Genomic DNA, 111,792 nt, shown 5'->3' on the forward strand with positions numbered 1-111,792 from the left:
GTCCAAAGACATGCAGTTACTGGGGTTAAGTTAATTAGTCACTCTAAATTGCCCATAGGTGTGAATGTCTGTCTCTCTGTGTTGGCCCTGCGACAGGCTGACGACCTGTACAGGGTGTACCCTGCCTCTCGCCCTATGTCATCTGGGATAGGCTCCAGCCCCCCCGCGACCCTGAACAGGATAAGCGGAAGAGGATGGATGGATGGATGGAATCTTGTAGCAACAAGGATGTTACTTTTAAAAAAAAAAATCTCAATTGTACTGATGCATTTCTCCCACAGCAAGTTGTCTCTCTCTCTCTCTCTCCCCCCCCACCCTTCTCTGTCTCACTGAGCTCAGGGATACCCTTCTTCTTTCCAGTGTTTCTGTCTTTAACCCATCTCTTCCTCTGACTGGGGCAGCATCTTGGTGTTCCCAATATCGCCGTGCTGTCTCTGCTCCACCTGGACTTATTGCTTAAAAAAAGACAATACAAAACTCACCAATGATTGACCCTTTTTAGCAGTATGGGCCTTATTTGAGAAAAAAAAAGTTCAAAGAACTTATCACCATCTCAACAAAATATGTAAAAATAACTAAATAAATAAAATCCCAACTATACAATACAAAGTCCACCCTGTCATGTGGGGTTTGGCGACAGGGTGGACATTTTTGGATTAATTTAGTATCTAAGAAGCACATGGTGGACCATCAGCTACCAAAGTTATTGGTTATTGAAGGAGACCACATGCTGTTTTCAAAATATATTTAAACTTTCTGAAACCTTTTTCTATTAATCAGCTTTTCCTCTGACAGGGTGGACATGTTAAGGTTGACCACACCTAACTACCAACACAATGACATGAAAATTAGGAAATATAAGTGTAGCTGCTCACTGTAGCTGCTGCAGTTGTTTCAACCTCCACTGAAGAAAGACAGATTCAGGGAGTTAATGTTACTGATGTCATTAGTTGGTTTCTTAAAGGGGCAATTACTCCATGATGACAGGGTGGACAGTAGTTTTAGGGACGTGCACAAAATGTTAAATAAAATAATAAAAATGGAGATAAAAAAATCAAAATGGTTTGTTTTACCCAAGAATTTGGTAAGAATAATAAGTAATAGGTATTTTCATTTTGTGCCATTTACTGCTTTATTACACTGCTCGAAAGGAGCAGACCAGCGTATGGGACATAGCAAAAACAGATACATCCAACCAAAGATAATGGTATAAAATTAGTCAAATTCATTTTAAGAAACTTGTTCTTGTACTGATGTGTGTGTCAGTGTATCCACATTTATAATAATACCTAAAATTTTCATTATTTTCAAACATGTTAACAATAATTTATTGATTCTGATGAGGACACCAAAAGGTACTTTATACTGATATTGACCCTCTTACAGCATATAGTAAAAGTGATCCGAACCCCTCTAAGTGGACCAAAAGCGTGGCTATTCAGTACTTCATTCCTGACAGTAGCATTTAAAAATAATTTTTTAAAGGCTTTTAAAATTAGTCATCAAGTGTTTAGTAGCTGCTTTACTTATATTTAGATTTATCTTCAAATTACATATTAAATGTATTAAAAAAAAAAAAAAACATGCTACACACAAACTGTTTCAAACAGCATTTATTGTTGTGAGAAAATATTGTCTCGGGCAGATTATAGATCTTGCAATACAATTTAAATGACAAGATCAAAAATCTCCTGTGCCACCAATGAAAAAACAAACAAACAAACAAAGCTGTAGGCAGGTGCAGCTGCTGCTGCCTACAGACTTAAGGTCTTGTGCCTCCTCGCTTCTAGAGAATATGTTCCGACATGTTGGTGAATACCATCACTATTACAAAGAGCTACGTAGCATCATACATAAATCTTTTCAATATTTTACTTTTTAAATAACACTCTCGACTGCCACAAATTATAAATTAAAATCTAAACTCGATTTTTGCATTCCTTAAATTACTTCATGTAAGCTGATATAAACATACATTTACATATTTACAAAACTATACACATGCACTTTTACTACACTGAGGTTGTATACATATATGTATATGCTGTACTCACACACGGGTGCGCGCACACACCCACACACACACACACACACACACACACACACACACACACACAGGGTTTTGCCACACATATGGCTCCAGGAGTCACCAATCCCACTCTTAAAACTAACCATTTGTGCTTTTCAAGTCTTCTCAGCCAGATTTGCAAACAAGTGATAGATCTTCAGTAAATATCGCAGTAGACTTTTTCCCCCCCATAACAATCCATTTCACCTCTGTAGTGGCTTCACATCTTGCTAACCCGGTAGCTGCACCGGGTTCTCCGACATTCTCGTATCATAGTACAGTTTCACAATATGGAAAATTAAGTAAACACTCTAAAGTCCCACCAACGACACATCATAGCTGGACTGAGAGTTTGCCACGGCATCCCTTTGAGCAAATGTGATCATTTGCAAAGAAAAAAAAAAGGAAGTGACTCATTTCTGATTATCAATTTTGTGCTCAAATATAAAATATTGTAATAATGGTTTAAAAAAAAAAATAAAAAATCAAACTCCCTTTTTTAAAAAAAAATTGACCTCAAGTGGCATGACCCTTGCTGGCAGAATACAGTAAAAAAAAACAAAAACCTTTGACATCACTGCAGGATTATGCAGCTACAATGTGAGAGCATACTGAGAGTGTGAGAAGTATGCTGAGATTTCCAAAAATCTGCAGCATTTAGGCATCCCGAGATGCTCAGAAATGTCAGTCAGGGAACACATGACACACGATTAAGGTGCATATACCACGAAATTCTCTGAACTGCTGAACAAACATGAGCCTATCATCAGCCTCCTAAAATAATGGCCTAAACCATTTTTTTTTTACAAAAAAATTATTTTTGCCTAAATCATGGGCATGGGTTTTTTGTTTTCTGAAAAAAATGACTTGGGCCATAATTTTAGGAGAGCGACAATAAGGAGAACGGATTCCTGGAGTCAAGTTATAGGCTCCCCTTCTGGCATAGTTTCAGTGTGAATGTCTGCAGTAGCATGTTAGATGTGATGTGAATATTAGAATATTATCCATCCATCGCTGCTTAACCAGGTTACAGGGCCAGCAGCCTAAGCAGAAACGCCCAGACCTTCTTCTCCTCAGCCACCTCCCTCAACCAGTTGTGGGGAGACCCTGAGGCATTCTCAAGGCAGCTGAGAGACATAATCTCTCTGACATTTCCTGGGTCCTCCTCCCAGTTGGATGTGCCCCAAAACACTTCGCCTAGAAGGCACGTAGGAGGCATCCTAGACAAATGCCTGAACCACCTCAACTGGCTCCTTTTCAAGCAGCGGCTCTACTCTGAGCTCCTCCTGAATAACGAAGCTCCTCACCCTATTGCTAAGGGAGATCCCAGGAACCCTTTGGAGGAAGCTCACTTTCACCGCTTACATCCACAATCCCAATCTCAGTCTCACCACCCACAACTTGTGGCAATAGAAGAGAGCAGTGGTAAATGCACTGATATGGCTTTGCAGACCAGTAGGTTATCTGCAACACTGCAGATGCTGCACCAATCTGTCTGTCAAACTCTTGCTGAAAATTAATGGAAGAAAATTGATAGCAACTGAAAAAGGGGGGGGGGGTCTGAAGGAACAGCTTATATATTGCACGCAGATAACATACAATTATTATTGTTATAGAGAAGTTCTGAAGACAAAAATATGGCCATAGCTGTCCAAGTCCAGATATGACGTGAATCTCAAGTGGAACTTTCACACTTCAGTATACACAGTGACATTTCAATGGCAAATACAATCTAAATATATTTTCAATCAAGACAGTCCTGTTTACGATTAAATAATTACACTTTTCTCACAAAAGTCTTGACTCACTTTGGCCTAAAATAAAAACTTTATATGAACACGTAGCAACAGTGGTTGTGTAAAACAATTTTTTAAAAAATTACACAAATAAATGAACAAGTAAATCTACAAAAAAAAGCACTTTTTTTCCTTCTCATTAAAAAAAAAAAAAAGAAAATCAGAGCCAACAGTTTTATGCAGAAAACCTTCAAATACCACACCTGTTGAGAATTTAAGCCTTTGTTTTACTATCCCGCATTTTTAAGAGCATTGAAGAAGCTTTATACATATGGCCAGGCAGCTTATTTAGGATGATAAAATCTTTCAAATAAAATTTATATAAAATTGGAGGGTGTGAAGTTCAGATTTCCTCTCACGTGGTTTAAATGTACCATAGCTCGGTCATAAGCAGTGTGTACAGACTTGCGAACGCTGGGTTTCTTGCCTTCCATTAAACGCAGCTTGTCTACAGTGTCGTCGATTCCCAGCGGCAGCAGTTTGTTACGAGGGAGCCACTGCCTGAAAACAAACAGGGACAATTTTAAAAAAAAATTTTAGGTGACCAAAACCACTGCTAAATTCAGCATGTGGACTTTTTCCTTTTTAAAAAAAAAATCCCCAACTCTATGAATCTCACCAAGTTCTTTTGGTGTCAAAGAAGAGCACTAAAAAGAGCTTCTGGCCTTCTTCTGTTTGCCTCCATTCGCCTAATTTGAGCACCTCCACGGGAGGCACAGGAATGGGTATGCCATTGTGGAGAAGTCCTTCCTGGGGCATGTCAGGATCAACAATCTGTAACGGTGGATTATGTTAGCTACAGCACATTTAGTAACAAAAGAACAAGGTTTTAATGAAGTGTGAGAATAAATACATCCTCACCATTGCCGGATATGATGGATATCCCCTGCATTTGGCCCAAACTAGGTCCAGAGGTGCAAGTTTGGTCTCGCTATCTAAAGACAGAAGTGTAGACTTTCCTGTGAACAGGATATCCCAATATATGCAATTAATTTGCATTCATGACAGCTCCTGAGCCCAAACTGATAATTAATTCAAACCGAAACTGCACTTGATGTTTTGCTTATATGTGCAGACACTTAAATTATGCTTCTACATACAAAACAGAGCCATTTGACTGTATTTTGTCTTCTGATGATACACACCAGACCCAGAGATGTCTCCATTCTCACTGCTAGGAACTTTAGCCAAAGCAGGTTTACCACGACTGCGTTTGGGAGGGGAGACACTGCAGAGAGGAGAGGAAACCAAAAGAGGAAGGTCCTTTTCAGTTCATGTGAAATTTATAAATTTATGGCAAAAATGAACGCTTCACTTCAGCACTTGTTTTTCTTGTCCTACTCACCTTAGGTTAGGGTCATCATCATCGTGGTCTGCAGAGCTGTGCTTTCCATTTGTCAGGCCTAGCAACACCACAAATAGTATGGTAACAAATACAGACTTTCTTTAAAATCTGTAATGCAGTGATTCAACCCGTCCTTACCTCCTTCTGTGGCTGGAGGAGGGAGTTTGTCTGCCTCACTTTCTGAGCTGTGGCCTCTGGACCTCAGGTGGTGTGAGGAGGGAGAGGGAGGTGCTGGGGAGGCATTTGGAGTAGGAGGTAAGGTGGTGATATTATTCACGCTGGGTGATTCTGGGCTGGCAGGGGTGCTATCCAACCCGTTACTTTTAGCCTCAGAGGTTTTGCCATTCTGTTGCGGAGGGGACTTGTTTTTCACCATCCGCGCGCCATTTTTAGCTTTCTTAAACAAAACTGATGTGCGACGACCAACTCCGACCAAAGGCAGAGTTGGCGGCGTGCCCAGTGGTGTGACCTCATGAACAGCCTCCGGCTGTGAAGAAGGAGTTTCTCCAACTTCAGCCTCATCTTCACCTTGGCTTTTGCTTCCACTCCGGGATGATCTCTGGCGCTTGTAGGAACGTCCGGGTGACCTTCGTCCTCCCGTTACAATGCCCAGGACTGGGGGTTCCAGGGGAGCATCGCCTGGCAATGGTGATGATACTGGGCAGGTAATCTCTAGTACAGGTGGAGAGTCATCTGGATCAAAAATAATATTTTTTTTCAGGATCAAAAATAATATGTTAATCTTACAAGTAATTCATTACCTAAAAGCTCCAGTTATGCACTGGATGCAGATTTTCCAGTGTGAGAATTGCATTTCACTAACTGACTGTAAGATTAAAAAACCATGACATCTCGATGCGTGATATTAATTTATGAATTAAGTGATAAAAACAATAATAATTGTAATAATGCATAAATAGCACCATTACTGGCCTGATTTTATCACAAAGGTCATAAAACAAACAAAAAATACCTGCTCCAGAATTTGACACTGCTGTCATTAGTCCATTATCCACATTTGTTTTCTCCTTTTTCTTTTCCTTTTCCTCCTCATCTTCTGCCTCCTCCTCCTCTCCCTCTTCTTTTTCTTCTTCCTTTCCGCCCTCCTCCTTCTCATTACCATTCACAGACTGAGCGCTTTGCTGCTGCTGCTGGTTCATCTTCTGCCTCAGAGTGTTGATCTCTCTGCGCAGCAGTCTAATGCGTTTGGTGCGGCCACCACTGGTACGCATGGACGTGACCATGTCTAGTTTATCCAGTAAGGCCTTTAGCTGGTCCTCTGTGGTTAAGTGCAGTCTGTTCTCGGGGTCCAGCAGAGAGTCAACTATAGTTTATTACCACAGAAACAAGAAGAAAGAGGGGGAAAAAAAGTTAAATGAACAAATGAAGCGTGAGGGTTACATTCAAGAAAAGACATGATCTAGGTCCTCTGCTCAACTCACCATCATCCCATGTACAATTGTAGAAGCCATGTTTGTTTGGAGATTCTGGCAGGTGCATGCCAGTACTGGGGTCCAGGCCAATGTTCTGAGACTGCCTGTGGGCGTGACGGAGAACAGCACCCCCCACCTCACGCAGCTGTAAGGCTGCTCTGTGGAACATGGTGTCCTTGGAGTTGTACTTGAGGCAGTTGGAGATCATGAGGTCGAAGTCCTTTTCTAGGTCAGTGATGGAGCAATAGGCATGCCCCTCCAGTTTGGTGCGCATGGTGGAGAAGTCCATGGGTTGCGAAATAAACTCCAGGTAGTCTGGGACCTCAGTGAATCAAACAAATAACAATGTCAGCAGCGTTACAGTATAGCCAAAGTAACCGTGCTGCTGAGTGAAGTTTGCATTTAAGAACAGGCTGTTTTCTAATGGCACCAACCTCTGACAGATTGACAGGCTGAGAGAAGATTTTGGCCATGTCCTTTTCTTGTAGTTGGTCCAAGGTGGATCTCAGAAGCACCAGCGCAGGGGTCAACTTCAGCTCAAGAGCAGCCTGCTGAATTTTCATCTGAGTGTGGTGACAAAATCACACAGAATAGAGTACAAGCTCACTCTGCAGGGTGCAAATGAATGACAAATGCTGCAGGAAGCAGAAATTCATTTATTCTCTGCTATTTTAATTTCTTCTCATCGGCTGATGAATTCTTCAAAGGATTCAATGTTTGATGTATAAAATGTCAAAAACAGCAAAATTTTCAGAACTCAAAAGTAGCATTTAAATACCTGTTTTTATCCCACTGTGAAATATTCAGACACCTCAAATCATAGATCAACAACTACTTGGATTTTGGGCAATTCTGCTAGAAAAATTACCTCAATGATTGAATAATCTCCAAAACTATGCAGATTGATTCAGCTCCAGTGCCTTCCGCGCTAATGAATGGCAATATCTGAATTTCAATAACTCAATACCCCAGATAAATATAACTCATCTCATGTCTCAGACTTGCTTTTAAACACACCTGTTCTCTCTTTAGCCTCTCCCTCTTGCGGATGAGCTCCACCAAAAGCCTCGCTCTTTCCAGGTCTTGCCTCAACTTTTGCCAGTATCGTAATTCCTCTCTTGCAGCGCTCAGCTTTTCATCAGGCTCCCTCTGAAAATGACAGATACAGCTTTAAAAATACACCATAAATACTGTTTCTGACAGTATTTTATTTCTGGTGGTGGGGGGCAGTGAGGAGACATTTTAGCTCCCTTTGGTGTTCCCTTTTCCAACAAGTCACTTGGCAAAAATCTGGAGCCACACTTCCAAAGTTGTTAATATAGAATAAAACATTTAAAGAAAGAAAAAAAGTCATCTTTAAATTTTCTTTACCTGCTCTGTATTGCTTAGAACATTTTAGCCATCTCATAATATTTCAAGTGAGCAGCCAATAAATAATAACACATTTTTCACAACATTTTACAGGCCACCACCCTTTGCAGCAGTAGAAGTGTGAAGGATTGTGTGGAAGCTTGCCATATTCAAAATCACCCATTGCAAAGTGTGATATCTGGGCTTATGTTGGATTTCAGCGCGTGAGGACAGAGAACAAGGTGTGAAGTGATTTTATTCCAGCGACTTGGCTGATTCTCATTTGAACAGACTGGTTCTCTGAAGGCCTCAGATTTCTTCCAAATCAGTGTAGATGTCAGCTTTACAGAAGTGAGAGATGCAGCCACAGTCACGTGGGTCAGCGACAGAAAAACCACAGGTGCTTAATTTGCAGTCACGTGTGAATGCAAAAAACGTAGACTGTTATTTTAGTCTACATGTTATGTTCAGTCACTAACACGCCACTTCAGTGTAGTTAGTATAGTAACTATTATGGTACAGGTACATTCAATGACATTTCTCCTCACCTGCTCTGCAGTCCTGTGGGTCTGTAGGTGGGAATGAAGCCGCCGTATTAAAGGCATCCCATTTCGCGACTGTCGTTTCAGTAACCAGTAGTTATGAAGCCTCTGCATGAACTGGTTCTTTCTCTGGACTTCAACTCCTGTGCAGATCTTGTTTAGCCTGTTGAGACACAATGTAACAGTTTAAAGATTAAAAATTGTGGGGAAACACTAGCATTAATAATGTCACCACTGGATAGTGACATCACGATAAAGCTGTTTTAAGTATCTGTAAAAAACTCAGTGTAATAGATTAAAAATCAAACAGATGGTAAAGTATAAAATTTTCTATGGTATGCAAATAACACACCTGTGAGAGGGGATCTGAGGCACAAGCAACACAGGAATATTGGAACGACGTGATGACCCACCGGACCCTTTGGAATTCTTCTTTTTCTGGCCTTTGGTAGCCTTTTTGTTTGGTGTTGAGGGGGGGCTTTGAGTATAAGATCTCTGACCCCGATTACCCCTGCCCCCCACTAGCCTTCCTTCCACCGACTCATCTCCAGACCCGTCTCGCCGAGACCCAACAGGAGAGTGATGCTCACAGAAAGCGGTCTTCTTCACAGAGAAGGTGGTGCCGTTAACACTCGTCTCCCGAACTGGGTCTATCTTCATGAACAAGCCAGCCTTCTGGGCACAGGTGACGTGAAAAGCCCTGTAACAGTTGGCTTTGTGGCACTGAATGGATGCTCCCCTGCCTTTCTGCTTACACAGGTAGCAGGTGAGCTTCCAGCGAGCAGGAGGGATGTTACTGACCCCTTCAACGGGCTCCAGGAACACCGTGTTGGCAAAGCAAACCTCTGGGATCCATATGGCACAGACAACATGGGCCCAACGCCCATCACTTGTCTGTTTGAAGGCACCTCCTCTGTTGGGACAGAGAACACAGTCTACAGGGCGGGAGGGGGACTGCAGGCAGCAGCGGCACAGCCACTGGCCCTCAGGGACATAGGGCACACCATAACACTCCTGGTGGACAGCCAGGTTACAGATGTCGCAGAACAGGATGACGTTACTGTTCAGACATTCGTCATCCAAGCAGACGCAACAGAAGGCATCCTCATCAACAGCATTCTGGGACAGAGCCTGGCTGCGGGACTCCAAGATGGATTCCCTCTCCAGGCGGTCGATAAGCAGCTCAAAAGTGTCCGGAGATACAGATGCATGGCCATCGGACACCCTCTTCTGGTTCACCATCTCCAGCCAGGCAAGGTCCTCCTCGTCCATGTCGTACTCTGCCACGCTGTCCTGCTCCTCCCCAGATTTTTCTATGTAACGGTAGTAGGCTGCTGGAAGAGGAGGCGCCTCTGTGGGGGAAACTGAACTCAGCATGCGGAAGGTCGGCTCTGGCAGAGGGGTTTGGAGAGCCGGGTGCTGAAAGGAAAACGTAGATCCCGTGTGCTGATGGGAGCCAGACCGCTGATTCTGGTTTGATGTATTTTTACCACTCCTCCTGCTTTTACTGTTTGCAGGTTTCCTCCATGTCTTGGTTTTACTCTGCGTTTGCTCGCTGTTCTCCTTGTTACTGTTGCACTCGGCAATGTCCTGGGCCATCATCTCGTCCTCTGTAATAACTGGCAAAGGATCTGTGATGTTAATCCGATGGAGCCTTCCATCTAGGTCCACTTCCACTATTTTCTGAGCCTGAGCGTATGTCAAAGTCTCCCTGGATGGAGAAAGCTGCAGTCTGTAAGGCGAGGGGGGCCGCAACTGGCCGGATGTACCCCTGCCTCTGCCTCTCCCTCTGCCTCGACCCCTACCCATCCTGAGTCTACTAACAACTGTCTCGCATTCCCAGCTCCTCGTCTTCTGCATGGGACAAGGCACTAGCTCCCTTGAAGACAGAGAAGAAAAACATGTTTAATGCAATGATTCAAATTGCTGTGCCAACACCCTTTTCTACTTTCTGTAATTATATGCAAAGATTTACTGTAGCTGGTGTATATTCATATTGGAAAGCATGGAAGCTTGGGAAAGATCCAGAGGGCCTATATATAATATATATATATATATATATATAACAAAATTCTTCTGGAAGCAAATCTCGCCACTTAGCAGCCACCTTGGTAGCATATTTAGGTGCTATTTTGAATCGTGTAAGAGGCAAAATAACTATCATTTAAATGGGGCATTAAACCTGCATGTATACAATTAACAGTCTGGTCATTTTCTTCTACTGTGCAAAAATTCACAACAACATGGCTTCATTAAAAGCATAATCCAAAGTGTTGTGACATGATTGCCATCTCCACTTCAGTTGTGCATGTGCGTCAGACAACAACGCAACTGGACAACTGCTGTTTTTGCCATTGCAGATTTCAAGTCATGCTTCTTGAATCCTGGTTTAGCTCACTGGGTTGAGCAGGTGACCCCCCTTCCCCATGACATTTAGCTGATGTGGAGGGCTGGGTTCAAATCTGCCCTGAGGTTGTTGAGTGTGTGGTTTCCCTCTGGTCTCCCAGCTTTACTATCTTATCAGATAAAGATTAAAAAGCCCAAATACATATTTATTTAAAAAAACATCAGGATTCTTTCAGTGCCGTATCTCTGTCTAAAGTGATCACATTGTTTGTATTAAAAATGATAGCATATTGAATAATCGGAAAAATTCATATTTAAACTGTCAATTTAATTTTGTTTCTACAAGACAAGCTACATGTAATTTTTGGCTGTAATTTTCTTCTTTTTGCAAGGTATTTTATTGTGCACCTGTTGGGTGTACATTTCTGTATATCTAGTTTATATATTTTCCTCATAATGTTGTGCACCTTTGTCATTCTGAGTTAACCTTATATGTAGCACCATGGTATTGGAGGAATGCTGTTTTGTCTCACAATGTACAGTACTACCTGTATAAGGCTGATACAACAAAGTGGCTTGACTTGATGTTGTGCTGTATATGTTGTGCACTAACATCAGAATCCAATTTGACAAAGGTCCATCTGTTTTTCTATTATTTGTATTATTATTGAACTATTTCAATATTAGTGAATAGCTCAATTTATCTAAATCAAATTTACTGATCAAAATAAAGTATCACATAATCTGCTGTGGCAGATAAGGCAGTTTTTGTAGGACAGTGGTTCTTAATGTGTTTTTGCGTGTGTAATTTAAGGTCACACCCCAGCCTTCACACATTAGGCACATTTTTATCACCAAGTTGCCAGGGTAAGAAAAAAAAGCCCACAAAACAAAGTGTTATAATGAGGTAATTACAATATACTGCTTTAATCCATTAAAAATAACATTAACAAGCTTTAGGCATTTATTTTTCCCCTAAAAGCTTGCTTTATTTTGTTACTGGTATATATATATATATTTAAATTCTTGGACATAATAACTACAGTCTAAAAGGGGTCAGCTCTGGTGCTGTGCTCTGTAATAACACAGCAAGCACTCATGTTGCACAAACACAGCTACAGTAACTTGCACTGCTTGCATCTCGGCTGTCTCTCCATTGGTCCAACGTGAATCTGTAACCCGGCCATAAGCGTCTCCCACCAATCAAATGCTAGCAACTTGGTTTTTTCCTACCCCCTTGTTGCTGTGCCTAGTTAGGTTGAAGAGCGCTAAATACCAACCCGAGTATCTAACATCTGTCAGCCATTTTAGGCGCACAACAGCAGAGACAACGACTGTACTGCAAGTTGATTAGCAGCCCAATTATACATGCAAACAGCAGCCAGAGAGCAGGTGCACTGTATGCACCGAGCCCGAATGCATAAATTACATTGCATGTACGCATTAGATCACGACAGTGCAAACGTGCAACGTTTCGGGTATTGCTTTGTACTCCAGACCCCTGCAAAAAAAAGGCTGTCTCTTTGCCGATGTGAAAACGTTCCTCGGTCGGACAGGACACACGGATGCCGTGTGACAGAGAGGCAGAATTTCCTATCAGTGTTGAAAGCGCTTAAAAAAAAAGAAACCACCAGAGTCGTTTACCTTGTTCAGTCGTCCTCTGCAGTGCGAGTGCCCGACAGAAAAACTGCACCAAGCTAAATGTCAGCTACTGACAGACTACAATCAAGGCAGACATGCTAGCCGTTAGCTTAGCTAGCCGGTAATTTCAGGAGCGACAGCGTCATCTTCAGCACTCCCGTTCTCCGCCGTGACTGCGTTTCAACACACAAACTCGACCCGGTTTCATTGGTGTGGTTTCAACCTTTCAAACGATAGTGGTCATCAACGTGGGGACAGCAAAATCCCGAAGATATCAAATTAATGTACCTTGGATGAGGCTAAATATTCAGTCAAGATGGCTTGAAAAATACGCCCCTTTAGAAAAAACCACCTCAGCCAATCGTAGGGCGCCGCTTCCCCTCGCATGCAACGCGCACCGACTTCTGATTGGTCGGTGCGGTAAAGCGGACTCATCGGACTCTGTCTGGAGCTCATCGTGGAAAGAAGCGGTAAAGAAAACAACCCGACATTTATTGCGCGCCTTCTGGCCATGTCTCCGTCTCCCCCAGACCAGATACTGTACCTGTTTAGACACATTTTCAGCATGCGGGTTATTTTGTGGAGCTCGTAGCAGAAATTATCAATAAAGGAACCACATTATTATGCTTATAATGAACATTGTTTTGAGCAAACCCAAGAGCCATAGTATAATTCGGCAGCTTTTTCGTTTATATTCTTACTATTAGTTTTACACAATAATCTGAACTTAACAGCAGCAACTAATGATATGAGTCTCGATTTATGCTGTGAAATTCAGATGGCAGTGTCAGAATTTGCTGTAAAGAACATGAAAGCATGGATCCATCCTGCCTTGTATCAGACTGCTACTGGTGGTGTAATGGTGTGAAGAATATTTTCTTGGCCCCTTGGTAGCAACTGAGCATCGTTTAAACACCACAGCCTACTTGAGTATTGTTGCTGAACATGCCCTTCCCTTTATCACCACAGTGTACCAAAGCTGGTTTCTTCAACATGACAGTGAGTTCACTGTACTCAAATTGCTTCCACAGTCACCAGATCTCAATCCAACACAGTACCTCTGAGATGTGGTGAAACAGAAGATTTTCATCATGGATATGCAGCTGACAAACCTACAGCAACTGTATGATGATATCGTGTCAATATGGACCATAATCTTTGAGCAGTGTTTCCAGCATCTTATTGAATCTATGCCAAGAAAAATTAAGGCAGTTCTGAAGGCAGAAAGGGGTGCAACCCAGTACTAGAAAGGTGTTCCTTACATATACAATGTATCTAATATGCCTATATATATATTTTACATTCTGGTGGTTTTCCTTTGGCTCTGGCTAAAACTTCTTTGTGGGATGTCAAAACCTCCATTCTGCAGGGGAAAAACCCTGACAAAACAAAGAAACAACATCAAGTCATTCACCAGCAGCAGTGCTGAATTGGGCACTTTTTTGGCCACCATGAGGTGGTGGCTTCAGAGACTGTTACAGGCCCAGCAAGAGCCACCAACAACCAGGCAGTGGTCCCGCAGACCGCCGAGGAACAACAAACGCTCCGTAGTGCAAACATACAGAATACAGCTGGTCCTGGTGGTGTCCCGGGATGGGTCCTGCGAGACTGTGCAGGCGCTCATCAGAAGGAAAAAAAGGTGGATCACCAGCCTCCAGTGATAAATGGGGACGGTTTGGAGAGGGTGTCAACATTTAAGTTCCTGGGCACACACACACACATATATATATATATATATATATATATATATATATATATATATATATATATATATATATATATATATATATATATATATATATATATATATATATATATATATATATATATCAGAGCACCTCAGGTGGACAAACAACACAGACTATTTGATCAGGAAGGCACAGCAGCGAGTCCACTTCCTCAGAGTTCTCAGGAAGATCAACCTGCCACAGCATCTGGTGGTGTCTTCCTATCACCGCTCCATCAAATGCCCATCAGATGCCATAGGTCAGGTGGCATCTTGCTGTGGTACAGCAGCAGCTCTGCATTTTACAAAGTGAGTGCAGTGAGTAATCAGAACCACAGAGAAAATAAAAAACGCAGCGATATCTTCACATCCCGCTGCCTTCAAAAAGCAACAGACATCATTAGGGACCCATCATCCTGCCCACTATCTCTATGAACTTCTGCCTTTGAGCAGACAATACAGGAGATTGAGCACTAGATTTTTGAACAGTTTTTACACAAAGGCCATCACCATCCTGAATGCTATTAAATCACATAAACAATGAGTTACATATGACAAATCTGAAATTACTAACCGCTCTTCTTCTTATTATCTTATCCGCAGACCTTACCACTCAGCTGGAGAGGGTAATCTCAAAACACGTTCCCATACCGGGAGTCGAACCCGGGCCGCCTGGGTGAAAACCAGGAATCCTAACCGCTAGACCATATGGGACTTACACTAAGACACGTGGTGGTAGGGTGGAAAGTAAATAAACGCGTACGTAAAGTAAAGTAAAGCGTCAAACGTTTAGCCAATATTTTGTTACCGTACTAGCTTTTCTGGTCGTTTCAGTCAATCACAGTCTCTCCCAGTGGATGCAGCTGTTGCTGTTTCATTCAGATCCATCTGTGACGATTTTCTGCCTGCAGTGGATTTACAAAGTCGGAGGGGAAAAATAATAACCCAACACTTGCTGAATGAAGTTTCATTAAATTACTTTGAAACCACCCCAGTAGTTTTTCTCTTCCTTTCTTTCTTTTTTTACAACATCAATGCAACAGACCGTCTCCATGACAGCGGTTCAAGCTCCACCCACTTCAGATGTAAGCGGACGTTTGGTAGCTCCGTGTAGATTGTTTCAGGCACATAATCACACGAAAGGAAACACAATCGGATGTGAAAAGCTGAAAGGCCTTCCATGAGACTATTTTTTTTTTTAATTTTATTTAATTTTTCTTTCAACTGAGTGCCTCGTGCATGTTAAAGAGAATTTAGAACCAAACTTCTTTGTTTCTCCAGCAGAACATAAATTAAGTATAATAAAAACGTTTTTGCACTGAATTAATTTCAAATAAAATTTTGAGTTTTTATTCAGTTTTATTCCGTTTAAGCAACTTTTGTGATGTTTGCACAACTAGTTATGAATATCCTTTGAAAATGCCTTGAAGTATATCCAAGAAATACAGTCAGAGAGTAAACACATGACCTCAGTATTTGCATCATGGTGTTTAAGTGTACTCCATGACAGTGTACAGCAGGCTATTACTGAATTTTGGTCCCCGTTTTCATTTTATTGAACTGCTTTGTCATTTTTCTTGGTGCTGACCTTTTTGGCACGTGTCCTTGTGTTTCCCTGGGCTTTTCTCATCTCTCTCTTGTGTACCCCCTGGTCTCCTTAAATCCTCTGCTCTCCTGTGACCTAGAAAGTGAACTCAGTACCGCGTGTTGAAGCATGCCAGAGGAGAGAGGACAGCAGAGGATTGATCAGAGATGCATTGGTGCGTCCTTCGAGGGAACATATAACTTTTAAAGTGTGTTTGTGTGCTTCTTGTGTCTCTGTTTTAGCCACTTCCTGTTTTTTTTGGTTAGCACTGTACTAGTGAGATTTCTTTTTTTGTTGTATTTACTTCCTGTCCTTGTTTTTTCCTGTCTTTATGATTGCTTTCACCTTCCTCTTCAGTTTTGCTTGTGTTCAGCTTATTAGTTCTTTGTGTTTTTATTTGTTGTTTTTTGTTGTTGCTGGTTTTTTGTTGTTGTTTTTTTTTCAGTCAGCTTGTTTCTACATCTTTCCCAGTTCCTCATTATCCTTGCTGGTGTTCCTTATTCCAACCAAGTTTTTGGTTGGTTTACTGTGTTTGCTGCCAGCATGCTACAGCCCCTTGTATTTTTACAGTAAATGTTCTTAAATAAATCCTTTACTTCATATCCTCACACCCCATTCTTACACTGGACACCTTTTTGGCATAAAATCCTCCTTCTGGTGCAACATTTAATTTATTATGCACTCAAGTTATTGATCCTGCCACCAGCCAAATGGACAAAACAGAAGGTAACAAATTTAGCTATAATCAGAATTATTATATCTAAATGTGTGACCTTCTGCTCCAGTTGAGGTTTGAATCCACTCTAGGGCCTTTCTGTGGGACTTTGCACATTTTCCCCTCTATGACAGCTGGGATAGGCTGCAGTAGAAGAAAATTGATGGATAGTTCAGTTGGCAAATTTTAGGAAAAAATGATTGAGTCATGTTTCAGATTTGAGCCCTGCCTATGTCAGCAATAATTATTACTTCATTACCAGCAGCTATTCTTATTCTGGCATCTGGCTTTTGTCAGATGGATTTATCACTCTCTCTGTAAGACAAAGATGAATTAGCAAAACATAGACTGATTGTTGATCACCGGCCTATACTCTTTAGGTTTCTGCATTACACATATAGAAGCTTTAAGACACCCGGTGAACACACACACTGATTCAGTAGAACAGTAAATACCGATGTTTTAAGCTTTATCAAAATTTCCAGCCTTTAAGTGAGTTGAGTAAGTGACAAAATTACTGCAAAACCCCAAATTAAATTGCAGTATGGCTACTAGGCAGCCTGTTTGTTCAGATCTTAACCATACATTACATTTTCAAAATTTTGATTTATTTAATTGACCAGCTTTTTTTCATTTATTTGCTAAGCTCCTTTTACTTACTTGTTTTTAATGAATTAATAATAAAACCACACTTTAAGAAACATGCAGTCATAAGTCAATTAGAAACCCAAACCTGAACAGGAGGAACAGATCAAACACTGATTTTAGAGCTTCAGGGAAAAAAAACAACCTCTCACTCCATATTACTTTTAGCACAGTTTCATTTGCACTATATCAAAGACTTTCTCAGCAGTTCAACACTTCACAGAGCTTCAGATGTCGTTCCAAGGTCAGTGATTACTGTCTAATAAAGCCTTGTTTATATTCTCTGAGAGAGAACTTCATTTTATGTTGTATCTCTGCGTACTGCAGCCTTTTGATTATTCTTCAGGGCATTTTGTGCATGTGTAACATCATCAGAGGTACTGAAAATCAGAGACATCTTGCCTCATGAACTTCAAATACCCAACTTAGCTTATATGCAGTTCAAATAATTCAACGTATGGGGCTCAGCTTAACTACAATACAACCTCATGTGAATCAGATGATTTTTATATGTATAATCTGTGCAGTCATCAGGGTCATCATTAGCATGAATCACATTTTATTTCACAGTCAAAACTATGTGCTTGTACATTGTGCTGCTTCTCTCCACCCCTTAACACCCCCTTAAAAAAATGACTCCACATTCTCCACCCACAAAATCTTGGTTGGCTGTCTCTTGACTCATCGGAATCTGAAAAACTTCAGTTCAGTCGAGTTCTGGTCACTGGGTCAGTTCGAAGCTGACGTGCCAATCCAGCTGTCCTGGATTCTTTTCAGGTTATTATTTTTTTTTTTCAATTGCTTTGATTCAGTTTTTTTGCTTTTGTATTAGGAAGGTGATGCATCTCTTCTATCTCGTACACCTCAAACTACTAAGTGTCTCTTTTTAATTTGTAGGTTTCAAATCCAGATTAACAGACATGATGCTGATTGGGTTTTTTCTGCTGTCCTTTGGAATTCTCCTGGATAAAGGCATGTGCACTGCAGGTAAGACACTATTTATTTGCACCAGATTTATACAGAAACTGAATTAACATGCTAGATCAATACCAAGCTTGGTAGACCCAGTTTGACCAGTGATTGACAACAACATCACTTCTTTTTAAAAGTTTTGCTTCTACACACTGACATGTCAAAGTTTGACCCGGTCACCGCATTTGTAATCCAGTGCGGTGGCAGCTTGCTTTTTTTCTTTGCCAAATTCTGCATGTTTTCTCCACAGGATTTGGTAGAAAATTCTAAAGCTTGACAACAAACAAATGCATAAACTGTCAGCTCAGATGAATGTCAAAGTGTCGTGCCACATCCTGTCCAAGGAAGCAAGCCAACTGACACTCTCACAAAAAACGGTAATAAATCAACTCTGTGGCACAAACAATGACCCTGTGTGTCAGAGTGGCCAAAAAGTGACAGGGGCTTGAAGAGCTTGTATACGTGTCATCTTTTGAAAAGGAGGATCTGATGGTTGTCAGGATCACCCTGTGGTGATGGATCCCCTAGGTCTTGGCCTGAATTGAGGCTTTTGATGCTCTTTGACTGCCCTCCCATCTCACAGTGCCATGGCATTGTGAGTCTTTGGAATAAGACGCTGCTCTTGTGGACACTTTTTAAGTAGGCGAGGAGAGCAGCCAGATCTCCAGGATACCGGAAACCACTTGTACCCAAAAAAATCAGTAGAGACATCCCAAATTTCACCTCGGGGACATGCCTGTGTTTTAAAATCTGAAGATGAAGAGTGCACAATGGGTTTTTTGAATTTGCTAAATTTAGGTTGGACTCTGGAAAACATCTGAGTGGAAAAGTATACCAGGGCTTGCTCTAACTTATCCTTCCCTTTGTGTCTTCCTAACTTTTAAGCTTTTAAAGACAAAATGAATACCAATAGGATGGCTTGCTGACATGGTAAAAAGAAAGTAAACCCAGGACATTCAAAAAAAAATCTGGTCTTTAGTAGGTCTTAAAATGATATATGGTAAATATAACTTGAGATGAACAAAACAAGACATATTGCACGGTGTCATTATTTATTTAAAAACTAAGCCAAAATGCAGAAGCAGTGTTTGAAAAACTGATTACACCCCATGATTCAATAGTTTGTAGAACCACTTATAGAGGCAGTGACTTGAAGTAATCATTTTCTGTATGACTTGATCAGTGGCTCACATTGTTGTTGAGGAATTTTGGCCCACTCTCCACTTTCCACTTGGTATGAAGTGTTTGTGATGATACGTTGTGTTTGGTTTTCACCAAATGTGATGCTGTCCAAAAATCTTATGGGCAAAAGTCTGAGTACACCCCGGATGGGTTGTTAGTCTACTGCAAGGCTAACACAGCGAGACAGATACATGCACACAAATACAATTTACATGTTATACAATTTTCAAATCTAAACAGGGACCTAGGGACATGTGTACTAAAATTGTACTAATTTATTTAGTAGATGTCAAAATATTTTACAGCATAAATAAAAACATTGACCTGCTAATTGTGTTACATAATCAGTCAGGGGTCACCAAAGACTTAAGCACTTCACAGTGCACGCTAAGTATTTCAGTCTAGCTCAAAGTCGAATACACATCACTACCAATAATGTACCATGAAAGACAGAAAAAAGCTGTCATGAAGGTGTGCTGTGGCTTTTAAAAGTTATGGAATCACTGACATAAAAGACATTGCACCGACTGACCTAGTCCTTATTTTTGCCTCTCTACAACAGTGCAATCAGAGCTGAGAATCACAACAATAAAGGTACCTAATATTTTATTTAATTTCATATCTCATTTCTTTTCAAAATTAAAGGTCAAATTAATCCCACTGATTCACTTTTTACATCTATACTTTCAGCAAGAACCATATACAATGTCCAAAGGCACACAACTGGAAGGCTTTTGCATGGACCTGCTCTCTGAAATAGCCAAGAAAATGGGCTTCAAGTACAAAGTGCAGCTGGTGAAAGACAGCGCGTATGGTAGACAGGATGAGAGCGGGAACTGGAATGGAATGATTGGAGAGGTGGTGAGAGGGGTGAGCAGCAAAGCAAAGTGAATATGTGGTGTTTTTGAAAGGGTTATATAGTAAAAGCAAATCAGTATGATGCTGAACCTAACTACATCAAGAAGTGTCTAGGAAGTTTGTACTTTATATGTATCTGATGCTAGCCAGATGTATTTATGCTTACAGGAGGCAGACCTCGCTATTGCTCCGCTGACTCTCACAGCAGCTCGGGAGAAAGCTGTGGGAATGACCAAACCATTCATGCAGACAGGAATCAGTATCCTGCTGAGGAAAGACATTTCAGAGGGAGCAGGCTTCTTTGATTTCCTATCCCCCTTCTCAGCACAGACCTGGGTTGGCATACTCATTGCCTACCTGGGGACGGCTGCATGTATCTTCATAGTTACTAGGTTGTTCATGAAATAACTTTTATTTATTTAATAATGATTATTAATGTGCATTCTTGTTTGAGGATATTGCTGTATTTTGGCTGAGTGCTGTACCATTAACAATGAACACTTTTCATACAAACTGCAGACTCAGCCCTTCTGAGTGGAGCCAGCCTCAGAGTGAGCAAAACCGATTCAGTCTCCTCCACAGCCTTTGGTACACAGCTGGAGCTCTGACTCTGCAAGGTTAACGGCAAACACAGATACCACCACAATATGATAAATAAGGAGTAAGTATTTATTGACCCTGTTTTTGTGTTTCAGGTGCTGGTCCTCATCCCAAAGCTCTTTCTGGACGTGTCATCTGCAGCAGTTGGTGGTTATTTACCATTGTCCTCTTGGCTTGTTATTTCTCCAACTTCAGCTCCACTAAGGCCCCAGAGTCCTCTCACCTAATGGTGAAAGGATTTGAGGACTTGGCCAATCAGGATGTGATTGAATATGGCTGCCTGGCTGGCTCTTCTACACTTGCTTTCTTTAAGGTGAGTATGGCAGTCCTAAAGCCTGTTGTTAAGCTGCAATAGAAGACTGTCTTTTCTCTCTAAGTATAATTTTTTTCTTTAATCAGAGTTCAAACAACCCGGTGTACCGCAGAATCTATGAGCACATGGAGAGGACAAAGAGTTTCGTGTCAACTATGGATGAAGGTGTTCAACGTGCAAAAGAGGGCAGCTTCGCCTTCATTGGAGAGTCTGTTTCTCTGGACTTGGCCGTCGCACGTCACTGTGAACTGGTCAGGGCGCATGAGGTCATTGGCATGAGGGGATATAGCATTGCTGCTGCCCTTGGTAAGGTTGCTTATTTTTGAAACCCTAATTAAACAGTGAACTTTAAACAAAAGATGGTAAAATCAATATCAGTACATGTACCAAAATGATAATTTTCCCCAAGGTTCTCCAGTCATAAAGAACCTCAGTGTGGCAATCCTACAACTAAGTGAAGCAGGGGAACTGGCTTACCTGCGAAGCAAGTGGTGGGCAAGCAGCTGCATAGCAGACAAGGGCAAAGTGTCAGCTGTGCAGCCACATAACCTCAAGGGGATGTTTCTGGTTCTTTCCCTCGGCCTTGGGTTGGGAACACTTGTTGCTGTGCTGGAGTTAACCTTCAAGAGTCGCAGAAGTGCAGCAGAGCACAAGGTACATGCAAGTGTGTGGTCACATATGAAACAATGTGTGTGTGTGTGTGTGCGTGTGTGTTTTTATTCTGTAAGATTTTAAATTCTTTGATCAACTTGTTGGCTGCAGCAGTTCTTCAGGTTACAGCTTAAAGCAACAATGTTATTTATGAACTGGATTTCAGAAAATACAGATGACTGGGATGTCTACTCATCCACACGTCCTTATTTGCATTAAATTAATTGATGCAATAAAATGTCTTGTTTCACTGATATTTATCTTGATTGTTTGTCCATCCCATAGAAGTCATGCTGCTCTGTACTGACTGAGGAACTGAGTCTGCGTTTGAGGACCAGCAATGGGAACAGATCTCAGGAAAATGCAGATAAAGACAAGGAAAAAGCATAGAAGCGTTTGGTAAATTTAGCTAGTCTGAAAGGTGTGTTTTGCTTTTAGGGCTGTTTTATTTTATTTTATTTTTATTTTTTGCTTTGGTTTAATAGTGCTTTAAAAAATTAGTTAAAAAAATTTGGCAGAAACATTAACTTTAATAACTCCGTAGCTTTTTAACCTCATTATTTACATTTTAACTAGAATGTAAAAACTCACACTTTATTCAAATGTATAATTTATTGATTTTAAGTACCAATGCTACAATTTCAATAAAAAAAAAATCAACAATTCCAATATAAAAACATTTTTAATTTCAGTTTACAATTGTAAACTCAAAATTTTGCTAACAAGTTGTGCTCATATATTTAGTACTGTAGTCACTGTTTGTAACTCTGCATCATGCTGTTTTGTACAATTGGCAGTGGTGTCGTGTATTCAGCAATTTCTTTTTTTAAAAACTACTTTATGGTTAAAAACTGTGATGACTGTAAACATCCTGGCAGGAGTAGAAAATAAATAAAAAATATCTAACAGTGTTTTATTGCTCTGTGTCTTCCATCATTCTAGAAAGAAAAGCTATTTGATTCGCCCGTTGTCACCATCATTCCTCTTTTTTTTGGTTGCTTTTTCTTATTTCAGAAGGACCTTGATGTCTTCAGTGTCACAAATCTAAAGCACAAACACACAAAAGGCCTGATTTGATAGAGCCACTTAGCTTTTATAATTGAAGTTCTTTTAATTTTCTTGCAAATCTGACTCACCATCCAGAAAAAGCGGTGATTTACAGCGGATCTCTCTCATCTTCTGGTCAAAGAGGGCCTTCATCTCTCTCTGCAGCGTCCCTTCATGTTGCTCTGCCCTGGCTGATGCGCAGGAAGCCACAAACTCCAGGCTGTCGGTGCTGCTGTCGCTGCTGCTGGATGTGGTGTCCGACAGGCAGAGCCCGTTGGGTATGCGTCTTACTGGGCTGCTGTAGCTGCCATAGTTTTGCGCTCTCTGCGTCTGACAGTGGAAAGTAGGTTTTCGACTCACCATCGGTGTCTGAGCAGAGGTAGTTTGTTTTCGAGGGCAACTGCGTGAGCGGCCCTTTGTTCTTATTGGGGTGGATGGTCGGGGGGTCACGGGAGCCTCTAAAGTCCGTCTTACCCTTGCAGGGGATGATGGAGGGACAAGTGGAGCAGGTTTGGCTTCTGGCTGTAGCACGAGCTGAGGCTGAGGGACTGTGTCAGTCTGACTCTGAGTTTCTGGCGGTTGCTCAGGTTCAGTGTCAATGTCACTGTCTGGTTTTGGTTCTGGTGGTAGATCCTCGAGTGGTTTTGACTGCTCTGGCTCAAGTGTGTGAACTGTCTGCTGCCCAGCACAGTTGGACTGTTGTAATTCACTAGGGTCATTTTCCAGCTCCTCTTGAATTATTGGATTTTGGCTGTCTGGAGTAGGACTGTCAGGAGTAGAAGTCTGGGAAGAGGTCTCAAGGTCAAAGCTTTCAGCTATCACGCAGGGAGCAGCCCCAGTGTGTTGGGAGTCAGTGGAAGACATCCGGCTGAAGATCCCTCTCTTTGTCTTTTGTGGTTCAAGAATTTTCACTCTGTGAGCTCGCCTGACTGGTTCACTCATGGCCCCTCTGTGGATGGCAGCCTTGGCTACGGGCCCATGAACCAGATAAGATGTTTCCCCATTTCTGCTGTCTTGAGAGATGGTTTCCGGATCCTTGTGAAAGTACAAAGCGCGTCCATCTTCTGAAGACTGGACAGAAAAATCTAGAGATGGCTGCCTTTGATGGCCCTTCATATGCTTCTGGGCTGCTTTTTGGATGTGTTTTCTGGCTGCTTGCACAGCATTTGCAGGTTTGATCTGTTATACAAAGAACACCAGATATTAGAAGATAGGGTTGTCAAATGAAGATTTGCACATGTATTTTGAAATGTCTTACTTTTCCTGCCATGTCAATAATAGCGACATGAACAAAGATTGATGACTCTGCCATTTCTTCCAGGTAGACATGCCGGTAACCTACAAACAAGCAAACAACAGGAAAAATAATAAAACTCAAACGTACAACATATGTGTCTCTCACTTTTTTGCCACTTAAGGGCTCAAAACAAATCTGGCATACTAATGGTGACAAATCATCAAGTTCATACAGTTTTGCTTTTTCGCTTGACACTGGATTGTAACAGTGGGATCTTCTTCTTTTTACTGCTATTCCCTTTAGGGGTCGCCATAGTGGATTATCTGCCGCCATCTCACCCTCCTCTGTACGTCCTCCTTCACTGCGTCCATGAATCTTCTCTGATGTTTTTCTCGTTTCCTCCTGACTGGCAGCTCCATATTCAAGATCATTTGTCTGTCTGCCTGCGCTCTCTTCTTCACCTCTCTTGTATGCTGTCCATTACTTTTGATGGTTGACCCAGATATTTAAACCTTCACTACCTCTACCCTTTGCATGTTCACCTTTCCACCTGTCTCCTTCTCATTCATACATGTACTCTGTGTTGCTTCTACTGACTTTCATTCCTTATCTCTCCAGATCATACCTCCACCTCTCCAGGCTCTCTCCCACCTGCTGTCTCATCTTCTAATATTCTAAAAGTCTTGATTTGGTTTAGGGTCATCACTATGAATGACTCCTTTTTAAATTGTCACATTGCTTGCAGATGGTCTCTTTTTTCCTCATTTAAAACAATATATTTCAGAACCTTCCAAAACCTAAACCAGGTTTAGATTTTTAATTGAACAGAATAAAGCAGAAATAAATGTATGTCTTCAAAAGTATAATTTCTTTACCAAGTATAAACAAGTTTAATTTTACTCCAAGTCAAATATGTCAAATATCAGGAAATCCACCTGGCATCATGCTGGTGAAAGCTACAGTCCTCTGTCCAATGAAGTCTCTTCCAATAGCATCGTGATCCCACACCTGGAATCGTACCAGGGCAATCTGGGGCATTTGGATGTTGAAGACGAGGGTCTCCTCCCACATTGGGTTGAAACCTGAACAAAAGAGATGTCACAAAGACTGACAAGCACACAGTCAGCTTGGTGTGACGTGATTTAAACTGCAAGATGGAGCTTCAAACTTACCATTATCCTGCACTACTCTAGTCTGCTGCTTGGAACAGTCAATAGGTAGGCCAATGATCTCAACTTCAACAAAGGGATCAATTATCTAAAAACACAAAGAGAAACACAACTTTAGCGTTAAAATCTTATTTTAGGGCAATTTGATGATGATGCTTTGATTTTATATCTACTAAATTTTGGCCTGACCTCTCCTCTGTCACCAAACATGGAGTCTTTGGGTTTGGGAAGTTGCTGTCCACTAATGATCTTCAGCACTAACTGAGTTTTTCTGTGTCCTGGTATGGGATCCTCCAACTCTGGGTTAAAGGCACCTGATGAAAAGCACCAGTATTTACTAGGTCCTCATACAGGATGCATTGCCCTTCACTTAATAATCTGCAGAAATACTAATGCCACATACCTTTACACATGATCTTGGGCTTCAGAATATATCCACAGTTTCCGTTGCTCGAGAACTTGGCTCGGTTCAGTTCAAGCATGCGGCCTTCTGTTTGATAATTCATTGCAACTAAAATGAAACGACAACATGCATATAAGTTAAAAGCTACAGAGCCTCAGATTTAGTTTAAGTTACAGTTTTGTTACCCATATGGCATCCTGCATTCCAATATGGTTGTGGGTTGAAGTTGCTAGAGTCCACTCTGTAGTTGGACGGGTAGACTCTGATAAGCTGGCGCTGATTGAAACGTACCAGCTCACCCGGTTTTAGCTGTAAGATCTGGTTCATTACTGTCTCATCTAGTGATGAGACCTGCCAACTGTTCGTATATGCTGCCAGAAAGAAAACCACAACAGGTGAGACATTCATTTTGAAAACTTCCAGTAAACTGGGGCACACGTGGTAAAATGTAGGCAAAGGTTTCTGATTGGATTTACCTTGCGTTTCTATGTCATGCACACGGACAGATTTTGTGTACTTGACCAAATCTGACAGAGCTCGGGAGAGCCTCATTGTTTTCCTTTTTCTAAGGAGACAGAGGAAGTCACACAGGTGTACAGATATAACACATTTCGGATTAACGACGTTTATTGACCTTTGGTAACTGGACTTACTTGGGATGGTAAACAATTTGGGTCCTCTCCCTGCTGCTACTGTAGTCAGATTCACCATCAGACATGGCCTTGTTTTTCACTCTCTTTTTTCTCTGAAAAAACAAAACAAAACAAAACAAATATTTTAAGCTAAAGTAGCCCAAAAAGATGACTGTTAGATACTGCATTTGTATCTGCTGACCTTTCTTTTGAAGCTCCTCATGATTGATCTTCCAAATCGCCTCTTCTTCTTAGGCTGATTAGTAGAGTTAATGCTATTCCCATCCTGAAAAAAGCCAAATTGCAATTTTAATTTTCTTTCTTTCTTTCTTGCTTTGTCTTTTTATGTTTAAATGTATAATTTGCCTGTGGATTATTATTATCATCATCATCGTCGTCGTCGTCATCCTCTTCCTCTTCATTTCCAGTGTCTTCATCAGACACATCACCCTCCTCTGCATCAGGATCAAGGTTTGCGGGCAGCTTCTTCCCCTGAAAACAAAGAATTAATGACTGGACTTTAGAATTTCATTCGTAACTGTGGCATGAGTGTGTGTTGTTTTTCTCAGTTGCATTTACAAAATAACATTTGCCTGCAACATGTTAGTACATCAGAAATAACTGATGGTTGTTATAATAATTCACTATGTAAACTGTGGCCAAGGCTCTGAAGATAATGATAGAAAATGCACAGAGCAGCACTCTTTCTATATGCTGCATACAGTTTTTAACAGTACAAAGTACAATACATTAGTGTGTGTGGGACAGTAATTGCAACTGATTGGACAGGGTTTACATTTACATCTTTGGAGTTTGTTGACAGACTTTGTTATTGTGATACAGAAAAGAAAAAGACAAGGCAGGTTTTCAGCACCGTGTGGCACAAAGGAAAATGGACACACCTCAACAGACTTCTGCAGAGCTACATTCCAGAGATCCACTCTAATGTGAATGAGATTTCAGAGAATACAGACAATACCATCAACGGGTGTATTAAGACCTCATTGTAACTTAAGATAAGATAGTGTTTATTTGTCACATGCGCAGTTATACACAGTACAATGCACAGTGAAATGTATTTTGTACCTGCAACCATATATACACACACATATAAATAAGAAGAATAAAAATAAAAATAAGTAATTCACACTATAGCTCAATGGCATTTGCCATTGAGCTATGCATCAACAGTATTGCTTAATTTCAAATTTTACACTCACTCGCCACTTCATTAGGTACAACTTAATAGTACCAGGCTGGACCTCTCTTTGCCTTCAGAACTGCCTTAATTCTTTAGGGCACAGATTCAACCACGTGCTGGAAACATTCCCCAGAGATTTTTGCCCATAGTGACATCATAGCCTCACATGCTGATTTGTTGGCCACACATCCAAGATGCAAATCTCCCATTCCTGGATGGCTGTTATGAACGAATTTCGTTGTATGTATGATGATTAATTTTGTTGTATGTATGATGACAATGAAGTTCTATTCTAGTCCACTGCATCCCAAAGGTGCTCTATTGGATTGAAATCTGGTGACTGTGGAGGCCATTTGAGTGCAGTGAACTCACTGTCACATTGAAGAAACCAGTTTGAGATGATATAAACTTTGTGACATGGTTGGGTTATCCTGCTGGAAGCAGCCATCAGAAGATATAGGTATACTGTGGTTATGAAGGGATGGACATGGTCAGCAACAGTATTCAGGTAGGTTCCTAGACAAATAAACAATACTCAATTACGCTACCACCAGCAATGTGAACCGCTGATACGTGGCAGAATGGATTCATGCTTTTATGTCTTTTATGCCAAAATTTTGATCCTACTTTCTGGATGTCACAGCAGAAACTGAGACTCATCAGACCCAGACCAAGCAATGTTTTTCCAGTCTTCTATTGTCCAATTTTGGTAAGCCTGTGTGAATTGTAGCCTCAGTTTCCTGCTCTTAGCTGACAGAAGTGGTACCCGATGTGATCTTCTGCTTCTGTAGCCCATCTGCTTCAAGGTTTGACATGCTGTGCATTAAGAGACGCTCTTCTGGATGTTGCACTGGTTGTAATGAGTGGTCATTTGAGTTACTGTTGTCTTTGTATTAGCTCAACATGGTATTTTTGCCCAGAGAACCGCCACTCACTGTATATTTTCTCTTTTCTATTACACTAGGTGGAGATTTGTCTTTTTCTTTCTGTATCACAAAAAGTAGTAGAAATAAAGTATGAAAACAAGGACAGCTGCTTCATCCACTTTGCATATAATGACAAACAAACAAACAAACAAAAACCCCACTACGTACTGTAGCCAGGTGAGGTCTAAATAGCATATGGCCTTGTGTAAAAAAACAACTGTACCTTGACTAAAATCTTTCCTTTCAGGATCTCAGGGGATGGCAGCTTTTTGCATTCATGCATGCTGACATTGCTCAGATCCAGTTTGTCCTGCAGCACCTCTCTCAGATATTTAGCCATCTTTTTCTGCTGAGGCACAGTGCAGTGGTTCTCTATGGACAGGATCACTGGGTACCTGGGAGTGAGGTGATAATAATTGAGCTACTGTGCAGGTGTAACAGACAAACGCAACACTTTCCACAGTAACAGCTTGACATAATTTAGATGCACAGCAGGTATAAAAAAAATTCTTACTGTGATTTTGTAAAGGCATATTTGTCAATTGTTTCAATTACATCTTTGAAGAGAATTTTGGATGTCAAGGTGTAACCATGATGGACAATAGGCTCTCCATCTGGTCCATCCCAGCAGTCCACTAAGAAAGGGGAAACAAAGAGGAAAAGTGCTGCTAAAAAATCTGCAATGTCATAAAATCACACATCAAAACAGCTTAGGGTCTGGGTTTGCCAGCTCTCACCCTCCACACAGCGACAGCCTGCCTGCAGGACGTAGGCATACATTTCCACTCTAGACTGCGAGAGCAGCTGGTCTCCTGACAGGTAGGTGTTGTGAGATGTGGCAATGAAGTAGTTAGTTAGAGGCTGCGTCATGTCCTGGTTTACCTGATTGTGCTCGGGGTTGAAGATATCGCCTGCAGGGCTCCGCATGTAGTTGGTAAAACCTAAAAGAAGCCAATTTTAGAACTTCTATTTTATTTACACACTGAAAATGATGTATGGTTCATCTGACATGCAATAATAATAATTATTCACTGGTCACAGGCACTGTAAGCAAGGCCCACATACCATCAATACCCAGTACCATGTGCTGGAGGTTCTCAGGACATGGCTCAAACTTGGCCACTATGTCCACTAGATGCTCTCTGGTCAGGCCTCTCATCTAGAAATCCAACAAATTGAGCTGTGTTATCATCTTTTAGATCCCAAACTTAAAGGCTCACTGTAAATTGGCATTAGCAATAATTTAAGATGTTCTTTTAAAGTCCTTTCTTGATTGTTAAAACTCAGTTTCAGGACTTCACATTTATATCTTGCACTACAGTGTTTGGTTAAAATACATTTTAGCTTCGTCTCTTCTTTCGTACTTTTAAATTCATATTAGACATATTAAACACAAAAACTGACTCTAAATTATTACATTGTATTCTGTTATTCATTTTTGCATGTAAATACATTTCAAAGAGAGGTATAAATAGTGTCAGAACCATGTAAGTATTTAATGAATATATGAAATAATGAATCTTTCCTGACAGATCAGTGTTACTTTTTTGACTTTTGGATACCTTCTGTTCATTTTCCAGGAAGCGTGCAAGGTCATTTAGATCCAGGACTTCCTTCTGATTGCTGTAGGAGATCAGAATCAGGTAGAGGTCTCTGCGGGTGGAAATCATCTTGTAGAAGGAACAAAATTCATCAAAGCCCAGGGAGCCCTGGTTTTCATCTGTGTCTGCTTCCTGCAGACGGTGACAAAAACCTTTTATGAGCCAAAGATATCTCTCTCAGTGCCTTCTTAATGATATATCTCTCACCATGAAAAAAAAAAGGAGCTCATTCACAGGTGGGGGAAGGGAGTGAGGGCAGCGAGCTACTGCAACCAAAGCAATATTGCGACGCAACAAAAGCCATCTGTGGCAGCCATATGGGCTTCCGGTGATACCCTGCTACACTGTTCCACCAAAACACTGAATATACATATTTGTCTGCCGGCGCCATCTGTAGCTTCTTATGCTTCTCTGTATACATTCATGGAAAGATCACACAGGGAAGCGTTCTCTTAAGGATTTTCCATATTTTTTTTTACTTCTACTCATATTTTCCAATTTAGTTTCTTAAGGCTGTTAAGTGTTAAGTGTGCCCCTACTGAATAATTTGCATGAAATTTTGTTCTGATGTGTATATTTCTCTTAGGATCAATTATTATCAATGCAAATATAAGCATGCCAACAAGACTGCGAAACAAAGGCAGTGACTATGACAGCAGCAGCAACATAACATGCTCAACGAAGATGATGCCGCTTTACTTGATACATATCCATGGTAGATAAACTCAGGTGAAGCCATCGTTCAAGTCACCGTCATGCTGTAGTTTAAAACTAGGTGAAATATGTATGGGGGTGGTAGAGGAGCAGTGTTGATAGGAGGTTACATTCACAGGGAATCTGCCAGCTTACATTACTAATTATTAGTCTTACCTGAAACATATCCCTGACTTTCTGTTTGGGTAAATTCACATTGAGCTTGTGGAGCAGCTGGTGAACTTCTCCAATGCTAAGGGTGCCATCTCCATTTTTATCGGCTTCAGAGAAGGTCTGCTGTAACCATGTTCAACTGCAGTTAAGGCTGAACCCTAAGCTAAATGATCAGATTAGCTAATATAAAGTGATATGTGATATTACGCAGTTCAATAAAGGATATTGATCACGGGTGCGCTGCCTCCGAGCCAAACTGTCTTCGTCGCTGATACCAGCCATGAGGTATTTTAGCCCAGTGATCCAGGTGCGGGTCTCCTCTGCGTTGGTGGAGACCAGGTCCAGGGACTTCACCCGATCCCCGTAATAAATACTGAAGCAGCAGTTTGGGTCAAAACGGTTGTCTGCGTAACGCCTGAAGATCTCTGACTTTTTCCCCTCACACACCTCATGAATGGAATCAATAGTTACTGAAATATGAAAAGAGAGTGGTCACTCATGCCTCTGCAACATTAAAAATAAGGTGCTTGTCACACACATCTTTTTTTTCTGTTTTTTTTTATAGACAGTAATATGCAGTACTGTGAAAAAGTTTTGATAGGGAAATGGAAAAACAGGTGCAATTTATTTGAACCATGTGCAATCACACATGGAAATACAGTATATAAGGCAGTTTTTGCAGTTGCAACAAGCTTGAAAATCAATATTTGGTATGAGCACCTTTATTCTTTGACACAGCCTGAACTCTCTTTGCCAAGCTTTCTTATAATTACTTTTAAATGGTCTTCTGGAATAGTTCTGCAGAACTGAAGAACATTTGAAACTCTTTCTTTGGATATTGGCTGCTTTTTGCTCCGTCATCTGTTAAGATGATCCCACACTGCTTCAATAATTTGAGGTACAGGCTCTGAGGAGGTCAATCCATGACTGATTGTGTTCCATTGTGTGTTTTTCACTGCACGACATGCCCTCACTGATGCAAAAATATTTTTTATGCTTGTCAAACTGTGCTATCTTTGACATTTTTCACTGACTCGACTTAAAAAAAAGGGAAACAAATCATTTCTGTGACAGGCCGCTAGTAGCAAAGTGCCTGAAGCTACAATTTAAAATTGGTTCTTTGCTAAGTTGTCTGTTTTGTGTAGACAAAACACTGGTTCATCCCTTGAGTTAGGTGCTTTTTTAACGCTTGAATGATTTATAGGTTGTTGTTAAGTGGCTTAACAAACAACAAACATTCCTCTGAAAATGGTCAGGCACAAGGGCTGGACTGAAAATGAGAAAGCCCCTCAGAAAGCCTGGAAAACTATTGCTCAAGACCACTTTAGAAATTGCAAGACAGTCTGATTCCTTGGAAGCAAAATTTCAAGAAATGAAGGGTGACTCAAGACGCAGTTCTGTCGATTGTTTATGGTCATGTGTTTAACAGTGCATATCGTTGTTCTACTTATGCCATTTCGAACAAATATGTGTAGCACATTCACTTATTCTGGATTTTTAAAAAAGTATAGTTGAGTTAAAAATACTGCCTAAAATTATAAAATTTTATTGGAAATCTGAAGATATTGAATATGTCAGCTTTTTACAGAACAGAAACATCATAACTAACGGGAGTTATAATTGAAGGGCAAAAACATTCACTCAAAGCAGCTTTTGCAGCTTTTACTGAATTGAAGGGCTCTCACCTAAAATGTGACTTCTTTAAAACATCTTAAGCAGTAAATAAAAGCTTGAACACACAAGCGTGAACTTTTGGATGCCATCAAACTAGTTTTGCATTTGTAATTCTGGTCTCATGCAATGTGATTATTCCTGAATGAGCGTCCATACCGACACCTTCAAGAGCAGCCAGCTGATAGATACGTGCTCAGATTTTAAGTACTGTGATTTCTGGCGATCACTCACTTTTGGCCTTGTCGTGTTTTCTGGAGGGTCGCCACCGGATGCAGGACTTGTGCTCGTCCAGGTAAAAGAATCGCAGCAGTCCTTTCTTCTTCCCCTTCATTTTGGTCATCTGAGTGCCATTCTGCATGGTGCACATACACCTCTCCACTACAGGAGAGAACAAGGAAAAACATTATTGGTCAAAGGTCCAGCAGGTTGTCAGTTTCTTGAGTCAGAAATCCACTGCGATCATCATATTGTAATTTATTTATGGCCAACATCAGAAGGTGCCCAGGGATATCAAATGTTCAATTTAACATGAAACCTTATTATGTTGGGACTGAGTTCATAAGTAAAAATATGATATTGGTGCCTAAGCCACACCATTATCAAGTCAAAAATAATGAGAAATTAGAATTAGAGGTTTATCATAAAGCATTACTTTATGAGATTATAGGCTGAGTCACACAGATTTAAGTTTCTGATTATGTGTTAATAATAAAAGACATTCTTTTCTCTTGTCTTAAAAGACAAGAGAAACCTACAGTTACCTACAGTCAGATGTATCACAGTGTTTTTCCTGACTATCCTTCACTGACTTTCCTTGAAACTGTTGAATGGTGCGTGCACACCACGTATACTGAGAACTCATTAAACAGATCCAATTTGCTTTTTTTTCCTTGTAACAGTGAGGGCACTATCAGGTCATTAGTTTATGTGTTGTGTGTGGGTAACCTTTGTTTGTAATCTGAAGCTCAGATGCATGTGACGCAACTTGGCACATCATTGAGGCTAATCCGAAAGGATTGTCTACTGTCCATATGCCCATTATCTGCTTCACTGCTTCTCTGTTTTGCTATATGTGCTAGTCCCATGTTTTGAAGGCCATTTGCAAGAACAGATCACAATGAATGTTTCAAATTTACAACACTTGGTTAAAAATATCAATCAATATCAATATCATATGTCCAGTTACAATTTCCCCTTTTCCCCTTCTGTGTGAAGCAGATTACAGGCACCTCTGCTAAACAATCTAATGACAGTCTTTAGTTTAAGTGTTATTTAATGATCAGTGAATAAATATTACCTATCTGACCCAGCCTCCATTTAGGCTGTGCAACCACACTGCCACCAATCCAGAAGAACTCCTCTGCGAGTCGGGAGATGGATGTTTTCTGCCAAAGTTTTGGGGAGCTCATAATGGATGGAGTGGGTGAACTGAGTTGGCTCGAGCCAGGACCTGATGCCTGATGAGTGGAAGCTTTAGCCAGAGAGGGGGAGAACATTCCTGGTGACAGAGATCCCAAAGACTGAAAGGTGGTCTTCTTAGTAGACAGAGAAGACAGTGGTGGAGTACCACTGCATCCAGGAGACTGTGGTGCCATCGCTGGGCTGATGTTCATCCCTGAACTGTACATTTGGTTCCAGCTCTCCTGTCCCATCCACACCACGAGAACCCACCTTCCTCCTCACTCTGCTGGGCTTTTCAGACACGTTTTGTTGTAATACAGGTCAGGATATCCTCATCTTCTAGTTAAAGTATTCCAACACGGGATCAGGGCTCGACATTCCCAACCTGGAGGCTCAGTTCTTGACATGTTGTGTCTGGTTTTCCAGCGTAGTGGCCATCTGCTCTTCTATGTATGTTTTTATGCAGAAAGGGCTCTCAGACTGGAGGAAGTGTGCACCTTGTTTGTGTGAGTAAATCTTCCTCAAGCTGTAATCCCAGAGTGAGGCTTCAGCCTTGCTTTCATAGAGGGATTTTCCAGTAAGCCTCTGAAGAAAGAGAGTGGGATAGGATGGCTGCAAATTTACATTTAACTATACCTCTGAGAGTCACAGTTATCACAGAATGGAGACATTAAAGTAGATTTAATAATTATGTTTATGATGGACAGTATTAGGCTTTAATGTCGGAGCCATTAAGCTATTAACAAGCTTGAAGTATCTTCAAAATGTGTGTAATGATTTCCCCCTAGAGGCAAAAGTGGGACATAGAGCAGACACCTCTACATCATAGAGCTTTAGTAGTTGTTTAGGCTCATTTTTCGACTGACAGTTGAAGCTGTCGAACCACTATGTGAAATCCTACATAATATTTTTATTTATACACAACGCAAGAAGCATCAATCTTCAATTTTTATTATTTGCAAATGTTTTAGAAGATTAAATATGTGTCTACCGTTTATTTACAGATATTGTTGTATTGTTGCATTTTTTTTTTAATTGGTTGAATAACTTTCCAAAGTACAAATGAACATGTAGGAGCCTCCTCAGATAAATATTTCTGGGGGCAACACCCTGCCCATGGCAGAAGACGAGAAGTAGGTGTAAGAAGGTGGAGGTGCTGAAGACTGCAGAGGATGGATGTGGCATACATGATGGTTCTGCCTCTGTTGCATTGCAAAGGAGAGCATCAGGTATAAGGCTGAGAATTGGTGGCCAAAGGGACAGATGTAACAGGATGATGTTCAGTGTTCCAGTGCTGTTTTGTTGCCACAGTACAGTGCCGTGAAAAAGCATTTGCCCCCTTCTTGGATTTTGTATATTTGTCACACTGAAATATTTCAAACAAATTTTAATATTAGATAAAGCTAATATTAAATGATAATTTCATTAATTAAGGGGAAAAAGCTATCTAAACTGACCTGGCCCTATGTGGAAAAGGCAATTGCCTTCTAAACCTAATAACTGGTTGTGCCACCTTTGGCAGCAAGAACTGCAATCAAGTGTTTGTGATAACTGGCAATGAGTTTTTCACATCGCTGTGGAGGAATTTTGGCCCATTCTTCTTGTTTTAATTCAGCCACATTGGAGGGTTTTTGAGTATCAATGGCCTGTTTAGGGTTATGCCAAAGCATCTCAATCTGATTTGTCCAGACTTTGACAAGGCCACTCCAAAAGCTTCATTTTGCTTTTGTTGATTCAGTCAGAGGTGAGCTTGCTGGTGTGTTTTGGATCATTGCTCCTTCAGGATTTTCTGGTAGAGAGCAAAATTCATAGCTCCATCAATTATGGCAAGTCATACAAGGTCTGAAGCAGCAAAGCAGCCTCAGCCTCACACTACCACCACCATGTTTGACTGTTGGTATGATGTTCTTTTTATGAAATGCTGTGTTAGTTTTATGCTAGATGTAAGAGGACTCAAACCTTCCAAAACATTCCACTTTTGTCTCATTATTCCACAGAATATATTCCCAAAGTCTCTGAGATTATCAAGATGATTTTTTTGGCAAATGAGAGACGAGCCTTTGTGTTCTTTTTTGGTTTTCTCCTTGGAACGCTCCCATTGATGCCATTTTTGCCCAGTCTCTTCCTTACTGTTGAATCATCACCACTGACACGTGAGTCCTGCAATTCTTTAAATGCTGTTTTGGGTTCTTTTGTGACCTCCTGGATGAGCCTTTGATGCGCTCTTGGAGTCTTTTTGGCATGCCGGCCACTGCTGGGAAGTTTAAGCACTGTTTCAAGTTTTCTTCATTTGTGGATAATGCCTCTCACCGTGGTTCACTGGAGTCCCAAAGCCTTCAAAATGGCTTTGTAATGATTTCCAGACTGATAAATGTCACAGACTTTGTTTCTCATCTGTTTCTTAGGAGATTTCTTGATTCAGCAGGTCTGGCAGTAATTAGACCTGGGTGTGGCTCATGAAATTGAACTCAGCTTCCCCAAAAATGTAGTTGATCATAGTTAATTCATGATTTGACAAGGGAGGCAATTACTTTTTCATCATTATACTTAGGGCCAAATTTATTAATAAATAGAATCATCATTTAAAAACTGCATTTTGCATTAAAAACAAAAACAAAAAAACCCCTGCATTTTGTATTTACTGAGGTTACTCAAGCAGTGTATACCCCCCCACACCCCCACCCAATTTTGATTAACTCGCATGAGTTGTACCACCCACCCCACCCACACCCACACCCACACCCCTCCCCCACTTACTATATAATTCTGTTTTGTGTGATCATTGCAGGATAAATACAATTGTTTCTTTGCAATTTTAATAGAATGTAAAAACACACAATAGCAGTTTTCTAAGCTGCAGACAGACAGTCTGGAACAGAAGGCATTCATTCTGACAAAATATCGAAATATTCTGACCACCCGTATTTACATAATATCAAAGGAACCTGGCAATAACGTATTCAGTGACAACAAAAAGCTCATACATCCAGCTAAACTGTGGTGTTTTGCTGGATGTACGAGCTGTTTTCAAAAATGCATCATCACTGCTGGGAACATCAAAATTGTTTTGAAAACTATTCAAAAGCATTTGAGAAAACCTGTGAAAAGAACCATTAACATTTACACCATTTCTCCACTGCTTTTTTGAAACATTTTTAAAGGTTTCAGTACTGAAGATTACCAAAACAGCTAACACATGCACGAAAACACATGAAGACTTTTAAGTCAATATAAAAGCACTGTGACAATGAATGAAAAGCTGTTCTCAGTGGCACTGAATGGCTTCTGTATTGTTGTGTATCACAGTGGATACTCTTCAGATGCTGCTTTCACCGCGTTTTACATTCTGCTTTGTTCAGCAAAAGAGCACTTTCATTTGCATGTTATGTGAGGAGATAAAAAAAAAAGCACTACAGTGTATCTGCAACTTTCTGCATCTTCTTTTATTGTATTGTCTTTTCCTTGATACATCACACACCCTCTTCTTCTCACCTGGACAGCCTGCTGCTCCTGTAAAATGTTTATCTTATCATGTTCCTCCATATTAACAAAGTATTGTAACTCTTTTGCACTCAGCTCTATGATTATGTTTTACACCTGCAACTTTGGCGATTAAATAGATTATTCTGCATGCAGCTTACACAGTCAAATAATGACATACACTCACTGGACACTTTGTTAGGTACATCTCGCTAGTACCAGGTTGGACTCCCTTTTGCCTTCAAAGCTACTTTAATTCTTGGTGTTATTGATTCAACAAGATGCAGGAAACATTACTCAGAGATTTTGGTCCATATGTGCATGATAATATCCCACATTTGCTGCAGATTTGTTGGATGCACATCTACCGTTCCACCGCATCCCAAAGGTGCTCTATTGGACTGAGATCTGGTGACTGTGGAGGCCATTTGAGTACAACCAGTTTGAGATTCGAGCTTTGTGACTTGGTGCATTATCCTGCTGGAAGCAGCCGTCCAAAGATGGGTACACTGGTCATACAGGGATGGACATGGTCAGCAACAATATTTAGGTAGGCAAATAAATAATACTCAATTACACCACCACCAGCAATGTGAACCACTGATATGTGGCAGAATGGAGCCATGCTTTCATGTCTTTTATGCCAAATTCTGACCCTACTTTCTAAATGGCACAGCAGAAATTGAGACTCAGACCAAGCAATGTTTTTTCCTTCTATGGTCCAATTTCAGTGAACTCATATGAGTTGTACCCTTCGTTTCCTGTTCTTAGCTGACAGGTGTGGGACCCGGTGTGGTCTTCTGCTGCTGTAGCCCATCTGCTTCAAGGTTCTGGTTCAAGGTCTGTGCATTCAGAGATGCTTTTTTGCATGTCTAGGAGTATTTATCCTATCACTTAGAAGCAGTCTGGCCATTCTCCTTTGACATCTGGCATCAACAAGACATGTTCACACAAAGAACTGCCTCTCACTGGACATTTTCTTTTTCCAGACCATTATTTGTAAATCCTGGTGATGGTAGGAAAATCCCAGTAGCTCAGCAGCTTCTGAAATACTCAGACCAGCCTGTTTAGCACCAACAGTCATGCCACATCCAAAATCACCTAAATCACCTTTCTTACTCATTCTCAGTCTCTCATTCAAGCAGGTTTGTACATCAGCAGGTCATCTTGACCATGTCTACATGCTTAATTTTTTTTTAGTTTTTGCCATGTGATTGGCTGGTTTGTGTTAATCAACAGTTAAACAGGTCTATCTAATGAAGTATTAAGCATATACTTTAATATTTCAAGTGTTATATTTTTACCATAAAACCTTAGACATGCATGTAAAGAAAAACAAACAAAAAAAAAAAAAAACAGAGCCGTCTGTAAATTTTATGCCTGAGGCTCATGGGAATTGCTTCAGTTTTATAGCCATTTCCTTTATAAAATTAAAAAAAAAAAAAAAAAGAAGGTTAGAGTCATTATGTCCATCCCCTGGGAAACACAATAATATCTATAAATGTATTTATGGCTAAAAGTCAAACCACACACAAAAACATGCAAATCTGTTACGGTGAGAAAAAAAAAGTTCTCAGAAGGAGGACTGATTTAGATTTTAATGGGTATTATACAAGTTTTCCGAAGGAAAAAAGGAAACATTGAAACAAGAGGCAAATGAAACCCCAGTTCCAAACCAAAACTACAACAGCATCAGCTAACAAAATGGATAGTGCTATTACACTGTACCCAACAAATACTGAGCGAGGGTATCATAATAATAAGACATAAAAGTGTTGTCTTGTCTAAAACATATGAGAGCACCTAAAGTTTAAACCAGGAAACGGTCTCATTTCTACTCTGATGATGGAGCCGGAGGTGCAAAGAATTAAAATCCATTTTTTCAGTTTTTGGTCTGTAGTGTAATATATATATACTCTATAATTCGTCAAATAGTAAAGATCCTCTCAGAAAAATCAACAGAGAAAAGATAATATTCTGTTCATATGGGTCAAACCTACAAAAACTACAGATAGTTAAAGTTCACAACCATTGATGGTTTAAAACAAAGAGTCCATCTGTTCTGGTAAATGCCCTGTGATTGCAATGATGCTCAGGGATCAGCAACAAAGAAACTGCAGTTTACAAATCCAAATATAGTCTATTTTTGGTTTCAAGTAAGAGCAAAAAATAATATCCATAATCAATTTAAGTGGAGCAAGCAAACATACCATACCATACCATACCATACCATACCATACCATACCATACCATACCAATATCTTATTTACATTATAATTGTATTTACATCAGGGGATACTGAGGGAAAGTATTTCAATTCAAAGTCCATGTTTAACTTGTTATTTGAAAACTGTAACAGGGTTTACGATGCACAATGCAAGGTTCTTTCTTTAAAAAGTGCAATTCCTTTTCTTAAAGTAAAAAAATATATCTCCATATTTTGTATATATGTAGAAATGTTGTTCATATAAACAGCAATTGTTGATTTAAGAGCCCTAAAGACAGTGACTAAAAATGAATGTGTCCGGTTGATAGGCAGCAAATTATTGTAAAATATAAATTATTTTATAATACTCCATAGAAAAATCAGAAGTACCGCATTTTAACAGAAACAGAAACTACTGAAGTCTTTTTTTTTTTCTCTCTCTTTTAGGAGTGTTTGCAGATTTTTTTTCTAGACTAATGTGGGCAAGTTTATCCGATATTTACCACATGGTTTGGTTGCAAAACATTACTGGATAACAGCAACAACAAAAAGTAATACTTCCATAAAATATCTAAGAATAAAACAGTGGCGGACCTGAAGGCGGCCCACAGAACCTCCAATACTTCAGCCTTACAAAATACAAAAAGGTAGATAAGCTGGTTTACATGCGTACATGTTTATATATGAATGTTTTTCTTTTTTCTTTCTTTTTTTTTTGTTGCTTGTGGAATAACAGTGCTGCGCAAGCAGTATTTCTTAAAAAGGACATCCTCTACACAGTTATAAAAAGCAAGCGGATATTAAAAGTAAATAGTGGTAAACTTGTGTCTCTTGTTTCCAGTGGCCTGCAATGACACCTTTGTGTGTACCAGTATATTGTGGCAACAAGAGTTTCATCAACTGCTCACCAAGCGCAACGTGTTTCTTCCCTTCATATTCAAGTAGTGTTATGTAGCTATATTTGCACATCTTAGAATAGCTTATACTGAAATGAAATCCTTGCACAGCATCAGGTGTCTAACCGCAGGCTCTGATGTCACTGGAAAGGTGTGTTTATCATCACTGAAGAAAGTCTCTCGCAGTTTCACGCTCAATTAACATGCTCGGACATCATGCTGCTTTCCAGTTCATTTGATAAAATTCATAATGTCATAATAATAATGACGTATACTGTATCATATTGTATATGACAAATTTTTTTGTTTTCCCCTACCAAAATCGTCCTTGTTTTTTGCCTCAAACACAGTTTCTTTTTCCCAACAGTAGGTGAAACAAAGTCCTTAAAACATGCTTCTTTTACTGAGTCTTTCTGTCTCGTCTTAAATGTGCAACTTTAGGATCCATTGCTGGGCTGTGCGGTCTGTCTGTGCGCCTCTGTGCTCGTGTCCTTGCAGTCTCCAGGAAGACTGCCGCTGGCCTGCAGGGCCAGCTGGGCTTGCAGGTCTTTGACGACACTTTCCAGGCTCTGCCGAGCTTCTCTCTCCTGCTGCAGCTCCCGCCTCAGCTGCTCACGATCGGCTTCTGCCTGCTGCAGCTGCACATGCAACTCTTCAATCTGCGCAACACAGACATCAGTAGGTAACCATGAAAAACAACTAAGGAATGGGATCAATAACCGCAGCAAAGCACAATAATTTCTAGTGCAAGGGCGGCCTTGGTCAGCTTGGAGGCATCTTACCTGAGTAGAGTACTTGACCCGGAGGCGTTCAGCTTCACAGCCTTTGTCACAAACTCGCAGCTGTCTCTCTCTCTCCAACTCTCTCTTCAGCCGCCCACAAGACTCCTCCGCATCCCTCATCTTTCTCTCCCAGTCCACACGAAGGCGTTCTATCTCCTTTCGCAAGTTGCGCTTGGCCTCGATGGCCTCACGAAGGCGCCCTTTCTTAGCCACTCTCACAAACTCCAGCTCCTGTAAAAACATCAGAGTCATTAGATTTGTAAACCTGATATCCAAAGAAACTTTTCTGATATCGGTTTCACACGTTACCTGCTGAAGACTGCGTTTAGCTTGAAGAGCAGCTGCCAGCTTCTCTTCCTGCTTCACTCTCATCCTGACAACCTCCTGCAGGATTTTTTCCCGCGCCTCCTTGGTGTCAAGACCAGCATAGAGCATCTGTCTCATGGTGTCCATCTCTGGGCAAACAGTCCCTGGCAGCCAGGAAGGTCTCTCTTGAGCCCGAGCAATGCTCTGAGGAATCAGAGTCTGAGACACACTGGTGCAAGCAGAGGGAGGTGAAGCCAGGGAGGAGGCTGGCATTGGACCTGAGGAGAGAGAGAGAGAGGTTTAACATTGTAAGGATGGTGATTAAACTACAACAGTACTGGTGTTCTAATTCTCAAAGACTCGATATAAAATTGAGAAGTTGTTGCAAATAATCACTAGAAGAGAAGACAGAAATTATAAAAACTAAAAGATTATTGATGTTTACTTGTTTGTTTTTCTTTGTAGTTTTAATCATCTGCTATATATACACATGCATTTGCTGCCACATAAATAGAAAACTATTATTTCTCTTGTACTTGTTCCATTTGACACCAGGTGGCGCAGGTGCACAGGAATCACCATGAACAAGCCTGCTCTTTACTGTGCAATAAAAGTTGAAATCGAAGAGTCTGTGCCCTATATAAGCTTTGCTCAATTTATTTTTGCAATTATTCTTTTTTAAAAAAAGATGGGTGGTACTCACTATCATCACAGTCATCCACATCAATCTCTCCATCTGTGTCCATGTCTTCGGCTCGGCTAGGGTTGCTGGAATGGGCCGGCTTTGTTGTAGGCTGTGCGTCACCATTATGCAGCTCCTGCATGGAAATGGCAGCTGTCCCCCTGTCAGGAGTGTTGCTGTCCTTGGGATGGACTGCAGGGGCCAGGTGGGCAAATGCCAAATTGTGAGTCCCCTGATTCCTTGAGCAGGTCCTGTGAGGAAATAAACACAGCCATTTGATTGGTAAAAGGCTTGATTTAAGAGATATGCTGTATTTAAAACCAAAACTGCAACATATTTGTTTGGAAGACTCACCTCTCCACCTCCTTCTGGGTGGTTGGTTTCTCTTTATCTGCTGCCTTGGGAGACCAGGGGCGGAAAGCAGAGGGCCTCTGTTTTAGTTGGACCTGTTTCAGATCCTGGAGCAACAAACGACACAACAAGCTTGGATAAACTCAGAAAACTGCCACTAGAACGTTAAATCAGCCATGACGAGTACATTCAAAGGCCTTTCTTTATTTAAAGAGGCCAGATGAGGAGAGGTCATGATGAGCTTTAACATTCCTCCTTTGAGCTTTAATTTTTCAAGTTACACATAACATAGACATATAGCGTACAAACCTTATGCGCAGACTTTGACAGTGACTGTAACCAGTCAGGTTTCCGGTCGCTTTCAGCTGACTGTAATTTGTCAAATTTGGACCTCTTGGTTGGGATGGGGCTGGGAGACTGAAGAGAGAGAAGAGGGGAATAAACAGTTAATCATCACAATCCTCGCAGAGATAAAAGCACATCATGTAGCACGCCATAGAGAGTTCAAAAACCCACAGCTTCTAAAAATGCTACAGTATGACTGCAAATGGCATTATTCATAAGCAACACATGGATTTGTCAGAACATGTAGACATGTTTTACAGTTCTGTACTACAGTAAAAGAGCAGAAGGTCACAGAATGAGAAAATACTGTAGAAAAGTCTCAGAGAGGCAAGGAGGATAGACGATGCATCTGTGTAAGCATTCAGCCTCCGAGCCTGGCATGTCTGCATGTTTGTGTGTGACTGTGTGTGCATGAGCAGGGCTTTGAGCTTAGCAGACACTCAAGCTGGTCTGGCTGGCAGCCAGTAAGGCTACATTGCTCCCTGCCAGGCAGGAGAGGCGCCGTCAGGTGGAGAAGATCGACTCCTCGAACCACAGAAATATTGCAATCCAGAGACAGAGGCAGACAGAGAGGAAGACAAATTAATGTAATTGCACTCACATCTGACAGGCGATTGAGTGGAAGTGTTCTAAAACGGCTGCACTTTAACACAGAGCAGCCGAGTCATGTGCTGTTTGAGGAGGGAAGCATCTGCGTTTTTATGTGCCACAAAATGCTGAATCTTGCAAGCCTTTTTTTGTGTATGTTGTATGCCCGTGTGTGTGGCAAGTTACAGAACCATGTGTTGAGATAGCTAACATCCTCAGCCAGGTCTGCACTTGTCAGATAGAGGATATGTTTACCTAGGCAGACACAGAGGCCAGCACAGACCTGCCGGTCGTTCTCTTACTCACTACTATGACATCCTGCCTCCAGGAATGGCAAACACTCCCATCTCTTTGTCTGCGCGTGCGATTCAAGACAGATGATTACTCTGTTTACCTTCAAAATCCTCAATGAGAAAAAGCACCCCCATTGGTGTACTTGTGCAAACTTAATCGCCAATTGCTGTGATCACCTGGAGATGGATATTAACAATAAACTTCATTTAGTATGAAGGCCAGCTGGTAATGAATCACGTCTCACAGATTTGCTGCACGCATGAGGGTTTGAGAATGTACGTGTGTGTGTGTGTGTGTGTGTATGTGTGTGTGTGTGTTCACACTGCTATGAGCGGGTGTTGGGACATGTGGGGAGGTGGGTGGCTGCGGGTGCAGACACGCATATGTGCATGTGGGAGGGTATGGACTAAGTGTGAGTGTGTGTACAGTGTGGCTAAGGGTGGAGGTGTTAAGTCAGGTCTGGCACGGCATACCTGAACTATAGATACCACATTTTTAATTAGGGTTAATTACTAAGACGAAAAAGTTTGACTTCTTAAAAAAAACTGATTGCTGTCAGTAATTTTGATAATTGTGTTAGTAAATTATTTAGGTTGTTTAAGCCTTTAATCTCTGCTTTTAACCCTTTGTATCACTGCAGATCGACTGAAACTTTGACCTTTGGAGTGTCAAATAGATTAAATTGCAATTTAAAGATGATGAATGAGGACATGGGAAAGTTTGGCTGACATTTTTTATTCTTTTACATTTTGTAGGTCTTCCCTATTTGAATTTTGTCTACATTAGTAAGTTTTAAACCTCATGAGGTGTACATGACATGTTCGTCTGGATACTCCCCTCCAGTCTGCCTGCCTTACAAATGTTTCTACCTGTCTAACCAGTCACAACGTTACACACCCATGTACAAGCCTGCTGGTTGGATTTGCTACTGTAAGGTAATTCTTTTACCCTAGACTAATCTCCTGACTGTGTTTAGCAATGGTGACTCGACCCCTCACCTGCCTGACTCAAGGCTGGTGATATTCTAAGAACTGCTGCCCTGGTGTAATCAGACTCTGTAATTACTGCTGTGACTGTTGTTTTCCTGACAAAGGATGTCTACCCGTCTGGTACTATTTCTACCCTGAGGTTTGCAGCTCCAGGAAGGCTACAAGCACTAGACATAATAGAGCCAGAAAGCAGACACTCCCAGACACCACAAGGGACCTACTGGCTAAATATGACACTGACCTCACAGGAGAGCAGCCGCACGGGCTTTACTCATCACCACATCATAGACATAGCATGGTCACAAAGTCATAACACCCTCCTTGTACATCCTATTGCCTCGCAGGCCCTTACAGAGCCAGGATAGGACATGCATCCCCATCTCTCTCACACTGGAAGGAGAGGGAGACTTCCTCTGAGGAGTTTGCTTTGGCTGCGTCCCCTGTGGGAACTGAGAATTGAGTGGGAGGGGGGGGTGGGCCAGAAGAGGGGGGACCACAGAGGAAGCACTGAGCTGAAGGAATGTATACTTGAAGGCCAAGTACAGCCTCCCCTTTCAGACTCCATTCAAGCATTGCCCTTTTCAACTCACTATTGTATGATATTTCTTTGAGGCGCTGCAATGAGGGAGCGGTTCAAAGCAAACCTGTAGGCTAAACAGGGTCTAATAGCAGAAGGGCAAGAGCAGGCATGTTTTATTTTTTAATTAGTGCTACATAATGGCATGGCAATACAAGAATAAGCTCCAGCTTCTTTATTTTTCTTTTTTTTCCCCTCCCCATCCCAGCATGGCAAATAACCACAGACACACAACACTTTGCAAACATATCGATATCTGTTCAAAGAGCGTGGCGCTCAACCTGCGTGAATCATACTTTCTCAACATGATGCCAACTGGAGCGTGATTTTGATTGAACTGCTTTTTCACTTGAACACGGAACTAATCAACAATATTTCTCCTGTCGTTCGGTATGAGGGAAAAAGTCTAATCTTAACATCTTGGTTAGTTGAAGGGGAGCTTCAGCAAACATCAAACTGCAGACAACTGAGACTAAAGTTTAATCTCTTAGCTTCTCCAAACCAACTGAAAAATTATATTTTAAGCATTTTTTTTTTCAAGAACTGCGTCCACAGACAAATGGTGAACCGTTTTCACAGGGGCTATTTTCTCGACACACACTTTGTCTGCCATTAGGGAGAGATGCCAGAGGAGGAAGTGAGAATGGAGGGGGACGTGAGAGGATCAATGAAAGCATGAATGGATGCGTAGCAGGCAGGAAAGTGGGTGGATGAAGAGGGAAGAGGTAGCGGATTGGAGTGTGTGTAAAAATGTATGACCCCAACTCCTGAACTGAAGTTTTAATCTATTTCTGGTTGTCGGTGTTATTCTAACCATGTATTCTAACTTTGTCATTTCTAAGATTTATGAGCATGGTGAGTGCGTTAACAGACCACACACACGAGCAATCACACAGGTTTAAACAAGCCAGGATTTTAGCCAGATCATCTAAACCGCTTATATGAGGTTAAACCAAAATTAGAATATGTAAGTGGCGAGGGAAATACAGTAGGTCGAAGTAGACCAAAGACAATGATCTGTACGTGTGTGGTGAATGTTTACTACACACCATTTCTAAAACCTGTCAGACTGCGTGTTTCTTTTCTCATAAAAAAAAAAAAAAAAAGATTTGGTGATAACAGATTTATTATTATCTGTAGCATTAGAAATGATGCAATGGAGATTATTCTCTCTCTCTCTTAATTATCTGCCAGGAAAATATGTCATGAGAGCCAGCTTTCTAGGTAGCTTAGCTTGGCATAAAGACGGAAAAGAATAGGCCACTGCTAGCCTGGCTCTATGCAACAAAATTAACATAAACAATAAATCTCTATCATGTGGGTAAGTGAGCTTTTGGGTGCTGGAAAGCAGACTGGCTAGATAGCAGAAAATGAGAATGGTATCAATAATCTCATCTATGAGAGGCAAAGCAAATGAGTACAGTTCCCCAAAATGTCCCAAAATGCTAATAACTAATAATTATTCATGCCTTTCAGACACACACACTCACACAGGCTCCGATGGAAGAATAAAACTGACACCTCTAACATCTGTTGTGGCACTAAAAAAAAAAAAACTTTAATGAAGAAACAAAACATGAGGCAACACTCGCACGGCAAGACCAAAATAGATGAACTTCCTGCAGAGCAACAGTCATACAACACCAACGTATGCTGCATGATAGAATGGCATTAAGAAAAGTGCACAGCAACAAGACACAACAGTTTCAGATTACGGCCTCCTTTCCCCTCCTAAACCCCCGAATGTAATCCCCAGATCGACATGTGCTTACTGGGGCGCTGTCTCACTCAAGGGCACACCAACTGGCATGGCTCACATGGGTAACAGCCTTAGTTGGAAGTGAAAGAATACTAGTTTTGGTAATCTGATCCCTACAGTTTGGTGTGGATGGTCACAGGGATGCCTTGAGCTCTCTATTCAGCTCTCGCTGCATAAATTGTACGACAGTCCCTTGATTTATATAAAGCCTTGTGGTCACTGTAACAGCTGGGAGAGTATTACTGGTGTCTGCCCAGAATATCCCTGAAACTTCATCCCATATTCCACACAGATACTGCACAAGCTCTCATTTCCCCTCTCTAAAGCTCAGCTTAATTTATCAATTTACGGTGTCTCTGCTTGTGAATATTTTGTTTACGTGCCTGAACTGAGCCATGGCAGTGTGGCCACACAGAAACCGCCGCAGGGCCAAGCATAAGGATGGCATTACAGCGGAGCTTATTGGATTGTCCTAATTGTCTTTGGGATTGAGACTTGATGAGGTCTGAGGAAGAGGCAGGACAAGCTGCTGTTCCTAAAGGTGGAAAATCTCATAAGATCCACACGGCCTGACACATATAGCTTAATGGCAGCAAAACACGGCACCAAAAAAGCGATTTAAAACTATCAGAAGAAGAAGAAGAAGAAACAGCCTTTATTGTCCCACAGAGGGGAAATTTGGGTGTAACAGCAGCCGCAGTTATTATAAATATAAATATAAAAATATAAATAAAGATATAATAATTTACACTATTAAGAAAATAATATATATAAAATCGTTCATAAAGTGAGTTGTGTGACGTTTAACCTTTAGGTAATTCCTGCAGAAGCTACTTTATGCAGGTTTTTTTACATCTGTGCAATATTATTATTGAGTTTTCACCAATCTAAATATATAACACAGCATTTGATCCCTAATCTGTGAATTTTACTTCTGAATATAGAACGGGGTGTAGTACAGATGTTAGTTTGTGTGGCAAAATGTTTAATGACTTTAAAGTTGCAATAAGTGCAAATTTGATTTTGTTTGGCCACGAGAAAGGAACTGTGAGCACAATATTAATACAAATGTCACAGTCTAATTGTCTAATGACAATTTTGCATACTTGTATTCAGAAATGCACAAAATACGCACTTGTTTTGATGGTGCAAATAGGCACATTTATTGCTTAAACATATTTGCATATACTTCACAATGCTGTGGTCAAAGAATAATGACACCTTCAGTGTTTACTGGTTCCCCGTGGGGCCACTTGAATAGGCAAGTGGTTGGGGGTAGGCATCCAATGGGACCCTGTCATATTTTTGGACTCTTTCCCTATTTCCAGTCTGTCCACTGCTGTCCAATAAAGTGTTAAAATGTGGGGGAAAAAAAGAACATATTGGACTGGTTGCCCGCGAGCCTTGCTTTCACTATGTAATTCTGTCAGTCACAAGGTGGAAAACCTCAATTGCACAATCAAAAACAATAAAAAGATGGCACTTTTGTTTCCATTGTGTCCTATACAGCAAACAAAAACAACAACAACAAAAAAGAAATCGCTTATTGGAGATGGCAAAAAGCACCCAGAGCGAGGGTGGTAGAAAAAGTCATTTACCTCTTTAAGAATGTAAGTACTCACGTATGGGCAGAGATTTTTGTACTCTGTTGGGTTTAATTCACCTCTGTCAATGCAATCATACATCATATACAAATGAGGATAAAAAAAAATATTAAGACACAATAAACTCTATAATCTTTTGATGACAAGTTTCATTTTTAGCATCCTCATCATGAAAAAACTTGTTCCTGAATGAATGAATTGCTTTTGTGCGCATGAAAAGATCATCTCTCCGGTGAGAGCAAACACAGAGAAAGATTACTGTACTACTGAATATGAATTCCTAGTCAGGTCCAAACATGGCAACCATAACAACGGGACTTGCCCGCCGGCCTTTCTTACGGTGGTGTTGACAGTGGTGCCCAAATCACTCTCTCCCTCAGAAGATGACCTCACAGTAGGAAGGACCAATAAGTTATTTCAACAGATATGGAAACCCGAGACTAAAAGACGTGAAACAGATATCACTGCAGATTATATTTTATTAGCACGAGCATGTTCGGTATGGTTGTGAGTCAAAGTTATCTTAGGAAATGAAACGTGCTCTGTGACTGGTGTATTTCTAGATGCACATGGTGCCAAATTCAGCAGATAGTTGTCTGAGCCCCCCTGCTGTACTCTTGGAATAAGAGAATTAGAAATCAGACCAGATCTGAAGCAAGACGCAAGGCTGTATCTACAAACCAGTACGGGCAAAGAAACAGTCTCTGCCACGATCTGACTGGAACATACCACACATATGCGCACACACAATGCCTTTATGCTTCTATTAACATTTAGCACACTTATAATATTGTAGGAGCAGCTGCAGTCCGGACCAGAAGGCCTGAGGGGATGAAGGTTAACGAGAAAGACAGAGAGAGGGAGAAGGAGCAATGACTCACTCTATGTAACGGGAAAATAATTTGATAACCATAATGGGTCAAATCAACTTGAAACATATTCACACACTTTTTAAGAGCATCAAAAATTGAAAAAGGGGGTTTATGAACAATATTCGCTACTTGTGGTTGACTTGAATGTTACTTAAAGCTTAAAGCAAATACTTTGTCATTTAGTGATCGCTTTGAAAAAGGAAAAAAAAAAAAAACAAAAAAAAAAAAAAAAAAAGGAAGCTCCAACCAGGCAGTTTTATAAGCATCACCCCAGATTTAGATTGTCTAAGTGCTCTGGAATTGAAGGGAAAGCTGTGAGAAAGCTTTTGTCCGGCCAACCAAAATGGTTACCAGACAGGCATGCGCTCAAAAGTACTTCCAACACCTAAAAGGAGAAATTCTATCTGTTTCACTATTTTTCTAACACCACAGACCAATCAATGTATTTTCTAATTACATCATTTAATGCAGCAGTGCTGCAGAAAATTTCACTGCATACGCGTGGCCCTATCCCGACTTTCAGACATGTGTGCGTGCCTTCACAGAACTTGATCTTTGTCGTACAGCAGTGCCAGCGCCATCATTGCCATGCAAGCTTAATCCCTTGGCATTACACTGACCCTGATCTGATTCTCTGGCGATGGTGCTTTTCTGTGTTTTAAATGATCTATTACCTTGATTTTACTTCAGTTTATAGCATGACTATAATTCACCTTGCTTAAAATGCGTAGTGATATTCTAGCAATTGAAAGTAAAAGACTTCTGCAAAGGCTCTATGAATATTCCCAGCATTTACACCTCTTACTCACAATATAAACAATCCAGCATTAGTTCCACAGCCCTGATGTTGAACATCAGCAACAGCAGATTTGTTGCCTTAAACAAACAAACAAGTGATTTCTAAATACAAAATGATCTTTTTAAAATATCTTCAAAAAATTGCAACAATTTGCATTCCACTAATATAAAAAGAAAAAAGGAAATTTAGAATAAAACAGCCTATTTAATGACAACAAGGAATGGCTGTTTTGGGTGCGCTGGCAGTAATTTTTGTGATAGAGCAACTAAAAAAATATGTAGATGTATCAGCAGGATTCATTTAAAGGAGCATTCCAGCAATTTAAAAATTGCTTAGGGCAGCAGAGGTCAGAATATCATATCTTTGACTCCATAAAAGAAGCACTTTCTGTGCAGTTCAATGGTAACTTTTATTACACCCTCCCTGATAAGTTGTTTCAAAACAGTCCATATGTGTCTTTCAGATATTAGTCTCTCAATGTGCTTATTTTCCTGTCAAAAGTAAGAAAGGCATAATGGTTTATAATGGCTGGAAAGTACCTATCATGGTGAATAAACTGACCCTTATGTTAAGAGAAAATAATTTCTGAGGGAAAGGAGAAAATAGTTATTTACAGTATGAGAGAATAAAACATGGGGGCCAGTGGAAAATCTGCCAATTTGTAACTGCAGAGCGATGAAAGAAACACATGAAAATCTCTGATAAAAGCCAACTCTGTTACTTCCTAAACAGATCAATGTGTTAACAAACATCATCTAATCAGAGTACTGATGTTTACCAACTGTAAACGCCGATAAGCACATCCCTGCCCGTATGCGGGGAAGTGTGCACAGCTCTCTCGCTGTTAGCAGGCTCGACAGCAAGACTGCAAGTCCAGTGTCTGACTGGCTGAGTTTTAATCCTGCAGATTAATACTAATGCCATGGCAAAGAAGGCAGATTGACGATTAAAATGTCACTGGATAACCTCTCCGCAACCCAAACAGAAACAGCTCCAAATACACAGACCGTTATATCACTCCCAGTACCTGGTACTGGACGACTCCACTGCATCTCCCTCGCAGGGCAGAGACTGTGAGGCTTGGACAGGAGGAGGCCCGGGAGTCCAACAGAGTGGAGGAAGGGCAACAGTATGAGGACTTCCAGTGTACACTGAAAGGCTAGCTAGACAGCTAGACTGCCAAAGGACCACCTTTCTCATCGGATTTTCAATTAATTTTTATCTTTTATTGTTCTACTCTTGATTTCCCTTTCAGTCTTTTATATTTGTAAAATATATGGGCTTACAGGAATCGAAACTCAAGCTAAATGATGAGAAATTTATATTTCCATTCAATCGAATGGCTGTCAGATGGGATTCATACTGACCATCATTTTGCAGTCCTCTTGCGCATTTTATTAAGCTAGAATAGGGCAGTAAATATCAATTATGAAAAATTACATGGTTAACAGTGAATTTCTCGTACAGCTATTAAATGGCAATGGGTTGCCAGGTTTGCAGTGGTGTATACCTGGGTAGCCAATAGTATATTTTATTATCTGCCAGTCTAATTATGAAAGGAGATAACATCTGTAAAGGTCTGAGTTGGTGCCATGTGCTTGTGCCTTCATCCAGATTAGTCTCATGTTGTGCAACATCCAATTTCAAATCCATGCACATGGTTGCCATACTGGTTCAGGCTGCTTCCCTCAGTGGCTAGTTATTATGCTAGGTATTTCAATTATTTATTCTTTAATTTATTCTGTTTCAGCATTTAGTGAGCATCATCTCTTCTGGTATTCTGGCCTTAAAGCACACATCGTTTCTGTTACTACCATCATGTTGCCCCCCCCCCCCCCCCCCCCCACTTCTCCTTATTTCCCTTTTCAACTGAAGGGATACCAGTTAATCAATCAACTAGTCACATATGACTTTGATATGTTCCCACCATTTTTATTACTGGTTTCAGGTGCCAGTTATTTATTTCATACAATAATATCACAACCTCCTCAGATCTCCTCAGTCCTGCAGACCTGGCCACCTTAACCTAATTAATGACACCCTGTATATATACCCTTCCATACTGAAATGCCCAACTACACAAGAACCCAGTTTACGTTTACTCTACAACTGAATCCTTAAGAAGGCTTTAGAGGGTCTTCCAAGGTGGGCGGTTATCATAGAGTTGACCCAAAGCCTGAGTTCAGCACTCATACGTTTCATCTTCATTCAACAATTCACCAGGATCATTGCTGTGGAAATAATTTAATATCTGAGAAAGAAAACCCAACAGCACCGTTACCCACAGCTAATTTAAAGTGCAAGCTGATCATAAAACGTGGTGTAACCAATGAGCCATTGAGGGGCTGGTCATTTTTCAAAATTTCAAAGCAGCTCACTGGTCAGCTGAAGAGCGACTTGCAGCGCCGTGCCTTCACGGTAACCCGAGCCACATGACCACATGCCCCCCTGATCAGGCAGTGGAGAGGAGGGCAGGTGGCAGGTTTATTTGGAAAGATGAAAATGGGATGAATACCAGAGGTTAAGAGGTGTGAGGGGTAGGAAGGGGGGGGGGGGGGCTGAGGGGGAGAGTGCAGAAGGGGATTTGGGGGAGGAGGCCATAAAAGTTGTGAGAGGGCGAGGTGAAGTTAGGGTCACTGCTCACCCAGGGTCCCATGAGATGTCATTTCACCAACACAGTATACATCCTGAGAAAATGCTCAGGAGCTAATTGGCTGAACTGAAGTAATAAATCCTGCTGAAATTTATAGATACCATTTGAGGTCATTTAGTTGAAATGCAGCCTTCCTGGTCACCAGGTTAGAAAACCTAATCTTTGTTCCACCAATGTTGTTTCTATCTAAACAATGAAACACTATTAGAGACACCGGATGGGAATTTTAAAGACATTCTTTTTAATTATCTTTGAACTTGAAATTTAGCCTGCAAGCCCAACAGTATCGTTTGTGACTTCAGCGCTACATATGAGGCATTTTTCTGATGCAAAAGAAACACACAACCAGCAAGCTGCACCATCTGAAAGGTGCTAATGGGCCCATTCAAATAGACGGGAAATGATGAGAAAAAAAAGAACTCCCATTAACGAGCAATAAGGAGCCTTGACGTAACTGAAGAGAGCGACTCCAGATGGGGGGAAAAAAAAAAAAAAAAAAACAGAAAGAAAAAAAAAAAACACAAGAAAGCCCGTCGGTTTTATACTTGTTCAACCAATTAACTGTCAACCTACTTTCAAAACAACACCAGGAGTTATGGCCTCTGAAAATGTTCTGCTCTTGCTGGCAGACTAACAATCTGGCTCAAATGTACAACGACCTCACAGTGCGAGTGTGTGTATACAGTAATATTTGACAGAGATCAAATAGCATTTCACTTGTTTCCACTTGTTAGAGGAATTGTCTGTAAGGGAAATAGGGGATAAAACACCCACAACATCCGTTCCTAAGATCACACATTCCATCCTTAAACACTGGTTTTGTGTCCCTCCTCCATTCATAGGAAAACATATCTGCTTACAGAAGTAATTAGGTGAGAGGGCTCGAGCCGAGCAGCTTCCATAAAATGAATATGAGCGCTCTAAAATGGAGGACTGAAGGGGCTGGGTGGTGGACCGCAGCACCTCATGAATTCTGCGTTTTGCCGTCTGTTTCTTCACTCTGAAAAATTCTTGGAAATGTCTTTTCCTGGATCATTTTATTGCACAAGAGCCTGTGTTTTTCTCCATGGCAACCACATAACAGTAGAGCCCATAAGCTCTGACTCAACAAACAGAACTCCACAAAATACCCATTTCAGCGCCAGGGTTTTCCCCCCCTCGCCCAGCTTTCCTGCAAAACCCTGCCTGGGACAGCTTTAAAACAGAGGCCAAATGATCGCACTGACCATGAATGAAGGCACATGCTGGGATTAATCAGGGCGAACATGTGACATAAGCTGCAGAGGATATGTGTGGGGAAGCAGTCTCGCAGGCTCCTGATGAGCCTCAGGTGTTGCATTGGTTCAGGCTTTTTTTTGTGGACCGGAGCCATGGCAAGTAGGAAAGGCAGCAGCTGGGTTAACCTGCAGGAGTCCTGCTTAAAGCAGCAGCAGGTTCAGAACAAATGCACCAAACAGAGCATTACATAAAAGTCTGTCTCTCTCTTGGTGGGCTGAGCTGGAAGGACGCAGGCGCTCTGTGGTCCTAATGTAGCTGCTAAAGGGGAGGCAAGCTAGGGATTAGTGTTGCAGGCAGGCACAGGCCTGAGTGGAGGGCATGATGTATGTAAGTATGTAATCTGCATGGCCTTTCCCCAAACAGCAAATCTCTGAGTCGTGAGGTACTGCAGTGCTGCAAACAGTCCTGTGAAAACTGCCGTGTGTCATGAACAACGCTAAAACTCTGCTGTTCACAGTCCTGTATTCAAGCGTTAAGAAACCACATCTTTTTAAATGAATTCCACTTCATCTACTGTAAAGACAAAGTTATTCGAAGGAGACACTGTCCTCCCACCATCTGTCCTTGAATCATACTCATCATTTAGCATGCCAGATGAGGATTTAGTCCTCTGCTTTCTCATTGGTGAACCATCAACCTTCATGTCTTGACTAGTTAAGGCCATTCCTAAGAAAACAGGACATGTCTGCTAAATTGTAACTCAAGACAACCGTGAGCTAGGCCACAGTTTCAGCTGCTGTCAAGCAGCTGTAAGGCCATGCACGTGTGGTTTCTCTGCGTCTTGCAAGTCTTTCAGAGGCTTCACCCTTGCAAAAACTCCAAATCAAACAAAATTATCCTTTATTTGTTGCATATAAGGTCATTGCAAAGGGGCATGGGAGGCTGCCAACTTTTCTGTTTGGTTCTCCCATACTCCCCGTTTACCTTGTAGTGAACACAGAGGAGTATGCCACAGGGAGGGGAGGCCCTACACAGGAACTCAATAATAACTTTCAGCAGTCTAGCCAGGAGGCTGGAAGCCCAGACTGCGGCTGTTCTCTCCTGTCCTCATACCTCCCTCCACATAGCCCCACGCTCCTCCCTTTACCCCCCTCCTCCTGCTGGCCTGTGTCTGCTCCACAGGACTGATGCATTCTGCAGACAGGCCAGCGCTCTTAAAGAGACACAGGCCACATTTTTATCCCCTGAATCACTGCAGTGGACGGAACCACTAAAGAAAGAGCAGAGTCCCTCATTTCCAGCCTCTCAATCAAGAGCCAGTGCTTTATTTCACTCCTTTTCTTAATGCTCAAGACGCTTCCATGACGCAAAAAGCGAGCCAATAAATAGGCCAAAGTATGCTGAGAGGCTCTCTGTGAATCTGTGAGCTGGATTCTTTGACTGCGCCTGCCTTTGAAGGTGCCTTTGATGCTTTCTTTAAAGTTTGGCAAATGATCTTGGCATTGAGAGCATATTTAAGATCATTGTCATGATAATTTTTGGAGACACTTCAATAAATCTAACAATGAGGATTTTGTAATTATAGTAATACCACTGAGGGCAGTGGTTTATAAATTGCATCTATTATACTATTATTATTATTACTACTACAATGGTGTCTGCCTTAGAGGGCACAGATTTGACTACAACACGCAATTCTAAATCACTGAATCATAATCAGTTTTGACTTTATTTTGGCTGACTGATTAATCATTGATATAAAACCAACATTAAATACCTGTCCACTGGCTGTGATGTTCAAAAAGGACAAGAACCATAAATTCTGCTCGAAAAATTACCTGAACGATTAATCAGAATTTATATTTGAATAAATAGTTGGCAATGCATCTTCTATTGACCCACTAATTGATTAATCTCATAGCGAGTGCAGCCCTAATACAGATAAAAAGCTGCTTTAATTCGGCATCTACTTCTGTGTTTATTCGCATCACTCAGCCTACAATAAGAAGCAGAGAGCTTGTCCTCCACGGCGGACAAAGACTCCACTTAATGATGTACGAAAGCAGTACTTTAACTTAACGGTGTCGCCATCTCTTTTAACTTGATAAAATGAAAATCCCTACCTTTTACTTTCTTTCCTCCTATGTTATGAACTGAACAAAGCATAAACAGTTTGTGTGCAGAGTCAGTGTGCGAGCGTTATACCACGGCAAGGAAACGATTAAAAATTTAATAGAGATGAGTGACACAGAAACCTACAAGGGCGTGCCTGCCAAACACGCTCTCATTCTTTCGCTGTCAGCACTTTTCTTGTCTTCATATACAGACTGCATGAAGCAGCAGAGGGTCTGAAAACCCAGTGCCAGACTGGTGAGAGAAAGAGGTCAATATAAATTATTTATATTATAAGCAAATTGATTTCTACTCCTTTTAATTAGTGGGTTCATATTATGTATGCGCATATTGTGACATGGGAGGGTTTCATAAGGTTAACATAAGCAATAACAGAGTGGCATATCCCTCCATTTGTTAAATATCTTAAAAGGAGCTAAAGGGTTAACACATCTCAGCTGCAGCATAAAAACAAATGAAATCTCTATGGGAGGTATCAGTGCCAGAGTCAGCAAAGCTGCACAGTCCTTTGCAATGATAACCCCATTCTGGAAAACCTATAAGGCTGGGAATCCAGCTTCAGATGGAGCAGAGTGCTCCAGCTCAGGCTCTTAAAAACTGGGAAAGAAATCATAACTGAGAGTCTCCGGAGTGTCTTCTTCCCTGAAGTCTCCATGAGAATCCCACTCTCCTCGAGCTCCAGTATTTTCAAGGCTTAACAATGTTGTTATTGCCACTTAAGTTAAATGTGCAAACAAAATAAAGCCACCACCTGACAACAAGGCGGTTTCTGGACAAAGGGAGAGAGCCTGGATCCATATTCCTACAAAACAACTTACTGTTCGCTACTCTGTGGCGAGCAGGGTGCTTTGAGAGGGTGACGCATACCCAAACAACACCAAGCCATTGAATCACCCGTGTTTACGCAGCCACATAATTCTCCACCATCTGTAGGGCTTCGGCCTGATCTTCTGTGTAGCATAATAAGCTAACAGACTTGCTGAGTATAGTCTTCTGAAACACTTCAAAAATACAGCAAGCTCATAAAACAAAACACAGATGCCTTGCCCAGAATACATCTTTATTCACAGCACTGATGGCAACTTCACGGTGACGTCCTCTCCTTTGCCCTCCTCACCTCCTCCACCTTACCAGGCAGATGCGAGATGAGAAAAAGGCAATGAACTTCTGACCTGTCATTCAGACTGCGGGGGAAGCTTTGCAGCTTGAGGGCAACCAGAGTCCACCATCCACTCTTGTCTCTCTTTCCCTCAATGTCTCAACCTACCATCCCATAAAGCCCCACTAAAAACCTTCTGCTCCCCCTTTTATGGGTGCCAGATGGTGGGGAGGCCTCCTTGCCTCTGGACTTGCCTCTCTAGTCTAGTAAAACCAGTTGACCTCGATAACATAACAACTGCTATTTATGAAAAGGCTTGGAAGAAAACACACAAACATCCTGCCGCCGAAACAATCAAATGCCATCTCATCTCCCAAAGAGCCCTTTAACAAGATGATATATGTCTGGATCTGTACCCTTGCACCAGGAAGGCAGTGAAGTCCAGATGCAGAGACTACACCCAGGTACAGGGTTTTTTTTTTTTTCTGTGAAGGATTTTTATTTGCGTGTCTTGGGTGTGAGCGCAGGACTTTGGCAGCGTCTAAAATTCTCCCTGAGAAACGGGGAAGCAAAACAAACAGAGCCGTCTGCATTCAGGTCGGAGCTGAACCGCAGAACCACAGTCTGGCCTGCGGTTCACAACATTCTGTTCCAGCACTGACTTCACCTAAAACAAACACTCTCAACACCCGTCCACCTCAGCCAGAGGGAGAGAGGAATCTGAGGAAAAGTTTAGGTTCAAACTCCATTAACAAATCCCCCTCTCACACGGCTACTTCTCGGACCGATGTTTTCACCAAGTGCTCGGCAAACTCAAATCTTTTCACTCACTTGTCACTTGTGTAGGAGTTGTGTCCTTTGAATGTTCAGAGTGAATCCAGTGTTTGAGAGCTAACAAGAGTCGGGTGGGAAAGAGGGTTAAAAGGCCACAGATCACCTTGTTATAAAAGAGCAGTCAAATGAGTAGCTTCCTATTATTGCAAGTCATTTTAAGTGATTATCTGCTCTGCCAATAACAGCTTTCTCACCCCTTTGCCAACCTCGGATACCCCCCCCCCCCCCCCCCTTTCTTTTTTCTTCCTTTATTTGTTCTACCAGTTGCAACCTACCATTTATGTCCTGCAATTCAACCTGACCTGCAGGCAACCCCTGCCATGGCTGCCTAAGCCATTAGGCTAGCTGTGTCTGTGGGTTATTAGTGTGATAAAAGTTTACTGTTGCTCCAGCCACTCTGCATGGCTGCTATTTAATGCCTCTGAGCACCACGTCTATGGGACCTTTCACACAGCAGAATGGCCCTGAGGGCATTTGTTCAGTAGGCCAACTCACAAACATCCCTACGAGTGAAATATTTTAATCAAACAAGAAACACGGGCAATGAGGGCAAGAAAAAGAACCAGCCTACATCCAAGTCACGACAATAAATCAAACTAGAGCATCCCTTGTGCGATGGCTTCGCGAAAATATGTAGACAAGAGGGCTTAGGGGGGTGGTGGTTGTCTGTGCTATGTTTTCTCCTGTGCGGCAGAAGTTGTGGGCAGCCCAGCTAACTGCAGTCTCAGCACTTCTCTCCATATTCTCCAGTTTCAGGCCAAGAGAGAGAACAAAGGCAAAGAGCTAAGCTGCTGCTGCTGCAGAGGTAATGAGGACAGAGGCATGCAGCACAGGAGTGTGTGCCCTCAATAATGAGTGCTGCTGCAGTCTGTGATGGAGTCCTGTTGGACAGCAGAAATAAAAATCCATGCAGCTGCTGTGAGCAGCCACTCTGCCTGCCTGTAGTCTACTCACAGACAGCAGTAACTGACTGACTGTAGCCCACCCCTTTTTACACTGCAGCTCCATCTACCACAAAATGGAAACCACAGTGTGACTGGAATTTGCTTGGAGGCACACTGAGATCCATGTAGCAAGGCAGTAAAACTACATTAAAACTGTTAATTCCATTGAGATTCTTTAGCAGCATGTTATCTGGGCATAATACTGTAAAATGTTTTTAACAGTTAAAATCAGTAGTTTGAAAAGAAAAAAAAAATTAGATTGGCCAGTGGCTTGAAACAAATTTCTGCGCGACTTAAAAACAAATCTGCGACAAGATGAGTCAAAACACTAATGATGCACTGTCAAGAAATCAAGCAAAATGTGTCAGAAGGCAGAGCTGAGTTTTCACAAATGACACAAGCTCATCTCGAAGAATAACAAACACCGCGAGCTGTGCTGTGAAAAATATTATAAGAAGAACAGAGCGGCAGCAGACTAGAGGAAATCCACGCTAGTGCTAGAGGAGAATCCCAATTAAACTTGAGGATGCACCCTTTATCCAGAGCATGTGCCAAAGTCTGTACCCGTCTCTCCGGCTCACCAGTTGGAATCAATAATGTGGTTAAAAAAAAAAAAAAAAGTGTATGAAGGGAAGAATTTCACAGCAAAAACAAAACTTGGAACAGAGGAAGAGAAACTCCAAAAGGAGTCTTCCGGAGTTGGTGTTCATTATGCACTTATCATTGTCTAAGTCCAAACAATGCTTGCTAAGTTTTTTTTTTTTTTTTTTTTTGCAGTTTCAAAGCGTCATGAATTACTTCAGCTCTGTTCTTGCAGGCTAAGCTCCACCTCACTGCAGCATTTCTGGAAAACATGTGCACATCCTATGTGTGTGTGTAGTTTTTAAAGTTACTAATTATAGCAGTTATTTGTTTTTATTGGTTATTTTTAACAGGTTTATGTATTCTAACATTATTTACCCCAAATGTTTTTAATTTTAAAGTAGGAGGCATTCCACAGAGAGGCCGTTTTGGCAGTTCTTGGCTGTAAAGCTGTGTCAGTGCTGGTACATGCCAGCCCCACCCCATTAAGGCCGAATCCTGCACATCATGTGTTTCCACTTTACTGATAGGGTGGAAATGACCTCAACGCAGTAAAAGATGACAGGGGTGCTAGCACTGTTCACCAGATGTGAGCAGAAAAAGAGAGAGAAAAACGAGGAGGAGGAGGGAAGGGGAGAGAAAACCATTCGCCTGAAGAATTTACTGCAAACCCCTGAAGAGCTCTGTGATTGAGGGTTCAAGTCAAGCTCCAGAGGTTCCTGGTGTATCTCAGCGGCACTCAGGGAGCACATACCCTCCTAGCCTAGCCAGACACAGAACCGCGCACACACAGAGAAACACACACGTGCACATCCAAAAAACCAAACTGTCATTCCACTGCACCTGCTTGCAACACAAAAGCCACTTCCTCCCACTGTGTCCGGCCAAGGCCCTTTATCCCATTTAGTACAGCCTGCACCACAACACAGGCAGAGAAATTAGGGAGTTGCATTGATGACAGGGCGGCTAATCTCTTTGGAGGGACTCATTATATCGGCGGCCTGTACAGTTCAGCAGCTGAAAGGAGAGAATTAAACATGGACATTCAGAGATGGGCGTCTTTGTGAAGATGAGTGCTCCAACAATGCCCTGTTACCCCTGGAATAATTCATAGATTCCATATAGGACAGATGCCTCGACCAGACTATTATCTCTGCATTCAACCGACTGGTACAAGGTCACAAGTGAATTGATTTTCTTCCAAATAGATGGTTTCTAAATGTCATATTTTTAGTTCAAAACTGTCTGCCTATTTTTTTCTGGCTCCGTCACAAGCAAAAAAATCTCATCAGCTCATGAGAGGTGGCATGACCTTGCACTTAAACACATACTCCTGTGCAGCAGATTAAGGCTGTTGATGGCAAAAGGAGAGGTGATTAGTTTTGATGATAATCTTTAAAGCAGCTTGATGTTTTTTAAGATGATGTATGCACTAGCACTTCCCTTGACATCGGCTATACACAGCTTAAGACACAGGGCTTATAATAGTCCCCTCATTATAGGATAAAGGGTGGGCCTGCTCTATTTCAGGCCATGGCTGTCTGTGTCTGAGCTCGTCGACTGGCTGGAAATAAAGCCAGACGCTTGTCAATGCTACAAGCGCAAGGGAGACAGTCTGCCCTGCTTAGACAGCCGGCACAGCAAGTGCAGTGCAGAGACAATCTTGGAACTATTAGACACCTGCAAAAAGGTGGGGGTGTGGGGAGGTATCCTCAGCATGTGAGCAACCGTGGCCTGTCTTTATGCCTGTCTATTTAATAGAGACCCTGCTGTAGTGACATATAAAGAAAGAGCAGAAAGTGAGAACCCAGTAGGGCAGGTGGCCAGCTCTTGAGCTAGATGCAGAGATACAGTACATTTTGCTTTTGAATGAGGTAATAAACAAGACTAGCAAGGTCAAAGAGGGAAAAGGTCCACCTGACCAAATGATGCTGTGGCAAAGAGTGGCCATGACAGGTCCTGGGGTGAGTTTAATACTGAATAAATAACGTCCCAACCCCCCCACCCCCACCCCACTGCAATAGAGTCTGCTAGGACAGCTGTGCTGAATTCATTTGATACGGGTGCCTGCTGACAATGCTGCATTGCTTCGTCTCTGCAAGAAAACATGTTGAACTGGTCTGAAGAGCACACAGTGGCTTGCACAAAATGATAATGCTGCTATGCCCCAAAAGCTGTGACCAACTAAAAAAAAACAAAAGTAAGTGAAATGAACCTTCTAGGAGCTGCATGGTACATGCAGCCCATCAAAAAGAAGACACTGTGCTCTTTTACCAGCAGATACACGACATGATAGAGATCTTTAATAGCACTCAGCAAATCAGAAGAGAGCCAAAATTGTGGATCCCACTCATTTGTTCATTTACCAGGCTCTTGAAAGCCTAGAGGATGGTTATGAGGTCATCCTGACAAAGTAGCACTCCCTCTGTTTCTATCTATCCATCCATCCATCCATCCATCCATCCATCCATCCATCGAGACAAGCAGCTCTTACAACACAAGAACAGCACAATGATACATGTGCAGCATACTGTATGTAGGCCAGTCTGAATACAGACCGATACAGCATGTGCTCACTACAGTGGAGGTGGAGATCTAAGTATAATGCAGTGTGAGGGGGAGTGCAGTAGGAGAACTCAGTGTAGGAGAGCCTGTGTCTGTGTCTATGTAAGTATGTGCGTGCATGTGTGTGTGAGCGTGTGTGTGTGTGTGTGTCCTACAGGGTCGAGGAGGTGTCAAACCGAGGAGGTGAGTGATGGTGGTGAGGCAGAGGAGAGAGAAAGAGGTAGTGTCAGTCGAAGAGGTCTCAGTGATGGAGGGGGGAGGTTTACTCAGTGCTGACCTGTGGGAGAAGTGTGTGTGATGCGGAGTGGAGGAGGAGATGGAGGAAGGAAAGCATGAGGGAAGCAGGAGGAGGAGGAGGAGGAGGAGAGTTGTCGAGTCACAGCGTGGAGGTCACAATGAAAGAGGATGGGCAGTGAATGGAGAAGGGTTAGGTCTCTGTACTGTAAGAGGTCTGTGCACTGTTAGGTCTGTGTACGTGTGTGCGTGTGTGTGTTCTAGCGTGCTACTTTTGAGCCCACCAGCCAGAGAGCATGAAGTTCTTATTTAGCACAGGAAGAGCAGCTCTGCTTAGCAACCACAGGCGCCCTCCAATCACAAGCATATGGCGCAGACTCTGACTGAGGACGAGTCCTTCCTGACAGTGCGTGGAGTCTGACAGAGGACTCGAAATGTTGTTCTCCACACCTGCCCACATGCAGAAACATATACAAAACAGATCCAGAACCTTCTTTTTTTTTTTTTTCCAGAATTGAACACGGAGCTTTTATGTCACAAAAAAGACAAAAGTGCCCATCACACCCTTCTGAGTCACCTCCGCCACACCATCTTCTGAACTTTGCAGAGAATTCAAAGTTAATCTAAACCATCCTAATCCTAAAATAAATTATGCATATCCCAAAGAGCAACGTAGTTGTGCAAATCCCTAAAACATTTATTCTCCTTTTTACTGCAGCCACGGCACTGTACATCACCTCAGCACTGCACCAGTTACGAATGAACCGACAGCACCCCCGCGATTGTGATCTGCTAGCCACCAAAACAGGAGGCACGAACAAGATTTGGACCAAATGCTGTCTGAACACTGAGCAGTCTGTTTGGTTTAGCTGCGTGAGCTAATCCTCCTGATAGCTTTGAAGGTGTTTGGTGGGCGGATTGTAGGCGAGAGCAGCATGCCGATTTGTCATATGGCACCAGCAGGGCCTACTTCTGCTCTGGCTGGAGCTCCATTAGCACATCTCCAATGTGGTCTAACAGTTCTGTAGCTTAGATCTGCAAGTCATTAAAGAGAGACGAGAAAATTTTTTTTTTTTTTAAAAAGGGATAAATATTTATGTGCCTTTTTTGTCTTTTGACCTCTCGTGTCTCACCAGGCAAGCACTTAATTTTGTATGTGCAGTTACGCTGTTGGTTCCTCTATGTAATGTGCTCTCTGTAGTATATCTAATTCATGCTCTAATTACGAAATTCCACTGGGACTGGCTATAAATTGAGAGAATGCTTTGAGTGGGCTGGAGAAGAAGAAAGTTCACAGCTGAGTCTATGTGCGTTCTGAAAACGCTGTCCAGAGAAAATGACGGTTCTGATGTGCACTATGGTCTCTGCATTCCAGTAGTTATGTAGGATTATAAGAGTTTAAACCCCCCTGACTGCAGCAGCTTAGTAGCTCAGCCAGCAGCAGATGCAGACTCCAGGATTTCCTGTCTCTGCACCAGATGGGCCTGACTCTTAATCACAGAGCTGGAAATCAGGAGATGATCGAGGAGGAATTGATGATGATTGTGGAATAACGCTAACTCAATACAGGCATCTGTTCTGCCACTAACGGACCAACTGACTGACTGACTGGCTTGTTGACTGCAGTCACAGCCAGTGCTCATCTCCTCCCTCATCTCATCATCACTGATCAACACTAATCATCTTCCTCCCTCACTCCATGAGTTATACAAGAAGTCTTTCACACATTAGCACTGCGCTGTGTCATCGAGGTTCAGAAGAGAAACCAGCACAACCCTGTCCACATGAAATGATCAGAAAAAGAAGCAGGCGCTGTTATATGTCTGATATCCCAGAAACGATTTCTTCTTTAGTTTTAAGGTTTTTGAATTGAATTACCTTGATAATGTGCAGAAATGTATTTTATTTGTCCATTTTCTACTCTAATTCCTGGTATTTCACTTTGTTGGGTCTGTAAGGAGCCATTAAACACAGCAGTGAATTGGAAAAAAAAAAACCAAAAACACTGTAATTGAGTAGACTCAGTGTCGTTCTCTATGTGAGTATTTACAGTATACTAGATTACATTTCCAAGGAAATGCTGCTGTTTTTTTTTCTTTTTACCCACTGCATTGACTTCACCACATTCAAATAGCTTTTACGTACTATAAAACCAACCGAGTAACATGACGCACTGCTAAAAATTTACCACATGATATATAGTAATAGAATATGGAACAAAGTTAATACTCCTCTCATTACATCTTTGACCAAGGTGCTGGCTTTTCACTTGTCCCACAGCTTCTAATACTTTAATTTAAATGCAAAGAATTAATTTGCTTTTTACTTGTGGAAACTTGAAGCAAACTGTGATGTTAAAACTGCTGCTAAAATTAATGATTTTGATTAAAGTTGTTTGACTTGTAAAATCTTTTTTTTGTTGTTCTTTTTATTTATTTATAGCTTCTTTTGTTTGAAAAGCTTTTTTCACCTGGTTATCTTCACGGGAAACGTTGGTCAAAGGTGTTCAGATTTTTTTTTTTTTAGCTTTTCAATACATGCACTGTAGAAAATATTATAATTAAAATGGTTATTATCATAGGCAATATTTTTATTCAGTCATATAAAATATAAAATCACATAAAAAAAATTTCTGCTGAAAGTCTATTAATGATAATACTGAATTACTGTCTAGTCCTATCTCTATCAGACATGCAGACACTACCACAGGCTCCACTCTGTCTTTGAGCACATAACTAAGAAACCGGTGACACAGCAAACTCACAAGCGTGGATTTCCCACCCTCGGAAAAGCTGGAGGTTACGGACCTATCCACACAGCGGCTAAAGAAACAACGTGGTAACAAAGAGAAACTGCTGCACTTCACAGCCTCTGAAAGCCTGGCTCTCAAACAAAGGAGGCGGCAGGTCTTTAGCGCACATTACCCATGACAGAACCCCAGCTGACACTCTTTAAACATGGGGTCATCGCTGCTAGAATGGAGGCCACAACCCCTGGGAGCTCCTGACACCCCTTTTGCCTTGACACACCATCCCCGCTTTGGCCAAAACACTCCGGCCAGCAGAGGAGTGTTGTCTACTGCAAAGGGGGGGTGGAGGGAGTTTATGTGGGTGTCAGGACTCAGGCGACTGCATTCAAAAGAATGATGTTTCCAAGTGAAGCTACAATTTTTGATGCACCAGGAGACTGATAAATATGCCACTAAACCTGAATTAAATGCGACTCGCTCAGTCTTTACAGTGTCAGGGTGATAAGGATGGGTTGGGTTTTTGCTGGGTGGGGCAAACAGGCCCACCAAGGACCAAAGAATTATACCATGTCAGGTTCCAGGGCTTTTCAGAGGTCAGCAGCCAGATGGGAATGGAAGTGAGCTGGCAGTGAGCTCATTTTAATCTGGCTCACACAGCTGATCCAGTCACCACACTTGCCTGTTTACATGCAAACACACTTTTATACCCGCTTTACATAAAGACACCTACACACAACTGCAGATAAAGCCACAGTTACCGGATGATGAAAGCAGCCGAGAGATTTTATTCATTCACTTTTGAAAAACAGCTCATAATCAAAACATGCAACCCTTCAGCCTTGGACACACACTTTGGTTTACTCCAGGTTTGAGGCTAATTGCATTGAGTGAGGAGAACAATGGGTTGAAAAATGGAATAAATTGGCCTCACTTGGGTGGTTTTAATATCCATTCCATTAAGGAGGGTCGACACAGTTCTCCAGAGTCTACTTTTACCCTCTGCTCATTCAGATGATTGATTGCATTGCTCTTACTTCTTGGAGTTTTTTTTTTAAATACAGTATTTAAAAAAAAAAATGTTTTTTTTCTAGTTCCAATCCTCTTTTTCTTGAAGATTTCCATGCTAATCAGTAAAGTTCATATTTGAATTATTACATGCAAAGTTCAGCACAATGGAGCGAGTAATTTGTGTCTGACTTAAAATTCGGGCTTCTATAAAAATTTACATTAGAGTAATAATTATTGTTATTCGTCTAAAACTGACTAAACAGCTCCAATATGGTGATGTTTCACTGGAACTCGAGCTGCGGCTGAGGAAAAAAAATGTTTTTGTCTGCCAGGTGAATATCCCTCCGTCTTTTATCAGACAGCCATCTGGCCAGTGAACTGGACACAAGGGCATGAGATTGGATGGTGTAAAAAGAATGGGGGTAGGCTGGGTCAGTGTCTTTGGAGCGAGGTCAGAGGTCACGGCCCTTTGACAACACATATCAAGGCCGGGCTCACACACCCTGCATCGTCTGAATGAGAGAGTCTGCGGTGTCCTCTCTGCAATCCGCCCTCATCTGCACATTATAGGCCAAATGACCAAATGCTGCATTTGATGCAAAACAGACACAATGACTGGCTGGTCCAATCCGGCTTCTGCTTTTGTGAGCAGGATACTGTTTTTTTCTTCTTGTTTTAGAAAACAACTGGGTATGTTTGCATGTGCACTCACATGTTATCAATAAAAACTGAAATAAAAAAAAAAATAAAAAAATTCAGTCAGTCCAGGAAACTGAGCACCTTCCTCTGGTGGTGTCTACAGCAACCACCGTGTTCAGTGAATCAGATAGGAGTCTAGACAGATGTTACAGGCAGAGGAGGTAACCTTCGGGGCTGCCTCTTATTAATAAAACACCATGACATCAGAGGGAGGCTGAGACAGACCGATAACATTGTGTTTTTTATTTTATGGGTAAGCTGAGCCAAACACAGTCTGTGAGCCTCAGTCCGGCCTTTCAGCAGCTTGGCCTGTCAGGCTGATGTATAGGAGAGCGCTGGTGTGCAGCTCCCTGAGGACTGGGCCTGTCTGCTAACTGGGACACAACTGACAGTGAACCACAGCAAACAAACAAATACTGCCCCCTTCGTCCCTCTCAATCCATGATGCTCAGGCCCTCTGTATATCACACAGACACTGAAAGACTGTCAGTGCAGGACAACTCACCATTTTGTGGCAATATACAACGCACAGGTGATGTATCAAGACCTGCGAATACATCACAGGTGCAAGACTTGTAAAAAAACAAAACAAAAAAAACAACAAAAAAAAAATTAGATTTTTCTCACCTGCAAAGAGATTTTATCAAGAGGCTGCTGAATTTGTGGAAAACATGACATGAATCAGCAGTGAAGAGCCTCGAAACATAATTTGACACAACCTCCTCACTTCATGTTTCAATAAACCAACGTCTATTCCCATTAAAGCAAGTACTGAGGTTTCCCTGTGAGACATCTTCTGGCTCCTGCTCAGACTGGAGCAGCGCCATGGTGATGCATACAGAGATGTCCACTCATTAGCAGAGTCCCACACAACAGCTGCTCTGTGACGAAGGAACAGCCACCTCGTCTCCTGGCCCTTTGTCCATACTAAACATCTCTGACCCACGCAAGGAGCCACAATGGGATCCTCACACACACAAACAAATTTATATATATATATATATATATATATATATATATATATATATATATATATATACACACACTCACTCACACACTTTTCAGATACCTTTTCCTATCCTGACAACCTCAAACCTCTTCTCACCCTCCAATTTCCATATTCCAGACCTCATTAAATTCTTATCCCCCCTTCTCCACCTCGTGGCACCATAATGGGCTACCCGGCCCCTTCTCCCACTAATAAAATATATCAGAGAAACTCAATTTATCATAATGCAGCTGCCCTTGGGTAACCCTGGGGGTTGGGTGGATGAGTTTTAGGTGATGGGATGGATGCTCAGGAGTGCTAAGCTGGTTGTTAGCCTCACTTTTGACACACATATAAGAAATGAGTGAAGCTCTAAACGAGATGGGACAGGTTCAGAAAGATGTGATGTGACATTTGATTAGCATTTTTCCTCTGTTGGGGCTTAAAGCTGGTAACAATCCAAAAAATCAAAGAAAACCCTGGCAGGCCTAGAAGGAAGTCTTCTCAAATTAATGCCAATCACTGCAGATCAGATCATGAGGCTGTTCAGATCTCCTCAGATGCAAACAAACAATTCACTACAAAATTCCTAAAATACAGTAAATGGGGGTTGTAATACAAAAGGCCAAAAAAGAACAGACTTACTCTGCAGGATTTACTGGACAGTTTTCCCGTCAGATCAAATTTTCCTTTTAACTCTTTGAGCAGCTGCTCCAGGTGACTCTTCTCCTCTTTCCCGGTGTAGTCCGGGTCTAAGAGCACATAAGCCCGCCAGTTGGCGGAATCAAAGCCCCAGTGGACTGTCCGGTTCTCTAGTCTCTTGTGACTGTGGACAACAAACTTGTGAGGTGGGTACATGAGTCTGCAGTCCATGCACTGGATGCAGGCGGCACCCGGAGAGGTGTACAGTTCCGGAACAAACAGGCCTTTACACCGACCGAAACATTCGTGATACACTTTGAAGCTTTTTTCGGTTCGCTCCAACTCCAGGGACCCCGACTCCTTGTTGCAGTGAGGAGGGTAAGTACCGCCGTAGATGAGCGCGTTGCAAAGGCGTTCAGCATCCGTCTGAGTGATCAGCCCACAAGACGGTGCCGAAAAGGGCAAGATACCCACCACTTTGAGGATCTCTAGCTGGTCCGCCGTGCACCTGGAGCAGTAGATGTGGAGATCGTCGCAAACCGAGTTGATCTGCTGGAGGGAGAAATCTCTCAAGACGCTGTTGAGGATCTGCGGGAGGCACAGTCGTTTCTCACCACCGACGACGAAGCAGGAGATGGGTTCCCGCTCCAGTACCGTCTCGCACCTTTCAGTGGAGCGGTCGGACGGTATGAAAAGTGGACCGGACATCACTGGAGGTGTCTGAGCCGGCAGGGTGAGCATCATCTCGACGGATTTGCCATCTTTTCCGAAGAGTGAGTCCTGGTGCCATCGAGCGGAGAACGCCGCCGGTCCACCGAGAGAGCGCCTGGAACTCAGATTAAACTGCTGTAGAGTTTGCTGAAGTCCAGGATGGGGCTGAAAGCTTGTGCCCTCCATGTTGTCGGTTAGAGAAGAGAGTTCAAAACTCAAAATGCAAGCTGAAATTGACTTATCGGGTCGGGCGTCCTCAGCATCCGGCTACACGCTCAATAACGCGCACTTCCATGTCACCGGAGAAGCTTTCCAGCGCGTCCATTCAGAAAACTGAGGGCTGCTGAAATCATAGGGCAGTTCCTGTAAGCGCACGCAATTAAAGTCGACAGCTAAGCGACTCAAAACTCGTATTATCCAACATACAATCACCGGGTACTATGTTTCTGTGCTCCTGCGGTTTTACGCACTCCTAATGTGCGCCCGAAATATGCCTCGTCTGCTCAGTCTGGCGTACACTCAGTCTGCTGTCTCCCCACTCACTCACTGTGCGAGTCTCTCTCTCTCTCTCTCTCTCTCTCTCTCTCTCTCTCTCTCTCCTCTCTCTCTCTCCTCTCTCTCTCTCTCTCTCTCTCTCTCTCTTTCTTTCTCTCGCCCTCTCTGTTTGTTTGTGTCTGGTTCAGTCATTGAATCCCAGCCAGGAATGTGACTGACTCCCCGGGCTGGCTCTTCCCTCAACCAGCTGTTCCTCCCTCTGCTACATGGCAGCTGCACGTTAAAAAAAAGAAAAAAAAGAAAAAAAAGAAAATCTTTCCAAACCCAGGCGAGGGTGGAGCTCTGGAAAATGTAGTTGATGTTGGAAATGCAAACACAAACTTTACTTCAAATGCATAAGCCGTCTAGATCAGCATTCTTTCAGTCGCGGAAACGATCTGCAAAAATTTAAGATGATATGGAGACAGTACAAACATGCATTACTGGCATGTACGAATGCGTCTACTTTAGTAACTGCAGATTTTTAATGTACATATTTTAAGTAGAGCTTCTTGTACTGTGAGTATTTCTGTTTTAAAGTTTCTGCTTTACACCTTTATCTGACAGTTTTACGTTAATTTACATACAAAGAATATACGTCTTCAGTTAATTTAAATCAGTGCATTTAAGTTTACTGGCATATATTACGTTTTTCGTGCGTTTGTCCTGCATACAGAGAAATATGTTTGTGCATACTTTCATTTAATTAAAAAAAAAATTCATAAGTGTACACGAAGCTTCTGTAATTGCAATGGAAAGAGCCATAGGACTGTTACTGTTAATATTTAACTTCAAATCCTTGATTTAGTAGGGTTGTGATCATTATTTCAGTTATGCTGTATTTAGACTTTGATACTTGTGGATGTGTAATGAAGTTTCCAGTGTTTGTGTAGACAAGAAGCGTGTAAAGGTTTAGCTAACGACAGGCTACCGTTATCAAGACACCTGCAAGATTTAATGAATCGTAGCCAGTGTGCAAATTCAGGATTGCTGATCAACTGTTAATACAACCAGTGTTCCCGTAACCGTGGTGTGTGGGGGGCCACAGGAATGCAACAAAAAGTGAGATTTCTGTCTTGCATCACATAATGTAAATTGTCTATTCATAGTGACATTTTCTGTTTGAATTTTCTGTAAAATTTGCAACAAATGTATGAGGTGTATTTTACTTTAACACACTGTTAAATGAATGTGACTTATTCTTTTTAAGTAAGGCACACTCAAAATAAACAACTGATTGTAAGTTGAGGTTACTTAATTCTTTAGAGGCAACAAGTGAGCCAGCGTATCAAATTTCACAGTTTAATGGTATAATAATTTAATAAACAACAATACCAAAGCTCACAAATCTTTTTAGAGTGGTGTAAGTTCTACGTAAGTAACAAATTCATTTCCTCCACCAGTTAAATCTGGAAGACTTTTCCAAAAGACTAAACAAAAGACAGATATTTATTATGAATTAAATTTAAGGGTTACTTTTTGGTTGTTTGTGACCTTCTGCAATTTCCAGGATTTCTGAATTGATTACCCATAAAATGTGGTCTGATACTTAAACACAGTCTGATTAAACTAACACATAAACAGAGACACTTTTCATTTGTTAAACACAGTAATAAGACTCAGTGCAAGCTGGAAAAAACAGTGAACTGGAAGCTCCTTTAGCACTAACAGCTCCATCAGATGTTTGCCGTTGCCTGTTATGAGACTCGATCTGTGATGAGACATTTTGGACCAAACCATCTAGAGAAGAGCAGGCTTTGCTTTTATTTAAACATACTGTAGGGAAATCCCTACAACCAGCAATTCAAATCTCATCATCTTAACTGGAACATTTGACTCCAGGCTTATGGAGAAGCCATTACCACAGAGGATCACTTTTTCGTTTACACTTTTTTTCAGCTTGGACTTTATGTTATAGTCTCGCTTAACTGTCTGCTCTGCTCTAACTGACAGATAGAGACAGTGACCCTGTACAAGCCACCAGGACAAATAGGGAAAACTGATCACAGTGATTAAGACTATGTTAACATCAAAAAGGGAAAATTGTGTTAGTGACTGTGGCAGAAGGCAGCCTTAGATGCCCCAAAACGGTCTCTGTAAAGTCATAACAGCTAATAGTTTAATGCTTTTTTTTCAGTAGGAAATACAATCATTATAACAGTTTAGCATGAAAAAAACAAAGAACAATGAGATACACTGTTTCAGTAAACAGTTAAGTGATGATCTGATCTTACTTTTGTAACAACATGCTTTACTTGTGTTTACTTTTTGTTTTATTTAAAATAGAGCAGTTTACACTGTTTAATACAGTTAGATACATACGTTTTTGGACAGTGAGACATTTTGAGTGGGTGGATGAGTTTTAGGTGATGGGATGGATGCTCAGGAGTGCTAAGCTGGTTGTTAGCCTCACTTTTGACACACATATAAGAAATGAGTGAAGCTCTAAACGAGATGGGACAGGTTCAGAAAGATGTGATGTGACATTTGATTAGCATTTTTCCTCTGTTGGGGCTTAAAGCTGGTAACAATCCAAGCAATCAAAGAAAACCCTGGCAGGCCTAGAAGGAAGTCTTCTCAAATTAATGCCAATCACTGCAGATCAGATCATGAGGCTGTTCAGATCTCCTCAGATGCAAACAAACAATTCACTACAAAATTCCTCAAATACAGTAAATGGGGTTGTAATACAAAAGGCCAATAAAGAACAGACTTACTCTGCAGGATTTACTGGACAGTTTTCCCGTCAGATCAAATTTTCTTTTTAACTTTTTGAGCAGCTGCTCCAGGTGAGAGTCGCACTGTTTAATATAGTTAAATACATACGTTTTTGGACAGTGAGCCATTTTTTTTGCTTTTAGAATTTTTCCATTTTGAATTAAACTTCAATCACATATCAAGATCTCAGCAAACTTAGTGGATTGCGTGTGTGTGTGTGTGTGTGTGTGTGTGTGTGTGTGTGTGTGTGTGTGTGTGTGTGTGTGTGTGTGTGTGTGTGTGTGTAATGTGCAGCAAAATTTTAAACAAGATTTGATTATCAAAGAAGGCTCTTAAATCCACACACAAAACTTCATGGCCAGTATTTAACCTAGTCACTTTGATTGTGCACAGCTGGCTATTTATTAATTTGATTCTATTTTTCTCCCTTATTTTAATTACTACTTATATAATAAACATATATCCCGACACATTAAGATACACAAATCAATAGGAATGAAGTCTTTCCTGCGATAACTCAAAGGAATATTATTAGTCAGATTGTGTCTTCTTTTAGAACTGACCTCAGTGAAATCAAGATCACATTTTATGACTAATCAGCCAAGAAATCGCTCCAATTCCAAACAAGTTACTGATCTCTTCTCGCAAGTGTGCGATTCCCACAAACAACAAAAGGTGATTCTGATTGAACAGGAAGTAATAGATAGATACCAAAAAAAGTTCACATCAGAACAAAAACACGTTGCAAGACTCAAAATAATGCAACAAATGTTCTGTATATTAAAGAAATAAAACTAGGACTGAATAAGTAAAACACATGTAAATATATAGATATCTATCTGTAAGACATATATAGAAACATATATTGCACAATAGATTTAATATTTAGTATTTTGTAAACTTATGTTGACCATAGTTTGAGTGTGTGTATGTGTACTTCAGTGGTGGGGGGCTTACTAAGAGTTCTGCAGCCTCATAGCTAGGGGAAAGAAGCTGTTAGCTATTCTGTTGCGGATGCTATGAACCTCTTCCCAGAGGCCAGCAGGAAGTGCATGGTGGGGGTGGGAGGGGTCACGTGTGATTTTGTTTGCTCTGGTCAGGCAGCGCTCTTGCGCAATGTCCTGGATGTGGGGAAGTGAGTCCCAGTGATCTTTTCCGCTGTCCTTACCACTCTCTGCAGGGACTTCCAGTCTAAAAGGCACTGCAGTCTCCCGACCACACAGAGATGCATGAAGTCAGTAGGCTCTCTATAGTGCCTTTATAGCAACGGGTGAGAATGGGTGGGGGGAGATGAGTTCTCCTCAACTGGGACAAAAAGTGCAGGCGCTGCTTAGCTCTGGTGTGAAATGACCAGGACAGAGTTATCTGTACCCACAGGAACTTGATGCTGCTGATCACTTCCACTGTGGTATTGTTGAGGAGAAATATCATGTGACTGTACTGGCTCCTCCTGAAGTCAACAATGATCTCCTTTTGTTTTTTCTACATTCAGAGCCAAGTTGTTAGTGTTGCACCAGTCCACCAACTGGTTCACTTGCTGTCTGTAGGCCCGATCGTTGTCTCGGATGATGCCTACTGCCTCTGTGTCATCAGCATACTTAACAATATAATTAGTCGTGGACCTGGCACAGCAGTTGTGGGTCATCAGAGTGAAATGAACAAACAGCATTTTTGCACAAGTGTCTTCTTCTTGTCCTCCAGATGTACCATGCTTAGATGTAGTACAGAGGAGGTGGCATGTTCTGTGGGGCGATTTGAGCAGTACACAAACTGGAACGGTTTGGATGCAGGAGGTAGTCTGGAAACAATGTGGTCCATCATAATGGAGGTGAGTGCTATGGGGCAGTAATCATTAAAACGAGTGACTGTGGATGTTTTGCTGCAATGATGGCCGCAGTCTTGAAACAAGATGGTAGGACAGTCTGGTTCAGGGACATCTTGAAGGTGTGGTGGTTCTTACATTCCTTGAGCGCCCATCCTGGTATGTTATCAGGACCTGCTACTTTCTTTATGTTCACTCCTCTCAAAGTCTTTTGGACATCAGCTGTTTCAAATGTTTGCTCATCAGCACACGGGATATTTTTCTTTACGGGTGTGTTGTTGAATGCCTCAAACCTTCTAGAAATATTTGCTGAGCTCATTTAGAAAGGTTGCATTGTTCTCACAGGGTGAGGGAGTAGGTTTATAATCTGTGATGGCTTGGATACCCAGCTACATTCGTCTGATGTTCATACAGTCGTGGAACAAATTCTGTATTCTCTTACTATGGTCATGCTTTGCTACTCTTCACAGTTCGGACTGGTTCTTGTTGGTCTGAGTGCCACCATGTCACCAGATTTAAAAGCGTCATTTCGTACTTTGAGCATTGCACCTCTTTGGTCATCCATGGTTTTTTTTTTTGTTGGCCTGTGTGGTGATGTTCTTGGTGACAGAGACATCTACCATGCACATCTAAATGAATGCGGACACAGACATACTCACTCACATTTCTATGTTTATTGTCAGTCACAGTTGCCTTGAACATGAATAAGTGTCTTATCATTAAAGATGTCATCCTCAAAAGCTGACATAAAGTTCTATTTCAATATTAAAGCTTTCGGCACACTGACTCAAGTACAGTATGTATGTGTCACTTCATGCTTCCCCTCCATTTATAGAGATAATTGTTGTCAGTTTTTGTTGCAAAAGTTACTTCAGTTTTGTGAAAAAGTTGACAAAACAATATATTAAAATTTACAATTCCTAATATATAATACTAACTAACCCAGGGGTGTGCAAACTTTACTATCAAAGAGTCATTTTTGAGCACTTTTTAAATCTGTATGGAGCTACAAAACTACTCTGCATTGGGGTATTTTTGACTTGTTTCTTTAACTTTGTGTTTTTATGACAATAACAGCATATTTTTGTTGCATAAATTAAAAAACAGAACTAAGATAATAAAAATTATTTTTTTAATATTCATTGCCAACAGAATTGAAAATGTGTAAGAAAAAAAAAAACCCTCTAATAGCCTAATTTCAATTTATTTTTGACAGAAGTCCAGTTAAGTATGAGGCAGCCCTTGTTTTTTTTTCAGCTACACGCAGGAATCAACCTTCTGACCTATATACAACAATAAATGGCAATATATGCTAATAAATACAAATAAAATGGCTTAACAGAACTAAAATAATAAAATTAGGGATTAGTAGCTAATTTGATAATTACTCCGTTTTTAGAAAAAACAAACTTAGAACATATCATTGTTCTCACTATCCAGATCCAGCTGTTCCTTTCAAAAATGTATTCATTAATTCATTTATATATTTAAGTGCCCCCCCAACACACACACACACACACACACACACACACACACACACACTCTTACTTAAAATTGTACATGAATTTTTGACTCTTACCTGTCCTCAGCAAACACCCCATTGAGATGCAAAAAAATGACTGAACACTGCATTTTGGTCATTTATCCATTTCAAACACTGGAGGGTGCCAAATATTAACCAATGAAATGTAAGATGCAATAGGTACAAAATAATATTGCATGCTGACACATTTTAGAAAAGAACAAATCAAACACTGATCATTTTATTTACCACAACTGCATCTTAACACGGCACCGATGTCATACTTTTAGTAAATTTATTTGCTTTTATTGATCTTGACATTAGATGATGATTAAATAAATACATGCTGAACTGTTGTTACTGTTACTGCCAACAAAAATATGAAGTTGATCTTAAACAAAATAGAAAGACGCATTTATTCTCCAGTTTTTACAAATATTACAACACAGTTAAAGAGATTTCAACACTTCAAACAATGAATAATGACTAGTATATCCAAAGCATTTATTTTGGTTTTATTGTGCCAAAATTCAAAATTTTTTTCTATTAACATTTGTCTCAAAGGACACAGTTTCCTTAAGACTTGGAGTTAAAAATAATAATTAAAAAAAAAGCACACAAAAGCATTAACAAATCATAAATCTCTGGCCTGATTTAATTTATCAATCTAAAAAAGCAAAAAACAAACAAACAAAAAACTAAACACATAATTAAATTTTCATTTCTCCCTTGAAATCATAAGATGTAGCTTCAAATTCTCCAAAGTTCAAAGCAAACCAGAATCAAAACGCAGCAAAAACAGTCTCTGCAAGGTGAAAAACATCTAACAATTGGCTAATAAATAAAATTGAAAGACTATCCTCTGTTTGACATAAGTTATATCATGATTGTTAAAACAGCAGACTTAACTCTGAAAGCACATCCTTTCATACGTACCTACTAATGAATTATAATGGCATAAATATGCCAATCCAGAGCTTTAGTGATGAAGAACAAGATTCTCATTTCAGGAGTGGGTTTGTGTGGCCCCTATGTTTGTTCCTGCCGCATTTACCTATTTAATACTAACCTTCCAAATGGGTTTTTCTAGAAATGTGATGATAAATCCATTAAATCCACGAATATTTTATTATTTCTTTAGAAAAGTAAAGTAGATGTAGAATGTTGCCCTACTGAAAATCAGGTGTCTTGTCTTCATACTGCGGAGGAGGAGTGATGGGCTCAATGGTTACTGGGTTCTGTGTGGGGGTGCGGATTTGGAGGCGGAAGTCCTTCAGGTGCAGTTTGTCAGACTTGATTCTTCTAACTCGGAGGGGCCGCAGTAAACGGCTGGCCCGGCTAGCACTACGGGTTGGCACGCTGGGTTTGGATGTACGGCCGGTGGGTTCAGATGGTGGCTCAGCAGCTGTGGGTTGATCATTAACATGGGTGTCAGCAGAGTTGTTAGCGGGCTCTGCTCCCTCGTTTTCCACGGCAGCTATGATGTCCTCGTAGGATGGCAGGTGAGTGGTGCTCTGCCGAAGGTTACTCTGACGTACAGGGTAGTCGCCACTGCCAACAACTTCCTCATAGCTTGGCACATTGTACGTAGTTGGGTCACTGGAAAGAGATGCAAGTGGTGACCCTCATTTTGAAAGCATTATAAATTAAATACTTGACACAAACATTATTACATGACCCCAAACTCTTTTTTTGGCCACTTTCACAGCAAAAAGAAGCTTCAAACATGACACTGACACATCAATCAAAGTTGTTAACAACCCTTTGCTAATTAACACCTCCACTGCCATTCCTTTGTGTTTGTGTCCATCTGATGTAATAATTATGCTCTTTCAACATTGTTTTCATTTCTGTAACGTTTGTGGAAACCAAAACCATGCTGAAAAAAAAGTCACTTTTTTTTTTTTTTTAAACCTGCTTAATATCTTACCATGTTCACTAGGTAGTTGCTGCCCATGTCTGCTGTTTGGTGCAAAGGTTGTGTATGTTACTTTGTGTAACTGCCTGCCCTGGCTGCCTGCTGCAGCCCAAAGAATGAACCAAAACAGTAAAGGGCCACAAAACAAACTCACTTGGAAAATCCTTAATGAGACGTTAACTCAAGGGAACCAAAGGGTCATTTATTAATTTTCTGTACAATTAGAGCCCCCCCCCCCTTAAAAGTCAGATGGGTCGCTGCCTGATGGCCATTAGAAATCATTTAGCTTTCATTTAAGTCAGTACTATCTTTATATTAAATTAGATTCAACTTTGTTGTCATTGTGCTGAACACAGGTACAAAGCCATTGAAATGCAGTTAGGATCTATATCTATATATAACAGACTTAACAAAGAGACAATTTTTAGCAGTATCTTGAGACACTTTGCCACACAAAACATATAATTTGTTCACATTTCAGGAAAGATCTGAAACACAATATGAAAGATGAATATGGCCTTTCAGCTGTTCACTGAAGCCTCACCAGAAATTGTCTCAATGGAAGGGTGCCTGTCAACAAGCCATTTTTAAAGAAGGGGAAACAGGGGGAAAAAAAAAAAAAAAAAAAAAATCAGTGGAAACAGGTCTTATGAAGTGAGGAATCCAAATTTGAATTTTTGTATAGAGGAGGTCAGGAGAGAGGTGAGTGTCTACAGCCATCTGTAAAACACGATGGAGGCTCTGTTACCATGCAATACCATCTGGAAAGCATCTTATTGGTAATGATTTCATTTTTTAGCATGGCAATGACGGCAAACACGCTGCCAATGCAGTAAAAGCATACCTGCATAGAAAAACACACAATGGAACACTATCAGTCATGGACTGGACATCAACACTACTGAAGCAGTGTGGCAACAAAAGACAGCCAACATCAAAAGAAGAGCTTTGAATGACCTTCAAGAAGCCTGGAGAACTATTCCTGAAGGCTACTTAAAGAGCCTTCAGGAATAGTTACTATTCCTACACTATATATACACTATATGACTTAAAGAAATTATAAGACAGTTTGAAACAGAGTTCAGGGTGTGTTGAAGAATAAAGGTGGTCAAACCAAATACGTATATACTTAGATTACCATACATACAATATACTGCATTGCTGCATCTATTTCACGTTTTCCTAGTGAAATATAAAGGAATGAGGGGCGGCTCATTCCTGTGAGCATGGTTTCTTGTGTATGAAACTATACTACAGCCTGTAATTAGTATGTTTGTATAAAATGGCACTATACTTTATCAACTTCTGCTTAAAAAACAAAACAAAACAAAAAAGAGTCAGGCTTCCTGGTCATTTACAGGAAGACTGACATGCTATATACATTTGTTTTCTTGCTGAGAGCTAGATAACACTCCTGGATCTATACTATAAATATGTGGCTAGAGCAAGCAGCTTTTAGCTTAGTTTAGCTTAGTATGACTAAGACTAAAAAACAGGAGAAGAGCTAACGTGGCTCAGTCCAAATGCAATGAAATCCACCTATCAGCAGCTCTAAAGCTCATTAATTAAGACAAGAATTCAACATTTTACTGGGGTTTATGGGTTTATGAGCAACTAATGGGCAACTCAGCTTAGTTACTGTGTTTTTCCCAAACGTCAAATACTCTAAGATGTCCAAAATCACATCTTCTATGGGATTTTTAGCTTTGGTACAAGCTCAACATTGAAAACACAATTTTCACTTGGTATTAAAGGTGTTTATTATAAAGACAGGACAGCGCATTGGTGTGGTAGTTAGCAGTGCTGCCTGCATACAAATCCAGTCTTAGACCTTTCTATGTGGAGTTTGTATGTTTTTCCCGTGTCTGTGTGGGTTCTCTCCAGGTACGCCGGCTTGCTCCTGGAGTCCAAAGACATGTTAGTGGGGTTAGATTAGATTGTTGATTCTAAATCTGAATGTGAGCGTAAATGGTTGTCTGTCTTTCTGTGTTAGCCCTGCGACAGATTGGCAGCCTGTCCAGTGTGTACCCTGCCTCTCGCCCTATGGCAGCTGGGATAGGCTCCAACCCTCCCCATTTAATAATAATAAATAGTAATAAGAGCACTGATAATATCCACGTCAACTATTTTGTTAATCAAAAAGTCTTTTATAATATCTCAGCAATTTGGTGAGGATTTTACTTTATGATGATGGCTGTCACGCTACTACACTTATTTTAATGTGAAGTGTGACTATCAGCAGGGATGCTTAGAACTGTGTGAACACAATCAGTGCTGCTCTTAAGTCAGCAATAACTGGCTCATTGACAGAAGCAAAACACAGATTGTCCCAATTTCTTTCAACCAGGCTAAAAATTTTTTATTACTGTGTGTGTGGAATTTTGTATGTGATCATATCCATACATTGTTTTTCTTAACCGCTTGTCGAGTTAAGGGTTGCATGGAGGTTTCAGCCTTTCCCAGTGGAAGGGTTGGGTACACCCTGGACAAGTCACCAGCCTATTATAGGGCCAACACAGAGACACGACACCTGTGCAACACCTATTCACATCTATGCCATTTAGAGTCACTAATTAACCTGATGTCTTTGGACTGTGGCAGGAAGGCAGAGTACCCGGAGAGAAACCACACAACATCGCGGTGGGTTTAAGCCATGAACCATGAGTACATAATTTTTTTTTTTTTTTAATGAAACGATTTTCATGGCATATGTTCAGAAATGAAACAATCCTAAGGAAAATTGCTGTAGTGTTTTTGTTAGCATCTTCACTGTTTCCTGGTTCACTTTTTGGGTTGATGCTCCTACTCCACCTTGTGATTTTTATCTGTGATAAGTGCTATATAAATAAATTTTACTTACTTACTTATTTACTTACTTCCAAGGAATTTTCAAATGTTGCAGAGTGGAAATCAATAACTTGTACTGTGCCATTGCCAAATCCCAACATCTAAAAACAATCTGGGAATACAAATAGAACCAAAAGTCATCACTTACGGTTGAGTCTCCTCCTCCCCTGGTGTCTGGGTCATGAAGGGGACTCCTGTGGTCACGGGCTCATTCCTTCTATTCTGAGCTTGCTTCTTGCTCCTTATACCAAGGCAAATGGACAAAAGCAACATGACCACCCCAACTCCAACAAGCACCATTGCCACTGTTGGGATCTTTGTGGCATTTGCATTTGTGTTATTATTACTATTACTATTAGGAGGTCCTGTAGAGTTGCCCGATGGTTTTGTAGAGGCACCTAAATTCTCGCCAGGTATCACAGTCCACACGATCATGACAATGCCCAGGGCAATGAGACCCACTCCAAGGGCACACAGGGCATAGTGGGCGCCTGAACTAGATCCCCCTGATCTGGAGGATCTGTTGGAACGGCTGTTGTCACCACATATACCCCGACTGGAACACATACCTGCGAAACAACCTGCAGGAGAAAAAACAAAAACATGTTTGTCTTAAAAAGCTTTTCAGTCTGCATAACACTTTTACCACACCGCTCCTCTAGAAATTTACCCCCCTCTGTAAAAAATGATTTCGATCACAGTATGTGAACTTGTTTTTCAATTTGAGACCAAATTTCTAATGTTATCAGAATCTTCCCTTTGGAAACGAGCTCAGTGATACAGTTGATATCAATGAGAGAGCCACACGTATCACACGAGCAGAGCCATGTCAATAAAATAGAAACCATTACGCTGTTGTGACAAAAGGTTAAAATTCCAAAGTGAGTGTCATCTTACTGTATCCATGAACTTGTTAATACACTCTTGAAAACAGAAAAGGTGTTGAGAGTACATTTCTGATGCAGAGAAAGCAGGAAAACAGGTTAAAACATCAGGTGTGGTGCAAAAACAGGTTACGGGAAAACAAAGAATTCAGTCGTAGTTCTACATGTCTTAACATGATAAACAGTAACCTAAGAGAAGGGAGGATGGAGATAAATGACCAAGAATGAAGAGACACAATGGTCTCTGCAATGATCATAGAATTTGCAACTGCACAATGACACTGTATACTGTTTGCTATGTTAGATACAGTAAATTGTAACCAAACAGATTAGAAGGTTAATAAAATTAGCATCAGATAAACATCTAAAAATAACAGAATAAAATGCACTTTAAATTACCTCCCTGCTAAACAACATTTGTGAACTTTACTCTTTAACCAGAGGTTAATTTTTCCTAGAGGTCTGAGGAAAGATAATACCTTGGAAAAAGGACAAAAAAACTGATGAAATATGCCTTTCTTGGCTCCTGACTTGGGAACCATAGTTGCAGACTGCCTCCTCTTTAACAGCTGCACTTAAGTGAGACCTGCGCACATGATTATGAACCAAAGCCAAATGTTTCCAAACATGTCCAAGTAATGAGATCTGCACAAAATATTCCTAATAAATAGAAGAAAACATCCACTGAAGTGCTACACCTGTCAGCAGCAATGTTGTGCAAGTGTCCATGAGATGGTATGAAAGGTACTGTTGCACATCAAGAAAATATTCTTTGTAAAGCCACTATAGTCCACACATTTACAGATGGGCAAGAAAGGGGCTCTAGCATTCTTAGCAATCAATATGAGAAGAGTTCAAAGGCCATTTCCAAACAATTTCAAGTACATCATTCATCATTCACAAGTTGAAAAACATTCAGGACACCTGCCAATCTTTCCACAAATGGACGTTCCACTCCAAGGTCAGAGTGTGCAAAGCTCAGAGAAACTGCAGAAAACTCAAGTGCTACAGGCTTCAGTTAGCATGTTAAATGTTAACGTTTATTGCATAACAATTAGAAGAAGACTAGTATGGTTTGTTTGGAAGGGGTGACAGGAGAAAGTGTTTTCTTTCTAAAAACAACATGGCAAAATTTTGGAACTGTGGAACAATATTCTTTGAAAAGACAAGACCACAGTGACCAGAATGCACAGTACTGTTTGGTGAAAACTGAACACAGCATATCAGCACAAACACCTCATACAGCATAGTGGTTGAGGGGTGATAATTGGGGGCTTGTTTTGCAGCTGCAGGACCTGGACACCTTGCAGTCATTGAGTCGACCATGAACTCCTCTACATAACAAAGTATTCCAGAGTCAAATGTAAGGCTATCTGTCCAACAACTAAAGCTTGGCTGAAATTGGGTCATGCAACAGGACAATGATCCCAAGCACAGCAGCAAAGCTACAACAGAATGGATGAGCCAGAAAATAATCAAAGTGCTGCAATGGCCAGTCAAAGTCCAGACCTCAACCTGATTGAAATCCCGTAATGGGATCTTAAAAGAGGTGTGCATAAGCAAATACCAGCAGACCTCAATGAAGTGAAGCAACACTATGAAGAAGAGCATGCCAAAATTCCTCCACAATGACATGACAGACTGATAAATTCAAAGAGAAAATGTTTACTTCAAGTTACTGTTGATAAAGGTGGTTCTACAATCTACTGAATTGTGGGGTTTACTTTGTTTTTCCACACACTGCTTCTGCATTTTAGCATAATATTTATAAATTAAATATGAAAGGGTTAAATTTAAATACATCAAACCTGATTTTTTTTTTAAACTACGTCTTGATATGTAAAAACTTAGAACTGAAAGAGCGTGAACTTTCTTTTTCACATGACTGCACCTCTGAGCTTCGGGGTTTAAATGAGGCTCCCTCCTGAATACAGCGCCACTTAGGTACTGAACTTTTATGTACACACTGTAAGTTGCTATTTTTTAAGATGCCAGAATTGACTTAAATCATTTTTTTTTAATCTCATTATGTCAACTAAGCAACTGAAACTCTGTTAAATTTCATTCTTATTTAATTTTGCTTTAGCACAGAATGCTAATAAACTTTCTTATAACTGAATTATCTGAAATTTGTTATTCTATAGACAGGAATTAAGCCTTTGATCTATAAAATGAATAAAGACCAACACACTTTAAGGAATAAATCCTGCTAATGTAACCTCTGACCAGGTATTATTTACTCAAAAGCTTACACTTACATTTTAATCTTGAATGCCTTTCTTGTACACAGGGAATGAGTGAGGTCTACAGACAAAATAATTTCTGCAGCACTTCTCACTCTTTTACATCTTACTATAATACACAAAATCTGCTCGTTTGTTTGCCCACAAACTCCTCCTACACGGTAAACAATTGAGAGGCTCTTATCTATATCAGATACTTCATCATGTTGCCTAGCAACCACCTATCAACTGGCTAAAATGACCCATTTGTAGTTTTTAAGTACCTGTAACACCTTAGAAAAAGTACATTTGCATTTTATGACAATGACACTGAATTTAAAACTTCATTATGCATGATATGACTTCATTGTACAGTCTAGTAACCACCCAGCAACTGACTAAAAGCCAAGAACAAACAACGTTGTAGTAGGAGCATGTTCTAGTTAAGGTCTTAATACCTGAAAACAAAAGTATTCATTTTAGAGCCTCACTGATATAGGATTTGTAAGGCGGATGCTGATACCGATACCAGTAGGGATTAGTATGCCAATACGGATTTAAAAATATTTTATCCTGATATATCAGCACCCCGCCCCCCCTCAGACACACAAAACAAACACATTTCCCTAATGTGTTGTTTGTAGTTATTTATTTACTGAATTACATAATCAGGTGCTTATAGTGTTTGTGGCACTCCAAACTCATGTTGCCAACAGGGAAGTTGCAGAGTGCCCTCTGATGGACACTAAGCAATCTATACAACACTGTACACTCATAACATGGTTGAAGTTCATTTCTCCCATCTCTTCTTTATTTTTTAAATGTTCACTTATGGGTTGTTATAAATGCCATTAATCTAAAGTTATGGATATCAGCCCGACAATTAAATCTATGACTCCCAAAAATCATGCACAAGTAGGCACAAGTGTACACTGTATGAGTGTACACTTTAGGACATTTGGCTGAGGTGATGGGGATTAACAGTGACTTGACTTTTTGCATTTGACAAAATGCATTTGTCATTGTAACAAAATGTGGACCTTTTGTCCACATTAAAATTTTACATTTCCAAAAAACATTAATAAAGAAAATAAAATGTCTGAATATTGTTTTGCTTGTATAAGATTAAATTTAGTCTTACTTATTTAGTCTAATAACTTATTAAATATCAAAGTTTACTTTAATTCCTTATGCTTACCTTATTAATTTAATAGATTTTTATAGCTTTAAGTAGTAATAGTTTTTCGATGTGATTTTTTAAAAATTATTACAGAAGCTAGCTTAATTATTAATAGTCCAATCCAAATTATTTCATTACTGTTTATATCATTTTTAATACTGTTTATTAATTTAGTCTTGCCTTAGATGTCAGTAGTCCTCTTTGGCAGTTGTTTCTGTGTCCTGTATATTTGCCAACAACAGAGTAAGTGGAGAATGCTAACCTATTAAAACAAAAAACAAAACAGGGATAGATAATGTATAACAGCAAAATACAGCTTATTGTACTGTACAGCCAGTTTTTCATACATTGGTCTGTGTTTTTGTGAAGAATTGTTTTAACTTCTTTATGCTGATTTCAGACATCAGCCCTAACACATCCTGTTTCACAGCATGACACTCTGAACCCCGCCACTGATGCTTATTTAATGGACATCTACATTAAAAATAATTTACATTACAATCTACATTATAAATTATTTCTTTATATATATATAGACACACACACTACTGTAAGTTAATGTTGTCTGCCTTACAAGATGCTCGGTGACTGAATTTGAACAAGAAATGGTGCCTCTCTTTTTTGATACGCATGTCTTGATTTGCAAGAATGACTGAATAAATGAATAAATGCTGTTTCCTCTTCAGTTACAAACCCATGATCAAGGCCAAGGAAGGTGACAATAACAGAAGTCTACATGCTGACCCTCTGTGTCATTCATGGTGGCTCTTTGTACATGAAAACGTAAATATTTCCCTTTTCTTTACGTTGCGGGCCTGCTGCATGCATGGGTGTGTCCCGTGCAACATTAGCAAATTTCCAGTATTAAAACGCTGCTCATCCGTAATAAAGATCTGCCTAACTGGTCCTTCTTGTGGGTAACACGAACTGATCTGCCAGTCGGACCTTACTGTTGTCAAAGTAAATAAAAAAAACGCTGCTATTACCTTCATTGTAAATTAGGAAGGGGAGAAGGTGGCCCTGCCCATTCACATGAATTACTCTGTGATCTAAACGTGTCCAAAACAAGGTCAGATTGTATTGAACCCCACATAACAACGCAGAAGGATTAACAACTCACGTGGTGTGGCCAATAAATCAATAATGGTCACAGTATCTAGGAACGTAAGTCTTCTAGATCTAAGGTGTAGGCCTTACCTTTTCAGCGCTCAGTGGTCATGGACTTCCCTCTTCATCGGTGAGTTACCTGACTCACGCAGGTGTTTTCAGGAAGATCACAGGGGTAAGAGGGAGAAAACGCAACAACCCAAGACTGCCTTAACGGAACTTTTTTTTTTTTTTTTTTACGTTTTTAAATCACAAACGGATTGATCATCACTATGCTCACCGCTGCAGATAAAAACAGAGTTAACAGGAACTTTGTACAAGTTCCAGGCGTAGTGAAGCCTCCCCTCTGCTGGTTGTAAAGTGCGTCCGTGTGCTCTTGGTCCTAGCGCCGCTCAGGTAAACCTCCACTGGGGACAAATTGTTTGAACATGGGCAGGCTCAGAAACAGATTAATTGAAATAAATACATTATGAATCTGCATGTCTTTGGACTGGGGGGGGGGCAAGGTAGCTGAGAGAGTCCACGCTGGCGCGGGGGGATATGCAGGGTCCATGCAGGGGGACCCAGCCGGATGGTGGATTTGAACTCTGAACCTTCTTCATGTGAGGCAATAGTGGTAACCACCGCGCCGGGGAGGGGTACACAGATTTGAAAAACTAACAAACAAACCAACTAACTAACTACATTTTTAAAAATCTAATTATGTGTACCCCTCTGTGACTGTGTATAGGAGTATATGAAAATTATTTTTTTTAATATTCTGCAAAATGCAAAAATATCCAGTTTATTCTCATGTAAGAAAGAGAAAAGATGCAAATCCTGATTTATTAGTTGCTGATTAATTTATTATCTGTACGTTTATTGACTGGTTAACTGACTAATATTTTTTTAAAATATTATTTAAATATAAATAAACTACTACAGTGACTAAAATGCATGTACAGTATCATTGTTGTGCTACTTTTCTTTTGCATGGTACTGCTGCGGTTGAGAATTTTTTTTTTTTCTCATAACTGGTTCAGTACCTTCAGTATCACTGACTCATTGTTGTGAGGCTGTTATTTAATTTAGTTTTGGGGACCATAAAAATGTCAGTCCCTCCTGAGGGCCTTTCAGATCTCGCTCTCATATGGTAATCTGCCAATAGAGACTCAGGCAGGGGATCACCGCAGTTGATGAGAAATGAGAATAATGTGCATAATTTTTTTAATATTTGCGCTTTTATAATAAACTGCTCAGTGAGGAAATGTGAGCATTCTGAGACACTTTTAAGATACCACAGAGCTGCTGTAAGCGAATAGAAACATACATCTTCCAAATCCTTACATGAAAAAATGATTCAGGTCTGGGCCAACTTTACATTCTGAGTTTGTTAACACAAATTTTAATGCATTTGTCCTCGAAAATAATAACAGTCGTACATTGTATGCAACAGTTTACAGTAATTCCACTTTCATGTTGGCATGTATGAAAAGCTTTGACAGCTTTGTAGAGATGTAAATGTCATGTGTTAGAAGCAAGTGCCTACTTTCTTTCTCTGTACAGGTTTGAACTGGTCTGATCTTCCCGCTTAAACAGTTTTGCTTTGATGACCGGAGGAGACGCCCAGACAGAGGAAGACAAACCTGTTTTCTGCTATTTGAAGTAACCTCAAGGTTTCAGCTGCACTCAGTGTGGCTCTGTGCAAGTCCCAGCGGTGACATTTAATGAGTGTTTTCATGCTCAGGAACAGCTGTGTGTTATAAAACATGATCAAAACAGTACAAAATACACCGTTACATTCTCTCCATTGATTTCATAATATAAGGGCACAAAGTTTTGCCTTCTTTACAGCTCATACGGTACACATATGTGGAAACTTTATACACAATCACTTTTATAATCTGACGTTCCACAGTATATTTTATCTACAAATCAGACTGGATGATTGTATCATTTACATCCAAATAAAAACATAATGGGTATAACAGCTGTCAAAAGTTGAGTTCTCATGTCTACTGCACGCGCACACAGAAATACACACACACACACACACACACACACACACAGTCATGGTTTTAGTGGCATCATCGCACGCACATAAAGCTGATGGCACTTTAGGGCCCTTTTCTTCAAAGTGAACAAATCCAGGCTAACATACTATTATCAGATTACAATAATTTAATTTAGTCTCATGAAACTAATCTGGTTCTTTCAACCAGTTTTAGGATTGGTTTGTTAATCTCAGATGAAGTTTTCATAACAATGCGCTGTTTTAAAATAAATGAAAAATATATCGAGAAGCCTTTTACTGACCGAGTACTGGTCATGTGATTGCACTAGCGCAGCAAGCAGATGAGGAGGGGAAGAGAGCCGAGGCGACAGGTCTTTAACAAAAACTGGAAACATCCTCACGTCTAAACCGTCGTTTTCAAGCGATGCCAATTAAATGTGGCGTTGTGCACAGCTGTCAGCATTGTCAATCCGTTGTTTTGTTACAGCCTGTCACTGTATTTTATGATGTCTGCCAGATGAGGGTAACAGTGTTAATGACAAATGTGGCATTGTGTGACAAGTTGTGTGTCACGCCTCTTTTATATGGCACAGATGTTATGAAGGCTTCTCCAAAAGATGGGAAAGGCCAGGCCTGTGCATCCTCACTCATAGCCTTTCAGACAAGCGTCCTCTCTCCTCACTCACTTCTCCCCGTGATGGATTTTAGGACTTTGTGGACGATGGCTCTCCAAGATCAAATTGTGAGTGACTGGGAGGGTGACTTAGGAGAAGGGTGATGGGGTAAATCAAAATAGATGAGAAAAAAAAAAACTTGTTTTTCCATTTTACTGCCATTATCCAGTGAGCTTCACAGATTCTACAGTTTAGGGATAAATATAAAATATAAACAATGAATGAATGTTTAAAATATGAGTAATGTTTGCCAATATTCTCCCCAGTGACCGTGTGAGTGTTTTTTAATAAATAATCACAATCTGTGTCTGAAGATAAAACCTCACTCACACAGATGTAAAATGCATAAACAATTATTATTATTTTTTAGCGAAGTGAGGTCTACAATTCCTCACTTCATTTTTAATCTTTAAATGATAAATTCCAACCTTAATGTTCATTTAAATGCCATGTTAAGTTCTGGCTGCTCTTTTAACAATGACACTCCTGTGGGTAAGTAAGTATCTTTTTAGCAGCCACAGTTACTCTCATAATTTGGCTGTTTTTCCATTCAAACTTTCATTGTGTTTTGTTTTTGTTTTTATGTGTAAAAAAATGTACTCATTTAAAATCATATTAACATTGTTTGATTTTAAATCTAAATATCTCAGAGCTGTGGGATTGTTTGCATTTACTTAGACTCACCAGACACTTTATTAGGTACATCTTGCTTGCGCACTGTTGAACTCCCTTTTGCCTTCAGAACTATCTTAATTTTTCATGGCACAGATTCTCACACAGTTGCGGCAGATTTTTCGGCTGCACAACCATGATGTGAACCCTAACCCCAACCCCAAAGGTGCTCGGGTTGAGATGTGGTGATGATGGAGGCCATTTGAGTACAGTGAACTCATTGTCATGTTCAAGAAACCACTTTGCGATAATCTGAGCTTTGTGACATGGAGCATTATCCTGCTGGAAGCAGCCACCAGAAGATGGGTACACTGTGGTCATAAAGGGATGGACATGCTCAGCAACAATACTCAGGTAGACTGCGGTGTTTAAACAATATCAGTTTATCAGTTGCACCACCAACAGTCTGAACCTCTGATACAAGGCAGGATGGATCCATGCGTTCATGTTTTTATGCCAGATTCTGACCCTACTATTTGAATGTCAGAGCAGAATCAAGATTTGTCTCACTAATTGCTGCTCTTAAGTTCAATTTTTTTTTTTGTTGCAAATACTACTATTAACAGACAATATAAAAAAAAGATTATGAGTATTTGTATACCTCTGACCCTTTGATTTGCTCAGCAAAGTGTTCATCAGCATAATAATGCCTTTCCTTCAGGATCAGAAATGCTAGTAAGTGGATAAGTTGTTGAACAAAAGTTTAAATACTGTCTGGGTTCTCACATGAAAATGTCTCTCCTCTGACATCAGCAAAGTACCTTCTCCCAGAAAACTGTTGCTCACTGGATATTTTTTCATTTATGGACCATTCTCTGTAAACCCTAAAGATGGTTGTGTGGGAAAATCCCAGTAAATCAGCAGTTCCTGAAATACTCAGACCAGCCCATCTAGCACAACAACCATAGCATGTTCAAAGTCACTTAAATCACCTTCCTTCCTTCCCCATTTGATGTTCAGCAGGTCAGACTGACTGTGTATACAAGCCTAAATGCATTGAGAGTTGCTGATTAGATATTTGCATTAGCGAGCAGTTGAGCAGGTGTACCTAACAAAGTGGCTGATTAGTGCATGTCTTCAGCCATCTCGCTTATGTCTCAAGTCTCTAAAGGGATGCATAAATGAAAGTCTTTGGTTGTCTGAAAGTGGCATTAGACAGAAAAGTCACCTAAAACGTCATGATCGCAGTCCAGATGTCTACACGCCTGCACGTCTGCAGTTTTTAGAGTAACACATTTATTGTTCTGTACAACTTCTGGTTATTTTAGAAACATCCAATCAATAAATCTAATAAACATTCCCAGCTGGCTAGCTTTGTTAGCCATGAATGAAGAACAGTGCCTTCATCTATGCAGAATAACAGCTGATATGTGTTGTATGTTTTCTCTGAAAGCAAGTTACAACAACCTTTTTTTTTCTTTAACAGACTTTTTCACTTTCATCTTCAACAAGAAAATAGCAGTAAATAGTACCAATGCTGTGAGGATCATATGGACCTATTTTATATAAGGCATTAAAAAAAAGCGCTAATTTCAGTTATAGTTTATGTTATTCTTAAGCCTTCTCATCTATGATACAAATATGACTTTTCCAATAATATATAAAAGTTTTGGAGTATTTAGTCAAAAAATAAAATAAAATAAAACTAAAATGAAACAACCTAAAAGTCATCTTCCTCTCAAATCCATTAGGTCAAAGTTAAAGTTTGTCTCTCTTCAGTAGATGTTTTCCTTATGTTAACAGAAAAATAGTCACATTAATAAACTGAGTGGTATACCCCATTCCAGCAATTACAATTTCCTCCTATAAGTGTTTCTGAGTGTAGGTGTCTCTCAGATGTAAACAGCTCTAATGTAACAAAAATGTAAACAATGGTGAAGATCTCGATGGCGGAGGCTGGTTCAGACATTGGTGATTTCGACGCTCTTGTAGGTGTGCATCGGGCTGCCTTTGGCCCGGGGAACTGCCTGCACTCTGGCCTCTCTGGGCAAAGAGCTGCAGCTGCCGTGGAAGCCCAGACCTGGCTCCACAGAGTGGCTGTTTGCTCTTAATCTCAGTGGACTCTGGAAAAAATAAAAAGGCAGAAAACAGAATGTGGAGTATCTTTAAGGATGAAAAACTTTCCTTTTAAACATTATCAGCTTAAAAAAAGAAAAAAAGTTTATCAAACATAATTTAATCTGGAACATCTCTCATCCTCAGTTTGTATCTGACCGCAAAACTTAACCCAACTACTGATTCTTATTTGCTGTTTTTTTCTTTTTATAGTATATGCATGTCTTTATTATAATAAAAAAAATATCACTTTCAGTTTTTGGCTGTTTATACTTATTGTCATGCTGCAGAGTGAATTTGAGACTGATTAGATGTATCCCTGATGTGTAAGATTGGAAACATCCTAAAATTTCTGTACAGTGCTGAACATTTTGGTCTTTATAAAGTTTGTCTAATACCTTTCCTGATCTTCTCATAGATATCCTCTCATCAGCAAAGCGGTTAACAGCCACAGGAGAAGAAGAACCAATAACCTCAGTGTCTTGCTCTGTAGTACTGTAAACATGAAGTGTTATAAATTTACAAATGTATTTATAGGGCAGAAATATGAAAGTATCCAAATAGAACCAAAGCATTTTTAATCTACCTGAGAGGGACAGCAAGTGATTTCATTTCTTCGTACAGGTGACGATGCAACATGTGTTTGTTGCTGGGGATGCCCAGGGCTTTGGCCATGGCGTCTGTGTCAAAAGACTGATCCAGAGCCATCACTGCACCATGAATCCCTTTACCCTGAAGATTATCTGCAAACTCCTAAGCAGCAAAGCAGAGAAGCACAAGATCAGAGTGATGCAACAGGATCAGTTTGTTCCTCAGTGAGTAGTAGTCGAAAAATAACAAATGTTGCAGAAATAGATCCTTGGTCCAAAAGTTTAATTTGGTAACAATTATATGTAAACAATGAAAAAAAGTTTAGTTTTGTCTTTGTGGGACATAATAAGTGTTCACCACATGTTGCCCAAAATAAGTATGTCAGGATTTGCAGACCTAGAAAAACCCTCACGCTGTGTGGTCTAGTCCCATTACTGTGTTTACACTACTGTTATTCTGCTGTATTCTCTCAGTGGTGTGAGGCTTCAGAGCAACAAAGCTATCATTATATTTGAGGGATTCTTAAAAACTCATACTTTGTGGTATCTGGTTCCAGCCTGGCAAAGAAAACTCCAGCGCAGAGGGGAATGCCATCACTGACCGCCCCACCCACCTTGAGGTCTATGTCTCTGATCCACTTCATCACTCTGTGACATGTCCAAACAATGGGATCCCAGTTTTGGTGCTCACATTTTGTCCGCCGTGCCTGCAGAGCCTTTAAAAAACACAATACAAGGATAACAGTGCAAGCACTAATGTGGCAGAGGCCAGTGAAAGCAGTGAGAGATCAGAGGACGTGCTGGGATAATGGAGCATTACAAGCTACTGTGCGCCTCCAGCTACCGCAGATAAGAATGGAAATCACATATAGTTTTGTCAGTGTAGCTGACAAAGTGATAGAGGAAAGACTGCCGAATAACTCGTGCATCTATTGTCATGTAGTCTGACCTCTTTATCGAAGCTGAGCATCTGCAGCAGCTGGATTCCCAGAAGTAGACTGGTCTGATGAAACTGATCACTGATGTTGAGAAATCGCTCCAGGTCTCTGCGGTTCAGAGAGTTAAGCACTCGTCCGTCCACCAAGTGAGTCTGAAAGGTCTGAGAGTACTGAGGCAGTCCAATATCACTCAGCCATGATGTTGCAACCCAGTGATGATCCATCTCAGATGCTTTTGATAATCTGCGAGATGATCAGACACCGATCAGGAGTAGTGGAAGAAATATTGAGATTGTTTCATGTATCAAACAGTAAAACAAAACGGTGCCTACAAATGCAAAGTGAAAACACTCAAATCACTCCTGTTTTATTCAGTGGTATTCTGCAAAATGACTACACACACACACACACACACACACACACATTATATATATATATATATATATATATATATATATATATATATATACACACACAATAAGCACAAACCTCTGCCACTCATTCTCTGGGCAGTATTTACTTTTAAAGGGAATAGTATTTTATTCTGTATATATTCATTTTGTTTTCTTTGCTCTTTTAAAACATACTTTAAGAAGTGTGTAGTGCAGCAAAAACAAGTGCAAAGTGCAGGCTTTTATTTGCCCTGTTAAAACCCCATTTTAATATACCTGACATTATTTTGAGATTTTTTTTTTTATCTATGTGGATACACGTGTAACATTCATTTCCTTGTTTAGTAAAATTCATTTAAATATAAGTAATAAATAACAAGTGAAAAACAGAACCTTTTGATCACAAGTTTATTTTGTTTACCAGAAAACTAAAAAAACATAGTTTTAAATAGCTCTATATAGCATTATTATCGCTCTGACCAAATCAATCTATTGACCTTGAAGGAGAGGCCAGAGGTCAAATGTAACATAATATTTGAAATCTTCATACGGTACGTTCTATATGATGACAATACACACACCACACTTTTAAGAATCTTAGTTTCTAAGTTATAAGGTTTTTTGTCTGTTTTCGACCAATAAATCATTAAGTTGACCTTGAGACCTTCGTGGATTTAAGCCAAATTTGAATGGATTGGTAACACAACCCCACTCTGCACCCCTACAGAATTCATTCAAAAGGTTTCAAGTCATTGTGTTTACATACAGAATGACACGCATGCAAATGCTCCCCAAAACATGGCCTCTTTGGCAGAGGTAATAATTTCATCAAGTATTATAAATGTTTTATAATATTTTACTCTGTATTATGGTAGAAATATTGCTACTGTTATTCCTGCCTACATGCTCAGATTTTTTCTTTTCTGGAAAACTTTGCAAATTGACAGTTATTTAAATGCCACATTTACAGAATTATTCAACTGGGGAAACTTTTACAGTGAGATCTATTAAAGTTTTTGTCCTATTTACCACATTGTCTTCCCCACAGTACTTGCACACCAGCATTTAGTTACATTACACTGGTGTTAATCAGTTATTATACACACACTATTTTCTCCCGTTTATTTATTTTTTTGTTGTTACTCACCCTTGGTCCCCTTCAGCTCTCCTGTAATCCTCAATGGCCAATCTTATTTTCCTGCGATGAATTGGATTACTGATGCCCAGACCTAGCTCTAAATCCTCATCTGTCAGGCCTAGAAGTACCTAAAGAGCAGAAATCCAGTTCTTTATCAAACAAAAACACCTCTAATGTGACAAAAATAAATAAATAAAATAAAAAGCCCATCTGCTGACATCACACTGTGCAAAAGGTAAGCCAAACAGCGAAAGCCACATGTACCAAAGGCATACCTTGCCGCTTTTGACGTTTTCAGAGCAGGCTCGGATGTACATGGGCATTCCCATGACAACCTCCAGCCAGGCCTGGACTGCACCTGCCCTCCACAGTGACATGCATGTGGTTCGAGTCAGCTCCGCCTGCTGGAGGCGGTCCAGCTGCTCCTCTCCATCAGACAGGCTCTGCTGTGTGAGGCTATCAGAGTCTGGATTGGTCAGGAGAAGTTACGGTGTGGCATACAGGAGAAGTTCAGGGTCAGATGGATATGAAAATCAAAACAAACTGCTCATCTGGAGACAATCAGAGGGTAGCAGAATAGAAAGCATTGCTTCTGCCTAAATGTGCAACCATATAGAGCTACAATTAGGATACTACAATGCAGCTTTTTTTTTTTTGTATATCGAGAGCTGAAATTTCCAGACTAAGATCACTCATCAAGTGAGATTAAAAAAATCTGTTCATGTTAAAAACGTTTTGAAGTTATGCTCTATAACCACTAGATGGTGCCAGATTATTTCACTGGACACATCCAGTGTCTTTGAATGAATGAACTGTTTTTTTTGTTTTTTTTTTAAGTAGTTACAACCACACGTCTAAGTGCATCTAAATATCAAACTACACTTGAATTCAGGAATACACAACTAATTTTTTTTTATGACAGCGCGGTGCTTTCAGTCAGTTCTAAAACTACAGTTCAAATGTTTAGTAAAGGCGTTAAAATACTAGTAACAACCTGATGCATATGAGGGGACTTTAGACCATTAGGATAATGTATTAGAGACAAAGGGATTATTCATAAAACATCATGCTTCTGCCCATCAACCCCCCATCTCAAAAACAGGAAACACTGATTCATACCGAACCGACGAATCCAGGATGAACTCTGATTCGTCTCGACATGCTGACAAAAAGGCTGCATGCAAATTCCACCATCTTTCAAAAGAGTTTTCAAAAAATAAATGACACAAACTTGTATTTGTCAATGGACATGACACATGATATGAATAATCCCCAGAGTGTAAAAAACAGACAGTTGGTAATCACAGATGAGGAGTTACTCACTGGCAGGAGAGAGTTGCCATTAGAAATGGCAGGAGGAGAGGGAGAGACACGTTAGACTGGGACAAAAAAAACTCAACATTACTCATGGAATAGAAAACTGCCACATTGGATTTATTCAGTTACTAGTTTTATTTTTAAAATAAGATTTCATTTCAATTATAATTCACTTTGAAAATGCTAAAACCTCCTCGACATCTGGCTGCGACAGCCGCAGCAGATAAATATTTGAAGTTACTTCTTGTCTCATTTTTTTAAAAATAAAATACTTCAATAGAGTTAATCTTTTATGCAACATTTTCTAAATTACAAACATTTAACAGATTTATTAGAGCCACATTTGCAAAAAAAAAAAAAGAGGAGGGATTCTATACAAATTAAAAAAAGCAAAACAGAAAAGAACCCAGCAAAATAAGGGGAGGACCATGCATTCATAATGCAAGGAAAGAGAACCTGGTAAAAGGGGTTGGGCTACACAGGACCAACACAGGATTGCAGAGGTTATTAATTTGGTTTGCAATGAATGGATCCAAAGCAACACAGAGGGATCATGCATGTGTTCAATGCACATTTGTTCATCTCATATTGGCAGATTAGTCAGCTCTCTGTAAGAAATGAGTCAGACATAAACAATGTTATGAGGCTAGTGCTACCACTGAGTGAGTCTTAAAACTTTGGCACTTGCACATATTTTGACAGCAGGCGAGAGAGGTTTGCCTGAATATGCCTGTTCATATCTGCGCAGCTACACATTTTCTACAGAAGACTGACTCTAAAAACCCTTAATGGCCAGTCGGTAAATATGAGAGGATTATTTTCTTCATAAAAAGATCTCCACAAAAAGCATCCCTGGTGCAGCATTTATAGGAACATGATGACTCAAACTATTTTTTTTTTTCAAAAGGAACCTAAAAACTAAAAATCTGGGCAAATTAAACTCCAGTAATTTGTTACATCTATCCTTTCATAGTACTGAATGGGCCTGTAAGACTGGGAATAAGAAATAAATGTTGCAAAGGATGATAAAAGCAACTGTAACGTAACAAAAACCAAATGGCACTTACAATAAAACACTAGTTTCACAATAGCTCCTATTTACATATGAACAGCAGTACTTCAAGTCTCCAGTTATAAAAAACAAAACAAAAACATTAAAACATTTATGATAATACAGCATAAACATGTCTACATATAATAAACCCTAATATATATATATATATATATATATATATATATATATATTTGTGTGTGTGTGTGTGTGTGTGTGTGTGCGTAAACATATATACATATGCATACATGTACAATTATAAATATATATCTAATTTACAAACATACAATTCTGGGGTAATATACTGTACACATTGTACATTTATGGGGATAGCAGTCACTTTTAGGGCTTTTCTTTAAAATTCTGCATCCTTCGCCTCCAGATAAACCCACAGACAAAACAGTCTTCACTCACAGTTAAAGCCAGGTGGATATCTACAAAAACACAACACACACATGCGCTCACACACTCAGCATCACCAGTCGGCATCCTCCTCTATGTAATAATCAGGGGTGGCTGTACCATCAAACAAGCCAGGATCCAGTGACTTGCGCTGCTTGCCCCGAGCGAACACCCGTGACAGGGATCCCAGTGTCATCTTTTCCTTCTTCTTCTTACGCTTCTGGTCCTCAAGGTCTTCCATAGACTGAACAGAGGAGATAAGAAACCCAGGTTAGCTAGCTGCCTTAAAGCCACACCGTAGATTTACATTTTAATAAATGTAATAAATACAATTTCTTGAGTGAGAGGAGGAGGGGGGGGGGGTTGCATGATTCAGTGATCTAGCGAACCAACCGGATCTGGACAATCATATTATTTATTAATTTCACCCTAAATTTACATTGGATTTTACATTTTTATCTTGTATTTGAAGAACAAACCATGTGGTAAGCCAATTCCGCTAAGGTTTTATTTTTTATTTTTCAATCCCGCATAAAATTAATATTATATCAAAAGTCTTTTATCTTAGCTTAAAAAGTTGCATCACTTTTTTTTTTTTAACTGACTGGGTGTAAAAACATGAGTGAATTAGGTTTAGCACTTAGCACTTTGTACACAATGGTAGCTGTAAAATGAAGCTCCTGGTGCACAGATTCTGTGCTAATGTTAATGCCAGAGCAGGTTTGGAACTCTGCAGTTACTGAGTCAGCAGACCATTGGCAACTGTCACTGTGCGTCTCAACACTCAGCGACCCCGCTCTGTAACTTTACGTGGTCTGACATTTTATGGCTTTATGGAGTTCTTGTGGTTCCTAAACACTTCCAGTTTGCAGTACTAGTCCGTAATACTACTTGCAGTTAATTGTGGAATATCTAGGAGGGATGAAATTTCATGAAATGATTTGTTGCAACAGTGGCATCCTATTACAGCACCATGTACGATTCAGTGAGCTCTTTAGAATGACCCATTCTTCCACATATATTTGTAAAGGCACACTGTATGGCTAGATGCTTGATTTTATACGCTTGTGGCAATGAATTCATTGCCACAAGTGTTAAAACATTTGTGTCCATTTCTTAAAGAGTGAACACCAAAATAACTGCAAAACCATCATAATGGAGGGTTTAATTATTAAAAATTATTTCTAAAGTTATATTTTAAAATATGTTAAAACAGTAGTTAATCAACTTACCACTTCACATGGTGGAATTTCAGTCACATGACCATTTTTTTCCTGGGATTTCTTATTTTGCATTTGAGTAAGACACACCTCTAAGGTTTCAGTTTAACAGCTAATAGCAGTTCTGTTTAAAAGTGAAAACATGCACACTAACGTAAAAAGATGTAAAATTCTGAGGTTATAACTTATTTTATCAGAAACAAGTGATTTACAATAGTTTTATGTTTATGTTTATTAAACAAATGTATGTACATGTGCCACTGCCAGCTATAACCCCTATTTCCTGTCTCCCTGTATTACTAATCTAACCAGTTGCCGACTGTAGCTTCATATTTCCTGCAGATCGTAAGATTAGGTGTGAAATACACAGTGTCAAACTACTGCAATGTCAAACTCTTGCTTTGAGAAAAAAAAAAAAAATCCAAAAAACCATAAACAAGCTCTAGCACCAGCACCTAGCAGGCAGGCAGAACCCATGAGGCGGACAGAACAGAGGAACAGACAAGAGAAGACAGAGTGGAGGAAGGCACTAACAGAAGATTGTGGAGGTGTGATTACTTGGTCGAGGGGGCCAGGCAGCTCTTACATTGCAGAGGGAGTGGGTCCGGTGACGAGGTGAGTTGATGTCACTTGGGGTTGACGAGCGGTCCCCGTCAGCTGCAGAGGCATCAGAGATCACAGAAGGCTGACGTGAGTGGCAGGGGCTGATCCTGACCACAGCTGAGGCGTCACACAAACACACCGATATTGCAGATTTCCACAGTTAGTATGAGAAACCTCCGTGAAACCCTGCGTTAGTAAAAGCAACACCAAATAGCAAAGCGACCACAAGGCAAAAAGTGGAAAAGAAAACCTACCTTGTCTGTCCGTGGTGTGTCCGTGGTAGAGGGTCTGTTGGCTCTGGCGGATGGCGGCTGTGAGCGGCAGGTCGGCCTGCATCACCCACTCCTGACTGCCATTCACCACTGGTTCTGTTGGCATGGCCATGGAGTGGCGTTTTGGTACGTCTTTAGTTAGAGTGGCCAGAGACTGCTTTGCCTACGAAACATAACGAAAAAAAAACCAACACAAACACATTATGAGCATGAGCTGAGAGTAAAACAAACACTGCATGAGAAAGTATACTTACAAGGATCAGTATACCTAATATAAGGATACATAATCTATAGACTGTGTTGTCAAATCTTGACAGACTACAGCTTTATTCTTTTGTTCCACAGACTTCCACTGCTGTCCAGTAACTATTATGAACACATCTGGGTGTAGCACTGGATGACAGCCATGGAAAAGCACACTATTTTTAGTTTGAATTAATTAAAATGAATTTGTCTTTTTGCTACAATTTCTCAGATGACGACCAACTGATTACTAATCAGCTGCTAAAAGTAGATTAAAAAAAAAAACAAAAAAAAAAAAACAGAATTCACACTCAGGGTTGAGTAATGTTTGCAAAAGACAGTTTACAGCTGTTTGTTTGTTTGTTTGTTTTTTAAATTAAACAGTGATCAGCCACAACATTGAAACCTTTTGCTTAAAATTATGCAGGTCCCCCTTATGCTGCCAAAACAGCTCTGACCTACACAGGATTGGCACACTGTCACTGTCACTGGGACATTGGCAGTGGATCCTTTAAGCATTGCGGGTTTCGGGGTGGAGCCCCCAACGATCAGGCTTGTTCTGACACATCCTCTGGATGCTCGATCAGACTGTTATCGGTTTTGTTTTGTTTTGTTGCTCTTTGTTGCATTCCTCTTGCCATTCTTGAGTGCGACCGGGTGCATAACCCTGCTGGTGGAGGCCGCTGCCATCATGGAGCACACATTTAATCTGCAGCAGTGCTCAAGTGGGTGCTACCCATCAAAGGATCATCCACAGAAATGCCAGGAACCAAGGGGTTCCAGCAGAGCGCTGCCTTGTGTTATTATGATCAATGCTATGTTATGGCTCACTGATGTATTTTTCACCTGTTTTAAACATTAAAAAGTGCAACGGCATGATCTATTCATATGTTGACAACAAAAAAGTGTTGACCAACAGCTGAAGTTAGGAAACAGCACTATTATAATATAGCATCTAAAAAAACAGTTTTTCCCCAAAACCAAACATATTCATCACTATCATATGAATTTTTTTTTATTGAAAGCCTCAGACAGGACAGAGTTGAAATGAGTTCAGTGGTAGAGGAAACAATAACATTTTAGAGAAGAAAAGAAGTAGGCAGAATGATACTGTGTGACTGGGTTGTTTGACAGTGATGCAGCTCTGGCACTGATGTGCCAACAAATGTGATCTGTGATGCGGCGTGATGTGAGGAGCTGTGGGTGGCTGTGACTTGCTGAGGGAGGAGAGAGATTAATGACACATAGACTGACAAGTGTACCTATGAGGGACTGACACAGCAGCGCAGAAATAAGGCACAAATTTCACTTTGGAGAAAGGCTTAAATCCTTTGAGAGAAAGCTGCATGTTTGAACTGATGTGAACACACAACTTTGTTTGCACTTGTGCCACAAGTATCAGCTAACAAATGTTTAGGTGACTCCACTGCACTTTAATTAATTCAGCAAAGTTGTGACTATGTCGGACTCACCATTGTGAGCTCGGCCTCCAGTTCTTTAATCCTGTTCTCCTTCATGTCCAGCTGAGAACGCAGGATGTTGGCCTGCTCCGTGGCTTCTTTGGTCTGCCTCCTCAGGTCCCACTTCTCCCTCTCCAGCATGTCCTTCTCCTTTGCCAGGGCTTTCACTGCATCCTCACTCTCCTACAGAAATCACACACACATACACACCCACATACAGTCATTGTATTTTCACATCAAAGTCACCCTGAATGATCAAAAGAAATTTGAGTCAAGCAACACACACATTATGTGTTATAATCTGAGTCAAAATGGCTTTGTTGTATGCTTTTGAAGACGTTGGCTCGTGACTAAGTTAAGCTAAGGTGGCTAAGGTTGACAGTAACAGACTTTTTAGTAATTCCAGTAACAGCTGCAGCTAAAACTAGGTAATTAGTAAGACAGCTTATTATGTGGTTGTGTGGAGTTATAGATATTTTGAAATATTTATTCATGTTTAATGCCATTGTTTATGTTTTTATACAGCAGTTATCACTGTTATCAAACAGACAAATAAACAGTAATACCTGTTGGCATTGCTTAATAATATATTAATTACTAACTATTAGTCAATCTCAGCTTTAGAGTGAATAATAAGGTCAGTGCAGAAGATCCAAAAATGCATTTCTTCAAATGAATGAATCCCCATAGTCTGCAACATTAAACACCCAACTTCAGAACTGAAATAAATGTGCTTCAGCCCAGTACATAAAACAGTGTTTATCTCTGTAACCAGTTCCATCCCTTATGGTAACTGCGCAGGGGTTCATTTTTACGTAACTGATAACTTACCAAGTGTACCCTATTTTCCAAATATGGTCACATCCGGTTAAATAAAAAAGAAAAAGACATGCCCAAAGTACCAGAATGGTAGTCCACAAATCAGCTGGTCACATCATAGTTGCTACATCCATCTTTTATGTACAGTCTATAATGGGTACCCATAGAACAGAGTTGCAGTAACGGAAAATGTTCAAATGACTGAAAAATTTGTGTATTTGTATAACTGGACACAAATGCATACTAGTTAAAAATGTATTTTTACCAGTTGTGAATAGAAAATAAGCGGATTTGGAGTGGAGTGTCATCAGACTGGTGCACTTTTTAAAGTTTAAAAACTGAACTTCTCACTTTATTTTGCTAGAAAACAAATGTTAAGTTTACGCTACTGCAAAATAACCTCAAGTATGGTTTGGCATTTTTATGCTACCAATTTTCAGTGGCCAGAAAGAATAGAAATGAAGGCATATGGTATCTGCTGTTACATAAATAAAACTGATAAATCAGTCTGGCCAGCGTTACCTTTCGGTGCTGGTCGTAGTTGCGTATGAATTCTCGCAGCTGCTCCTCTCTGCTTTCCAGTGTTGTGTACAGCTGCTGCATCTGATTCATCAAGTCTGCTTTCTCCACTTTTAGACGCTTACGGTCAGCTTTCATAGCTGCAAAACACAAACACACATTCAAACACTGAGACCAACAACTGCGTGGTACACTAAGACAAAGCTTTGTAATTGCAGCACAGAGCCACTAGGTGACACTGTGTCATCTGTTAATCAGTTACTTTTCTCTTCCTTTCAGAAGAACGGGCCCAGAGAAAATGATGTAATCATCACCCAAGGTAAGCGTCACTGTGGCACTGAGTCATTCAGTTTCAGCTGTCATGTGGAGACTTTGTGGACTCATCCTGAAAACAGGGCGATTGGATCTGATTTCTTTCAACTTCATTCTCTTACAGCTTAACAGCAGTGATGCAACCTGAGGGGCTTTTTTGCAGGCAGAAACAATACCAGCGTTCTCATGAGAGCCGGCACTCAACAGGGAGGCAAAACTGGAAAAGTGGAACCTGCACTTTCCGTAACTGCACATGTCACTCAGGGTGCATTCCTCCTGTCAGCGGTCGAACTCCTCACATTTTACACACAGCATTTAAACCTGTTTTGCAGCAGTTACATGACGGTTTACAAGAATGCAGTTTACCACTCTCTGAGCTGTTAAAACACACACACACACACACACACACACACACACACACACACACACACACACACACACACACACACACACACACACACACACACACACACACACACACACACAAAGGTGTAACATTAAACTAAACCACAACTGCCTTTTTGGTTTCAAATTAAAACCGGCTTTGGGATTTACAAAAGATGTAAACATGCCAGTGTTGGATAATGACTGGAAGAAATAAAAACATTACGTCAGTAACACATCAATATGTCTGAGTGAAGCTCCTTGGTCATGATCGATAGATGTTAATTAAACTAAGGTGAACCTGGAGTTTACTTGGCTGCTCGTCAGCTAAGGAAGAATAATGTTTCAACTTAGCCACATAAAGAGAGAGATTACCTGCTCATTTCAGTTTATGCGCCAGAAAAGTCACTGGAATTTTACTAATATGGTAATTGGTCTGTTGCTACTTGTAAAGGATTGTGATGAATTTGAAAAATGCTATTGAATTAACGATTTAACCTACTGCTGTGATTCATGATTCATTCTTGTTTGCTGGAAATGAGTCGGCATACATTCGTCTAGCAAAGAGAAGCTGACAGCTAACTCTAACAGACAGAAAAAATGAGAGCAAAAAAAAAAAAACAAAATAAAAAAAAACAATAAACCTGAGGGCCAAGCTTATAGTAGATAAATGCAAGAATGTTATCAGCTAGTTATTTGGCATGCTTGTTATCAACAGTAAGTAAAGAATGTGAACTTTTTTAATGTATAGAGTTGAATATAAAACCATAGACAGTATAACATATATACTGTCTAGATATGAAACATTTAAGTGATCTGGTTACTATGAGAAAGCCTGGGAGATGCGGAAGAATAAATAAATAAATATACTTTTCTATGTTATTTTATACATGCTCATACAAACTTTTTTCTTTTCTCACAATTGTGAAAAAGAAAGTAGAGCCTCTTTCCCTTCACAGCCTGAGCTTCATCTCAGAGTCTGCAGGCCTCAGTCAGCATGTTGAATATTAAAGTTCATGGCACTCCAATTAGAAAAAGACAAGTACAGCTTGTTTGGAAGGTTTGCAAGGAGAAAGCATGGCTTAGTTTTGTAAAGTTGCATCCACACAAACCACAAGACTTCAGCAACAATGTCCTTTGGACAGATGAGACCAATTTGTCTATAATGCACAGCACCAAATTTGGCAAAAACCAAACACAGCATATCAGCACTAACACCTCACACCAACTGTCAGGCACAGCGGTGGTGGGCTGATGACTTGGGCTTGTTTTGCAGCTACAGGACTAGGGCACCTTGCAGTCACTGAGTCGACCGTGAACTCCTCTGTATACCGACAGCTAAAGCTTGACTGAAATTGGGTCAAGCAAGAGGACAATGAACAGCAGCAAATCTACAACAGAACGGCTGAAAAAGAAAAGAATCAAAGTCTAGACTTTAACTTAACTGAAATACTGTAGCAGGACTTTAAGGGAGCTGTGCATAAATGAATGCCTGCAAACGAACGGAAGAAACTTTATAAAGCGGAGTTTGCCAAAATTCCTCCTCAAAGATGAGAGAGACTCATAAAGTCATACAGAAAATGAATAATTCAAATTATTGCTGCTAAAGGTGGTTCTACAAGCTATTGAGCCATGGAGTGTACTTTTTTCCCCCCATATGACTTTATTTGCTGCTCAGAAACAGTTAATTGAGCCAGTTACTATGAGAAAACCTGGGAGATGTAGAAGTATGAATAAATAAATTATTTTGTAGGTTATTTTATATATAAAAGCTTTCCATTTCTTTTCTTTCATTTCATGTTTAGAAGATGTGCCAAATGTTTGTCATGACATGAAGAAAAATTAACTGATACTGGCTGCTTTTGTTTGGTAAGATAAAGTGGATTTCATTTAATTACAAGATATTCCGGCTTTAAATAGCTTCCACTTGAAGGCTCGGACAGCTGTATTTGCTGTACATTTGAAGCAGATAGGTGTTGGAAACATGGGGGCTGTTGTAGATTAGGCAAGACGACAAGATGTCTGTTTGCTTCTGACCTTGTAAGGCCTCCTTGGCACGGTCCAGCTCCTGCTCCTTGTCACCCAGCTGCACACGGAGCTCAGTGGCAGAAAGCAGATTGGCAGAGCAGCCGCCCTGCGTCTCCTCCAGGTCCTTAGTCAACATGTCCTTCATTTGCCTCAGCAGGTGGACCTCCTCTTGGAGCTGAACCACCTCTTCACGAAGCAACACTGAGAGAGAGAAAAAGAGTTTGTGAATTCAGAGTACCTGGAGGAGGAATATGGAAAGTAAGAGTGTAGGACTGTGGAAGAGAGACAGAATTTAAAAAGAGAGAGAGAAGAAATAGATAAGAATATGGAGAGTAGAGGTAAGCAGCAAACTAAAAAAAGAAAGGAGGATAGAAATAAAAGAGTAAAAGACAAAAGACAGTCCAAAAAGAGGCTGAATATGCAACAGGAAATGGGACATATTAATTAATGAGAAAAAGGTGTCATTATGCAGCAAATGATTAAATTCTTCAGCACATCAAACCACACAAGTCACAACTTCCCTTCAGATGTTGCCACAGGTGTTGTAGAAATGTAGTTAAATGCTGAGTGACAGACTCTGGGCTGGCACTGGTGATGGTAGTAAGCAAGAGACAGCAGCTTGATAAGACTTAATAAAATATAAGCAACACACGCTTGAGCTGTGCGCCTCAGTGCTGTATTTTCCATCAGCTGTGCAATGCCTCATAACCCTCGGGGGAAACAGGCAAGCAAACACGAGTAGGAAACTAAGGAGAGGACACAGCAAACTGAAGAGCGAACTCAGTGGCACAAGCTGGTGGACGCATTTGTAAAGCCAGAGGACAGAAACAATGAAAAAGTCCATTGAAGGAAACCCACACTAGCAAAAGTGTCACGATGATTTATACTGAGCACATAAAGGGTAGAAGGTCTGTTCCAGAAGAATGCAAGAACAAAGACAGATGAAATATGCACTCATCCAAAAATTTTCAGATATAGAATAAAACCTGCAACCCCAGTGATGAATTTGTAATTCCCCCAAAATATCTCAATACCATAGAGCACTGCATTTAAAAAATAAATAAATAAAAAAAGCAATTAAGCAATCTTACCAGGGATGATGGGTTCATTAATCACAAGGTAAATGAGCAGAAAATTAATCAAAAAACAGTTTGATTAACAAATCTTTTTTTTTAAGTCATTTATCACCTTAGATAAATGCTCGAAATCATGAGAAATCTGATGATTCTGTGACATGAGGTCTAGAAAGTTGTGATGGGTGACTTCTGTTGGACTCCGGCATTAGTAGATTAAAAAAAAAAAAAAAAACAATTAATGAATCAGTGAGGAATCATTACTTGCATTTTAAACATGGCTAAATGTGTGAGCGTGAATTTGTGTGTGAATTAGAGACACTAGGCTTTTACTTTCAGTTACATGAACAAGAATCTGCAGTCGAGATAGTGTCACGGGAGGCTCTGATGTTAACTTCAAAGAAAAGCTAAACGTTTGATAGATGGCTGTGTTACACACATGCACGCACGCTGCTGAGATGTTTCAGCCTGTTTCAGAGAGGTGCACTAACCATCAGTCAATGCCATCCAGATACCAAGGCTCCAAAATTTCAAGCAAAAAAAGTAGAGCACTCCCCTAATTTTATGGAGATCCCTTCAAAACTTCATGTAAAAACTATGTTAAATTCAAGCGCTAGCGTGAATGTGAGGAAGTCTGCATGAGAGGGAAAGAGAGAAGGTCTCAGCAGGCCTGCAGCCAGACGTTGTGGGGCTGCAGCAGCTCCGATAAGAGAAGAAGGGACAGTCCATCGGTCTCTGTCAGCGCGGGACTATGGAAGCACAGCAGGCAGCTCTGTGCTGCATGTGACAAAAAGAGTTTGTTTCCCAGTGAGAGCAATCTCTCATGCCTTCTTGCGGCTTAAATCCGTTTATTCATCTGTTTACCTACAGGCTCTCCTATTTTTTGCTGTGGGGAACCAGCAGCTGCTTTTGATGATGGTAGACAGAATTGTACATTTTTTATGCTGCTTTATATTTGTTTTTGGCTAAATCCTCAACTAAAAAGCTACTTAAATAATCATCTGCATTCGCTGTGATGTGGATGTTGATCGCTCTTGTCATTAGCTGTCAGTTTGAAATCGCTGCATTTGATCAGCTTAGTATTAGCATCATCACACATACGTCATTTATCTCCTCTGTTATATCTATTATGCTATAACTCAATAACAGTGTCTGAGCAGTCTGCCCTAAGGTATTTACAGTGGATTTAGTGAGAAATTTGTGTAACTTACAGAGAATCAATAACATTTCTCCCAAATCCAACTTTGCATTAATTTCAGCATCATCTTCTCATACAATTAAATTCACAGGCCCACACAAGCACACAGAGGCTGAAATACACAGAAATGGACCTGCAGGCTTTTTTCCTTTTTCACAACTCAAATTGTGGTTAAAAAAAAAAAAAAATGAGGAAAAGAAAGATAAAATCTTCCCTTCATCCCCAGATACTGTATGTGTTCGTTTCACATCTCGAAAAGAGTCAAAGGACATTCAGAAAAGGTGCCTCATTGCATACTGACTAAAGGGTGCTGACAGAGACGAGCCATCCACTGCCTCTACCTACAGATAATTCAACTCCACAGACACTGTTTTATGCAATCTAAAAAAGCAATTTAAACTGACAGGAGTCATATAAGCCACACAAAGCAGTATGCGCTCTGAGCTTTGAGTGGTTGTGCAGAGAGCTTGGCAAAGCTATTAGTGTCCTCCCACATAAGAAGAGAACCCACTCTCTTCCTACTCAGCAGCGTCCCATTCAATGAACTTCTTATCCAAGCCTCCCATTAGTGTGTCCATCAAAGCCAGAAGAAGCAGGTCACTCTCTGTCCCTTTTCCTTGCATAGCAGAGCTATTAAACCGCAGCATATACACACACATGCACATACACCTGAGGAGAGAGCATATAGTAGCTGTAGGCTTATGATGAGCCGTTAGCAAAAGCAGAGGCGCGGAAAGGGTTAAGTGGGTGTTGGAAATGTGTTGATTGGTGGTCAAAGACCTGAACTAGTCTCCTGTGAACCATATGCAGGATTAAAGTGGCCTCATTTGTATACATGACTGATCAAAGATGCTTAACATGCACTATGGTGGAATATTAAACTTGGATGAGAAAGTCAATTTAAAGCTAATGCGGTTGTTTGCAGAGAGACGCCACTATTTTAAAGCAGTTTCTGACTCACTATTCTCAATGCATGGAAAGTGGGTTTAATTGACTTAACTCCCATCATAAAAACTACCTGACAATCTTCCAGGGAGAGACGTGTCAACCTGTAACAGACGTGGTGGCTCGCTGCTAGCATGTTAAAATGCTATATCTGAGTGAACTTTACCTTTAACAGAATGCATTTGTTCTACAAGACATCATAAAGAGCAAAAGCTCCAGCAGTGTAGAATATTTTTAAGCAAAACCATTAAAATGACATTTGACAGTCGAGCAGGGTGTCAAAAATCTCTGCAGTGACGGCAGATAACCAGTTCTGCCTTGAGGAGTTATGATGTGCATGGCTGTCACTTTTCCGCCTCAGTCTCCCTGCCAATTCAAATTTGTGTAATTTAATAAGTACAGTACACAAGACAAACCCAGAGGCGATGGTGCTGTCTGTTCTTCTCCTCCAATCTCTCAGGTACAGTAAGTGAAAACAGCTGAGTTGGAAATGAGGGGCGCACAGGGTTTCCTAAGATCTTTACCACATCGTTTAGTGCTGCAGTGCCCCACACCTATCTCTTAACTACCTGCTGAACTCTCATTAAGTAAGAGCAGAAAGGGCTTTTCTGCCATTGCCATTTCTGAAGGCTCATCAGTTCTTGTTAAAAAAAAAAAAATATTTACAAACTTACGGAGCAGCTGATAAGATATAAATATCAAAAGAGGGCCTCTCAGTCTGGTTTTGAACAGCTTTAGCTTCCATGGAACAAACATGTTGGCAAGACACTTTTTTAAAAATATGAAGGAAGTTATTGCTGCTGCTGGTACACCTGGGCAAAACGTTCAAACTATTTTCCTGAGCTCTTATTAAACTACAAGGATACCACATAAGTGAATACCGCAGCTTTGGTTTCTTTTAGAAGATTAGTATGGAATGCTATCACAATCTGTCAATATGTTTAAATATAGTGTGCTATGGGGAACTAAACAACCGGTTTCTGCAATAACCAGGAAACATGTTTTATTTACTCCTGAAGTTCATGCGGTTTGTCTTTTTTCCACTCAGTTGCTATTGATGCAAGCTATAATATATATAATATCTGTAATGCTAGAAATGTATTGCGTGTATGTGAAGGAGGTGTTCTGGGGAATTGGAGCTGAATGATGAAAACTGTAATGGCTTTCCACAGAAAGAACTGAAAGATGTTGTAGTGTAGCATTGGAGGGGGTCCAGCTAATATACTGGGACATCAAAGCAACACCATTTAATGGAACATTTCTCAAAAAAAAAACAAAAATTGACCATGCATCAAATAATAAAAGGAAGAAAACCTATATCAAAGCTTTCATTAAACCAAATTTTAAGCAATATGACACGCTGTTACTGGGGATAAAAAAAGAACACCCTCACTGTAACAAAAAGCTTTGTTGTCACTGGCTGATATGAGCAGAGCGGTTTTAAACAACCACCAAAGTCTTTAAAAGCACCATAAAGCATCCTATTAAGCTGTACGCTCCTAAGCTCTGCTTGTTGATAAACTTTACGTAGAATGAACTAATAGAAACATCAAAAACTTGTTTTCAGGGACAGCAGTCTGCTCGGAGGCTTTATTCAAAAGAAAAACATTACATAAGAATTGTAGCTGCATTGCAGGTTGATTGTGTTGACTCAACAGAGTCCTGAAGAATGTGAGCTAAAAACGTGTCTTATTATTAAAAATATAATTATTAAACTTATATACATAGGATTTTTTTAAAAAAGCAGACAGACAAGCACAAAGCAAAGCAGAAAAGCGTATTAGTAGAGCTAAACAAAACAAGGTAAATTAAATAAAACAGCAAATCTAGCAAGTGATTTGATGGAAGTCACTGATTCTGTGAGCCTCATCTCCTCAGCCAGGTTTGTTCCCTGATGGCAAAGCATAATCACCTTTAAATTAAAGCTTCGACTTCAGAACAGCTAGAAGTGCCTTACCAGAGGCTCTAAGCTTGTGATCGCATAAGGTCATGGTGGAACATCTCACAACTAATAAGGTTAATTGGCACCAAGTCAGTCACATAACTGGCTATAAATAGAACCTTTTTACACAAGGGACAAGCTCAAAGACCTATACTAAATGATCGTGAGCTTCTGGCCCTCTTCCAGCTTGTCTAGCATCAGTTGATGGCATGGAGGTGCTGAATGCTATACACACGTATAGCATTCATGTTTATATAGACACAGTTATGCTACCAATCAAACAATGGCTTTTTTTTCCTCAAGGGAAGGCCTTACATAGTCCAACAGGACAATGGTAACCATATTCTGCACATATTACAGCAGCCTTGCTCCTCAACAAAGGGTCTGGGTGCTGAATTGGCCTCCTTGCAGTACAGAGCTGTAAACCACTGAAAAATGACAAAGGAGGCCTGGGGGGCAGCTGAAATCCCACATCCAGAACAAATAGGACAGCATGTTGGTCTTCAAACTACAAAAATCGGTCCCCTCAGCTCCCTCAAAGTACAACTAGCATTGTTAAAGGAAGAACTGATGCAGCAAAGCAGCAATTATGGTCCTGTGTCAACTGTTGTAACGTGTTATTGCATCAAATTTGAAAGGACAATATTAAAAAAAAAAAAAAAAACTGAACTTTTCATTTAAATATTTAATATGTTGCCAGTGCATCCTGTTATTATTTATGCTTTACACAGTTGCCCTGACCTTTTGAAAATGGTTATGCTTAGTGGGTGCAGCTGAGCTCAAAGATGGCCATTTCTATACTAAATTATGAGAAGAAAAGCACATGCCTGCTGAGCTCCACCCTCCACTAATTATGGTATGAAGATCAGGTAAGACTGAAATGTGAGAAGACAGCAGTGTGATTCAGAGCTTGATTAAACTCATAAAAGTAACACTGTAGCCTTCAAAGGTCAGAAAAATACGCCCTAAAATAAGTCAGGCATGGTACCCAATCAAAAATGAGTGTATCACAAGTGTCATATTAAAAAATAACTTTAGGGCGTTTCATAAGTGTGGTCATGTGTTCAAATATTCATGGTACGCACTGTATCTCAATGACATTACTAATTTCCTGTTGTTTTTCTCTGGCATCTCAATAACCACTGGATACATTTTTTAAATACTTACTAAGTTAATTTCCCATCAGCCTCAACATACTGGCTAAACATGGGTGTGCAGGCACTGTCAATGCAAGCATGTCATCATGGTAGCATCATTATGAAAGACAAAAGGGGGAATGTGCC

At 40.5% G+C, this 111,792-nt stretch overlaps 6 protein-coding genes and 1 non-coding gene across 14 annotated transcripts in view; 1 reads left to right on the plus strand and 6 right to left on the minus strand.

Moving 5' to 3' along the window:
- Positions 1-1,614: 1,614 nt before the first annotated feature.
- Positions 1,615-15,290, minus strand: brpf3a (bromodomain and PHD finger containing, 3a). 7 transcript variants are annotated; one of them, XM_030729392.1, is made up of 14 exons: positions 15,061-15,290; positions 13,823-13,900; positions 8,887-10,413; positions 8,541-8,697; positions 7,660-7,791; positions 7,077-7,205; positions 6,652-6,964; positions 6,183-6,533; positions 5,348-5,902; positions 5,210-5,267; positions 5,010-5,092; positions 4,726-4,799; positions 4,484-4,638; positions 1,615-4,365 (listed from the first exon to the last, which is right to left on the minus strand). In XM_030729392.1, coding segments are annotated over exons 2-14 (3,720 nt in total). In that variant the 5' UTR covers positions 13,825-13,900; positions 15,061-15,290; the 3' UTR covers positions 1,615-4,181. The 7 variants fall into 7 exon arrangements, with proteins under 7 accessions (XP_030585252.1, XP_030585246.1, XP_030585247.1 ...); XM_030729386.1 differs by having other exon boundaries at positions 4,726-4,823; XM_030729387.1 differs by having other exon boundaries at positions 4,726-4,823; positions 15,056-15,290.
- On the minus strand, positions 14,890-14,961 carry trnae-uuc (transfer RNA glutamic acid (anticodon UUC)). The gene has a single exon. It is a non-coding gene; the product is annotated as a tRNA-Glu (tRNA).
- Positions 15,291-17,905: 2,615 nt separating the features above from the next.
- Positions 17,906-22,158, plus strand: grik6 (glutamate receptor, ionotropic, kainate 6). The gene is made up of 10 exons (XM_030729912.1): positions 17,906-17,969; positions 18,090-18,179; positions 19,909-19,940; positions 20,037-20,216; positions 20,373-20,596; positions 20,724-20,821; positions 20,900-21,117; positions 21,204-21,423; positions 21,527-21,771; positions 22,054-22,158. Exons 2-10 carry the CDS (start codon positions 18,113-18,115, stop codon positions 22,156-22,158), a joined length of 1,389 nt encoding a protein of 462 aa, XP_030585772.1. The 5' UTR covers positions 17,906-17,969; positions 18,090-18,112.
- Positions 22,159-22,431: 273 nt separating this feature from the next.
- plch2b (phospholipase C, eta 2b) lies at positions 22,432-34,521 on the minus strand. The gene is made up of 21 exons (XM_030728873.1): positions 33,823-34,521; positions 32,757-32,903; positions 31,078-31,321; positions 30,855-30,984; positions 29,946-30,116; positions 29,449-29,542; positions 29,121-29,324; positions 28,898-29,018; positions 28,607-28,778; positions 26,623-26,748; positions 26,459-26,542; positions 26,278-26,369; positions 26,101-26,189; positions 25,810-25,995; positions 25,625-25,732; positions 25,411-25,535; positions 25,225-25,309; positions 24,988-25,134; positions 24,074-24,153; positions 22,905-23,994; positions 22,432-22,812 (listed from the first exon to the last, which is right to left on the minus strand). The coding sequence occupies exons 1-21, from the start codon at positions 34,175-34,177 to the stop codon at positions 22,805-22,807; spliced, it is 3,858 nt and encodes a 1,285-aa protein (XP_030584733.1). The 5' UTR covers positions 34,178-34,521; the 3' UTR covers positions 22,432-22,804.
- Positions 34,522-38,990: 4,469 nt separating this feature from the next.
- Positions 38,991-70,062, minus strand: skib (v-ski avian sarcoma viral oncogene homolog b). 2 transcript variants are annotated; one of them, XM_030729259.1, is made up of 8 exons: positions 68,808-70,062; positions 42,939-43,046; positions 42,633-42,736; positions 42,300-42,529; positions 41,600-41,874; positions 41,291-41,521; positions 40,994-41,167; positions 38,991-40,352 (listed from the first exon to the last, which is right to left on the minus strand). In XM_030729259.1, exons 1-8 carry the CDS (start codon positions 69,699-69,701, stop codon positions 40,290-40,292), a joined length of 2,079 nt encoding a protein of 692 aa, XP_030585119.1. In that variant the 5' UTR covers positions 69,702-70,062; the 3' UTR covers positions 38,991-40,289. The 2 variants fall into 2 exon arrangements, with proteins under 2 accessions (XP_030585119.1, XP_030585120.1); XM_030729260.1 differs by having other exon boundaries at positions 38,991-41,167.
- A 6,309-nt stretch (positions 70,063-76,371) lies between these two features.
- tmem51b (transmembrane protein 51b) lies at positions 76,372-86,623 on the minus strand. Its single transcript, XM_030730061.1, has 3 exons — positions 86,360-86,623; positions 81,025-81,457; positions 76,372-77,710 (listed from the first exon to the last, which is right to left on the minus strand). Exons 2-3 carry the CDS (start codon positions 81,441-81,443, stop codon positions 77,281-77,283), a joined length of 849 nt encoding a protein of 282 aa, XP_030585921.1. The 5' UTR covers positions 81,444-81,457; positions 86,360-86,623; the 3' UTR covers positions 76,372-77,280.
- Positions 86,624-89,854: 3,231 nt separating this feature from the next.
- Positions 89,855-111,792, minus strand: part of kaznb (kazrin, periplakin interacting protein b) — a 127,987-nt gene continuing 106,049 nt past the window's right edge. Inside the window, exons 5-17 of the mRNA XM_030730467.1 lie at positions 105,361-105,552; positions 102,631-102,767; positions 101,302-101,472; positions 99,569-99,749; positions 99,298-99,431; positions 97,612-97,735; positions 94,997-95,187; positions 94,731-94,849; positions 93,203-93,434; positions 92,868-92,969; positions 92,250-92,416; positions 92,062-92,158; positions 89,855-91,671 (exon numbers count right to left, since the gene is read on the minus strand). Coding sequence (XP_030586327.1) covers positions 91,510-91,671; positions 92,062-92,158; positions 92,250-92,416; positions 92,868-92,969; positions 93,203-93,434; positions 94,731-94,849; positions 94,997-95,187; positions 97,612-97,735; positions 99,298-99,431; positions 99,569-99,749; positions 101,302-101,472; positions 102,631-102,767; positions 105,361-105,552 — 2,009 coding nt within the window. The 3' untranslated portion in view covers positions 89,855-91,509. The remainder of the gene's footprint in view (positions 91,672-92,061; positions 92,159-92,249; positions 92,417-92,867; positions 92,970-93,202; positions 93,435-94,730; positions 94,850-94,996; positions 95,188-97,611; positions 97,736-99,297; positions 99,432-99,568; positions 99,750-101,301; positions 101,473-102,630; positions 102,768-105,360; positions 105,553-111,792) is intronic.

Source organism: Archocentrus centrarchus, chromosome 5, assembly GCF_007364275.1.
Source record: "Archocentrus centrarchus isolate MPI-CPG fArcCen1 chromosome 5, fArcCen1, whole genome shotgun sequence".
NCBI lineage: Eukaryota > Metazoa > Chordata > Actinopteri > Cichliformes > Cichlidae > Archocentrus > Archocentrus centrarchus.

What these genes read in the sequence shown, in the direction of transcription:
- brpf3a (XM_030729386.1), bottom strand. An exon ending in AGTGTCAAATTCTGGAGCAG is followed by an intron (nt 5,903 to 6,182) that starts GTATTTTTTGTT and finishes TTTTTGATCCAG; the next exon opens with ATGACTCTCCACCTGTACTA. An exon ending in TTTGACACCAAAAGAACTTG is followed by an intron (nt 4,366 to 4,483) that starts GTGAGATTCATA and finishes GTTTGTTTTCAG; the next exon opens with GCAGTGGCTCCCTCGTAACA.
- skib (XM_030729259.1), bottom strand. Translation starts at nt 69,701, where the DNA reads ATGGAGGGCACAAGCTTTCAGCCCCATCCTGGACTTCAGCAAACTCTA. An exon ending in ACCCAGAAGGAGGTGGAGAG is followed by an intron (nt 42,530 to 42,632) that starts GTGAGTCTTCCA and finishes ATTTCCTCACAG; the next exon opens with GACCTGCTCAAGGAATCAGG. An exon ending in TGTGGATGACTGTGATGATA is followed by an intron (nt 41,875 to 42,299) that starts GTGAGTACCACC and finishes CTCTCTCCTCAG; the next exon opens with GTCCAATGCCAGCCTCCTCC.
- tmem51b (XM_030730061.1), bottom strand. Translation starts at nt 81,443, where the DNA reads ATGTGTTCCAGTCGGGGTATATGTGGTGACAACAGCCGTTCCAACAGA. An exon ending in GGGGAGGAGGAGACTCAACC is followed by an intron (nt 77,711 to 81,024) that starts GTAAGTGATGAC and finishes ATCTCTTTCCAG; the next exon opens with TGACCCAACTACGTACAATG.
- grik6 (XM_030729912.1), top strand. Translation starts at nt 18,113, where the DNA reads ATGATGCTGATTGGGTTTTTTCTGCTGTCCTTTGGAATTCTCCTGGAT. An exon ending in TAAAGGCATGTGCACTGCAG is followed by an intron (nt 18,180 to 19,908) that starts GTAAGACACTAT and finishes TCTCTACAACAG; the next exon opens with TGCAATCAGAGCTGAGAATC. An exon ending in TGTATCTTCATAGTTACTAG is followed by an intron (nt 20,597 to 20,723) that starts GTTGTTCATGAA and finishes TACAAACTGCAG; the next exon opens with ACTCAGCCCTTCTGAGTGGA.
- plch2b (XM_030728873.1), bottom strand. Translation starts at nt 34,177, where the DNA reads ATGGGACAGGAGAGCTGGAACCAAATGTACAGTTCAGGGATGAACATC. An exon ending in CAAATTGTTTACCATCCCAA is followed by an intron (nt 26,190 to 26,277) that starts GTAAGTCCAGTT and finishes CTGTCTCCTTAG; the next exon opens with AAAAAGGAAAACAATGAGGC. An exon ending in GCCCAAGATCATGTGTAAAG is followed by an intron (nt 25,536 to 25,624) that starts GTATGTGGCATT and finishes GCTTTTCATCAG; the next exon opens with GTGCCTTTAACCCAGAGTTG.